Source organism: Battus philenor, unplaced genomic scaffold, assembly GCF_028537555.1.
Source record: "Battus philenor isolate CCGP_79_NKW_IND1 unplaced genomic scaffold, ilBatPhil1.0.hap1 SCAF_19, whole genome shotgun sequence".
NCBI classification, from domain to species: Eukaryota; Metazoa; Arthropoda; class Insecta; order Lepidoptera; family Papilionidae; genus Battus; species Battus philenor.
Window position 1 is genome coordinate 9,072,001 of NW_027181681.1, and position 137,499 is coordinate 9,209,499.

General features: G+C 31.9%; 1 protein-coding gene across 1 annotated transcript; it reads right to left on the reverse strand.

Moving 5' to 3' along the window:
* Nucleotides 1-9,855: 9,855 nt before the first annotated feature.
* Ptp36E (protein tyrosine phosphatase 36E) lies at nucleotides 9,856-106,551 on the reverse strand. Its single transcript, XM_068764037.1, has 17 exons — nucleotides 106,461-106,551; nucleotides 50,314-50,823; nucleotides 27,399-27,422; nucleotides 17,920-18,038; nucleotides 17,707-17,794; nucleotides 15,282-15,358; nucleotides 13,989-14,123; nucleotides 13,760-13,897; nucleotides 13,381-13,547; nucleotides 12,976-13,111; nucleotides 12,648-12,897; nucleotides 12,498-12,574; nucleotides 12,286-12,417; nucleotides 12,075-12,203; nucleotides 10,508-10,695; nucleotides 10,302-10,437; nucleotides 9,856-9,936 (listed from the first exon to the last, which is right to left on the reverse strand). The coding sequence occupies exons 2-17, from the start codon at nucleotides 50,507-50,509 to the stop codon at nucleotides 9,856-9,858; spliced, it is 2,073 nt and encodes a 690-aa protein (XP_068620138.1). The 5' UTR covers nucleotides 50,510-50,823; nucleotides 106,461-106,551.
* Between the last annotated feature and the right edge of the window lie 30,948 nt (nucleotides 106,552-137,499).

The following is a 137,499-nucleotide window of genomic DNA, read 5'->3' on the forward strand; positions in this document are numbered from 1 at the left end:
CCGTTGCTGGGGTTGGACATTTATAATGGATATCTCGACGTCTCGCGGAATGATGCCGTATTTGTAATGTCACTACTAACAGCCCCTTTTAGCTAAAATAAACACCCGGGGGAAGCGATACTTTTCTTACTGTCGGCGTCCTATTTCAGCTATCAATGTAATGGCTTCAGAAAGCTTCAGGTCTTTGAAATCTCTCTCTCTGTCTCTGTCTCTCTCTCTCTCTCTCTCTCTCTATATATATATATATATATATATATATATAAATAATCTATGTCAGATTTTTACTATGCTTAGTCTAATCATAAATAATGTAACAAGCGAAGAAACTAACTTGCTTATAGATTAATACAATAGAATACGTGCTTATACATTAATGCCGCAAAAAATTGTAGATGCTTATTAAAAATGATCTCCACAAGATTTGATACTACAGTCTTTTAAAAGTACAGGCCAGTTAACAATAGTGTCAGGCACTCTCTTCATGAGAAATTTATTCGTTGCCTATATTGTGGATTATTTCAGACTACATATTATTACAGGATAAAAAACAGCGGATTAAGATCGGGACTAAAATGACATCCTATCTTTAGTTCTAATTAGGTGTGAAACGTTCATATCCAAGTACACATGGAGCGACTTTATGATCCTGTGCCGAGCAACTGCTGTCGCCAACATGGTTTTGTGAGAAAGTTAAACATTTTCTCAAGAATCATATCTTGATATGTTTATGCCAATATGGCGGCAACATTTTCACAAAAATTTATACATCTCAGTCACTACTTAATAGCTAACACTCTGCAAAGCCTTCACTAAAGTTAGATAATATCCACATTGTACTTAACCGAATAATTTGGACGCCTCTTTAGAACTTTGTGCATAAATCCCTTTTGGTTTTTTGATTGTCTCAAGGTCACCCAGGGAGCGATGGAGAGGGCTTTACTCGGAGTATCGTTCCGAGATCAATTCAAAAATGAGGAGATCCGCAAAAGAACCAAGATCACCGATGTAACTCGAAGAAATGCTCGTCTGAAGTGGCAATCCCTCGTGCAACCGGTGACCGTTGGGGCCGAAAGGTTCTCGAGTGGCGACTTCAAGCTGATAGATGCGAGGTGGATTGTTAAGGTCGTGGAAGGTCGCTGGATGCTGGTAGCGCAAGACCGGTCATCGTGGCGATCAATGAGGGAGGCCTATACCTGCAGTGGCTGTCAATTGACGGAAAGAAGAAATCATGATCATGAAGAAAATGCATATCGCTTAAGAAATTGTTTTGATTAAAGTATTTTTTTTTAATTTTTGTAAATTTATTATAGTATAATAATCAGTTAAATAGAAACAAGTGCATCTCTCATTGGCCATAGATCCCGTCTTCATTTAAAGGAGGAGACATAATTATTGGTGCTTTTATTTTTCAAGATAAAATATTTTTCTTTAGGACCGATTTTTTTGGATTTCTTTCACTACTTTGATTGCTTTTTTTTTAACGTATTCTACGTGAAAGGCCCGATCTTTATGTGTTATATGCGACAAATGACAAATCTCAAATGACAAAGAGTTTCAAAACTGCATTGGCTCTATATCTGCTGTAATCCATTTTAATATCCAAATTTTTATAGCTCGAAAATGAGAAAATGCAATGAATAATGAAATAAAATTGAGAAATTCGAGATTTAAATGTAATAACATGTTTTTTAATAGTAAGAATATTTATGGCCCGACTAAGTAAATATCTTCTGCGAGAATTGTAGAGTTGGTTACTATGAAAATAGACTTCAGTAACGCATCGAGCAAATTCACGTTTGTTTCATCATTGCCACTAAGAATAGATTAAAGAATTTACGAATTGAAGGTTAACAGCAACTACTGTGTTTGCAAATGTTTTTACGTAGATTTGGGTTTTAAATGACATTTGAACCTACGATTCAATTAGGAAAGAACTCAAAATGGAGTCTTCGCGTGCGTATTTGTAAAGAACAGCTCCCCATGTTTCCTGCTTGGGTTTTCTTTTGTTATTCACTTGACCCGGATGTTGTTCGTTCTTCAGCAAGCTTTTTAAAATAATTTTAAGCTACATGAATGTAGCTTAAAAAATGAATGGCTGGAACTTTTCTCCTTAATTACCTTCTGCCTTAGTGGTAAATTCACATTTGTTCTTTTTTTAAATGAAAAAAAAAATGTGAAATAAAAATTTTTATTTAACTCTTCTATTCAGCACTTTATAAGTATTTATTATCTGTCATAAACGAAATTTTTTATTTTTAAATCATTTAGCAACATGACTTCATGACGATAAATACAATTTAACAAAACACAATATACACACTACACACTATGGTACAATCCTCACATATACAAACTATGGTGAAATTGGAACGCGGCGCTATAACTATATAGAATGCTCAGGAACATAATCATTGATCGTATAAATTGCACGCGGGACAATACCCATTTGGAGGGACGCCAGTTTAAAGCCACTCGAGACTGAAAAGTATATATTTTCTATAGTCTAATCTGATTTTGGCATTCTAAATCTAAACGCGTAATAGATGATGTTTTAAAACATTTTGTAAGTGAATATTTTCAATATTCTGGTGTAGGTTTAGATAGCTAATAGATATGTGAAAAGTATGATAATAAAAATAATGATTATATAGAATTACGGCCCACAATAATTATGGTAATAAATTAACTAATGAAAATGTACACAGTAAAACAAAAAACTTTCCAAATAATAAATAGGCACATGTAAAATTTTTTTCATTATTCCGAACGGAATAGTATCCTTGTAATTATATATGTGTGTGTGTATGTTTTTGTGTGCACGTGTGTTAATTGTCAATATATATGTTAAAAATAATTATGTAGCATTGTTTCTAGTACCTCGATTTGTGCTTGAATTTTTTTATTTATTTCATACGTTATACAATGTGTGAATGCAGACTTCAAGACAAGACTTCTTGCAAGACAAATTCGTGTAGCATTGATAGAGTTTTTTATCATTGTCATCGTTTCATCGTAAAAGATCAAATTATTCCTGTTTAGATATCGCAGAAATATAAATCCTGAATACAGCCAATGAGTGTTTTTGCCAATGAGGCAAAGAGTGACAGACTACGATTCCACCAAGTTTCACCAAGTCGTAAGTCATCACTGGTAGCACATGTTGATCATAGAAGTTCGTTTTTAGGCACTGTGTGTATTTATTGGATGTGATGTTTTTGTACATAAACCTTAATATTATTCTACTATACTTATCATCTCATGACTAGTTAGATGTTAAATAGTAGTAGATACCATATATATATATATATATATATATATATATATATATATATATATATATATATATATATATATATATATACCTTTTTTCTGGTGATTTCTCATAAATAAATTATAAGCGAAATTCTAATCACAATCCTTTTAGTTTAGTGCGTAATAGACGAGCGTTTGGCACAAATCCCAAATGCAACCTTCCTTGGTAAATAGCATTAGATTCGAATGTCTAAATTCATTCTTCCCTTGAGAGCACCCGCGTCCAGTTTAAGCCAAAATGTTTAAATATGCCTGTATTTAAACATTTTGGCTTAAAATGGTTTCATTCCTTAGTTGTACGCGTTCACAATAACAAAGCGAACCAATTCGCTTGCATGCGAAAAATGTCGACTACATGGTTATATATGCCAGCCGTTCATTTCAACGTCCATCTATAAGAAGGCAACAACTTCTTCATCTCTATTCAAGGCTAACTTCAACTCTCTTCAGAATGCATACATGTCAACGGTACTTAATGTACAATTAGATTTATGATTTGTATAATTTAAAAATAGTCATTGTATAAAGTACCATCTTCCTAAAGTCAAATTAGTCAGTGGATCAAAAAACTACATTTCAAAAAGTGGAAACCAGATATATGGAACTGACTGTAAGCTGACACGCTTGCTTTTGGCGGAATTGAATCACATAAATTATATGTGCAAAACTTTCGTTGGAGTCCGTCTGAAACAATAAGTAAGTTACAATCTTTGAACTATTCTCAATTCGTGAGATTCGATGATTCATTTCAAGAGCAGTCGACATAATTTTTGTCCAGACAATACAAAAGGGGTAATTTTGATGTTGATTACAGCTCAAAAATAAATGTTTCTTTTTATTGGTTATCGAGATTGATTCGCAGAACTTTCTAAGCTAGTTGTCTATAGGCAGCAACAACCATTCCTAACGCAAGGAAAAATTAAGCAAATAAAACTCGTGATTATACAACAAATAAATATATTTTCCATTAAGTTCCATGTATAAATTTTAAAATTACCTTTTAAATAACATCCATGACAACAATATCTCAATAAGTTATTTTACAATGTTCTGGAAGTTGAAAACTTGAAATCACAATGTTTCTATATAATTTATATAATAGTAAGATACAATTTTTCCTTTTATAATCTTCAAATTCATTAATATGTGTATACGGTATACAATATTATCATTATTTGGTATAATTAATGTAGGTACTTTGACTACGTTTACCGATAAATCGTCTAGTTACAATTATTTACATAAAAAGATGGTCGTGCGGCGAATTCACTATCCTTTGTTAGTTTCAATGAGATAAATCATTTTGCATGCGGGCTAAACCTTACTAAAACATCGAATAATGGTCCACATGACTTTAAAACTTATAGAATAAAGCATTTTACAACTTTACTATATACTTCTATTAAAACAATGATCTAATGAAATATTAACATAGATAGAGTCAAACAAAAAAAAATGTTACTACGTAAATAATATTAAGAAATTAAAAAGATTTATTTGAAAGAAGAATTCAAAGTATTGTAGAGTCGGAATTCATCGGGAACAATGTAATATTTTTCACTATCCATTTCGGTTTTCTATGAAAAACAAATCTATTCGCTTGAAAATTAATGTTTTTGTGGAAGGTAGAGATTATTACTGAAAATAAAAAAAAACCAATTTAAATTTTATCATCTCAGGCCCATTTCCTTTGAAAAGTAACAGATTTTCGGGTGGTTTATCTGGATAACTGTTAAAAAAGATTACACACTTATCCGTAAAGGTTTTATGTAGGTGATAACCGGAACAATGAATTTCCCAAAGTTCAAATGTTTCCACGCCCTTTTTGGAATAATATGACATTAACCTGTGTTAAACAAAACCGTTATGGTAACAAAGTGAAAGTAGAATTTATGGCTCAATATACGTTTTTTAATTTATCTTTAAATTTATCGGCGTACTTGGATTATCGGAAATATTTTTTACGTAATATTATTGTAATAAATTTATATTATTAAATAAAATATACAATGATCGGTTTGCTGCTGGAATTTAATATTAATTGAAGACCTTTGACAATTTTTTAATAAAATAATGAAAATTAAATTCTATAGTAAAGATCATAACTTATTTCTTGTCACAGTAACTTTTTACTTTAACGTTAAAAACAGGATAAACCTAGATAAATGTCTTTTGATTAAGTATAAACCACTTAACATCTAAAATCAGTTATTCGGCTGTTTCAATTGCGAAGACAATTTTTACTTCATTTTACATATAATTTTAATAAATTATAATTATAGTGAACGCGTTTTGAGTTTAAAAATAAATACAATGAGAGTATTAAGCATTCAGTCAGTTCTAGTATGGTTATGCATGAAAATGTGTTAGAGCTAGCTCATCCTTTGCCGCGCAGTCTTATAACCATTAAGTAGATGTTACCTTGATATTTAATACCATTTATTCTTGTACAATATAATCTTTACAATTGATTGTAAATTTCAGGACTGGATATAGGTTGTGCGTTACGATATTTACAAAAATAGCGTATAATAAATAGTGCCATCAACGAAGACGTCGCACCTTCCACACCACCTCGACATCAAGTATGCAATCGTCTGTTAATATATGAGTTTTGACGACACACATTTATTACCTATGAATGCACTACGCTTACTTAAATCATGAAATCAATGATGAAAGAGGTGGTGGCATAGTACGATACAGAGAGAAAGAAAGAGAGCGAGAATCCAGTTAGTACAAACATCTCTCCATCCTTTCTACATACGTACAGGAGGGCGTGTCTTCGTAGATAGCGATGGCTAATAATTTATATTAACGTCTAAATAAATATTAGCTAACGCAGGAACTTATTTATGGGTGCGTGAGGTTTAAAATATGCTATGACAAACCTGCTTCACTTGAGATTCTAGAATCGATGTCGCTGAATATACTTTCAATACAAAATTAGTAATAAATATATCGAATTCCTTAGGCTTCGTTTTAATACTATTTTTTATCTAAAAATTATGCGGATCTCTTTGGGAATTTTTTTAAAAATTTTATGTGATTTAAGTGTTAGAAAAGAAAATATGTTTACGCTATGAAATAATTTTTTTATTATAAAATGCCTTCTCTACAAAAAAATATTATCAAATCATTTTAACATTATTTAATAATAGTTAGAAGGGCTTGTTTTCTATTTTGTGAGACGAAAAGGAAAACTGTTACATTGGCAATTATTGGCACATAAGAATCGAGAGAGTATGACATTTATAATGCTAAGTAGCGTACATACAAAGAAATACACATTACAAAATATATATACAAATACATATATATATATATATTTAAATTTATAAACACTATTCAATATACTGCGATTTACAATCACAAACAATTCATATTAGCACAAACAGAAATATATAATTTTTCTAATACTTAATTTATGTGAATGAACTTTATTAAACTATTGACTTTTTAAAATTTTTGGTGCATTTTATACCAGGTTTTTTTGAATTTGCTGGATACGGTTTCGGAAAACTGAAATAAATATGAATAAAAATCATAGAAGATACTAAAACCAATAAAAATATATAAATAAACCAATGCTTTTTAATAATATACACAGTAAGAATTGTTAATTTAACAGATTTAACGAAAGAACAACAGCACTGTTCAAAATAACTCCTACATTTGTTTTCTAGCTTGACGCAAAAACGTGGACGGGCGCCTCAGGATTACAGCATATAAATCCTGTCATCCACATAAATTAAGGTTTTTTTTATAATCTTGTACATCCTAATACACATCGGAATAAAACTATTGTACAAACACCTAACAACATCTAGATTTTACAAACACGAACATCAAAATATTGAACAAATATATCATTTATAATTTAATTATATAATTTATGTAAAGTACTTATTCAAGTTTCGAGACGATGATCACGCGCGAAATGAAATTACAGGGGTTATGTAGCTTGATCGCGTATCCGACAATTACTCGTCTCCTAACTGATGATTGTGATGTTACGAGGCTTATGCAAACAACTTTATTTACTTTTGTTTATTATTGAATCACAAAGAAATATTTTTTTGTTACGAACAGAATAGTACTTTTTATGTCATATTACTTACAAATCGTAATTGTAAGGGTAATTTATGAAAGTTACTTATATGGTTTGGCAGTAATTAAACATGTAAAATATTTGTATGATGAAAGAGATAAGTGATCGCATAATGTGTTTATCGACAAATGTATGATGACCCTGTGTCAGTCGTGGTCTGCGACAAAAGCAACCACGGCGAGCATTACAATCGTATTATTTTTCTATCTACTGTGTTTAGAATTTAGCTCTACGCGGGTCTTTATAGACGTTAATATCTAATAAAGAGTTCCACCAATAATATACTTTCTATCAATACATAATATTATAAATTTATACATTTAATAGAAATTTGGCAGTTACGGTTCAATGAACAGGCGAAGACTAATTCTATCGAAATTTTACAAATATTTTAATCACGTACTCTGAGGAATCGGGATGGGTCTGCTAAGCTACACCTACACTGGACCCTCTAGCTATAGATATATGTAATTCATCGAATAGAAGGTGTAGTATCGAAATGTGGGGGACGAGAAGGCACGGCGTGGGAGATGGGAGGCGCGGCGTGTGCGGCGCGGCAGGGGGAGCGGCGCCGCCGCGCGACATCAGAGCGGGAAGCACCGGCCAGAACGACGAGGCTCGCTGGCTCCTCGCCGTCGCCTGCCCACTGCAGTCGCCGACTTACTCCGTTTGTTTTCAGCCTCGCCTTCACTACCTCCACCAACGCCTCCTCCACAAAGCCGTTCAGGTTCTATAGGTTCGAGTTTATGCATAGAAGGTCTACTCGATAACCTCGCGCTATCCACCGTAGCAATTGATGCGGGTCGTTCTGTTACATCGTTTAAATCTATTTGTCCTAGTTTCAAAGCAAGCGCATATTCCGATCGTTCGATAACACTTGGAACTTCTTCAGCGATGGTCGTCTCTGCGAGCGTCGAGTCCGCGGCTGCAGAATCGGCTCGAGGTGATTCGATTTGCACCGTGAGATAGCGATGCGTACCGGTTGAAGACGGAGACGTATCAGGAGCTCGCCGTTCCGGTGTAGCGAACACGGAATCGGATGCCCAGCTTCTTGTTTCTGAAGTTTGACGCATTGTGTCATCAACGCTACGTTGCGATGTGCGATGGCTGGCCCGTGGACTCTCATCGTCAATAGCCCGAAAGTCTAGGCCGCTTAAATCGAATGGTCCCGCTCGACGTTTCGATCCATCTCTTCTAAATGAGGGCCGGTGTGATGTAAAGGCAGCGTCATATAGTTCACAAATGCTAGTTCGATCAGAGTGTGGTTCTTCGTACAAAGTAAGATTACGTGTTTCCGTGGCGTCAGATGGTGTTTCATCGCGGTTTGAAGTGACTTCACTCCTTTCGGATATATCGAACGTGAAGCGGGCTTCGTATCTGTCAGGACTGAGAAGAGGAGCCGATCGGGAAAGATCTTGCGATGTTTGCGCATTGCTTTCGAGAGGAGGGGGGCGCAAACCGGCGCGTCGCGGTGACATTTCCTCCGAGTCCGTGGAGCGGTCAGAACGTGGCGCGTGATAAATTTGACGACGAGTAAGTGCCGGTTGTGAACTACAGGGTGTTCTTTTACAACACGTGCGTTCATGCCGCACATCTGAACCACTACTTCCAGTTGATTTTGAGTGCGGTGGACGTCGGCGCCGATCATCCTCCCGTCCATATAATGAGGTAAAATCTTCTGAACAAAACTTTTCAAATAGTTCTTGTGAACTAAGCCGTGTTGAACCAGTCGCATTATAAAAGGCCTCAGTAGGAGACCTGTCTGTGCGGTCGTAGAGAGCACTAGAACTGGCCCGTTTAGACTTATCCATTAAACCTAGTTTATAAATTTTTGGTAAACGTCGTTCAAAAACACCTTGGGAGTGGGCTCGTGGGGGCCCACGTTGACAAAATGCACCGTCCCTCCGATCCAGTGCACGGTCCGCTGACACACCGCGTGCGTGTGGATGAGATTTTAGCATAGGTTCTAAAGGGAGAGAGGTGACAAACTCTGGTTCGTATTCGTCTTCATCTTCTTGCGTCTCAGCGGAGGGTCCTGAGCGCTCAAGTGATCTTCGGCCACATTCACATTCTTCGTCGTGCTCATCACTCGCATCACCTTCGTCAAAAGAAGGAGCGCGTGGACCGTGCCCAAATACCCGGCGACGTTCTTCAGCAGCACCTTCTTCATCTTCAAGGCGGATAGAGCGACGTAGAGGCGGTCGATCTCGACGAGGACGACGAGGAGCTTCTAGTGTAGCAGCATGTGGCAGAGGCGGACGAGAAGGAGTTGGAAGCAGTCGGTCGAGCGATAAACCGCGACGGGGCCGGAGCGGACGCTGTTGCCGTTTATCGCGAGGTCCTGCTGTTGGGCTAAGCTCCTCCGGAGTAGTGGGCAATGCTGCCCCTCGCCCAAACTCAATGAACCAGAGTTCGTCTTTCAATTCACACTCTCACTTTTTCTCATTCATATCTTTATTTAAGTAGTGCAGTACATAATGTAGCACTAAGTCGTAGCAATATTTGTATTCAGTCTGGAATAAAAGAAAAGGTGTAAATAAAATGGTTTTAAGTTTTAATTTTTTTTACTTTCTTTTCGCGCTGATCGAAGTAAGTTGTTTACCTACAAACGGTTATCTATATAACAAGTAACGGCAGCCCTATTTCTGTGTGGATTTACTAGTGGATTAAGAATAACGCTGGGCAGCACCATATCTGCGCGTTCATCTTCAGGAATACGAGTCATTATTCATGTAGGTAACCCAGTGATTTTTAATTTTTAACGCTTTTCAAACTTTAATCTAATTTTGTATGTGAACTGCGTTTTATAAGTGAGTAATAGATTCTGTTGAACCTGATTCCCTTTACAAACAGCCTTACATAGCGATGTTCAACTCACCATGTTCTCGACAAGCTGTGGTCGATGACGGCGTACTGTTTTTACAGCTTGGAATACGTCAACCTCGCCATGTTGAATCACTTGCTCAATACATGCATTTGCTGCGCAGTACACTCCCGCACGACTTCTACCGTCTCTGGAAAGAAAAATGCCATTAACAAAATTCATTCACGGGTAGATCATTGTACTAGAAAAAAATTACTTACGGCGACACAACGCAAACGGGACCGTAGTCGGTGCGTTGTCGCCACCGTTCTACCATGTTCATCAGTTCAACTAAGGAGTTGGTAGAAGATGGCACTTTATGACCCATAGGCCAACAAGTAAGCTGGAAAAGCTGCACAGTTTTTGGTGGTGCTTTTACTCCCGCCATAAGCTCCGTCAGTGACACTATCTACAAATAAAAATATTATACACAATTCATTGCATTTGAATTCTACTTTTATATTTAGTATTTTTTAGGCAACAATTCACAGGGAAATGGTGAAATCTTCCAAAGCTATATGAACTAATTAATAATATTAATAATATATAGAGTTATATTATTGAATATGGTTTACTTGTACACTAGCCTAAAATAAAAATAAACGAAGATTTGTTGAATAGAAAACTTTAAGCAAAGAATTCAATGACGTGGCTATTGCCTAAAGTAGATTAATTGTTACTATTTACAAGGAGGAAGTAGTTCAGTTTGTACAATAGGCGTATTTTATCTAGATACCAAAGAGTAATCCGGCGATTCAAAGAAATGACAGGCTATGAATGTCTACGTGACAAGGTTGATTCATCGTGAAATCGACATTTCACGTCAAAGCGAGACAAGCTTCAAGATTTCGCGGTCACGTGAGCTCTGATATTCTACGACGACTAACTGTAATAAGCTGCTAGAAACTTCTTAGATGTAATCGACTAGAACAGTTACAGATTGTCACAAGTTTATTAGACAGGTGAAACTAATCTTCATTTAGGTAAAGATTTTTCATTTAAGACATTTTTGAATTGTTGTTTTCCTATAATTTAAGATTTTATTTCTTTTAAATGGCGATGTTCGTTTACAGAGACAAAGTGTAAAAAAGGTACAGAATACTAAGGTAGGAATAGCCGTATATAAAGAGGATCAATCTTCAGAAATTCGTACGCTTCTAGTTGTGATAGAAAACAAATCTCTGGTGAATCTCAGATCAGCAAAGACAAAGAAACAAGCTGTAACTTCTACCATATGAGTATCTAATGAATATTGTACACGACAGTGTTTATTACGCTAATAATTAATATAAACGTAATAAAAATAAATTTGGCTAATAAGTACATTGATAAGGGTAGTATGAATTGGTTAACACCCTTGCAAGGTCCTGTTAAATAATATAGTTTGCCAGAGCCATATTGAAACATTGAAGTTATTAATAAAAGAAGAGCAAAAACAGTTTTTTTGCCAACACTGAACTGCTTTTTTTATGAAAATTACCAACTTGCAATGACATTTATGTTTTCTTGGTCATCTTTAGCATGTTACAATTCAAATAAAATAGATATTAATATAAATCAATCAATATTAGAAATTATGAAAACAGCCAATTTTTGTAGTTCGATTTAGTGTACAAACTTACACTTACAAATTAAAATAAAGCTAAGCACACATTTAACGTAAGGTACTTATAATTTTTACACCGTTTATTTGACAATATCATATTTTTGAAATCAGTTTTGTCCTACTTAACTGTGTTTATCAAAAATCATAAAATAGAAATATATTACAGGTAACGTTTATCTTACCTTTTTATTTATCCGAAAAATCCAAGTTTTAATGTTGGTGTAATGATTATGAGAAACGTGGTCAATTGTGAACACTGGACCGTACTTCTTAGAATGTCGGCCTTCAGGCCAAAATGGCGGATATTGTTGCTGAAACAAAAATGATAATAAAATTAAAATTTCACTACAAATTTTGTACTAGATTTAGTTTTAAAGGTTTTATGAGACTTACCGAATTTTTTGGAGGAACACACAGCACGACGACAGCAGCACATTCATAATCATAAACTAGAGACCAAAATTCGCCTTGTGTTCTAATTAAGGGCCATTCCGTAACAATGTACTCACGTGGTTTAGTGTAACCCTGAATAAAGTTGAAAATAATTAAATCTTATTCAGTAAAACTTGATTTATTGAAGTTATTATTCTTAATTAAAAACTTACATCAACAAATACGGCATTAATGTAGTCTGTAAAACTATTTCCTTGGAAAGAGGTCAAGTATGGACGAAAATTATCCGCTGTAAACAGAAAATTCTTTGCTCGGGTCAAAATGCTCTAAATTTGGTAGGTAACAGCAATTATATCACTTACGTGGAACTACCAAGACGTCACGATTTTTCTCTCTATTATCTCCACGATGACCACCAGCGCAATCGCCAATCGTAAACCTTGGGGTCTGTTTACAAATTTGTTGATACTCTTTTTGATATTCATTAAGCTTGGTGACTGGGTCTCTTTGTGATTTCTGTTTCAGTCTTTGCGATAGTTCAGATACAGGGAACCATGATATGCCACAAACTACATGTTCTTCCAGGGTATCGTATACAAATTTGTATTGTTCCTGAAAAATAATAAAATATTCAATATACTTAGACAGATATTATTTAATGGATTATTATGCGAAAGTAAATAATGTTACCTCATTCTCTATAAGTCCTTTTCGAGATTGTCGTAATTTCTTTAGAAATCCAAACACGTCAAAGCAATCTTCTTCCTCGGCTAGTTCCAAATTAGCGTCAATAGCTAAGTAAACACCAGACCTCCCTCCGCCATCACTGTACGCGTAATAGGGAGTTAATGCTCTTTTCTTTATAATAATTTATTTATTTTTGGACTAAAATCTCCTATACTCTCTAAAATGTTCTTTTTGCCAGATTGTTTTTTTTTTTACTACTACTATATTTTCTCGATACTTCTGATACTTCACTTATTAGTTTGTAAGAATGCTACATTTTTCTATGACATCTATCTATTCCCTGTCACTTATTTTTAGGGATCAACTATTTATGTTAAACATAGTTTTGAAATAAATACTTCGACATACTTGCAATGTACAACCATGGGACCGGCAGCCGGGTTTGTTGCTAACCGTCTTCCCACAACAGCCCTTACACGCCTTCTAAACTCAAGGAGCGCGTTGCTGAAGGGGCACGTGTGAGAGTGCCATTGAGTATAATGAAACTGCAAAATGAAGCGCTCCTCCACGACGACCTAAGTAATAATAAAACTGATGTAGGTTCTTATGGTTTGATTTGTAATATAAGATAATTGTTTATTTACTTTTTTCACACATTGACCTTCAAACATTATTTAATTAAGGACAAACAGTGCTATCACGGAAGTAATGTACTTTTATTTGAAGCGAAGATACAATAAACTGTTTGAAAATTAAGATTAATGTTTATTAAATGAAATATTATTACATCTTTTTCGCTTTTGTAAAGCCTGAATGTACGGATGTGGAAGTTCGCCAATTCCTCTTCTTGAACTATGCCAACACTTATATCTCCATAAGTTTCATCTTTCTCTTTGTTAGGTGGCCAATATTGAACACACATAACCTATAAAAATTGAAAATATTATTTAATTATTATATTATACTAAAGTGAAAATTATATAAATGATATCTGAATGTCTGTGTTTATATTTTACCTTAATAAAGTCAAAAGTTTTGGTTAGCATTACTATCGCTGCTGCACGTTCTTGCCAAATCATACGCCAGAAATCTACTACAGTCTCTTCAGTTGGCCCCTGCGTTACTATGTATGCGTTTGGCTTTAATATACTCTGTGGACAAGACAGTTGAAGAGAATTATGTTCGATTAGATGTGTTTTAACTGTAAAATTGCACCTGGTTTTAGTAGGACGACATTTTCGTCAGAATCAAAATCAAAATAGCTTTGTTACACCAGATCATTACAATCATTCATAGTTTGTAACGAGCCACCTGCTGAACTGATAAGAAATTCAAAGGGACTTGTAATTTTTTTTATGATCGTTTTAACTAAAAACATGTTTTTCTTAAAATATAAACTACTTAAAATTTATCGTGAACGCGTGAACGTCAAATTTAAAAAGTTTTCAAAGGTATAAAATAAAAATTATCATTATTTACTAAAATATATAAGTTATGCAATTCGAAAAGAGTACAATACGTGTACAAGGATATGAAGCAGAGTCAAAATTTGTAACTTGTATGTTTGCTAAAAAACAATGTTCATTAAATACTTCCTTAAATAAACAGCCGTTGCAAATTATTTCTTTATATAAAAATATAGACAAGATCTTTGCAGAATTGTTTTCTAAATATTATTTTGTGGAATCCTTTCGAACGTTTCTACGACATATTACTACATATTTCTTTCAGAGAGTTAAGAATATAAGTTTCATAAAAGTTTCGTAATGCACCAAAAAACCGAAGCCGCAACTCGTCAAGAAGTATTAAAGCCACTTCTGTTTTGAAACTCCAGAAATTATGAAAGTTATTATATTTTTAGTAGTACATAAATAAGTGACGTAACTATGATGACGTTATTCAAAAGGTGGTTTTAAAGATATTAGGTCATATATTATAATCACAAGGTTGCAAAAATAAGGCGGAACACGGAAGCTTAGCTAATAACCTTTTTATATCATAGTTAATGATTTCAGTAAACTTTTTTAAAATTTGGATACTACATATTTAAATTGATTATTATTTGCTCTTTATCATCACAACAAAAAAACTTAATGTGATTTATTTCACTGTGATCGATTGACCTGTATTATTTAGTATTACAATCAAAAGTTAGTATTTACAAGCGGACCACGCTCAGGAAATCGGATTGTAAATCGGTTTAAAGGTATTTTGGTAAAAAATGATCTACATATTCACCCCCCTTTAAGCTTTTACTAGTGTAACTCATCACCTTGTCTCATGATATAAAAAAATGTTCATATACTTACATCTATGTAGGAAGCATTAATATAATCGGAATCGGGCTCCCGATCCACTGTCTCCAGCACAACTCGGTTGTAATCGTCTGTTTAGACAAATATTTAAAATTATTACATCAAATATTACTATTAACGATAGTAAAATAAACTTTAAAAATCGCATAAACACAACTAACAGTGAACGAAAAAAAATATTTATACGTAAATTTGGATTTATTCTTTCATACACAGATTTACGAATAACGCCGGAGAATAACTGCTCAATTTCAAATGTCAAAAAGTGATATCTTCTTAGAAATAATTTGGCTAACAAAGACGATAGCATGTGCCGTCTTTTTTTGGTCTATAATTATATATTATAATATAAACAAATATTTTGTATCTAGAAATTGAGAGACTATATACTTGTAGCGAGGAATTGCGTTTCAATATATATATATATATAAGAATAACAATTAGGAAAGTTCAAGAAACAAATTATGACCGAATTTATTGAGTATTGAGATTGAGACTAGCTATTGTTATAAACTTTGTACAGTTAGGAGTTTTTGACCAGCCACATTCCAGGAGAACAAATTAATTTATTTATTTTAGAGGGATCATTTTATTTATTAATTAAATGTGAAATTAATAAAATTATTTTGTATTAATTATTTCTATCTTATTTCTTTCAAATTTCTTCGAATTTTTTTTCATTAGAAACCCCTAAGTATAAATGAAATCGATATACTTGTTCTAAAATTATGGTGTTAAAGCGTTTTGTGTCTTATTAAAAGATGTTTGTAACACTTTATCAATTTATTTAACACACGAACAAATTTTTATTAGCGCTTGAGTGCGAGCAAAAAGGACGTGCATTCGTCGTAGGACTCTGGGGCGCACTGTGCTCTGCGACCGAGTGAAAGCGGGCAATAGAACAAAGGCGCAAAAGAAACAAAAGTAACAAAAGGTCTGCGCCCGCGTCACCGGTGCGTGCATGTGCTCGCTGCACTAATTCGGCACACTATGTTCGCCCGTCGGCTACGCTCGCCTACAAAATCTTACACCTATTATTCATTCAGACATCACATCAGTGTATATACGACTCCCACAGTGTGACCAAATGGGAAAAGAGGTTTTTTGATGTACATGTACATATCTGTACTTAATATGGCGTATTGATTCATGAACGTTAAGCGGTTTATTATTCGAAATTTCCGACCTATGTCTGAAATTTGTTATTAAACATTTCTCTGTTAAAACCACATGATTATTTTTTTTTTCTTTTTAGCCGATATATGCACATTGCAATGCATTGGCGTCTTTCTGTCCCAATGGCTATCAGTTAAACGAGTGATATGCCCCATTCTATACCACATAATTATAATTACATTTCTCATTTTCCATTTAAAACGCCGAAAAGCTTCGTATAATTTTTTCGGAATATATAATTTTCACGTGGTGTGCAAATTTCAATATTGCAAGAGTATGAATTCATTTTACAAACTGCATTAACGGAATTGTTTTATAGAAGAGAGCTTTTCAGTAATTTTTCGATAATAATAGTGAACTACCTCGTAACGTTATTTTAAAGTTTAATGAACATTTATACGAAAGACTTTGGTTAATGTTTATGATGCATATATATTTGTTAACGAAGAATTTTCATGAAACGTTCGATTACTTTATTTTTCATATTCCAGTGAATTACTTTAAATTTAAACTGCTGTGAGTAGTGGGCGATTGATTTCTTTGCGCCTAATTATTTACAAACTCAATTTTTGAAAATAAAGCCAAATAAAATGAAATAAATAACATTTTATGTATAAATGTCATAAAGTATTAAGAGAAATATTCATTTTACCAGGTTACAATTTTATATAAATATTTTGAATAAAATAATAATTTTTTAAAATACATTTTCCCCTTTGATCTTCGTGCGAAAAGAGCGTAATATCTGAGTATGAAAATGTATCCCGTTGAAGCGGTTTTCAGACTTAGGGGTCCTCAGCATGAAGTAATTTTTATAAGCAGGTATCTATTCAGAACCTCATGAACATTTTCGTATTGGATCCAACAATCTTATAGAATCATATTTTCTACTTGTAACGATTTCCTCTGTAATAACAGTCAAAGGTCGATATTTTCTTAAACGAAACATTAGATATTTTTTTAGAAATAAGTCACAAAATATCATCGAACGTAAGAATTTAAGACGCAGATGTCTTTTTTATGACACACATTTACTAAATTATGGTAAATGTAGCAATCAATTACAATTTTACCTTTAATATAAATTAATAAATGTGACTTTAACATGTTTGGGTTTTTAACTACATAAAATCTTTTCCTTAAAAAATTTTTGTCCATTTTATTATTGATTATATTTTTAGATACACAAATTATTTACTTTACCTATAAGTTACTTATTTATTTAGATAAAATATATACTTACAAGGAGTAACCTTCTGGTTTTGATTTTTATGCGTATTCGTTTTCTTTGTTGCGTGCCGACAGGAATGTGTTTCCACCTTCACGGCCATCTGTACGGAAATTTTTTTATATAATTTAAAGCATTGATTACTCGGGGAATTCGTCGGCCTTTAAGAATTTGAATAAACACCTAAGTTATGTAAATAAGATATCTGGTAAAACCTGTTTTCAATACCTGAAATTCTAGTTTGTAAAGAACAGGAAATTTTCTTCTTTGTTCACAAAGTTTCTGGAAGTTTTTCAGTTCTACTGGCCGGTCTGGTATCGTCTCTGATATCGAACCGTTTTCATCAGCTGTGGAAAATAAATAACATTAAAAAAATTAATTGAACAAATGTAAAACGAATTTACCTTCTTATTCCTAAACTAACTATAGCTTTTTTTTTTCAATTAGTGATTAATGATGCAAAAAGCTAGATTTCGTGATTTTGTCGATATTAGTTCATTTATATATAGTCAATTAAGAAGATAGAATCTTTTAATGATTTTTGAGTCTTTAGGTAGATATGTTTGTAGCAAATAATAACATGTGTAATAATTAGCACACTGATACAGTGATGTACCAATTTTACCAAGAAAAATAATTAAAAAGGCTTTATTTATTCTGAAGTTTTTTAAAGAAAATTTTAGGTATTGATTTATAATTTTTGTAATGAACTCCAATTTTTTTAAGATTACTATCTAATCTGTTAAGATTTCGTCGGAATATTACAGGACAAGTATGTGATCAATTAATATATGTTCCGGTGAAATTTGTAAGCGCATTCAATGTGTATAATAATAAACGAGAACAAATTCAAAATTTAAGACGATTTAATAATATTTATATTATAAGCGCTAAAATGACGCCATTTGTAGTAAGCAATTAGGCAGAGCAAAGTTTATAACGTGTTATCATTTTTATTTGCAAACATTTCAATAGTAATTCCACTTTAGCTCTTGAAACGCGAAAAATTGTCTAAATTATTTTGTCTTGACGTATCAGTAATATAATATGTGATATTTCATTGATATTTCTACCTACGAAATACAAGAAGAGATATATGTTTACGGTTATGTAAATATGTTTAATGAATCAACTTGTTCTTACAGCGAATATGCTTTCTGAAGTAAACATTATTCGGTGAAAATAGATTTTACATAGTTGCGACTTATTATATTCCTATTGCTAGAAATCAAGTTTTCTTACTGATCTTTGGTGTGGCACAATGTTTTTGTTAAATGATGCCACTATTTATGTATTAGCCATCAAATTAATTTGATACCTCAGAAAAGAAAGTAATTCTTAAAAGCTTTAAAGGAGTGAACGTATAATTAATTTGCTATCAATTAATGTAATATTCACCCCATAAACAAATCAATAGTTTCCGAAAAAAAATTACGCAATACGTGAAAAGGGTTTTTATTATGTTCTGGTTAATACATATTAAAATTAATTATTGTTTACAATTTGTCCCTGCAGGTGTTTTACTGCCAAAAGTTATTCAGCATCATCACCTTATACAGAATGATTGGGAATAATTGTAAAAACTTTAAATTTTTTAGTGACAAATAAACTATATATTCTTCACCCTAATCACTTTTAAGCTATTGCACCTATAACCAACAGTAAATTCAGCTATCTGCTATAGTTATGACAGCATTACTGTTTAAGATTTATTCTGTTGTAACAAAACGAGCATGTTAAATTACCTAGTGCTTTATTGAAATTCTTGAAGAAGAATTCTGGCCGATAGTAGTCGTTTTTTGTCACGCTCAAAATGTACTTCTATTTCACGGAAATGATCATGATGATTTTTTTATTTAAACAATAATCTTATTTAATAAATTTCTTCACTAAATCTCTTCATCCTATTAAATAAATATTTTTGCTGTAACTTCTCCGCTGTTATCTTAACATTAGTAAAGCACCCGTGTGATACAATTAGCTTTTATTCGAATTGGAAGTTCGGCGGTCCTAACCTTTCAAGCTTAACATTAAATATTAAAATAGATCGTAGCCCACCCTGTTAAAGTGAACGTGTTGCTAAGTACAATTTATATGCTCAGTTGTTCAGTTACATGTTTACCTATAATTTTAAAATTTGTAGGAGAAATAAAGATAATTACAACTCAAGCGCTCGTTCTGATATGATAATCAGATTTTGATTCGATGTATTGGGCTCAGTTCCGGGTTAAGTTCATTTTGTAGAGCGTTGTTCTTATCGCACAGTGCTTAACCATTTTGATGGGTATATAGAGAAGGTTAACCAATTGTGTTAATAAAAAAATAATATTTCAAATGAAGAACATTTTCACGGTGCGAAATCAAATGCCCGCCACCACATAGTTATTTATTCGCCATATTCACAAAAATGAGAATTTTCGTAGACATACAAAAGTAACGGACATAGCACAGTGGGTTAGTAAAATCAGGTAACAATAGACAAGTCATATAATGCGCAGAACAGGTGGCTGCTAGGGCTATAAGGTTCTGCAGTGGAGACCAGCATAGCATAGGATGTCAAGATAAGTAGAAGAGGCGATCGGTCGTCGGAAGATGTTTAACGAAGGTCTTGTCATATTGGAAACCTATGAGGAGGATGTCCGGCGGTAGACATCATGATGATCATGCGTTTACATACGTACGTTTATATCTTTCTTCTAATCATCTTATTATCACATGTGCAAAAGTTACGAAAAAATAAATTGAATTAAATTGTATGAATGTTAAATCTTATCTTCATTTCGAATCAGACAGCGCTACAGAACAGGGCGTTTGGCGTCACTCTGCTTACGTCACCGCCTCCACCCGCCCGCGCCAAACATTTTTCCCATTTTCCTGTTGACACGCGTTTTCGTTGCTATCAGCAAACAAACCGAACTACATTTTCGTTCCTAATTTTGTTAAACATTACTTTTTATCAGGACGATATTTTTTACTTTGATTAAGTAACTAATGGATTGTGGTAGTCCAACGATAGAGGACTGATACTTGTGATCGTTGGTCGTGTGTGATCGTGGGTTTGATTTCCAGTATACAACATTATATTATTTAAACTTTGTACATTAAGTATTAAGGATTGCCACTGCTCACAAACAAATTCCCAGAGGACAGGCTGTAGCGTCTTCTGCGTAATATAATACAACATTTAGTTTCAAAAGAACAGTGCTGCTTAAATATAATTTATTAAAAAGTTAGGTTTTCTATAGCACAATTTTAAAAATTCACCACGTAATACGCTTTTTTATTTTTTTCCTTATGGTTATATTTTTTCTTTAGTTTGTTGAATGTTTATCATAAAAATGCTTTGTTTTATTTCATGTACCATTTGTAGTAGCGTCTGAATTAGAAAAGGCATTGCGAAAGCTCATCATCGGTTTCGGCGTTATAGTTGGACAAAGTCTTTAACAAGATCAACGGTCCACCCACAAGATGTCCTATGCTGCTCATGTCGGTCCGTGGTCTCTATTCCAGAGCCTAAAGACCCCTGCGGTCCTTTGTTCTACGCGCCAGGTGATCTGGCCCACTGCCACGACAACTTGCCGTTCATTATTTATTGGATTCATTACTGCCGTTTCGTAATGTCGAGAGCTGAATGTAAAATCTTATTATCTTGATAATAATTGAAGTAACTTTAAATTATCATCGTAATATGAAATTTTATGACATAATTTTAATTTATAAATTGTTGTCGGTGAAACATTTTCAACGCTAGCTTATTAACGCTCTATGAAAGCCAGTTGACTGAAAATTTATCGACGGATTTAAAACCTGCCTGCACTCGGTTTCAGTGTTACGCCTCTGTGTAACTCGTTAAAATACTTAACATTTATCAATCATATTAACATGAATAATACTGAGGATGGATCGCTAACGTATTTACAAATTAGAGTTGTTGTAAACGTAATTTGACTTACTTTTTACTTTTGACTTACTTTTTATTTTACTTTTATCGTAAAGAATTGTATGCTTTACGATAAAAGTAGTTATATTTTTATAATATTTTCACGCAAAAGATAAGTGTCAAAGGGGAAAGAGAAAATAAAATATACCTCACCAAATAAAACCTTGTCCTTACTTAACTTTATTACTTTACTTAACCGTGACATGGGTCATCTAACTGACAGTACAAAGGCATGACAATTCTGTGCGCCCTTATGGGAAAATTGATGAAAAACTGAGCTCCAGCGGAGGTCTTTTAATATCCCTTAATCTTTATTAACGCTGTTGTATCCACTATAGAGTTTCATGATACGTATTCATGTTTTCGATTTAATTATGACATAAATCTTCTAAAAAGTAGAAAATTCGCTAATACAGACAATTTTCAAGAAAAAAAAATTACTAGGATCATAACAAAACGTCCAAGGGAAACGACATCGTCTTTCTTCGCTCTTTAAATGAATCCTGTATCTAGGAGTACTTTAAATTTATTTTACGCAATGGATACGAAACGTAAACTCTCTGTTAGTTAGTTTATTTAGCAAATGGTCGTTTATCCGGACAAAATATCTGGCCTAGTAAGACACACCTCACCTAATGTTTTAAAGTAACGACGACGTAGAGCTTGAATTGGCTTAAATTTTTGTAGCACCGTAGACAATCTCCCTAATTGCTTTGTAACTTATTGGTATAAAGAAATAGCAATGACAAAAAAATAGATAACGTGACATAAAGGCCTTTGTCGTATAAATGTCTACTTTTTAGCAATTACTTATTTAACTGGTACTAAATATTTGTTTAGAAACTACAATTATAAACATAATAAAGATCCCTTTAAAGAACCTTTATAAACTACGGAACCCTCAACAAAACCAAACTTATTCTTAATGTTTGTTTAAATGTTTATTACTTATATGTAGTAACTGTTAAGTCTAAAAGGGGTAGCAAGTATTATACGTATGTATGTAATGCTGGTTAAAAGAGGTTGCACGGAAAAATAACATTTCGACGAACACTTGAACGTTGGCATTGTTACTCGCGAATGTACTGGGAATACTTACAATATTTCGTACCCGCATACCTGCTTACTGAATTTCAATTTGGACGGAGCATTTGAATATGAACTAGGTAAGGAGATTATGAATCACATACAACAAACCAGTTTCTGGTTTATAGGTCGACAGCAGAAAACTTTTAATTAACTTTTAGTTTAATCATACACCAGAATGAGGTATACTATTTGCTATCAAATAATCTACCGTAGGTTTAAGCCTCCCCTGAAGAAATCTATTTGGGAAACAACATGATCGCCACGATTGGCAGACGGGAGGATGCTGCTGCCCATCCTTTGGAAACTTATTTATGAGCAGTGACAATTAATTAAAGTACTTAATGCACCAAATTTTGAATTTTAGAAGATTGCTTCCACGGAAACCCGCAATCTATGATCAAGCAAGTCTCAGTCCCTTAATACTAGGCTACAACTGCTCGCTCTTCAATTAATATATGGTACAACCTATCCATAAAAATCAAAGGTTTGAAAAAACACATAATTTAATGATAGTATTTTAATATAGTAAGAAAAACATAATAATTTAAATTATTGTTTACTATTTGTCGCTTCATACTTTGTATTGCCAAAAGGTGGCCTGTCGCATTCCGAAAGAAAAAATTAATGTAACATAATTTACAGTGATCACTTTCTACAGGATGATTTGAGAGAGGTGTGAAAGCTTTCAAGATTTTTGCTGACAAATAGCTATAAATTCATCTCATTTACACATAAAGCATACAACTTTTACACGTAAACTAATCATCTGTACGTTTTAGATATGAAATCTATGATCGAAAGGTTATTTATTTCAATAATTAATTTTGGTATAAAAATTAATGTATATAGAATTACAAAACTGGGATTCAATAAGTGTTAGCAATAATTCGCGTTTATATTATATGTGTTAATTATTAATTTATAGTGTAGGACATTTTGTTTGATATGAGAATTGTATTAGAACAAAAAAATGTAGAGAAAGATTAAAAGAAATAGTACCGTAACCTAAGTCAATGTCGCAGTAGTTGGCGCCGAGCCAAAGGCTTGTTTAGATCACTTGTAGCTAACTTACAGTCTATTGAGACGCTTCTTGACATCTGCTCGCACTTTGTTTTGTCTATCTTTTTAATTTGTATTGTAGACTTCGTACACTGCAGATTAAAGACACTAGAGCTTTGTTAATTTATAGTAGTTGAATGTTTCATTGCATTCTTCATTCATAGATAAAAGCTATTTGCGACTTTCTTAGAAAGTAACGTAAGCATTATAAACTACAAGTAAAAACGAATTTTTTACACAAAAGACTCGATTTCAATGAGTATTAAGTAATGTAATTTCAAGTAAAATTATAGATTCCAGATAATGTTCAGTAATTTCCTTCCTAGGTTAAAAAAAAACGTTTATTCATTTTTGTGTGCTTAGAACACCAAAAATGTCTTCATAGAACTTAAATTCATAAAATAAATCAACTTAAGGAAAATGTATTCGCGTCCGCTACAGTATTAACTTAATATGTCATCATACATGTGATCATACATATATTTTTAACACTTATTGTATTTAAGAAATGTATAAATAATAGCATAATATCTAAGAAAAAACAAGTACTATTTGCGGTCTTATCATTAAAGGCAATTTCTTCTAGTTAACGTGTACATACTGTAGGAGCTTGCTTGAGGAGGAGTGATGTAGGAGCCACATTACGATATCGTCAGCGGCGCATCGAAAACGGAAATTCTATAGAAATATTATTACTTATATACATCGGTATAAATATGGGCGAAACTCGAATTAAATACTCACTTATACTTTGGACTTCGTGTTGTTATTATTTGAAGACCAACCGGCGGTAGGTAGATATGTACACTATACATACATATTAATTTAATATGTACCTATATTTTATATATAATAATAGATGAATATGAATACAATAATAAATAATAACGCAATTGCCTGAGAGAGGGTAAAGAAACATAGAAAAAAATACACTGAGTTATATGGATTAGTAATCAATGGTCGAATAAATATTACTTAACCATTTTCTTAAAAACAGGTAGCGACTTAGCACGTCTTCTATAGATATTCAGTGGTAACGCATCAAACGGCTTGTGAGGTAAAAGATTTGGCCATGAACGATGTCGCATGCGCCGACATTTTGAATCTCTTTCTCAGATGATCTCAACGAATTTTCGTCAGTTGTCGAGGAGAAATGATGAAATTTAGAATTGAGATAAAAAGGCGTATGAGAATCAAACAGAATATTATAGAGTAGATTAAAGATGTGAGCATTCCGGAGAAACCGTATGTTAAACTAATTGAGCTTAGCGCGATATTTAAAAACACGGTTTTCAAGGAAATAACTAGTACCGCTGCATTTCCTTTGCCTGTTCTGCCCAGGTCCGAGGTAGTTTATTTTTGACATCTTGGTAAAAATAGTGGTAATTCATGACATGTAAAAAGAATTTTTAAATTTGTTATTTTACTTTGACTATAAAATGATATCAAAGGTGTGTAAAATAAAAACATACTTTCGACAAATTATAAAGCGTATTTTTTTTTACGTCGCAATATTAGAAAACCCAGATCCATTTCCAGTACACACCACTTCCACCACACTTTACATAGTATCAACCCTTACTTACATTGCTTACGTTGTAGTGTAAAAGAAGTATTTCACATGTGTTACATGGATAGCTATTCAATAAAATATTTTATCAGTAGCTAAATAGTTTAGGCAGTTCCAATCATTAATTATTATTTAACTACCTATTACGTGTTAAAGCCACTATCACCTAAATTCCATAATTATTGCCGACTATGGAATTGCCTTCTTTCTTGTGTTTTACAAAAACGCAGACGATGATCACGGGCTCTTGCATTACCATCAATTATCGGTTATGAGTACGATTTTTAACAGCACTTATATAAATATTCAAACGTATGATGTTTATTTTAGGTAATAAATTATAATAAATATATAATAATAAAAGGAATGTAACTTAAAGAACATTTACCATCCTAAAATGCGTTCATCGTAAATAAAAGGGTTTACAACATATGCATTTATTTTAGCAAATTTTAACGTTTATTATTTTGAAGTCTGTAGTTCGTATTCCGTTTTTACCAATTTGATAAATGAAATAAAAAAAGCACTGACATGTATTCGCTTTTGAGCATTAATTTTGTATGCAAATGTAGTCTTGAATTTTAATTTGACGGCACGCTTCCGACGTTTTCGCTATTAAAGAAAAATCTGTAATACTAATCGCTTTGTTCATTATTTATGTTGCTTTGTCATGAGTTTTGATATGAGATAATATTCATCTTTGTTACCCTGGCAGACCTACTGTCAAAAATTATTGAACTGTCTGATAAATTAAAAATTAAATTGTATTACAGAGTAATAAATTTATGTACTATTTATTTATTGCCTAAAAATAAACAACGAAAAGTAAGTTTTCTGTACCGTTTACTACGAAACTTCAATAATAACGTGATTATATTTTCATTCATTCAAGGTTTATGTTGCGATATTTTTTCATTTCATCCTAACACACTTTCAATGGTTTCAATTGATTACAAATGTTTGTTTTAATTTACTCCCGGATTTAGTTGAGAAAACAAAATTATTGTTTGCTATTTTACCCTATTACTGTACCACTATTTGTATTTTTTTCTTTTTACATTTACGAAAATATGAAAAAATTATAATCCGAATTGAAAAAGAGAATGGTCGAATCGTTCCCGGGCTTCGCTAAGCAACACATTAGGCAATACATTTCTATGAATAAATCATCAAAAAATAAATAATATTTTAGGAAATATCCTTGCAGATACTTTAAATTTTAACACTCATCATTCACCTTTAAAATTTTGGGGTCCTAATTTGCTAGAGTGGTAATGTTCCTAGTTAAGCCTCGCACTAAATTCATTTGCATTAATTAATTAATCGTAATCATTGATTATGAAAATTGTTTTATTAAAATTATTTTACTGCGTTATTTGATAAGTACTATGCAAAAGTAAATAAACTAAACCCATAAAACAAGGTAACGCAAAGTGCATAAAATAAGATGAATAAGTTTTTAATTAAGAAGAACTAAACTAGTTCATAGACGATATGAAAGTAAGAGAATAGCTTAGAAACCGTTCTTACTTTGAGTTTCTAATAGTTCTTTTTGTTATAACGTAATAAATATTTTAATGGATTAACGTTCTATACTAGAATATATGGATTAACGTTCTATACTAGAAGCTTATGTTAATCGGCCGAGTTTAAAACTTAGTTACGTACTCTACAAGCAGTTGTTGTTAGATCTAAAACAATTCTAAAACAGACGTACACAATAAGCGGTAGCGTTAAATCATTTACTACATTTTATTTGTATCGTGTTCCATATTCTAATTCTGAACATATTTAAATTATTTTCTTACCGGTACTCACGAAATTCGATAAGTTTGCGGTTTAGTTTTTAAAAGAATTACTGTTTTCAATTCGTAGACGTTTTTTAGTCATACCGCCGTACGTTGACCCGAAACATCACCCACATAAAGTTCATTTTGAATATGCTCTACAAAGGCAGCAAATAGAAGCATTAGTTCTAATCTAGCGTTCATATTAAAGCTTTTCATCTCTCTAAACACAAATAAATTCGGCACAAACCCGGTAACTTACTCTCTGGTTTAAACGTGACTCGGTCTGAAATAATAAAACCAAACATTAATCTCCCTGCATTGACGAGTTTTTGCCAAAGCTCTTTTTCGATTTATTTTTATCGCGTCTGTGCGTACTTAGAGTAAAATCCTTTTTTTAATCTATCGTATTGTTAAAATGAGTTTTAACTACACGTGTCACAGGATAAAGTTAATCTTTTCAGTATATTTAAATAATTTTGTTAAATTTTACATATAAGGTTATATAACTTGAATGAGTATAGTTTCAATAAGGTTTTTTTTGTTATAATTTCTTGACCAATTTCATACCTTCTTCGCTACATTTGATTACTCTTTAATGCATCATGACAAAATAAACTTCTTACCTTTATTATCGAAGACGTGGTATTGTACATGAAACAAAAACAAAACAAAATTATTAATTCAAAATTAGAATATAAATATAAATACCAAATCAGTGATAGAACAGTAGAAGTATTAAAAGAAAAAAACGAGTAGATGAGCATTGTCATTTTTTGTTAATTGATATTACATATTTACCGACAATTTATGTAATAAATATTTACATGTAATAGTCAAAGGCCAGCCATATTGCGTGCAAAACAGTCGATCGCTGGGGATTTGGGGCTCTGGAACAAGAACAGCCTAGGTCATAGTAGACGACCTTTTTAAGGTTGTTGTAAGAGGCTGGATGCTCATGAAATCTGGGATAGGTCCATGTCCAGTTGTATGTATAGTATGTATGTATGTATATATATATATATATATATATATATATATATGTGTATATATATATATGTATGTATGTCCAGTGAATATATTACGGCTGAGATAACGATGATGATTATCAAACGTCATTAAAACAAAAGTTTCTATTGCAGATAGGTGGATATCATGCACGTTTTACATGATTTCCGTCCACGTGATAAAAGTGTACCAGAGATAATCAACATACGTCACATATGTTTTAGCGATCACAGTTCACTATATAATACTTAGAGAGACGTAATACGAAAATAATACTTTTTATACGAAAATTTGTGAACTCATAGTAGCCGGAAGACATTATCCGAAAGTTCACATATTCAGACACAGTTCAGATATTGGTTTCGTAACGATGATATGTCACTTTTCGTATATTGTTAATGTTTTCTAATCGTAAAAAGTTTCCACCCATTTCACAGTTCTAGCAATTACTTAGTATAGTTATAGTGAATATAGAAGAGGGTCATTAAATCATATATTAGTAAATTAACACACGCATAAATCAATACTCTTTTTTGTAAAATTAGGATTTCTTTTAATTTTAAATATTTATTTAAATTAAATACCTATGCAGTTCTGCGTAATGTTTATGGTTCTTTCATAACCTTTCATAGTGTACGTCCATACAAGTATGTTATAAACTCACAACTTTTTTCATACATTTCTAATACAAAAATATGCAACGATGGGCTTATAAAGATTTATTACTACACATAAATGAGAAATATCCGAGATTCGATAAAGTAGTCTATTGCAATCTTGACAAGCAAGGCTATCTCTACTCCGTTATAGCATAACGAAATATGTTTTACTTTCGTACGTGCATGTAAAATAAATCTTCATGTTCGCGAATGGTTATAAATATCACATCTTTCAATGTAGAAAAAATTCAGCTGTATAACATATAAAACATTGCTTTTTATTTATTTTTGAAATCGCCGGTGAATTTATGAATAAAACACAATTGTATCCGGCTCTTTAATGTACGTACGCTTTATTTTAAACAGTTGAACGTATACTGTTAATGTTGTTAACCGTTCGTTTTATAATCGCAGCATAAAAATATTATTGAATTTATAAATTAACTTATGATTCATTTTTATTAGTATTTTAAAATTGTACAGATCAGAAAATTAGTTCTAAGGAAACTTAAAAATTTATGATTCTAATACCTTATTAATATGTAAAATAAAAAAAATCTGTTTACGATAACTTATATATTTGTTCTATGATAATATGATATAATTCTCTAAGTTGTAAATTTTTTTTAACATAAATTACTGTCTAAATTACAGATGAGCGATGTAAAGACCTTGTCTCCTAAAACATTAATCTATTTAATCTTATTAAACAAAATCTTTATTAAAATGGTTGGAACGGCACAATAGTAAAGCAATCATTTATATCACTTATATAAATGCTTTTTTTGTTATTTTTTCTTTATATTAACTAATATAAGCAAAATATCAACAATAGGAGCCCTTAATTTCTTTTATTGCGGGACAGGATGACTTTGTACAGCCTAAATTGTATTTAAAGGACCTATTTTATTACAAATTAAAATGATTACAAATTATTAAAACTGAAGTATCGAAATACATTTTTCAGGTTCAGCAGGTTTTATTGTTTAAGTTGCGTAGTAAAAGCGATTTAGTTTATAACGGTTAAAATCAATGAACGCTGATTTATTGTCGGAGATAATTTTAGCTTAAAATACAACATTTATTTTTTTATTTATTCGATTTCAAAAATAAATCTCATAGAAAATTCTTCGTTTTAAAACACACTACGATGCATGTGTGATTCCGACTAAACTAAACATTAAAAAAATGTGGTTAATAAAAAGTGAATTTTTCATAACCACGTCATCATTTACACACAGATTCATACAGAATTGGCATTCTTCGGTTTCAAGAACATCTCTAATAAGACATTAGAATTAATTAATTGACAAAATTGAGAGTCATTAGATTCTTTTATTATATTACTTTTGTTCCATTGCCAAAATGCAGTGACAGTTCACAACGTAATAAGTTCAAGTGCTTCGGCAGCCAACAAATTTTTTCAAGACGATGCGACGCATCTGCCAAAGAATTTCAAACAACATTCAGATGAATGGCATCAAACGAGACATTTATTTTTATATATTTTGTAGTTTTACTTTTCTTTGCCTTAATCATAAATGGATCGTCAATCCTCATTTTAACCTATTGACTCCAAATGATATCATAGCATAGGCCTCCCCCATAAATATTTTTTTTGGGGGATATATTATAACCGCCATGCTTGGTAGGCGGGTTGGCAATCGCCGTAGTACTTGCAACTTGTTTGTGAGCAGTGGCAATCCTATATAAATATGCACAAAGTGTGAATTATGTAAGATCGTATCCCGGGAATTGAACCTGTGACATACGATCGCAAAAAGCAAAGTGCAAAGGGTATAAAAGGGTGCAAAAATATAGTCTAAACGACTATAGATTAGGTTATCGCTGTGCTAGGGTGCTGTACCAGCATTAAATAGATATTACGATCTATATAAAGCTCTAATATTTTTTTTATTAAAGCTTATTAAATAAATAATCACGCAGTAGAAAATTCCGAACAATTGGTAAGAAATTTGCAAAACTTCAGTATAAGAATTTTACTGCAGATAATATTTTGTAAACAAAAATATGCATACATAGTCTCGTTAAATATTATGTTGTCATATAGAAGGAAGCTACTTAGTAAGCAAGGTTCTTAGAATTTCTTACCACCAAAATAAAATCTCTTTTGACTCATTCTATGTTATATTCTATCTTAGCCTACCGTGCATAATATCCTCAAAAGATATTTTATAAAATCAACTTTGATTTAATAACGGGTAGAACTGAAATCCAAAGAAAATTCTGGAACGCTGATGTAAATCTCATCATAATTATTAAATTAAGCGCAAAACATTTTAGTAACCTTTCATAAAAAATGAACTCGTTAAAATATTTCTTTTTTTAACTTTGTTTACTTTTCACTTGAAATTCTTTTAACCCTCGCTCGCTTTTGATCCGACAGGTAAAAACTGAATTTTAAAATCATATTAGTTCTTTCATCTGATAAAGCAGTGGCAGCCCAGCGGTAGGGGACTGAGACTTGCGATTGTAAGTCACGAGTTCGATTCCGATTTTGATTCTGGTTCCGAAAACGATATAATTTTTTAACACTTTGTACATTAGTTGTATAGCATTACCACTGCTCACAAACAAGTTTGACAGAGGATGGACAGCTGGGTCCTGTGCGTACTATAACACAGCGATGGCCTACTCGTCTGTCAAATTTGGCGATTATGATACTCGTATATCCACCCATAGATATCTATGGGGGAGGTCTATGCTGTGATATCAGTGGGCGTCTATTGTCTAAAACGACGATCAGGTAAAAACCAGGTAAAGTTTTTTATTTAAAAGAGCGTTTTTTTTTAATAAAGCATCTTTTTTAATGTATTTTACTACATTTACTAAAATTATCTGTATTTATTGTTAAAAAGCAAAAATGTACAAACATGGGAAAAGCATGAGTTTCAAAAGTATAAGAGACCCCAGTATTACTTATCATTAATTATGTAGTGATCTTCTTGTATTGTAGTCGGTTTTTTCTTTACAAATCTATGAAAATTAAATTTATTTCTTGTAATCAACGTGACATTGGTATTTAAAGTATTAATGTCTATTTATACATAAAGATCATCCATCTTTGTATTATTTAAAGACAGCACAAAAACATAGTCAGCAGGAAGAAGCCTATTAGAAATTTAACATTATGATTTAAACGACAACACAAATCTGTTGTGCGTGAATTGTTAAACGCGCGTAGTTCGAAGCAAACTATTCAACGCGAATAATTCGACAGTCATCACGTTTTCAAACATTTTTAATGCAAGTATTCATAACAACCTATTATGAAATAATGGAAAAAGGTAAAAAATCAGTAAAGTCGTTTTGAAGTTATGGCGTGACCAAGAGAATTAATTGTTGGTCAACGCTAGGTCACAGAGAATTAATTGTTTATTTAAATATATACTTTTATATAGACAGAGCTTTACTCGTCTAAGGATTAACATTTCGAATCACATAGAAAAATGCGTGCGCACGACTTCTGTGTACACAAAACAAAATGTGAAACGTGCAATCATCAAACGTACATCAATAATTCTCTTGTCACTGAGCTAACATTTAAGTGGTAAAAGGAATACGAAACGATATCAAGGGAAAACCTTACGATTTATTCTTTCGAAAATTATATTCATAGCAATATTTTCCGACGTCTTCAACAATTTGGGAAGTACTGATTCTACGCACGAATAAATAAAGTAACGTTCAGCAAGCTGCGCCCTTGATTATGCCCGAAAATTGTTTTATTCCTCCGGGGAAACGTTCGTTGCTTCTACCGAGGCAAAATATTAATATTATATTTCAACAATATCAAATTTCAAAAAAATATAAATGAAAATATAAATGAAAATATAAAAATATAAATGGTCCTCTAAGACTTTTGCTACCACACGAGCTACTTATTTTTCCTGTTTTAAAATTACGAATTATTTAAATGTTTAATAAAATGTACAAATATGCAATATATAATATAACAAAAGAATAATTTGAATATTTTGGTCAATTTGTTAATTACAAAGTGAAACTAAATTTAAAAATAAAAATGTTAAAATCTTGTAATTTGTAAATTGGAAATAAAAATTGTAATAAATTTTGCTTAACATAAAGAAACAGTGAACCGTTTCATAGAAGAACATTATTTTCAGCTGTATATATATTTCTTTGAGGACCGGTTTAAAGTGGCCTGTACCCATTTAGCTTTTTTGTATGTCGCCTACCCACTAGAACTTTAATGTGTAACTCTGTTGGACTATGTCAGTTGCTTTTGTAATCGTTAACATAGTCCATATACCTTTAATCATTCGTACCCATGTGTGAAAACATTTTAAATAGTGACGCGTTTTTTAATGATACATGGAGAGAAGTAAAATTTTTACAACTCGCACTATGTACTCTCACATATAAAATAGGATTTACGTGAGAGACCGAGCAAACGTACGGTTAATTGGCTCAGGGTCTCGTTTATTGTTGATTTTGTTTACTATTCGTGTAGATGTAATGCTTTTTCTTTAGCAGTTTTATAAGCGAAGGCTTTTTGTTAAAAAAAATTAAAATTAAAAAGTAAAAAAAAATCCAACGCTTTTATTCGTCCGCATTTTGTGTGGTGAGAGAAAGTTTTTTTTTTGAACCCTGTTTTTACTCTGCAAATTCTGAGCGAGCTTAGTAATGTAAAAATACCCGCCGCATAACCGAGATCTTGTTATGTTTTCTCTTTTTTTTTCAAAATTCTTTATATTTTGTTTTGTTAACATGGCCTCAATGTAGTTTATTGATCTTCTTATTATTATAATAATTTTCAGCTATAAATGCCAACTGCAAGGCGTAGTAATTATTTGAAGGTCGCCTCAATGACCTGTCTTGTATTTGTCAATATTTATTGATTATAAATCCTGAAACTTCTATAAATATATAATTATGACACCTACATAGTATATATCTACAAACTACCGACCAGTTGACGAACAAAATAACATTATTATCGAACCATGATAAAAATGATTTGAGAGTGTATCAGTTATATACAAAAAGTAGCTTTAGTTATTATAAAGATTGTGTTATGTAAATCAACGTTAAGTCATAATCAGGAGAAAGGGCCGATGCCAGCTTATCTAAAAAAAAATCTTTAGCACTATCCTTTGATGTCACCTGCCAACATGAATACTTCTTTTTTTCAAAACGATCAATCAACGTTGGATGTTAAAACAAATTTTAACACATATTTGATCACAAAATTTGCAACTTTGTTTTGAAATCAGCCCATTGCAGTGTAATCAATATATTTAGGATTTACACAGGTTACTGAGTAACAAATGAATAAAAAAATGATAAATTAAAAAATTATAGTGAAAGTAAAAGAAAGAACTTCACGAAGTGTAGCTTTTTTGAAAGGCAATACTTTTAAAAAGCATTACTGGATTATTTAAAAATAAAAAACATTACCGGATATCGGATTAGCCATTACCTTTTCTGAAAGACTTCGGCTTGACGCTTGACGTTGATTTAAGCGACACTATGTATGTACTTGCTTAAAATGGATAGTAAACAATAAATAACTTTAATATGTAGGAGTCTGAATTAATTACGTCACTTAATATTTATAAAATCATTGATTTTTGGAAAGGGTATACATTAATTGAAATTAAATGAGCTAGACATTGAACTTTTTAAAGTTTTTACACGTATACCCAGTCGTACTGCATGTTATTCGCCTAAAATGTTAATAACTGTTCACAACACAATCATAATAATACAAAGTAAACTTTAATCTAAAGAAAATGCTCTCAAACTTCTCGAGTATCTCGCGGGAACGGAAAGCAAAGCGAGAGCTCCTGAATGAACCGCTTCTTAGAAACTATTTCCTGCATCTTCAATCTCACAATTCCTTTATTATCGACTTGACCCCGTTATACTGCTTCCTTTTGTAGATTTTAACTCATTTCATACTTTTACAGACAAATATTCTCGTTAACTACATTTGGTCGACGTGTGTCATAAGTAATCATTTGGTTACATGAACATCATTTTTAGAATCATGAGCTTGGCTGTAAAAGCCATCATCATTGTGTCACTATCAACAGACGACCATTTCAAGGCATAGGTCATATCCAAAGATCGCCACATTTACCCGTCTTCCGCTGCCCGAATCCAGTGACTTCCCGCGACCTTCACATCGTAAACACGCACTAAAACACACACGTCGGCACTAAAAGTTACATAAATATTTACAATTGATCTTCAAATTTGGTTTTTTAAGGGAAAACAATCCCAGAAAACGTTAATTGAATTTAATCATTTGTAATTTTTTTATTATATTCTGAATCATAAAAAAGCAAACGAAAATAGATCTTATAAATATAATTTTCATTTTAGTTTAGTTTATCTGGTTTTTTTTTTTTTTCTAAATATCTTGACCGTGATTACAACTGGCAAAAAGAATTCCATGGCTATGAACTTTATGTTAATAATTCGAATATAGGAATATTTTCGTTATTTTTCTTGCCTTAAAAAATATTTGTTGTGTACATTTAATTAATTACTTTTTGTTTATGGTAGCGAAGGTTCTTTCAGGCCTGGACGAGGTCTGCCATTAAAAGGCAATATGGGGTTTCTACCTAACTAAAGCTCCCTCGGTGGCCGTTTTCTGTGGTATGTATAATATAATATTAATCCAATGAAACATAATTGTTATGTAGCCCACAAAGATAATCGCATTAGCAATTTTTTTTAGGTTCATTATTGATTCCATGTATCTTATATGGCCGCGATAATTAAAAAAAACAGGTAAAATAGTTAAAGGAAAATTACATTATCATTGTTTGAAATGACGGCCTTTATTCTACAAATATATTTCACGTAAAACTGTTACGATAACAGTAAGCCAAGTTCCGAGGTATGAGTCTTTCGACCTTTGGGTGCGAGCCAACGCCCTAGAACCGAGGTTCATACAGGAATTTTGCTAACAGAAGGTTTATTTTTCTTTTGCCTATTTAAGAAATCATTTACTGTAAGGATTTGTCTTAGAGAATGACGTATATAATTAGGTGATATAGGTGATATAACGCACTAGCCTATTCTTCTTTTGTAGAACATTTTGACGCAAGAGAATTATGCTCATTATTTGGAATCACGACATATGTGTATATTCAAAAGGAAAAACGTAATCTTCTCTACACGATGGCATTCACAACGTTTTATATAATCCATCCGACGCGCGCCGGGTTACATTGGCAGCGCCTACTTTATTCTATTTGTATAAAATGTTAATATTTTATTAACGTGACCTGGCATAACAAAACAGAACATCGCCTCGTGTCGAGTTTAAAAACAGTGCTGAGTGAAATTTGATAAAACTGTCTTTCCATCAAGTAACATTTACAAATGCGGACTCACTATTTTTATGTTTATTTATTTTTTATTCTGTCGAAAGCAGTAACCATGGTGGCACTCGACGAAGCTATCTAGGCCAGGAAATTGTCAATTTTTAATGATTTTTTTGCTACTTTTTAAATACATGAAATATTGTCAAAGTTGCATTAGTATTGTGTCCTATATATATCATTACACAACCATGAGATATGGTTGTATAACACTATTATTATTGAATGGATGAGTAGTACATGAAAGTTAAAAGACTGTTATTAGATACAAACATTAATTTAAAAGCTAAACGAAAATAATTACACAAATTTTAATTAAATTTCGTATACCCAGGGAAAACAACTATTGACTAATTATAGTCAAATATATTTTAAATATAAAAATCGCAAAGACCTTGTTGCTCTTTCAGTAGACCGCGTTATAGAAATCTTGTGTATTTAGTTAAAGCTTCACATTTGTCTTGTATTTAGTGACTCAAGATAATTATGAAGGAAATGTTAAGACATTATAAACTGTGTTATCGTGGAGTTTCTTTCTGCATCATCTCCACATCTACAACACGTTGCGAAGTACAGCTGAGTGAAATATAAAATGTTTTTAAAAAAGTTGAGGATAAATAAGGGTTCTATTAAAAGTTCCAATGATGAATAAACGAATTTTATCTTTAGATATAGTATAAAGGTAAAATTGTATAAATAAAATGAAATGTCCGGTGTCTATAGAAAAATATTATAATATTATATCTGACTTGATAATCCGTAGCTAGGCCGGAGAACTGCTTAAAAGAACAAAAAACCAACCGGATGGAAAATTTTTAATTCTCGTTGATTTGATGGTGTATTACTGATTGATGCTGTCAGGCTCTATGTTGCCTTTTTGTTTGCTTAGATATCGAAACGAAACCATGTTTTTATCTTCCTGGAGCTAAGAGGGCTAGTAAAATATCGTACATCTAGAATAAACGTCCTCTCGTTCCCCTATCTTTGGGAAGGACAGGGTCGTTTTTTGTCTTATTAATTTTTTTTCATTGTCCTTTTCATTTTCATTCTCTACTATCAGTCTTCACAAACTAATTTCGTTCCATTGTATCTTTCTACAATTCATTGTCTTTCTTTTTCGCTCTAAATCTCATTCATACATCGCCTTTTATTTCTCTATTTTACAATTTGGTTTACATTACTTCACATATTTATTAACAGTTTTATGCTTACTCTATTACACCGCTTTACTTGTTTATATTTGTAAAATGTTTAACCATTACTTTCGGAAAACCACCTTGAATGGGGGTTGAATATTACCTTGAAAATCAATTACGAAAACTACTTTGTGTCTAAAGCTAAATTAGCTTGTAAACAGCTGGTTGTCTTAAATACGGTCAGGCGGTATTTCACTCCAGAATATTTGGTTACTCTGTACCAAGTAGAGCTCTGGTCATGTGTGGAATACTACTGCCACCTTATGCACTGACATGACTTATTCTTAAAACAATTCAATGAACATTTCTAAATTTAGCTAGTTTTTAAAAAAAATATATTTCATTTTATTTAGAGAATTTACATACGACTTAAATGATGGAGACACATTTTAATTACGAAAAGTTTATTTTAATCGTAATTACAAAATGTATTGAAGCGCTATTGATCTTTTGTCTAAATTTATAAGTATTTATGTCAACAACAAAGTGAGATTATTACACAAATATTATCTGTTATAATTATTTTTTAAATTATATTTTGAGGCCAAAACAACAGATTAAGATATGTAAATAAATGTATGTCCGTGTGTGTGTACGTGTATAATAACTTTGATATAATTTTTATGTCAAATAGCTAACAAGCTACATTTTGTTTTGCAATAAATACAAAAATCCTGGTAGATAGAGAACATTGTACCTACTTTTAACAGTAATTTTGTCGCTAAGCAACACTCTGTTTAGGATTGGCATCGTAGATAGAAAGGTTACAATGTTAACAAGATGTACCCTCTTACGTCCCAAAGGTAACGAGCAAATTGATATGGGTAGGGTGCGTGATTTACTATCAGGCAAATGGAGATCATAAGGAATAACAAGGCGATTGTACAAATATATAATAAGGAATAAACGATACAAACGACGCAGCTTGAATGACAATACTTCCTCCTTGCATTGTGTCCCTCAATACTGAGGATCGTGACCATCTTTTAAAAGTTTATCGGGCGCAATAGTACGCCATATATGCCGTTTTAGGCAGTATGTTGCTAGACCAGCACACGTGGCTCCGGTCACGTGGTTGCAGGCTATTTACTTTTCCGGAGATCAAAAATTTTTTACAAGCTTTACCGGTTTACCCGGTCATGTGATCAAAAAGTCATACACCTACTCTATGCGTATAATACAGGGGAAAATAGTCAAACTGAGTTCCGTCGGTAACGATCCGTTTGTTCTATGAGCTCGAAATTCTCAACATTTATCTTTAAGTTCTAGTCGCAATCTTATTTAAGAATATGGAGCAGGTGTCAGCGTAATTATTGAATATATACACAAATTTCTATGGAGAGCAATAAAACATTGCATTCGTACTACAGAATTGTGTTTAAAAATTAATTTTCTTTTATTTATAATTCAGACACAAACCCTTTCGTAAAGGACAGGGTACATATGCTCAAAACCTCAACCGCCATTTCGTTGACATTTGGAATTACGTGCGGTTTTGGCTGCCGCTTCAATTCGTTCATACTTATCATTAAAACGGTAATTGAATTTCTAAGAATGTTTTTACTAATTTGAATTATGAGGAATTTATTTTAACGTGCCATGTCATGTGTGTAAAAGAGATTGAAAAGACTTCTAAAACAATATAAGACCTTTATCTAGACCTTTAGAATTTAATAAATATAAACTATGAGTTTGGCTTTGTAATGAAGAAAGTAACATTATAAATGTAAATATTTAAAAAGGAAAAAAATGTAGATGTTCATCAAAGCTCGAAATTGTAAAACTGATATTCTCTTATTCGTTTTTTCAATTCAACATTGCGGTCGGATCGGGGCTTGTTGTTATCCACCTATTGTAGCAGATAGATCGGTTGATTAAAATATTTGTGTTTCCTCTTTTTTTTCAATTTCTATTTACCAGACCGAGCCACAACAAGGCATAGTTATGTATAAAGATGATCATTGGAAATCGGTGTAAACGGTTTAAATGGGTGAATTTACATATAGTTCATTAATTAGCAAAAAGCTTTTAAGCTTTCATAAGGTTTTCGAATCATCCTGTATAAAGTGACCAAAATGTCACATTATTTTTTTTTCTATTGAAACGGGTTAATAACATTTGACGGTACGAAGATTGCAGGTATAGATATTACATAATGATTAATTCTTATTGTACTAATCAGATTCATTTTGCAAATAATTTTCTTGTAAATATTATCATTACATTGTTATTATTTCTCATTTTTTGATACTTTGTACTATACATTGACATCAAATAAGATATATATGCGCCCCTTGAAAGCTTTTAAACCAATTTCCAATCAACCTCTATATTGTCTTGTCTTGGTATAGTACGACTTTGATTTGATAACATGTATGTACGGATGAGTTTGGTTGCAATATCCCAATTTAAATGTTTTATTTTAATTTGCACTGATACAATTAAAAAAACAGGTAAATATATTTGTTTTTCTACAGGTATTATTAAAAAAAAAACAATGCTATGTGACAAAAAGAAATTCCAAATAAGAGGAATTCATCGTAAATTTCTCGTTAGCATAATTTCAGAAAATTCAGAACAAACGTAGACAAAAATAGGCCAAGGGTCCAGGCAAAGTTAATTGAATCACTTACTGTTTTAAAACTTAAAATCATGTAATCAAAAATCAAAAAAATCAACGTCTGCTTTTGTGAATGTGTATAGAAATCTAATCAATTTTTTTTTTATAGTTCCAAAACGTCCATATTATTACTCCATAAAATATGGACAATTACACCAAAAAATTGATACATAACATTTTCTTCAGAAAGGAAAAGAACGTGCTTTAAAACACTTCTTCCGAAGTAGCCGTACTTCGGTTACTGTTACCTGGGAAACAAATATACCTAGAGACACAACAAAGGACGTAAAATAAATGTAATGTCTCTTAGTTACGGAAACCAGGCAACATTAAGATAGATAATTACTACAATCGATGAAATAACTATAAAACATTTAATATTGAATTTGTATCCGATGAAGGTTAGACCGGTGTAACCGCACGTTTGTGTGTGATTGAATGTAAATCAATTCTTGGATTACTAATCACAAAGTGAGTTTTTTGCATGTCTAGCCGCTTTTCAATTAGATAAAAGTGTATCGTATAATGCGACGTTGCCACACTGTATGGTTTATAAACCATCTCGCCGATCGACTTATTCAAAGCGAGATCATAAATTAGTTGGTGGCCTGCTGGGAGAAATGTTTCTCTCCGCATGCTCCCCAAGGCGTTGGTTCACGGTGACGTCGGATATTGATAGCTACCAACCAGACTTCATTCCATTCTTCCTATTAACGTAATTAAATCGTTATATCGTATTTTATTTTAAGCAAGGCTCGAGAATCGATTAATAAGTATTCGCCTTTTTATGTATATCACATAAGGATAAATAAAAAATAATAAGTATAATTAAAATATAATAAAGTAATAATAAGCTTTCGGGTGATAAAGAAGTTATTTCTTTATTGCAACTAGAAGTGAAAAATTGTTCTCACAAAGTAAAAATTCTCGACATGAAAATGTGCTGATGGCCAATCCCGAGGAAAAAAGTGGAACTTAAAAGGTTCAAAGTTAGGGTCAAAAAGGTACCAGGTTTATAAGATCTCGGTAACCTTACTTTGCAAATACGTAATTTATATGTAACCTTTGATTGTGATTCAATTCAAAAAAACACGCAAAATATATCAGTTTAAAAAATAATCAAAGCCGGTAGTACACTGTCGTACAAGACATAATTTTGTCCCAGTTTCTAATGAAATGAACAACCCATGTTCAATCCGACCTAATAAACAAGAGGAGCCGTCTAAGCGGCGACAGAGACGACTTACATAACTGTTGATAGCATAGTATACGGGTGAAATAGGTCAGTTAAGCATCATGCTTATACAGTGGAACGGCGTTAAAATAATAATATAAATACATGGCGGAAAAATATCCTCAGCAGTGTGTTATAATAGAGTTATAACGATTTTGTTTATATAATTATCATAATATTGGTGACTACACCGAAATTTCGGAGATTCTCATTTTTTCGATTCGTCTAACACCGTAGGAAGGTCTTAGAGATTCGTATGCTCAGGCAGTTCAGTCGACAAATATCTCTTTTCAATGCCATAGCTGCGTCGTTATTTACCTTTCAACAAGGGTTAAATCTTCCGAGAATTACTTTTTAACAATCAGGTTTAAAAAAAATAATATTTAAAAATAAAAATATTTTTTAAAAACTAATTAATTCTACAACGCGGTAATGTTGACATACACAACGTTGTTAGAAATTAATGCTAGCAAGTCTTTTGTTGACGCCTGGCAGATTACTACGTTGGCATCTATTCTGGAGGCAATTAGCAGTACCCACACATAGCTGTGTTCCGGTGTAAGGATGTCTAATAAACTTAATGGACTAATGAGATATAAAATTTACATTTATTCTTTTCCTTAATATTACATAAAAAAACCCCATTTTTAATATCACGTCGTCTGCAATAAGACTGTTGGTAGAGCTCATCTATTGCCGCAGCGGGATGCGATATTTATATTCACATCACGTTTCATACTAACGAATGGAAACAACCGTATAATCTATATCACTATTCGAAGTTTTATAAAAAAAATTATAGCAGAGACGTTCGCTTCGTAGCGGTCAACAAAAACTTGACGTAGACTAGATGGTTCCATTAAAGGATTTCAACGGCCTTTAACTGCTATTAGCGCTGTTAACTGCTATAAGCTATGCTACCTTTACATTTGCTAATTGTTTCTATGAGGTCCTTTTTCAATATCGATCAATAAGGCAATTATCACATAATTCATTTACAGGGTAATTGGTTACACGTGTAAAAGCTATGGAGGGGTAAATGTACGGCTTATTTATATAAAAGAATTAAATTTTTTAAAGTGATTACTATGTAATATATTATTACCAAAATTTATTTTCCTATAGGAATGAGAATAACTTTTGAAAATAGAAAGTGTGTACAGAAAGATATGGAACAATAATACGTAGTAATTCGAATTTTGAAAACGTTTTTCTTACTTTATCAATATTAGGTTATTTTATTTTTCCGAAACCATTTTTTTATATAGGGATGGATATATATTAATTGGCAGCAAAAAATGATATATACTTACCCTGTAGTAGCGTTTTTACGAATCAATCATCATAACTGTCGTGTTACAAAAAGCTTTCAAATAAAAAATAAAAATGTGGACTACTGAAAATCGTAGCAAAGTTTTTTTGTTTATTGCATGTATAATATGTGCTCGTGATGCTGAGAAGTGAGAAGATACATTAGTATAGTGTTGTTACTGATTAGGGTTATCTTCAAATGGATTATAGAAACTATAAAATTCTACTGTTTGACAACAGATAAAGGTTTCCTCGTGGTGGAATACGTTTTATTTAAACGGCAGGAATGTATTAATAATAATAATGGGGACAAAATTTGTCTCTCCGTAAAATTCTTAAGCTTTTTATAGAATTTTTTTATTCCAGAGAACAGGGAGAAACAATTTTTTTTTAATAGAGGCCTACTTCGCGTTCATATAATATGAAAAAGTAAAACATAGCTCATAATTAAAAGAAGTGTTAAGAATCTAAGTGTTCCTTATGAACACGTTTCTTGCCTTTTGTTATTTACTTGACCTCATTACTGTACGTTGTTTGGCAAGGCTTCGTAAAATAATTTTAAATTAAAGCAAAAATTTTAAAAAATATGAACAAAAATGTGACTTAACTAGTTTTTGGTGATATAATTGTGTAGTCACTATAATGCATATGACGTGTTAGTGATAAAATTTCATTCAGATTAGCATCGCGGAAAGATTCCTTGATCTTCGGAAGGAGACTTGAATAAAGTTAGTAAGAAGTCGAAGATCATCTAATAGTTAACTTAATAAAGAGGCATTTCTCAAAAGAAAATAATTAAATAAGCATGACTTTGGCTTTACCCATTCTAATAAAGTTTCAGGTCAACATTGTATCATTGTCAATCAAAATATCATTAACAATTTTCCAACATACTATTAAAAAGACCATGTCTAGATAGAAGAAACACTTCGCATTACAAAATCAAGATGTAACATAGTTTTGCTGGAGTTATTACTTAAATGTAATTACATAACAGTAGAGTGTAAGAACTAAATTACATAAAGGTTTCGAAATTTTTTTACATGACAGGTAGTTTTTGTGAAAAGAAACTTCCATATCAAGGCTGAAAAGGTTCATCATTCATTCGCGAGTGTAACGTATCACTTACATTCATAACGTTTGACGTGTGAGCGATAGGTTTTAACGCGACGTTTTTTGTTCGTCCTTTCACTGAAATAGAGATAGAAATTCAATATTCAATTACTTAGAAGCGTCATTATCTAAAATAAGGCCATAGATTGAAGCAGACGTGTTTGCTAGTGATTAGTTAAGCAAGGTCACCTGGAGTACAACTGAAGGTCTTATTTTAGTGTCGATATTCGCAGGTAAGCACTACGACCAAGAATAAATGCAGCGTAGCACTCAAATTAATGGATTAATTACGTGTTCTCATATTTCATATCAGTTTTTCTTTTAAAATTAAATTTGACATAAATATCACACAAATAAGTTAGATCATAAATCAAGTTTCACACGTGCCGATCAACTGAATACTTTTAAATTATGATATAAATAAATTAAAAGTGTGTTACTATTATTATTATTAATTTTATATCTAAAATCAAGAAGAGGTGTAAATATTTATTTATTTATTTACACTTTATTATATACAAAGTCTATATAAAAATAAAAAATAAATGTAACAAAATAGCACAGACAAAAACTAAAAAAGAAGAATTTATGCAGGTACAAGAGGCTTTATTAAACATATATACATACACAAATATACAAGCATATACATACACTTTGAGACACTTATCATACTCAAGACTGTTTATCTTTTATTAACTAAATGACCTAAAATGTAAGATTTCTTACTATACTAAAACCAGTAAATATTTAAGAATTTTTATAGGTAAAATTGATTGTAAAATAGAGGGTTATTTTGTAAAGGCACGGGCCCGACTTCATCCAATAACTGGGTCGGTACACGGATCGGCTTGACAGAGACAAGACGCCACGTCGACGCTACAACAAAAGCATCTTATCGCTGCCGGTTTCTACGTGTGGTGAGTAGTATATCCAATTACTGGTGCACAAGCAATTCATTTTTAAAAGCACGTAGAAGTCGACGAGGGAAGAAAATATATATATATATATTTTAAAGTTTTCTCATATTTTGTATACAATGGTTTCTTAAATTGGCTTGATTCACGCAGTACGTATGATCGAGACAGAACACAAAGTTAAAAAAGTTAAGTTATCACATAAAGTTTAGCTTAACATTGATAGACAATTATTCCTAGCTACTCGTAGTTTTTTCTTCGGAAGTAATAATTAGTTCAGCTATAATACAAGACATATTTTGTATTTATTAACATTATTTTCTAGTCACCTATGCATGTAAAGAAAAGAATACCAGAGCCTAAATTGATAATTGAAAAAATAGGAGTGCCAAATTTTAAATTAAGAATTCTAAACGGGCTAAAATAGTTGAATATTTGTAAGAGTTAGTTATTTAGTAGATACATTAATCATTTCAATAAAAGTCACAATAACGACGGATAAAATTCATTTAGATTTCTAAGGTGAATTTAATTAAAAGGAAAGTATTGGTTAGCTTTGGCACCACGGCTCCATTGTAAACACAAGATAAAAGTTATTGGTGATAATTTTATTTCAAAGATGTCCCCTGAGGGCGTCCTTTTATAAAGAAAGTGCTCGGTGTCAGTTACAAATTGCTGCTCGACGCCACAGTTAACAAGCTACAAAGAAATGTCAGGAAGTCATTGCAAGCCCTTACTAATTAGGCTTTACCGTATAATTGGATCACTAATTATAGACCGTGGCTTTGTCAGTTTTAAGGTTAAAATTTCCTTTTGTGAAGCTCTTGAATTTTTAACTTTTTACAAAATAAAAGACTATATCAATCATATTATTCTTTTATTTCGTTATTGCAATTAATAAATATAACGATTTAAAATGCGCTACCTCTTGTATTGTTCGACCAAGATAAAAAGAATATAAGAACTTAAGCAGTAAAAAAAAAAAACAGAAACATTGTAAACATTAATTATAATTTTCTTTAGTTTTTTCAACTCATGAATTACGTAACGTCACCACTGTTCATAAAAGACAGAAAAGAACATTCTAAGAAAACCTTCGATTTCAATGATCAATAATATGAATAAAATGCGGCATCTACTAATCATCAACAGGCTTCTGAGGTACCATGATGGTATGCTCTCTATAGCAATACGCTTGTGTCGTAGCAATGGAAATAATACGTGATAATAACAATTATAAATATAATAATGCTATTAAATTAAGGAAAGGAAACATGTTTCTTTTTTTGTAATAACTAAAAGCGTTGATTAAACCAAATTTTATAACTTTCTTTTCCAAAATTGTGTTTCGAAGTGTAAACAGAATGATAATAAATTATTGAATAATACATCACTTCGGGTGCTCTTGTGTGAAAGCATATGGTATTTGTTCCTGTCAACTGTCATGTTACCATAGTATTTGCCGTAACAAATCTCTTTTCGTAAAAAGCTTTAGTAAAAGTGATATTTTAGTCTGTTCAAAATATTTCGCTAAAAATACACATTCTATTTCTATATTTGGTAATAAAAATAGAAAAGTTTTGATTGAATGTTTGAATGTTATGATATTTTATTTTAGTTATCAGAAAATCTAGTAAAGCTGATTACTTTAAACATTGTGCATCATTTCACGAATGAAAGTGCTCCGCAAGTGTTGCTTAGTTTCGTTTCTTATATTCTTTTTGGTATATCGTATTTTAATTATTTCAAAGAGAAACTAAAAATCGATTTTGATACGTTTAAAATTTTTTTGCGTTTTTAAAGGAAACAATTATTTCATTTAACTTTAAAAGAATTTTATTTTTAAAAAAATATATTTAAACAATAACAAATGATTTACTTAGTTTTTTTTTCGTCAAAACACAGGGTGAAGCGATGTGGAGGAAGTACAAGAATTATGGACTTACAAGTTTGGAGAAATAACGTGTTCTCAAAAATAAAGTGAACAAAAACAGCCTTTAAAGTAAAGTTAAATAAGGGTTTTATTTAATTGTCCTGTTTGTCAAACGATTCAAAAATTTGACAAACCGTTATCGAACTGACAAAGCGTATGTCCAACGAGTGTGGTCGTGAAAGAAGAAGTTACCGGACCTGGTTTACCTAAGATGGAAATTACACAAATTATTTCAATAAAAGCGCGTACTCAAATAGATATCACGGACATTTCTAAGTACAGAAATAACTACTCCAACTTATTGTTTTCTCATAATTTCAATTAAAACTATTCCTATTATCTAAATTAAATTACGAATGATTTTGAATTAAATTTTTTGGTCTTTGCAATTGGGTTTTCATGTATGGTTTCCCGCAATTAGGAAACATGTTGCAAAGTGAATTTTAAAATTGTTGCTGTTTTACTCATTGTTCGTAATAATAATAATAAAAAAGCTTGATTAAAAAATAAATGTGACACGATGTACTTTTTTGAAAGCCGTTAATATGTTATAATTGTAATAAAAACAATTCTCCGAGACACTCCCAGAGACACTTTGTTGTAAGCACATTTTAGTCATAGGCTTAAGATCACAATGGTTTTATTTAATCACACTAAACACTGATAAATAGTTTCAAGAAGAAACATGATTCTTAGAGCAGTAAACTTGCTTTCATATTTGAATCCATTGACTCGTGGTTGTGCCTAGATTTATTTTCATAATATGTTCTAGTGCTATATTGCTAATTATAATATGATTAGTCAAATCGGTTCGTATTTAAAAAAAAAGTCGCATATAAATATTTTCAAGGAGCTTGAAGTTACTGGCCAGGATATGTTTCTAAATTTCGGAGCTAGTACTATGGAGATAATTTATATTGGTTATTATGAGTCTTAATGAAAATGGTAGTAGTCCAAAAGAAAATATATAACGAAAAATAATCATGTTTTATTTTCGCCATAAAACTTAATCGCTTAAAGTTTCACGAATTAGACGTAAAAATTGGCTGAAAATACGGGTTCGATTTTTAACTTTAACCCCTGGAGTTTGGCGAAACGTTTCAGCGACTTCACAAATGCTTCTTTAAAACTAATAAAATTACTTTTAATTATACCGTTAAATACACCGTTCCCTGAGAAATATTTTTTTTTAATATAAAGTGTGGTCTCATTTGTTGTAGCTGTGTTTTTAGCTAACATGACAGGTAGTAGGTAAACTGACGACAAGGAAGTCGCTTAAGGCTGGCTAGATATTGTGGCAATCTTACATGACTGTATGAATAAATGCAATAAATATGCCGGGTTGAATGTTGCTTAGTACTAATAGTATTCGTATGATTATGCTTAAGCCCTTAATAAAAGAATGTTTGGCTACATATCTTAAGAACAGTCTCGTTGTATGCGAAATGTCTCCTCATTCTCCATCTATATAGTGTTAAATAATCGTAAAAATATTTTTTAGAGATTAAAACTACTACCGTTTTTTATTTAAAACTTAAATGTTGGAACGGCGTATACTGCATTAAAATTGGACGGGTTTTTGTAAAGTGCATTTGTGAAACAGAAACTTTAATATTTAATATTTTTTATAAGAATATACGTAAAAGCGAGTTACACAACTATTGCTTGAATATTTGATCAAAATTTTTACTCATGTGTGAGATTAGCCCGTACCTGTAAAACAAAAGGTTGAATAAACCGCACGAGACAAAGATACAGGCCGTTATAAAATAAACAGGAAAATAATTACACGATTTCCATTCATTACACCGGTCATACATAAAATTCATATAATTATTATAATCATTAAATATTATTATTCAAATTTAAAAGTTATCTCAGTTAATAAAGACTGGCAGAGAAAACAGTAAATAAACTCACAACAACAAAATATTAAGAAAATACGTTACAAATCCAGTTCAATCAGAGCTTTTCAAAATCTTGCTGTTCATTAACGAAAGTATCCAGTGTATCCGTGATTACTATATTTGTTGTACAAAAAGCATTGAAGAGGAATGGGGGAGATTCGTCTTATGTCAGTTTTGCATTTAGGTAAAATAAAGGTTTTTAAAAAAGTTCATCTTCTTACGTGGAGATCGATCTAAATTATTATTTAAGTTGAATGAAAAATTGTTTAAAAGGTCAGATTTTGTTTGTGTTATTTTAGTCTGTTCAGTGAAAAAAATATTAATTGTTTAATAATCTTTTTTGTACTTTGATTAATCAAGTGTGTAGGATTTTGCAAATTCTATGTATGTTTTTTATTTTATCTCTAAGTGTGAGACATGTAGATGCTAAGCACTGACAAAGGCCTTTAAAAAAGTGCAAACACAGTCCGTAGAATCTAAATGAAGGAGCAGAAAACAGATCCGTTTTTTTGATAGCGTCGACGAGCCTTTACAGCAACACGCCGCGAACTTTACTTTTAATATGAACGTAAATTCTTTAACTTCATTTATTTACCTTTTACGCTTTAAGTTTGTTCTGCTAAGGTTTTTGGTACTTTATTTTACCGAATTTCAATTTTGTTTATTCTATTATATGAAAAGGGATTTTATATAATGCGTGTAAAAAATTAGTAATACTTTTAGTTTGTATATTTTGTATTACGTAAGTTGAAATGTATTATGTATTAAAATAAAATATATAAACTATTAACAGGAGGTTACAACTTTTTGTGCCTATTGGTGTCATCGAAATGGCTACAAAAAAGAAGAACGCTGTTTATTTTTCAAAGCAGGTGTTACTCACCGAATTTATATATCATAAATGTATGTACATCAATATAATTACAAAGACCAATTTTCCTTTGAATAGCAAGTGAAATAAAAATAAAGTAATGGTGCAAAACAAATACACACGCACTGATTGAACGCAATTAACCAATTTATGTACAGCGCTGATGCTCGCAGCGTGGAAATTTCTGGAATAATTTGGCACCTTTGTTATTTTTGTTTGTTTATTAAAACCAATAAAGTTATCGTTACATCCGGGCGCGGTGCAGCGTAATGGAAAGTTCTGTCTCTATCTAGGTCTGGAGTGAGCGAAATAGCTATTTTAAGTCTTTGCCGCGTTCAAGTGGATTACCGAATTATCGTTGCAAGTCTTTGACGCGAATACTGAATATTGCTTTTGCTACGAAAAATCCACAATAAAATTATTTGAGACGTGAAAGACAATTTACACAAATTTTCACTGTTATAATTTGTTTTTTACGTAGTAATGTGTTAAAATTGCAATCCATGAAGAATATTTTTGCTTGCATTTCTTATTATAATAATTTAATTTTTGTTTAATGAATTCCATTGTTAATTTATTAACTACTCAGATTCGCTTAGCCACTAGGTTGATTGTTGTATTTTGTAATCACTAATTGATGATTGATGATTTGATGAATTAGATGTTGTACTGCTAGCCGGTCTAGGCTTTGTGCAGCTTCATCGAAATTGAGCCCGTGGAAAATGAGGTCCACGGACTGAAAATTTTAAGCTAGGGATCGTACCTCAGTGACGACGAAGACGTCTACACGCGGAGAACTATAACCGTGTAGATGTTGTAATCATACTGGCCCGGTCCTAATGAAAATCAAAAAGCGAGACCTATCGTTCATCAGTGCTACGGCTAGAAAGATAATAATAGAGAATAAATATGTTTCTGAGTGACGAAATCGTACAGTGCTCATCTTTGTGTTGTACTTATCTTTCTTCTAAAGTAATTTTATCGCTCTCGAAATAAAGAAGAAATAAAAAAAAATATTTATAAGGTACGTACCAAAAGAGATCAGGCCACTGTTAAGCATAATTAGTTTCATGCTGTTAGGGATTGAGACGAGGCTGTTGGTGCCCGATGTCCGCAAGTCCTTCTTCTTGGCTTTCTTCTCCATGTCGTACCTGGGCGCAGAACGCGATCGGTACTTTCGCTGGCTAGTCGCCACTGACGTGCCGCGCTGTCCGGTGCGCGACGACATTATGACGTAACTCGAAAGTCTCCGAACAATTTATACGACTATGACAACGGAAATATCTGGTGCGATTAATGAACCACCGTCATTTTTATATTCACTTTACGACACTGTTTACAAAGCAAGCTTTTTTAAAAATTAATTTATATTTCACGTGTTTTGTGTTACGATCGATCTGCGGCTAATATAAAATCTAATTATCTACAGAGCAAGCAGAACTCGCGACGAATCCTTATACATGTTTTAGATTACGATACGTAATATCATAAAAACTTAATCATGTTTAGTTTTATGAAACGATTGTTAGACCCATTCACCACCTGGAACAAGAAAAAATGTTATTTAAGTATGCTGTTAAACAAGCAAAGTTCAAAACATAACGATCGATAAAACTTGATGTATAATATGCCGCAGACATGGTATAAAACAAAATCAAGAAAAACTAAGAAGTACTCATTTATTTAGTCTTTAATTAGTCATTACTTTTGTAAGCTTTTTTGCAAACTGGCACGCGTTTAAATAACATTTTTAGGTGATAGAAGATCAGGTTAGAAGACGGAATTTCTCTACAAGATAGATTCAAACATGATGAGATAAGTAGACGAAAAAAAATGTAATTTATTTGGTATATACTCATTAAAATTGCTCAGCGGATTGGCAAGTTGACGTCGCAGTTGCCAGGCCACATAGCGAGCAGAATAGACTGCCGCTGGTGCTTTAATGTCCTCATGTAGAGACCGAAGATTCAGAATATGGAATATATATATATGCGTAGAAAGTCCACTCACAGAGTTGACAGGCGACAATGTTAAGTTCCTCGGAAGACTTGGGATGCAGGTCGCCTCGAAATGCTCCTGTAGTAAAGCTATCGGCGTTCAACGAATGAATAATAGAGTCGAAGATTGCTCTATGGTAATAACAGCTATTATGATCTGATATTGCTTTTGCATCTGTTCCGGACAAAAGGGTCAAATAAGAATGTTTGATATCTTACAGAAAAAGATTCAATAATCGGTGATCATAAAGTTGTCGATTGTTTGTTGAGCATGCCTAAAATTAATGATCTCCTACTGGAGACTTCATCACCACTATAATAATCACAACAGTCGTAGAATTGTCTAAAATCGTAGAAATGCTCTCTTCTCTCCTTGCAATGCCTATTTACCGATAATTACATCAATAAAACTTGTTAACCATTGACAAGTTATTAGCAAAATCATATGTGTTTTTAAATAAATTTTACTTAGTTTTACGATTTGTTGAGTATACCATGAAATAGGTAAAAATATTGGATAAGTTCTTCTTGGTTGGTACCGCAATGTCACAAATAACGGATGCGATGCCCCAAAGGGTAAACGATCTGCAGGATTATTTCTTTACGGTTTTAAAAGGTGCGGTATGCGAATATCGAAATCATTTGAGTTATAAGAATACTTGAAATGATATTATATTTTAAGATAATCTATGTACTGTATCAAATTTGTTTTGTGTGAATGGGTACATAAGTACTTGTTTCCAATTCTTGTTATAATAATATGCATTTGATACTGGAGTTTTTTTTATAAATTAAAATATAACAAATAATTTAACCTTTAAAAAAAAATCTTTCCATTATTGTTTATTTAATAAATAATATGATTGCTTCGCTTTATTATGGACGGCGGAGGTCTATCTTTTAAAACAAATAAATGCTTATGTAATTTTGTCGCTAATAATCAATATATTTGTAATTTCATTACATCAATATTTAACAGGCAGAATAAATCACATGGTCCGTGCATGGTTTGAACAGGAAAAATTCATGAACCAACGCAATCATTTCTCTTATGTGAATTATGAAAATACTCATTAGTAATACGATTTTTTTTTAATTTATTTCCTTCGACGACAACCATTGTTATTCTATAGATCAGACGAGTTATTTATACGGTTTTCCTGTTTGGCAGCGCCGGTCTTGGCGTCACAAAGATCCGTCGCTCTCCTTGTGTTTCATCTCGACGTGAACGTTTGCCGAATACTGAAACGGATCTCAAACTTTGAACGGAACAATAAAGCGGGCGCTACGTACGCCTGTCTAGGGCGCTCTTTACGAATTCCTGAAATGTTACCCCATTACCGCATTGTCACAAACGCGCGGACACGCTTTGTGTGGGTACAAAGGATACATTGAATATTTTTTGCGTTTCATTTGATTTGAGTTTGACATAATCATGCGTATGAATGTCGCCATACGTACAATACCTTATTTTAACCATTTCAAGAATATAAAGAGAAAACAACGTCAAATAAATGTCCTATTGAAATGGTCTTAATATTATATATTGTATAATATAAATATTACATTTACAAAAAGGTTATTTTTAACGTTTCTTTGTATTCTCATATGATATACCTAACGCATACATCGAATAGATGGCGAGCCAAAATGTCCAACATCAATGTCCGTTGACCAGTGTCCATGTTACAATAGATGATCGGAATGTGTAAATAAAGTTGTCATTGTCATGACTTAGACGTATTAATATCTTGCCACCTTAATAACTTTAACTTCCCGGGATTTCGTTTCATAATTCTGGATTTCTATAGACATATAACATTTTGCGGAGACCTATAAAGTATTACATACATTTAATTTGGGAACTTATTGACACAAACTGGTTTTTATTTTACCTGCTTATGTTATTTAATGTGACGTCTTAAAAAGATAATGATAAAATCTGTTATTCAACATTGAAACTTTTAACAAAACTCTTATTGATCTTCAACTTACCATTTTTTTAATTTATTTTATTTTTGACTCTACGATGTCATAGTTATGGATAAGAAGCATGAAGAAATTCCAAAACAACTCGTTTTCTTCATCTTGTAAATCGTATAAATTTATATTATTACTTTGACGTATAATTCAAAATATATCCAAATTAACCTCATTGCTTTGAGACGAAGGCATTACAGGTAATTATATAACTTAGGACACAAAAACCAGGTGCGCAAACTTATCTCTCATTCATTCGCAGTCTCATTAAAAAGCTTATAGTCAATCAACACGCCACAGCGCTCTATGCATGATTTCTCTACGAGATCGAATCACAAATTAGGACATCCGTAGATAAAAGTATGTAACCGACATAGCTCGGTAGATTGGTAAGTTGTAATAGCAGTGAACATACCACATAGCGCGCATAACAGGCAAGGCATAGGCAAGTGTGTAGTGGACCAGACCATGGTGTTTGGAGGACTCCGCCTTGTTCTCGAGGTGGAAAAAAATAGGAAAATATAAGAGGAAAGAGTCGCCTCTTTCACTGACGACGACAAGTGTTCCACAGACTAAATAGTGATATTATAGTAAAAAATACGCTGTATAGAAAAATATTTTTTTATTTTACATCGAAATAACACTGCTTTCATATCCGGCACAATACAAAAATACATGAGTATAAGGCTTTAGATCGTTTTACGTAGTAATGCTATAAAAATATTTCATTACAAGCCATAAGGTACAAAAAAACTTTTGTACAATAGAGATTACACAGACAACTGTAGAGAATGGAAAATATTTTTAACCCCCTGACCACGTGGTAATTCTTACCAAGTTGTGTCATCATCACACGTTATGTGAATTTATATGTAATATACAAGACTTCCGACAAAATAAAGGTTGTGGAATTTTGCTCAATGCTGAATGCAGAATAGGACGAGGCCTATGGCCAGTGGACGCCTATCGGCTAACATGATACGTTATTATTTAGTACAGTAATTGTGTGAGTGTTTAATGTGTCTGCGAGTGCAATAGTAGTGAAATTACTTGGCTTATTAGTTGAGCGATCACACGATGCGAGCGAATACACAACTCTATTTTGGGCGTTAGCGAAAGCTTATTGCTCAGTGTTTGTAGTAAGATGCGACGGAGTGAAATCCAAATTGACGAGAACTGTAATTGACCCATTTCCTTAAACGAGGGATCGTCTATGAGATTAACTCTTTTCACATTTCGGTATCATTAATAATTCTCTGCGATAAACCGATTTTTCAGGACATATATAACTAGATATATAACAGGTATATAAATAATGAACAGATATGTTACACAATATGAATGGCGGCATTCTCTCCCAGTCACAATCTATCATTTCTCACATCAGATCCTCACAGTATTAATAACTTCCTCTTTTTTACATGTCTTTATACTTTTTGTACATAATTAAAAAAATACTACTCTCGGGAAAGCGCAGCGTGAATGTCCCACGGTGGACAGACAATTAAAGCTTGTTGAAAGATATCGGATGTTGACCGCTTCCAACCATCTCTTCTGAATGATGAAATTATTGATGTAATATACTGATGTAATATACACTGATGTGATATAAGATGAAAACGAATAAAGGGATTGTTTTTAAGAAATTTCAAACTGAAGTTAAAAATCTGTTTCTTTCAAACTTTTAATTAAAGAAAATCAATAGATTGTGTGTTAGGATGTAACAAATTAAAAATAATATTCAGCATAAATCATTGCAATGAAAACGTAATCATATATCGTATCATACTCATCATAGATTCGAAACAGAAAACTCGCTTTTGTATGTAATTATTTTTTATCATCATGTAATAAACTAAAATGATCCCTATGAAATATTTTTTTCCTATTAGACTGGCATAGGCCTTTTACTTTTGTCTTTATAAAATTTTCTCTAGGTAGAGTATTTTAGCACCTTTTTAACAGCTACCAGTAACACTTTGTCTCCAATAGAGAGAAGAAAATGACCACATTGTAAAGCATTGTTCTATTATCACGATAGATGTCATGATAGATGCTTTTCAGAACAAATAAGTAATTTACTACTTAAAAACTTAAAAGTACAGAAGTTATATTAGGAACAAAACTTTGCACATCGTGTGAAGGGTAACTATTACTACTAAAGAAAATTGTAAATAAATAATAATCTTTGTAGTGCGAAGTTTAAATGTGTTCCTTTCTAGTCAGTGACAAGAACAGATTCTCAAGCGAAATTCTGTTTAAATTTCAAGGATGCTGGCGTGGCACGATTCAATTCCCTTGTTTCCATTTTCAGGTGAGATGTCGGAAGCACACAGACGGTAGTGTGTATAACCTTTCAACGTAGTGCTTTAATATCCTTAACAGTTGCTAAACACGGTAACTTGTACGATTACTGTGAGAAATGCTCGACGGTAGAGACACAAAGAATAGCTTTATCAGACAAAATTACTACGATTCAACTTAACTGTAAAGAAAATATGAGATAATTGGTTATAGGTGAAAAAAGATTTATAGTGGTGAATGTATGGCTCATTTGCTGTTTATTAATGACAAGTACAACCTATCCCTTCCAAAAGTTAATGATTTCAGAAATAATGAGTGAAAAGGTTAGTGAGCAGGGCATATCGCTCGAGCACCTGGTGGCTGTTAGGGCCGAAAGATTCTCGAATGGCGATCGGAAGACCAGGCCTGGCTAGGCCCTCGCTTGAAGGAAGTCGCTCGATGCGGTCAGCGCTAGACCAATGCAGTGAGCATCTATCGACTGCAAATTAGAAGTACAATAAAGAAAAAAAAAGCACTTTTCTAATTCTGACTACTCCGTTTTAAATTTATTCACACCTGTCCCAGCAAATCACTTTGTACAGGGTGATTGGAAACCAATGTACAAGCTGTAACACCTTTCGCTGAAAAATGAGCTATACATTCACAGTTTTAAGGCTTATACACCAAAAACCAAAACTTGTGATAAATATTTGGCTAATAATCTATTAAAATATTTAGTCTCAATCTCTCTCTTGACAAAGTGTATGATAATGATAATTGTATTATGCTTTTATCTTAATTAAAAACGTACAAAGGAATGCAGCGCAGATTCCTTGCCTGATTCGCAGACGTGCTTTTGCCTTGTCGACACGATTACTGAAAAAAGGACTCATTAGTCTTTGAGCCTGCTTCTTGAAGAAGGAAAGGAAATTAAAAATTCTGTGCGCTAATTAAAATAGAAATTCTGGGAGCTAAAAGCTGGCACAGACTATTTATAGCTAAGGAGTGTCTCAGTAATAAATCTCAAGATCTTTAGTAATTTGAGAAAAAAGAAAACTTAACCCTTCTTTGCATGGTGATGGAAATTTCCATCATAACATTTAGTTAACAAAAAAAGATACTCAAAACCCTTGTAACGTAAATTTGTTGTTGCTCGCAACTTTTTAAGCGACTATTGCGTACAACAAAACGCGGTTGTCGAAAAATAGCAAAGGTCACTGTGAATTACCAGACCTAGAACTTGTTATGCTGCTGTTTGTTGAGACTGGAAGAAAGGAGCGAGATTTTAAATTGTTTTATGGAAATTAACGGAGATATAAAATACAATAAAAAATGAAAATGAGTGGAAAAAAGGTTTGTTTTCATGTTTTTGTTATTTTATGTACAATTTATATCAAAACACTATAAATTAATTTCTCAAAAGGTTGTGATAGAAATTTACATCACTATGCAGTAACTTCACTTGTAATGTATGGGAAATTTTTTTTGTAAATGTTTATTTTATGTTGTTTTTTGGGGAAACTTGAATGAAAGAGATATTGCATATTATCTTTGTAAGTTATAAGGCGGCTGGCTCTCAGAAGATGGTCTTAATGACCAAGATTCCGATGATGAAAACCACGATGCTGATGAAATTATAAGTGTTGTAGGAGGAGAATGATGATGACGATGTGGATGAAACTGTTGACGTTGAACCTCCTCTTGTAAAACCAGACGATCAAGAACCCTCTCACACATCAAATTCATCTAATTTGCAGTCTTCATCCAGTTTTCCATTTGACAAAAGAAACTTGATTTGGAAAAAAAGAAATCTGGTGTGTGACACAGATAAAATTACTTTCTTGGGGAGTTCTGCTGCTTCAGGTGGTCTATTACACCTAGAAACTCCATATCAATGTTTTAACCATTTTATCACTGAAGATTTTATCAAAACATTATTAAAGGAGACAAATTTATATAAAAACAGAGTAATCCCAGTTCATGTATATCATTTACAGAATATGATTTGTATAAGCTCTTTGGTATATTATTATACATGCCAGTAATCAAATTTCCTAGCACAAGATCATACTGGTATACATACTGATATTACTTGTCCGTTTATTGTCCAAGAATACAATAAACATATGGGAGGAGTAGATCTCATGGATAGCTTTTTTGGCAGAAATCATATAAAAAAGGGGTCTAAAAAGTGGTATTTGCGTATTTTTTTCATCTATTTGATCTTGCTATTATAAACTCTTGGATTGTTTATAAAAAAAATGCTCAAGAAAGTGATGAACCTAAACAGAGTCTGCTTACAATAGGCCAATTCGGAAATGAATTGTCCTTTGTGCTATGCAACAAAGGAACCACCAAAGCAACTAAAAGAGGGCGTCCTGGTACCAGTGTACTAAAAGAAGAATTACAATCAAAAAAAGAAAAGGTTCTCCAGCTCCACCACCTCCGAAAGACATAAGAAAAGATGGTGCTGAACATTGACCAAAAGTAGGTGGGTCACCCCGGTGCAAATTTCCCAAATGTAAAGGCTATTCTACTATTTCGTGTAATAAATGAGGCGTCAATTGGTGCTGAAATAAAATAATTATTGTTTTTTGAATTATCACTAAGAATAAAGAAGACTAAGTAAACAACTTTTTTTATTTATTTAGTACCGGGTTAAATATGTGAAACTGCATGATGATGTAAATTTCCATCATATTGTTTTTTACATAATACATATTTTTATTCACACTAGGATTTTTTTAAATATTTTTCCTTTAATCTAGAGCATTAATTACATCACCCTGATTTATTTTAAAAAAATAGTAAAAATCATGCAAAGAAGGGTTAAACTTTGATATCATTTAGTGCTACACATATGCCACGCCATATCTGATTTTTTAAAGTCACCTGTATTTCTCTGCCGCTAAATGTCAGAGATCTTTTATATTAATTAATATTTATCCAAATTGCTTATTGCTAAACCGTAATCCGTCTATATTACTTTTCTGTTTACTACTTTATTTATAATGTGCATTGCCTATTAACTTATATAAACAATTTTAAAAGATGGCCCATTTATATTTACATAATTCTACTCTACTGTCTGTTTGCAGCCGGCCCTGAGGTTACGCCGAGGCGTACTGTGTTGCTGTTCCAAGTGAGAACTTCTTTAAATATTTTCTCAAGAATGGCGAGAAGCGGCAGGTTGTTCATACCACCAGAAAAGATTTTAGGTAGCGCCTCCAGGTGTAATCTCGTACCAATTTCTAACTGCAAGCCGTAGCTGCACACTGGCCGCACTTAAGACAGTCCAACAACAGGTACAGCCAGGTACTGCCTCCTCCACCTCCACCTCCGGAATCGGTGCAGGGAATCAAGCATTTGGTTTTACTTATAAGATATCCGTCATATCTGCTAACACTGTATTTTAAAATTATGCTGCTGTCCATTTATTTAAGCTTTGTTTGCTTCGTAATAAGTCATTTAATTAATATCTAACTATATCATAAACAAAAACTTTTTACAAAACCGCTGGTAATGAAAATGGGGCAGCTAACAAAAAAAACCGATAGTCAACTTCGTTGGTAAGCACTGGATTTAATTAAAAAGCTCTCACTAGGTGAAGCTGTGTGTATCGGATTTAATTTCCGCATGTGTTTGTATTGTATTCGACGACTGACGAAATTTTACTACATTGTAAATACTCATAATGATATTACTGCGGCATACTGTTTTTATGAGAAAGTTTTTGTAGTATCCGGCACATCAGGCAGAAGATCCGCTGCAATCGGTTTTGTAGAGCGTTATCTTTGCGCAGAACATGCTGGATGCAGATCGCTTTCTAAATCTTTGGGAAAGACGTATGTTCAGCAGAGGATGATGTTTTGCAGTGCTCTGACAGTTTGATATACATACTACACGAGAAAAATAGTTAAAAATGGTTGTGTTAATAAAATGTTTATATTTTCAAAGTAAAAAATCATCCACCGGCTACTAAGCCTGTCCAGGTTTTAGGTGTCATGGCTGTATCATCAAGCATTAATGCGGAAATTTCACCGAGGTCCTGGAACAAAATTACTGTAGGGAATATAATGCAAATTAAAGTTTTATTACTCTATGCAGTCTTCAGACCTATACAATAATTTGTAAATTAACAAGGTTTAAATTCTTGTTTCTTTTCGTATGAAATGAAGTTTAAAATAAATAAACTACATTAATAAACATCATCATGAAAATTCACTGGCAGATATCACGCCTGTAAACCTATTACTTAAATATTTATCGTTTTGTACATCTATACTATTTGTAGTAAAACCTTTATATATTAATTTATGTATCACGTAGCAAGAAATAAAGAAGCAGAAAACCTAAAAAATAGATGGCAAAAAGAACGTGGACGCAGAGAAATGTTTACTTCTAGCAGTAGCTTACATTAACGATCGAAATAACTCTGTAGTCTAAAACATAAAGTATAATTACGTAAGAACAAGATGGCCGCCATCGATTTTACCCGTTAAAATGAATTTAATTTCTTCAGTGGTTAAATGCTTACAGAGCCTCCTTACGTTAGGGTAGTGTATATTGTGCGTGTAATCAAACGCGAAAACCTTGCGGGTATTCATATCTATCTGTCTCAGCGCGAAACCTTTCAATAACTTTATCAATTATATTCCCGCACATTTAATGTTTTTACATATAATAAAAAATAGGTACGTTGTTGGGGAAATCTGATAATTCTTCTATCTCTCTATCTTTCTATCGTTCTCCTACTTTATATTGTACTGATTTCTTAACTTTTAGGTACTTTTCTATAGACGTACATAGAGAATGAAGACAAAAATAAGCAAGTACGACGAAAAACGGACAACTATTTTCACTGCAACCTTACCAACCGCGCTGTTTTTTGAATAATGAAACTGAATATCCTTTGTAATATCTGAATAAATTATTTTCAAAGTAAAATCATATATTTTTTCAGTGACACTTTGTGGTAAGCGTCACAATATTGCAGTACTATACATATAGTTTAAACATAATATTCGCTAGTCATATCGGGACGTGACAAAATAACACAACAACACAACAACGTTTTTTTACCCCGTCTTTTGTTTATACAATGTCTATTAAAATCAGAATATTATTGTGATATTCTTTCAAAGTGAAACTAATACAGCTTCTTCTAACAAAGATTTCATCATCATCATCATCTTCTTAGTAGTAAGACATCCACAGTTGGACACAGGCCTCTCTTATAAATTTCAAACAGAACCGATTAGTTAACAGCTTGCATCCAGCGTCTTCCGTCGATCTTAAGACAAGTTAATTACCAGTAAAATAATCAAAATGGTCCATACACGTTGATATGTTAGTGTTTACAAAAAACAAATGAATGTGTTTAGTGAAAAATTTTCTTAAAATGTTTAACGTTAAATAAACTCTTCGTAAATAAACTAATACGAAAAATCCAATAATCCATTTTCATCAATATTAAAAAGAAAGAACTTTCAATCGACGTACCGGCCGCAACTTATTTCAAAGCAATTTCGATGGGCGGCGGAGCGGCAACCTCTTGTGATCCATCGAAACGCTCAGCCCGCCGGGACTGCGTACCAATTCGACGTCCGCAACGTTAACATTAGTTAAACAATATTTTACTTGAGCTGTATTTACTTTTAACTAATTTTTACTTACGCACTTTATGTAGCATATAATATACAGTGATATTTATTACATGGCTATTTAAATAATACGAGTACGTTAAGAAATAGAGTCCCTTCTCATTTTCATCAAAATTCAAAATGTATTTCTATATTTATTTACATTTAACTACAACACATATAGGTTTTCAAGTGCTGACCACGAGTCGGTAATTGCGGCGGTTAATTTTAAAATGTATATTACCATTACTAAGGTTGTACTAATGTTAATTAGCAGCAAATGAGCTGTACATTCACTTCTCTAAAGATTTTACACCTATATCCAGTCAGCTTGTATATACTTACTACTTTTTCTCCTTTTAGTCGTTTCCCTCAGTTATAACCTAATTGACTTCGTCGATCAGCTGTCTCCATCCGTTGCTTAATGTATCGCTGAACTAATTGGTAACTTCCACTTCTGTGATATCTGGTATGACTTCCGTTTGGGATCCCACATGATAAAATCCTTTCAGTTTTTTAGTCATGATTTATCTTCGTGATTTTTTATAAGATATTATAATACATTAGATATTTTTCCTTCAACACTCGATCAAAAAAAAATCTAATGTTAATTTTAATTTATTTCAATTGTAACATCTAATTTATAAAATAAACTTTACTTTGGAGGTAACTGTCTGTCAAATGGAAAATAATATTTTTAACATAAGATTGACATAGTTAAATACCTAAAAAAATTTTCAATATAAACGCTAACAAAACACTAAAAAGGACTTTTTAAATATAAAAAAATCATAGGAGCCAAATAACGATTTTGACGACATACAATAGTTATATTTTGGAAGACGTTACGAGAGTTATGGTTTTTATCAAGAACAATTTTCTAACAAATATTATCTATAATTAATACAATGTAGTAACACGACGGTTTCACATGTCGCATGGTCACTGAATCGATGAATTTATTCCAAACCAAAATTACCGACTGTATAATTTCACACAACGCAGCGGTTATTTCGATGCTTTAATCATGCGATTTAACAACAACCAGCTATTTTAGTGAGAGCTATGTCAAAGCTAAAATCTACATAAAGCTAAAACAATCAATTTATCGTTGTCATCATGTATGCCCATAGGCGCCCAAAGAAAAGCATATGCCTCCTCCAAAGATCTATGGGAGGCTATACCATAATCGCCATGCTTAGCAGGCGAGATGGCTATCAGTGTGATATTTAAGTATGCAAAGGACGCTACTGCCCATCATCTGAAAATTTATTTGTCGACAATGACAATCTTCTATTATTAATGCACAAAGTATCAATTAGGTAATATTGTACCCCGGGAATCAAACCCGCAACCCAGGATCGCAAATATCAATCCTCACTGCTGGGCTACGTCTGCCCAAACAACCGATTGCAATCTAAAAACTAAAATCATGACCTGAATTAATTACACTGGTATTTTGCCTCAAAGTTTTGGTTAATGGATCAACACCTGTTTTAGATCCTTGACAATTCCAATTTCCAAACTTCTTTTTTGTTATAAAATGACAAGCTAAAAAGTTAAAAGTTTTCTAATTCCATTACTATAAATACTTTTTATTAAACTCCAAATGGTATACGGTATAACTTATACGAATTTATATTTCTAAAGTAAGAAGCTCCTTATTGTTAAGAGTTTGATATGAACTTAATACAAACTACTCTTCAAATATGGTCAATTTAAAAATGGAACAAATAATATTGTTTCTATAGTAAATTCGATTTAATTAAGTCTATTGATGAAAATAATTGATGAGTTTTTATTTACTAGTATTTACTTGTCTATTTATTGTTAAGGAGATTTAATTACTATGTGCTAAATTATTTGCCTATCGTGTGGGTTATTATAGCGGAAATGTAAATAGAATTTTTTTATAATATTGATTGCTTGATTCATATTGTTAAGGCCTCATCTCTAGAATAATACTGGCTGTCATCTATGAAGCAGGTTCTGTATGACAGACAAATGTCATTTATTTTTGTGAAAATTTTTTGCAGCTAAATAACAATGACAGTCAACAGCAGCAGCTCCTGAATGGATACCAACTGGTCTTTTTGAAATTCTATGAGGCAGGCCTAAATCCGTAAAATAAAACTTGCCCTTTGTGTAAAAACATTAGAAAGCCCTAAAAATAACACATTTTTAATGAATAAAATTAGAAACAAATAATAATAATCGCATAAACCACAAAAGCATCACACAGATTGATATATATCCCGCATCGACGATAAATAAGCGACATCGACCTAATTTTAAATAATGACTTTGTATCTAGTTAAACTATCCAATTTGGAGGGGCTTAACTAAACCATGTAAAACTAATGTACATTTTGGAACGATAATATATACTTTTTATTTAGAAAACCAATGTACCTTTAGTTGCCAAAGTGTTCTAGAGTCTATAAAAAATTTGCCGTTTTCGATAGTGAAAAACTAAAATGTTAGTTTTACTTAACCTACAATAGTAGGAAGATAATGTTTTTAGAAGCGCAACGACTGTTCTTGAAAAACTTGAATATTCCATATTCAAAACTTTTTTTTTGTCTATAGTTGGAGCTGGATACCATAATCGCACTAATTTTCACGGGGCACAAGAGATTCGCTGAGTACCTATATCGATTTAAGCTCAGGACGAGTCCCTTGTGCACTTGTAATCGGGCGGTGGACCAGACCGTGGTGTATGCAATAATAGGCTATACCGTATACGAAGGAATAAGAGCTAACAGTGAAGTAGAGATGAGGGATAAGGTCACCAGCGGCAGTACAGCCTCCCTTAGGAGAAACGATGAAAGCCGTTACACTTTTCTGTGGTTTTGCAAAAAAGTAATTGAAGATTTAACAAAACGGAACAAAATAAAGGTTGGATACAAAATACAGGCGGAAACAATTGTGATAAGTATAATAAGGAAATATTTTAAGTGTATATAAGCCTGTACTGGATAAAAAAAGTTATTAAACAATGGAAAACTGAACTGTCAATCTCAAAAATTATAAATGTTAATGTAAAATGTAAAATTGCGGAAAGCGTGGCGAAGAATGAAAGATGAAGCATAAATGCAATGTGTAAATATGACGCGAGAGTGAATGATAATGTGAAAAATGAAAGAGGAAAAAATGGAAGAAATTGTGAAGGATGGGAGAGAAAAAAAAAGTGAATGAGAAAATGATTAAAAAATATATCCCTATCTCAAAAATAAGAAGAGGGAACAAAATAGGTCGTTTATCGTCGATTTTTGGGAATTTGAATGAAATGTAGCTGAAGAGGATCTACCGAAATGAACTAAATTTTGAATTGTTGTGAAAAATAAAATCTGGATACCTCTGATCTAAACTAACATAATATGCGTACACATATTGAAATAAAACAGACTAGTGATTATAACTTTGCAACTAGATCCAGTACCAACACATACTTGTACTAGGTATATGTGATTCTATTATGTCAAAAATATGTACGATTTCATATTGAAATAAACAAATAATGCAAAATGAGTATCAGCCCCGTCTCTATATTTGTATTCTAAAAATTTAAATTATTTTAAGCAGAAGATCCCGTGACAAGGCATGTAATTTTTCTACTTAAGAAAAATACTTGATTTTAAAACACAATACTTTTCTTAAATTTTTATCCTAACAACGAGTATAAAAGAATACATATAATCATTTGTAAGTTTTTAAGCCGCACAAGCCTGGAGTCGATAGCAACCGGACTGAAAGGAAAGGACAATGGAGACGCAATATTCGCAATTCAATTACAGTTTGATAGTAACAAGTCAGACGTGACAGCAAATCAGAATGGCTTTATTGTGAGGCAGAGTAATAAAGCCGCTATTCCCGTGGACTTCATTTGTTCGTTGCTGGAGAGAGTACAACTATCTATGGAGCTAAAACGAGTTTATTAACACCTCGTACTTAAAGCTGCGATGTTTTTAATTAACGTCTTCATATATAATAAAATTAAAAGATAATGTTTTCAAATGACATCACAGATTAAATATAACCAAACTTATAAATATTAAATTTATAAGTTTTGTATATTTAATCTGTGATGTCATAATCTAAATTTTCATAATACTACACAGAACGTCATCTGATCTGATTAAAGTCATAGATTCTTACTAAGATAATGTAATTGCTGTTTTAATAACTGATTATGAATTATTGTCCATATAAATACTACGGACTTATTAACTCTATCAAAAATTCCGTCACTCTAATACATGAATTGATAAATTCCCTAATTATTACGTAATTTCACCCAAAAATAATAATGCCAAAATTTTTCATAATTTTTTCTCACGTCTGTAACAGACCGGTTAAAATATCTGACGAATTTTAAAATTAATAAATGTTCCGTCACTTTTTTTTAACTAAAATTCTGTAATTTACTATAAACAAAAGTTTCTCTAGTTTCTAAATATTATCTGAAGTTTCTGAACTTCGTTAATAAAAAATTTAAAAAAAAATTCAAATTCATAAAGTTTAACTTATTCCAAATATGTACTTATGTTTAAGTAGCTAGATAAGCTTAACTTAAAATATCGTGAAAGAACTGACCTAGCCTGCAGGCGACGTGATATGGTTTCGCCAGTAACGGTATATTTATGTAAATACTTTGTAGAAAAGTAAGTGTACGAAAGTTCCAACATTATGTAGCGCATATCATGGAATTTTCTGCACCACTGCACTTTGACAAAAACTAGTGTATTCAGTGCATGGTCATTTGAATATTAAAATATCTTAAAAGATATTGCGAATAAGTCGCTTAAGTTTGATAAATAATTTGGGAAAGATACGAGTAGATCACATTATAAATAAACGTTGGTTGAAGAACAGGATATTTTTTTTTTACCATAAAGTGCAAAACACGTCGATGGCAAATAACACACAAAAGCCGACGACTTTAGATTTTTAAAATTTAAGATTATGTTCAAATCCAGGTTTTTACTCCAGTAAATTTTTGCCATCTTGAGGCAATAAGGTAATGTTTAATTAGCTTAGAATTCTTTCGGGCCGTTTATTGTACTGGAAATTTTCTTCGATCAAAATAGCTTGTCGGAAGTATATAATAGTTTTTTTTGTTTTATATAGGGAAAATACCTATACATACGCGCCCGTACGGAAACTTGCGGATGCGGAAGAGAGCTGCTCATCGCTTTACGGACACACCTCTCGCTTTACGACTTCGCTTACGGTACGAAAATACAGGTGCAACCAACTTTATTTCGCGACCTATCTGCCCATCTTCGAAGTAGTGACACTACTCAGAGTGACAACCTGGACACCCACAACGACTTTAGACATTAACCGTGGACGGTTTGGCCTTGACGCATTGCGTGCTCAGCGCTTGGAGCGTTCGGACATGTCTCCCGACTTTCCTGCCTCCCGTATTGCTGACTTGCAATTAGGTTCGCTGCCTTGCACTCCAGTGCAAGGATTTCCTGCGCACAGCGTTTGGAAGTGCGGAAGTGTCTTCGGACTTTCCCGCTGCCCTCTTTTCTGTTGCTGCTCGTTAAATCCTGTGCCCTTGCGCACGGATTTGCGTTTGGAGTGTCGAAAGTGTCTTCGGACTTTCCTGCGTCCTGTAGTTACCGACGTAGTGTCCGACTTCTTGCACTTCAGTACAAGAAAACACAGCTATCAGCGTTTGGAGTGTCGGAAGTGTCTCCTGACTTTTCCCGCCCCCCTCAGTAGCCGACGCAGACTATTGTTTCTAACTGTTAGAGAAAGTCTAAGGTCGTCCCTGAGAAACCGGCAGTAAACGCACGTTCAGTCTGTGAATGGTCGCAGACAATAACCGTCTAAATTTATTATGGGCTCTTCCTAGACCAGGGCGCTTTTTTTGGAGCCCTTGTAATTCAGTTAAAGGACACCATCATAGGTGAACTCAGTATTAATACAGTTTATAATAAATTAAGTTCATCTGGTTTTCTTCCTATGACGTTCACAAATTTTCTTTTTAAATAATCCTATGTAGATAATAATATCAGTAAATAAATAAATGAATAAACACGAGAACCAGTTCAAAGTACGAGTACAAACTGGACTTAGACAGACATAAAAAACAATTGCTCCATGTTATCTCTTCATTCCGAACGAATTCGGAGGTGACCGTTTTTAATTTTTTAGATAACTTTAATCTACTTAAAGTGATATTTTTAACACGTTTATTACACGTTACAGACGTACACTTTGTAATTATTATTACTGGTTAATTACTCTCTAGGCGAGGTGTTTAATTTATTTTCCCTTATTTTTGAAACATTATGACAGATTGGTTAAATTGTAATACTCTTTTACAATTTGATTTATGTTCCGATCGTACAAAAGGAAATCCATGCGGTCTGAGTAATCCCTTTTTCGAATGAATCGGCTGAAAAATTATTATGATAAACGAGATTAATAGACAATTTATGAGATTGTGATAAATTCAACCGACGGGAAAATTTTGGAAGGCTTTGTTCCGAGTCAGGAATGTGTCTTATTTTTATTGAAATTTATTTCAATTACATCACGATATTTGCTATCATAGCAGCTGTTCATTTACAATAATCATGTGAAATAATGCGGAACTTTGATTACTATGTAAAATTCACTAACTAATTTATTAACTTTTACATCGACGAATTTATTACCAACTGTAATTAAAAATAAAAATGTAGCCTAAGCCAACGGTAACCAACTTATTATATATTTACAAAATTTGCTACTTTTTGGATATTAAAATAAACAAAAGCTTTTTTTACGTATGGCTTATTGAATATGCTTTATTATTTGTACGAAAAAAGTAATTGTTAATAAACTGTAAATAATACGCAAGTAAAATAAAAGAATATGTTACAAGTGATGACTTACGACGTTGAAAAGTAGTCTCACATTCGGAACTCAATAAGTACGCTTACGGTCGAGATTTTTCAGAGAGCGATGTAAAGCGCCATGCATAAAATTTCTTAACGCAATCGAGTAATAAAATCCGTAGATGTATGAAAACCATAGTCCATCAAATTGGTAAAATGAATGAACAGTGAGCACGCACATTACATTAACATTATTTAACAGGCAGGCACAGGTACATTAAACAGATAGTCGCCGGAGTATTCAGGTTTTGCAGTTGCACGCCAAAGACCGCCTAGAGTAACGTATGATGTATATTTCCAAAGCAGAGAAACGACCATGTTGAGGTGGTTGGAAGACATTGGATGCAGGCCGCCGCTGACTAGTCGTATTGGAAACCTCTGTCGAAGGCTATGTCAAGCTATGGATGTCTTACAGTTGAAATGTTGATATTGATAAAAGTGAAAGAGAGGGTACTCGGCTTATCTATAAGTGGGACACAAAAATTGCTTTCATAATACTTAAATATCTTTACCATATTAGTCGCAAGTAACAATGTAAACTAATTTTTAATCGTTTAGGCATTTCAAGGAATTTTATGTATACGCTCTTTATATTACATAACATGGCTTTACAATACACTGCAACGTATCTTTATCTCTGAATTATCGGGTAACAAAAATTAATAAGCTTATTAAACTATATCGAAACAGATCCGCTAGTTATCAAGTTAGAGTGGTAATGACCGAGGCACTCCGTGCGCAGTACCGATGGACTCTGATACCTTAAGGTTCTGAAGTGGTGATCAGTTACTGGACATTGCTGCGTAGGTCTTCAGATGACGGTTTATGCAAGTTAATTATTCTTTGGGGGTGGTATGGCCTATCCCCGGCAGTGGATCGCTAATGTTAATGACGATTTAACAAAAACTAGAAAAAAAATTTGTGTGAGCTTAATTTAAAAATAGTTTCTGTCAAACTAAGCTCTTCTGGTTTGACGTACATACGTGACTACAATGAAATACCTACCTTACATGAATAACAGCTTAATAAAATATTAAGAAACTTTCCGAATATAATTATATTACGTTTATTACCAATTCACAAGTAATTAATAAAGTTAATTATGAATATAGTTTATCTTCTCTTTGTATCCACGCACGTTAGTGTCGTGTTGTGCTCTTTATAATTTAATTTAAACCTATTCATTAATTAAAAACTTATTAAAATCATTTAAATAGAAAATCACATCGAATAATTCCGAAATAACTAAATTTACACACTTTTTATGTTTTAATTACGTATGTACACACGTATTTTTTTCGCTCAGAGTGCATAATATAATTTACATGCAAGCGCCAATCCCAATGTTATTATTATTTCTGTTACAAAATTAAATTAAATTAAAATTACTAATAAAACAGTGCTTTGAATGAATTAAAAAATAAATGTTCACTCGTGAAATTCCTCGCTCGACATAAGAAGCTCACAGCGTCTCGTACTTTCAGAAGCAAATATTATTACTCTATTTGAACTCGAGTTTGCATTGCTGTGACCTGTAGAGAGGTTATTTTGTAATTTATCAAGCTTCGCTTATATCCGAGTTTTAATTGAAAGAAAAATTAAATTTTTCAACATCATTATTTCAACTTATTTTAATTTAATTAAGAATCTGTGAATGGTTTATTTTATAAAGCACGAGTCAAAACAAAATCATAAGAGAGCTTACCTATAGTATGTGTAAGCGAAATCGGAAGAAAGAATTTTACTAAGACTGCATAAAAGACAAGAACACTAGTATTTTACATATTTAATTACAAAACTTTAGCGGCTGTAAATCTCTTTTAAAAGAGATCGAAGTGATTAACATCATCAATAAGAGTCCGAGAAGTTAGGGAATAGTTTCGATCTATAGACAATACAGATACACGAAAACCAAATCTACATCGAAAGTAAAGTATGAATTATGTAAAATTCGTCGAATCGAATTTTATATAATTCACACTTTGTGCATTAATTATGTAGGACTTCTAAGAAAAAAAAGCCAGAGGATGGGCAGCAACGTCTAAGTCAAGCGTGTCGATTATGATATATCGCCTCGTAGATATCTTTGGGGAAGTCCTATGCTTTGCAGTGGAAGTCTATGGGTTAAAAACATGACTTATGTTGGCAATAGCAACATTGCTTCTGCTCAACAATAGCCATTGTTATTTTTGAAAATTTCCTTAAAGTTTTATTTTACTGCACACAGGACAAATAATTAAAAATGAACACAATATGTAAATATATATAAACAGATCAATGTAGCCAAAATGTAGTCTTTTCTACATAACTATTAGATTTATTACTACTACGAGTAGATGCATGAATACATGTATACACCCTGTTATAGCAGCTTATAAATGTATATAGAACTACACTGTCAACTGCAGCGACAAACAAAAGTTAGATTGGCAATACACGACTATAAATGGTCTGTGTGGTTGCCAAATTTCCTCTGTGTTGATGGTTGTCGTTACTCGCACGCGAACAAAGGAATTTGTTTAACCAATACAACGATTTACGAAGCTTTGTTCAAAACTGGAAGCCTATAAGCTTCGTAAATGGTATTATGAATTTGTTAGCGTTTAAATTGAAAATATTTTGCATATTGCGTATGATTTACAATTTATGATTCAGTAGCTAGAATTCTAAGTCCTGTAGTGTAACCAAATTAACCTGTTATAACAGAGTGTGTTACCTTTTCAAAGAATATAAACTTCTTGATGCTAACTGAAAATTACATATTTTATCCACAAATACTACACTCCTAGCTTAGTTCGACGTATTTGGGACAAGGTATTTGACAGCAAACAATCTAACTGCTCCGCGATGTTACAATTTTTATTGCAAAAAAGTCTAAACAGTTTTTAATTCTTTAAATGAACAACGTGTATTTTTTTAATACAAATTAATATAATGTTGTCTTAATAAAAAAAATGGTATACTTAATTATATCTACTTGTACTCGTATATAACAAGCGAATAAATTAAAAAAATAAATAACACGGACGGAAATGAGGTTAGCTTTTCGGTAAACAAATATTAAAAAAGTTTTTATTTATTCGAACAAAAATTTTCTCCACACAATTAAACTTTTTCATAATGTAAATAAGCGTAACGGAGCCGCGGATATATATTAAAAAAATAAAGTAAACGTTATATTTAATAAATGAAATTAAGTCCTGTTTTTGCAGGTTTATTTATTAGTTTCACAAAACACCAGCATAGAATGTTATTTACAGTAGTAGTTTATTTACGTCCTTTTTCTTCACTTTCTACACAACATACAAGTTGAGTAACGAGAATTTTACATTAATTACTTTTAGCGCTGAGATTGAGTAATAAATAACCTGCCAGTTAGGAAACCTTAGTAATTACCCCCGTTCTTTGATTAATATAGTCCGATTAGGACTAAGTGTTCAGTAAAATAGCTGCGCGATATCGCGTGATTAATACAAGTGAATTATTTTAATTTTATTCTTAATGTTTGTGCGGTATGGCTCTGATTTCTTCTGTAATTAAATTATACGAAGTTGAAGTATAAAAAGATCATTTGGAGACATATGAGCGTAATGTAAGTTAGAAAACATACACTGAACCATGCTGCATGCATAAGTATGTAAAAAATGGTTTCGTTCATAAACATGAGCACTACTAAATTATATGGTTTTAGTGTTGTTTACTAGTAACGTTATTTGCTAGATGAGCAGTTATGATTATATGTAAATCATCTAACAGATATTTATGAGCTTCCTCAAATAAATAATATTCTGTACTTGGAGCTGTACTCTTTTGGATCGTTATAACATACAAACTTTAGTATTCACTTTTAAGCCAATAGACGCCCACTGCAAGGCAAAGGTCTCCTTCAAAGATAGCCACGATGGCCGGTCTTGCTTTTCCCACATCCAGCGACTTCCCGCGACTTCAACTATATTGTTCGTCCACCTAGTGGGGGTCCCATCCACGTCGCATCTACCTGCTCCTCGTGGCTGCCACTAGGCAACCTTTCACCGTTGCACGAGCGCTGCGCCCACACCAACTTCAAACGAGCAATTCTTGGACATACGTCAATGTCGTGAATTTTCTGTGGATCTTCTTATTTCTAATTCGAAACTCCGAGTATAGCTCTCTCTTTTGATCTTTGGGTGACCTTGAGCATGCTTATGACGCCTACCGTAAGCTTTGTATATTAATTAGACTTATAACATCTGTAGCTAGTAAAAAATATCACATTTATTACTTTCCTCTTTGCGAAATTTTAAAATACTTGTTTTTGAAAGTTCGATCTTTATTCATCGTAAATGTTACTTATTGCTGTTGCGTTCTGTAGTTAGTGGCACTGTATGAACATATCAACAACTTCAGTATTCTGTAAGATATTTAATTTTTTGGAAAATGGATATAGTATAAGATTACCTGGTATAATTCACCGTTAAGAAATATGTGTGAGTTGTGAACAGCAAATGTTTCGTAGCTAAAACGATACATGCAACGCAAAGAATTATTTAACAAGATAAAGTGTAATAAACAGGCTTCAAAACTTTTCAACTATGTGAAACTCGAGTAAGCGAGGAAACATTTTTGTCGCGACTTGGAACCTGAAAGTTTAATACTATTTCAGCGGCATGTGAAAATTGTTAACACCCTACCTAAAATACCATCTTTGTACTGAATACTTTATATTTATGAATTTATTAACAGGTATTCGAGTTTTATGTTTTGTGTCCCAATTGTACTCTACGGTTAGAACCAACAGTGCTGAACAAACGCAGTCCTTCAAGATCCTTCATGTCGTCATGTATATATATACAATTATTTATTACATGAGCAACTTTCTTCAATGTAGGATTTTTATCATTTTGTACACCTACATAAAATCCAAATCGAGCTAAAGGACTTGTGGTAACTATTGTGTAACTAGTTTTAGAGTTTCTTCATAATATATGCGTATGTATATTTAACCTGGATATTAAATACAATATTCTTCAAAACGCTTAACTAAACAACTTAACAGTAAACTAAAGGCACATAGCATTGGCTTAGTTTTCTTTATCGTTGTGCCTTTTCAAACAAATTATCGTAATACCAAGTAAATATTGTTTGGCGGTAAGAAGCAAAAACTAATAATGAATTTTTATGGCTTTCAATGGAAGAGATCAATAAAGTATATAAAATGATAACTTAAAGCAAATAATTTTAGGACGTGTAATTTCTATAAAATTCTAAAATTTATTTTGAATATTCTAATGTTTCTTTTCAGGTATTTTTATCATCATTATCATCGTTTCTGTTTTAGTACGTCCACTGTTGGACAGCATTAGATTACGAATAAGATTTCCCCATAGATTTTTTAATTTTATAATGTTCTTCCATTCCATATCCTATGATGCACGTGTCAGTCCATGGTCTCCATTCCAGAATGTTAACACCTCTGCCACCATTCATTTTTTAGTGGCAGTGCCACTACAATTCGGCTCGTTGAGAGTTCGTGTCGAGTCGCCAATGAGAATCGAAATGAGAAGCTACGCCCCAGTGCTGTAATATCATCATTGATAATAGACATTGGTCGTAGACCTTCTTTTTAATTTACCGAGAGATGTTGGAAAAGGCTTTGCGGAGTTTTTATGTCTGCTATTATACAAACACACATTTATACGTTTTGTTTTATCTATTGTTTCTAGAAGGTGTATATTTTACTTTGTAATAATAAGCTAGCTATACATGGAGTGTCCGAGAAGATAGGTAGTTACCAACATACAAGGACGGCTCTAGCAGTCACAGTCAACGACTTAAAACTGCCAAGATGGATGGATGAATTAAATAGATAAATCAGTACAAACAGAAGAAGAAATAGATAAAATATATGTTACAATTATATGTAATGATGCGACATCGGCGGCAAATAATTGGTAAATTCACAGTTCTATCCAAAATTGCAATAACGAAATCATTGTGATGAATTAAAACAAAGTTTTTTTTTAAATTATATATATAAATTCAATCGCATTTTTTGATGTATTGTGAAATAAACACGAGGGAAAAATAACACGTAATGGTAATGTGGAGTCAAGAACGCTGTCAGAAAAACCTGCGCGTGAACGGTTGACAGCTTGAGCTGTTAACGTATGCTAGCGACGGCTTGACCGCACGATGAAATTTCACCGCAGTGTTACATTCATAACTGTTTGAACCATTTTATTTACGTTTGTATATAGAAAACTATAGTTTACTGGCAGCTTAAAGCATTCAACATCAACTGTTCAAGCTGCCCGATGGTCAGGTTTAAGTTTAGTATTTTTTAATCTGGTTCTATATTTCTTTACGACATTTTAATAAAAATGAATCTTAACAACACAGTAATTGATGATTTTAATAGCGACTACACTTTGAACTGGAACACAATGATGAGTAATTATTTCCGTTCGGTGATTAATATTAAAGTAGCAGCCAACAATGTTTAATGGCCAAATTAAGTTCTCCCTATTACTCAGTTTTACAATCACAGAAATACGTAAAAGGTATCTATCGTTTGTGCAATAACTTCATTAATTACTCTTCCAGAGAGATACTTAAAAATATATACCCAATGAATAAAGCGAATTAAAGAAGTACGAAAAACACAGAGTTGACGTTTAATTAACAATTCTCGCAAGATATTCTTTATTACATAGCAAACGCCAAAACGGTGTCACAATTAAAAGCCCATGCTAGGATCTTCTCTGCTAACAATCTCACAGCCTTTTCAGTGATTTAAAATGATCTCGGATTGGTCAAAGTGCCGAATATGATCATTGAAGGGATTCCAGTAAGAAAGATCCCAACAGAAAACGGAAAAAAATGCAACCGCTAAACTTACAGACATACGTACATTGGGACGTAATGGAAAAGGATTTAAATTTCTTCTAAATGACTTTGTAACTTTTGTCATGAGAATACGACACGAATTGCAATATTTAAAACAAACTCCGTTGCGTCGAAAGACATTTTCCGAGAAGGCATCGGTGACAGCGCTAAAGGAGTTACGCGACACATGCCCAAACGACCAAAATACATACATGTATTTTGGTCGTTTGGGCAGCGACGTGAAGTAATCTCGTGTTACTGCGGTACACATACGGCGCGAGGATGCCGGGGCAGGCACAGCTTCCTATCGGGATATGTATTGGCGCAGTCAACCCTGTCCTTCACCTAGAGGGCAAGGTATCTTGTGTCCATCCTAAAGATTCCCCCCCCCCCATATGAAAAAGGTATTTTAGTTGGTAATTTTAGTCGCAACATACAAGTAGAATTAATAAATTTTGTGGATGCTTAACATTTTTTTATGTCATTAATATTATGGTCGAAATGCTACACGTATGTAGTATGTAAATCTGTGAGTTGACCGTCGACAACATCCTCTGCCATTCTATCCAGGTGTGCGCAGTCATTAAATTTACTCTTAAACAACATCGCGTAACCATTATTTTATTTCAGTTTTAGGAGCCCGAAACTAGGCTAATGCCATATCCTACGACATGTTTTAATGACACGAGCGCTGATATATAGCGCACATTACAGACGCTACGTATTCTAGGTACTGTCATTGAGGAGCAATTTGAAGGCCCTGTTTCTCTAGTCAATTTGTACGACTAGAAAATAAAAATAAGCTAATATCTTTATGTTGTTATTATCTCCAATCAATTATATCAAAAGGAATGAACCTTTACACCGACCTATTATAATCTATTACATACAGAGTGATTTCTTATACATGTAAAAGCTTTAAAAGATGAATATATAGCTTATTTGCTGTTTATTAATGTATGTTACACCCGATCCAAAAATCATTGGTTCTAGATGTAAAGAATAAGGTCATGATAATATTGTAAAAAAAGAATTTTGAAAAATCATATTACTACATATTAAATTCAAAAATTATCTGTCTGTACAAACTGTACTGTAAGTAGTTACTGACAAACGAACTATACATTCATCACTTTAAAGCTCTCGCACCTTTTACCAATCACCCTATATACTAGGAGCTTGTTGTTGTGCAGAAAGTAATGAGCGTGTCACTGATCTATGTCAATGGGTTTGGAAATAATTAAAGACAATAATGCCGTGAAACGTTTTCAAAACTGCGGTTACGACACGTAAATAAGAATTATTGTTTACTGTCTGTCCTTGCAGACTTTATACTCTCAGAAGTTATTGGCCTGTCGTGTTTAAATAGAAAAAATGAATTAATCTAAAACATTTTAGAATGATCCCTACCTACAGGGTGAATGAGGAAATGTGTAGTAAAGTTTTAAAGGTTTTTTTTCTGACAAATGAGCTTGCTTACGAAGGTGTGGCCTTTAAAAGTTTCAAACATATTATCAGTCACGCTGTTTTTACAGCAGGATTTAATTTATCCAAAGAAGAAATAAAATTTATTACTTGTATGAAGTATATGAATGTGTAATATTTATTGTAAATATGATTTTTATCGGATCAGTAAATGTGGCGATGGTTTTACTTTTCATCTTTTTTCACTTTAACACTGGCATGTTCCTTACTAATCGACCTAGCTGGTCGGTATATGGTCGGTGTATGGTCGATATAGGCTTCGAATTAATGGATGTAATTGTTTTATCAATATCATAAATTATTAAGTCAGTAATTGTCAAGTTTCATCCGAAGTTTCCAAACTTTTCACTGCTCCAATCATCGAAATTGTAATTGACGATTGTACAAGACGTGACGTGCTATAACTCCACTGTAACGTATATCGGTTTCCGTACAAAATACGGTATTAACAAATGTTTTAATATCAACCATGTGCCTTTGTAATAAAGTCCATTTTAGTTTCGCTCGAAATAAGAATAGCTGAAGGTTGAAACGGATTCAATTTAAAAGGATACGGTTTACATTTTGGTATGAAAATTATCTGAAATTTATTTATTGAGTATAACTAGTTTCATGTGAGGTATTACTTTATGTGTTGATTTGTTTATATTAGTTGAAGAGTTCAGTGAATGAACATTAAAATTACGTTATATGCTCTTTGAATCTTCTATCTTATATATATATATATATATATATATATATATATATATATATATATATATATATATATATAATTTAGTTAGAAACTTTTGTGAATTGTATCGATGGAAGCATAGAACATATACAAATATTACAAATAATCATAAAACATAACAAATATTTGTGAAAACTTATTAGTTAGTAGAGTGATTCATTCCCAACATTTAGTAGAACTTAAAATCATTCACACAATAAATGGATCTTTTTCTTCGAGTTCTCGTTTACTATGCTTCCTATATTTATTACATGATAATTTAGAATCATTTCATAGTAGTGTGTCGTAATATTATACAAAGCTGCCTGCGAAATAGGTACTAATTTTATAAACCCTAGGGAGAAGTATAACAACCTTATTTTTATTTCTTCTAGTGTTAACGATAAGTATATCGGTGTATTGCTTATACCGATTAATATTCTTGTGCATATAGATCAAATTATCACATATTTACAGGTGATTGGTTATAAATATGCAAGGTTTAAGAGACGAATTTGTAAACAAAAAGCTATAAAGCTTTTACTCCTATTTACACATAGTATAAAGTGATCAAGATCAAATTATCACATATATACAGGATGATTGGTTATAAATGTAGAAGGTTTGAAAGAAGAATTTGTCAGCAAAAAGCTTAAAACATTTTACACCTATTTACATCTTGTATGAAATGATCACTCATAAATATAAACGTTAATTTTTTTTTTAATAGGATACGAGCAGCCAATAATTTCTAGGAATACAAATTATGCGGAATAATTGGTGCACCTAATTACTGCCTGTCCCGTATACCGCATTACGAATTGAATGCGAGTTAGGTTGCAAGAGAGAATAGAGGAGGGCAACGTCGCCTCCATAATGAAGAGGAACAGGAGGAAAACCACTAGACCTTCCTGGAATATTGCAGATAGATGATAAGTGACAACAAAATGTAAGAATAGTCGGAATTTTCCGACTTTTGTTGCGTTTCGTATCACATCTTTACCTTTGTAAAGAAAAAATCTGTGATAAAGAAATAAGTTAAATTTTATCATAGATATGGGTTATAATAACAAAAGAAGATAAAAATTATGAAGCAGAAATGTTAAAAAAGTACAAGTAAACAAAATATTAAAATAAAAGTTATTCAAAAGCAGTCCAGAAGGAAATGGTGGAAAAGAGGCGATGTATGAATGGTAATGGAATGAAAGATTATGTGAGGGAAAACAGAGAAAAATGTGTGGGAAATTGGGAAGGATTAAAGAAGAGCGAGGAAATAAAATTAGGAAATGAATAAATTATTTGGAATATAGTCCCTGCGTATCCATGAAAGGGTAATGCACGAGAGACCTCCAATAACGGCGGCTATATTTTAAAAAAATCGATTTTAAAATGTAGTTATCCGAATCACAATTTTTTTTCTCCTACGTCATTGGGGTTTTTATTATTTCTGAAACCAAGGAGTTTTGGATAGAACATACGATGAATTAATAGACATCAAATGAGGTTTACATTTATTAACATATTAGGAGTGAAATAAAAATATGATAATAGTTACAAATCACTCGTTTTATATCGACCATATATCGTATTAAAGTTTCCTTGAAAAAACTTTTCTTTGAGATTAGTCTTAAGATCTCGTAATGTAGTTTGCACGAAGGGCTCTCTTCACACTTGTTACCGCACTTCGTTATGTCCTCGTAATATTATTGCAGTTAACTAGAGAAGGAACATCATCGTCACCCGTGAGCCGCGGCCCGTGTGATAAATATAAATTAATGTAGCCGATCACCCTGTGCCCGGTTCATTAACCCGATTACTCTGCTTACGGCCCTTTGAGCTCACTTTGATTATCTCTGCATTATTATACGTGAACATTTTCTGTGCACATAGATGATTCATTGTTTATACATATATTACAAGAGTGAAGTAGATTAAAATTGAAAGTTTTAAATATAAACTAAAATGCTGCGGTCAATATGCTTTTACAACTCACTGCAAGTAAAATTCATAAGACTATAGACAAAAATACTGGAAATTAGCAGTGAGTAAGTTTTATTGTTATTAGTTTTGTTGTTATTAGAGTTTTGATAGTTGAAATTAACTGTCGCAACAAACTAGAAAAGTCAGGCTAGAAAAAGACCTCAGAAAAAAAAATAATTCAGAATAATAACTAAATTAATGGATAAAATGTAATAACAATATTTTATTTGTTTGATCTACAGATACTTACCGATGCATGTGTTAAACGACAATATTATTATTTAATGATTGAATTTTATTGAAGTAAACTGCCAAACGCACAGTTGAAATAGATAACAAATTTTCGGATATTATTATTATCAGGTTTCGTCACTATTTTAAATATATTTCATTAGAACCTTTATCGAAAGTTATAGGAATCAATTTTTAAAAAAAAAAAACGTTAATTATTTTTCGCAAGACGTTACATGTCAAAGGGTCTTTACAGGGCCTTTGTGAGCAAAAAGGTTTAAAGCTTTTACATGTATATCTAATCACCCTGTGATAAGTTTTTCCATGGAAGTACAACAGACCAACAACTTCTGGCAGTACAAAGTCTGCGTGGACAGATGGTAAACGATAATTAATTATTAACATGTAGTATTCCAAATTTTTAAAAAGTTTTTATTGACTAATGAGCTGTACATTCAGCCATTTAAAGATTTTACACCTATGACTAATGAATCTGTACAAATAATTAATTTTTTTATAGCGAATAGCCACATACTCAAGTAATTTTGTTTATTATTTATAGCGGCAACATTTAGTTAAGTCAGGAACGGGTGTGACAACTGAAAGGAAGTAGAAAGGACAGATGGTCATGCAATAATGTCGAACATATAAAACATAAACAAGTAATAAATATAAATTGTAGTTTATGTTATTTCTCTAAGAGTGTCGTTTACATATTCATGTATAAAATTGAATATGCTATTACTTAAAATGTTTAATTATTATAGTAAACATTTAGTGAAGTATCTAAAGTTTATGCATCTGGATTCATTATTCGTCCTTAATGCATAAAAAAAATGATTAACAAACCCCTTTTGGATTTATTTGGCAAATTTGCAAAATTTGCAACACTTTATAAATATAAATTTTGCTAAAGAAAATATGACAATAATTACGGTTTGTATCAAATAAATACTACATATAAAACAGTTGCAATATTTCACTTTGATTTTGATTATTATTTTTCACAAAATTGTACCAAAATTCTATTTACTTCTTTAATCAGTATGATATTTCAACGGGACTGGCCCAAAGCAATCCTTGTTAGTAATGTTTCTTAAATATGTCTACTACTAATTTGTATCCATACAATTATAATTAGCGATAAGTCGCATTATTGTTCAGTTTTGATTACCGATGATTCACTTTATTATTTTAACAAGAGAATCCAGACTACTTGTACCTGAATGATTATTTACGAGTTTAGCACGCACTATCACGTGAAAACATATTTGTTTCTTCTTGAAAGCGAGGTTATCAATATACGCGTTTATTGACTGGAGATGAGTTACCACCGGAACACTTCTTGATAAGAAGGAAAATGATAGCCAGAAGTGCAATCAAGGTGGTGTATATACAGAGACTATTTACAATTTTTACTCTAACGCATTGGCAGTGACAACATCAGCAATGTTGTCCGAATTCTAAACAAGCAATAATAATTTAAAACCAAAAGATTTTGGGCATATTAGTTAGTAATACGAAGAGTTGTTGTGTGAACGCTATAGTTGTGCCTGTATAGACTGTTAAACTTAATGGAACTGTAATAAACTTAACCTTATAAAAGATAATGGAATTATCGGAGGCAAATGGCACATGGCGATCGTAAACTGAAACAGCAGTGAGTAATATCCATCTATGGCTATTAACGTTCGGTGCTTCATAAAGTAATGGGGCTCGATGTGTACAAATGTGATGCGATTTGTTTAAAAAATTACATCTTATGTTGTATATTGACAACAATATACGATTAATTTTTTTATTTAAAAATTCTGGATTCCTCGTACCCGATGATATGAAACAATAGGATATGAGTAAATAATAAGCGATTGTAAAATAAACTACAATACATGGCGGCTATATATGGGTGTATATATATATAGCGTATAAACACTCACACTTTATATATATACATTTGTAAATATAAAGTATTAGTGTTCAGAGGTGTAAGAGCTTAGAAAAGATGACTAGATGCCAATTCTATAAACTATAAACAAGAAAACGATAATATGGTAAGACAAGACGTTTTCAAAATTAGGGTTAAGTTATGTAATACTTAATGTTAGTACACTATGTACTAAAATTAAGTATCATTTACTATTTTGTACTGCTAGAAGTTACTGTCGTGTCACATTACAATAGAAAATATAAATTAATGTTACGTATTTAGGAGTGTATGTTTTCTTCATACTTTATATGTCCTGATAAATAAGCTATATATTCACCAACCACTCTGTTTACTTTACTGAGTACATACCTTAGGTTTAATTAATTAATATATTATTTTAACTTGTTCAGTTTATAATTTTCAATACAGTTTACAGTTTACAATTAAAATTAACAGAATTTATTAAAGAACAATAAATTCTAATGGCAATTCAAATCATAATTTGTTGTAAATATTGTAAAGTTTTCCTTACGGGTTTATTTAAATATAAACGGGAGGGATGTACCTCCCAAAAATAGTAAATCTTACAAAAAGATCTTCAGTTGAATGAAACTGTCAAAGTGATAACTTGGCAGAAAAATTGGTTTGAATTCTGTTTTTACTCGAACATTCCATGTCGGAGTTGACAGTGAATCGAGGAATAGCTGTTACGTTGATCCGGATAAATCGATTGAGATAGTTCGGTTCGAATTCTTAGATTAATGTCTCCATTCATCCGTTGTAGGAACATTTATCATGTCAGCCAAGCATTTGAGTATAAATAGTAGAATGACCCACTTGTCTACTCTTTTGTTCACCTGAAGTGTTGCTGGAAGGATCTATACCTTGATATTTTCTTAGTAATTATATTGAACAAAACTATGAAGACAGTTTGTTACATCCTGCACAAATTTTCGATCCATTTTTAAATGTTTTCGATGACATATTGCGTGTATTATATTATCGATCTTTGCAATAAATTCATTTTAATTTTTTCTTAAATTTTAAAAATATCTTTTATTCAAATAGCAGCTTAAACTACGTGGAATTAATATCTAATATAAACTTGTCGAGGCATGCTTTACTAAACAATAAATATCTATTCAGCTATCCAATTTTTAACGCAATTGAACTTTACTCAAAAATGAAAGTTATCCATTTTTGCGAATAAGGCATAGTTTGTCACAATTTGATAGTAGATTTCGTGATACTGAAGTTATGTCTTGGTTTTTGAAATTAATGTTATTTGTTTTAAATTAAATCTATACGATTAAAACGGCGATTCAAAGTTTAAAGAAAAACATACGAGTAGATTAACGTTTTTCTTACATTATGCGTTTATTAGGAGTATCTATTTAATGTTACTGTGTTAGTACTAATATAATGACATGCACCATGTTAATACTTAAATAGATGGAGTGATAAATATCATACTCGTAAAACAGAGAACATTGCCTGTCGTTTGATAAATATTTTAAATTAGGAATTTTACTTCCATATATGGTTAATACTCAATACATCTGAAAACAGATTTCTTTCATTGCTTCCGAGTTGTAAACGCAAGCTTTCAGACGTAATAGATCTAAACAACTTTCCGCCAAACTTATTACCCGCTCGAATATTCCTTTTAAGACATTTCGCTAACTCTCAAAACGATGTTTTGCTCTCTTTTCATGTGGAAAAGGGAATTTAATCCGCCATCTTTCCCTATTTGAGGCACCAACATATATAAAGTTGATCCTGTGAGGGCTTTAACTTGATTAGTCCATCACAAAGCTCGCTGACCTTAAAATCTGAAGTAACAAACTAATCGCTGGGACCTTAAGGTTCTAAATTAGAGACCAAAAACCGGCAAGCACAGCATACCCAAAAGATAAATAGACTACCTGGTTAACGTCATCAGGAGACACTTTTTCGAGCCCTTTCCAGCCGGTCTTTTTAGTCTAAAAACTAAACGTAGGTTTTTAAACCAAAAATTTCTCAAAATTATTTTAAAAATCTCTCAAAACTTTATTGTATATTATAATTGTACACAGCTTCTGGAAACCACAACTCCTTAGCAAGGTGATTTTATTTCCATTCGTACACTACTGTCAATTTTAATAGGAATATATTTGTTCAATAACAGTTTTACTAAACCTATAAGGTTTCTACAAAAATAATATTATATTTGTTTAAAATACTAAATAATTTGTTTTGGACTGTTATAAAAATAGTAAGATGATGGTAATGCTTTTATAAATATGAATTGTATCCTAGTAGAATTTAATCTATAAAGCTTAACGTCGATATTTTATCAATTTCGCTTTCGGCGTTTGTCATGTTTTAATGTTTCTGATTCGTATTAAACCTTCTGTCGAGGGCTTAACAAAATTCAATAATTTACTAGATTACAATAGGTGGGAAAAGGTAGCTGTCCTTCGCGGTCTATATTTGCAAAGGGTTAAAGGGTCAAAGTTATAATACGTGGCGATTTGGCACATCGGATACCTTAGTCTTTTCTGCTCTATCTATTATAGGCTGTAGGAGAAAAAATGTAATAAAGTAAAAATGCGATTAAAGAAATAATCTACAAAACCAAACCAGCTCATCTTTATCCTAAGTCTTACTCTTCTTTTAGATATGCCAAATCAAATGCTGGGTTTTGTTTACGATTAATGAATATATTGTAATATTTCTGGTACTCATACATATAGCAATTCGTTATTTATTACATTTCACGTTCTTTTAATATAAATTGATTCGGTTTTATTTCACGGTAAGTAATAAAACTATTTACAAATAAATAATAAAATAATATTTTTTTTTACTTAAAAGAGCACTCATAGGTTTTTTTTGAGCCTGTATAAACTGGGACATTTGATGAAGGATTTTCGGTACAATTAAATAACAAATATGTATTTATTTCATTTATTCCTATTATTATTCTGTATTTTTTATTTATACTGATCACACGTGTACGCTATGAGGAGAATGCCAGAAGCGGCCTTTATGACAAAAGCTAAAATCAAATTTAATTTCACTTTAAGAGACTTCAACCTTAAATATGTTGTAAAGGACCAACCCAGTCGGGCATTCCTTTTTTTTGTGATCACTTTTACATGTACTCTTAGTACAGTAGGAAAGTTGGGAAAATTCTTTATCAAGCTTTATTAACGCTTATAAAATCTCTTACACTATTATAATTTTTTTTTAAATAAACATGATATTTATATTTTTTTAAACGTACAAAGTTAAATGCAAATGAATTACTTTATGAAGCCTAGAGAAAGGTTTAATTAAAAAGTTCTAAATATCCAATGTTAATCTTATCTATATCGTAATTCTTATCATCATCATTCGGCAGTTAGACGTCCACTGATGGACACTGATGGACTTGACATTTTCCGTATAGTTTTTATTATTGTTATGTATATAGAAAAGGCTTTATCAAGATCGTCATCAATGTATCTATAAAGATGGATGAGAAATGTAGAAAAATAATTTTGAAATGAAAAATATAACGATCTATTCGTTGCCCCTTAACCCGTGAGCGATGCGTCTCGTTAGCGGAAAGTGTCGAGTAATATTTCAGATCATTACTTCGAGTAACGGTTTTGAATTCTGTTAGATTAAAACAAATTTCACTCGCGCCTTTCACTGCGAAGTTGTAATGAAATATTCGCATACAAACTTATTACTTTATAGGTGGAAAATTATTACTTAATAAAACATGTTTTCCATCAAATTCAATGTAGTTCTATAATTTTTTCAAGTTTTTTTTTTCTTTGAATTTTTGTGTATTTTCATCATTAAGTTCCGCTAAAGAAACTGAAAATGTCAAGGTGCGTAATTGCTTTATTAATTAATCTTTAATTAATTATTTTAAATATGCGAAAATTAATTTAAATAAGCGAAATTTGTTTTAGTGAGTAATACAGTAAAGTTTAACACGTTTAATTAGTAAACCAAATATATTAATGTTACTTCTACTGAACCGAAAATCGAACACACAGATATTGTCTTTATATACTTTGCGAAAAAGGACCGTATATTTGTAAGAAAATAGATCTAAATAGCTAGAAAATACATTTAAATATAGTAATCTGAAATTAAAATAATTGCTACGTCGTCTTGTTACGTCCCTTTATTTTTAGACGCAAAAACCGTACCGGTATCGTATGAGAATTAGCTCATTCTTGTATTCACCCTAGTTCTTGATGGTGATGAATATAACTAAATACTGAAATTCAAAGTAAACTTTTCTCAGAACCAGACTGATATTTCTCCGGTAAGAATTTATGAAGGGCAACTTAAATTAGCTTAGCTAAACAAATCCCGGTACACGATCACGGTAACCTTTCCACAGTTAAGACATAGTTTTCAGCATTAATAACGGCACGGCGGAAAAAGAGCTAAATATCTAGCTCGGTTTGATTTTGTTGCCATCAAAACCATCTTTGTAATCCCTCAGTCACCAAGCAGTCAACGCTGTGCGGTAAAAAGACTACAAAACCGAACGTAGCGGATTTTTCTTTAAGTAATATTTCTATTCGATTATATACATAGCTCTTCTATTCGATGTTCCAAATAAAATAACTTGTAGTATACAAGATTCTTCTTACAAAGAGAATACGGGCCGTAAACACCACGTGTTCAAAGCACGCATCGGTGGATGACAAAAATCTTTTGCATTTTTAGTCCGTTCAAGCTTTGTGCGGTAATATTACATAACTGCATTACATAATATAAGAACTAAAGACTCTTTTAGAAAAAAATAGCAAAATTTGATGACATATTCATTATTATCTGGTCTGTCTACATAGTAATATATTTAAGATAAATAGGGTACCACTATAAAATTGATACACCTTTTTCTACCTTTCACAAAATTACTAACACTTTAGAAGTCAACTGTTTACGGCATTACAAGACAATTAAGTGTAAAAATAATGTCTCTAAATTACTATGTAAAAAAATTAGCAAATTCAAATCTATTATTCTGTAGTATTTTTACATGTTAATGTATTTTGCTTGGAGATGAATTTTTCTGTTACTATATTAAAGATATTGTACAAGTGACTAAAAACTCTTTTTAACCAAATGCACAAAGTGTTAATTGTATAAGATTACAACCCTGGTTGTGGGATTTCAGTTCTTTATATATATACATTCATGCATATGTATATATATACATATATAAATATGAGTCTATATATATATAAACATATCTATGTATGTGTGTACATATGTATAGTTATCATGGTGTGTACCCCACAGATATATTCTTTGTATTGGGCGTTTATCGGTTCAAAAGAGAAGATTAAAATTTTAACGAATACAGTTTTTACCCAAATCATCTAAACAATTAATTTTAGCAATATGTATTTAAAAAACCTTTAAAAGTAAATAATCAAAACATTTAGCTGTTTTCTGATACCATTATAAAATTTTCTAGTGTTGTTTATTTGTTCTAATAAGTAGTATTAACACAATACAGCCTATTATGAAATCAAATTATTCTCTTAACTGAAATTAGTTATAATAATGTTCACAACATAAAAACATAACGTTGTTATTATTATTGATATTGATGGGTGAATCCAGTAACAGTATTTCGTTCTGTTTTAAATGTTTAAAAATTTAGTTAATCTATTTATGTTTTGTCAGTGTGCGTCACAGGTTTACGCGCATAAAGTTAGTTGTTATACATTGATAGGTTATATAATCTCCCGTGCCAACAGATAAATGGTTGAGAGGAGCGATAACACGATTATTGCCGCTATCCGCCTGTGACCAGGTATAGAAGCGCAAACGGTTAATTGGGAGGTGTAGTTGCAGTCTCAAATGAATGAGCATCTATTTTATACGAGGAAGTTTCTACATAATTTTTTGACAAAATTAATAACCTACATGCACATGTAATAAATTAACTGAAGGTACTTTTAATAACACTGTTATAATAGATAACATATTACAATATATAACAATTGTTGAATAAAAAAGTGGAGTTTTGTATTCCTTACCTATATGTATGTTAGTGTATTTAGTTTTGAAAGTTTAAATTTTTGAGGGTTCTGTTTAATGATCCTGTGTTTTCATTTTTTTTTTTGGCACAGGTTGTATATACTGTTCATACTATAATTTAGATGACTACAGTTTTTTTTTTTTTTATTACAAATTCCTTGTAAATTTTCTTTGGAAGTAATCGGTATTTTTTCACAAAGGCTTGTTATTTATCAAAATACATTGTAGGGTGCGGTAGATATACCATATGTATATTCATAGACAGATTTATTTATTTATTATCATAAGCGGCTTAACGCAGATTTTTCTGATCAATCTTGCATACTCTTGCATCTGAAGAAAACTACGGTAAGTCGTGGCACGTTAGCCCTAACTTTTCTATAGCATAAGCCTTCATTATTGACGACACAGAAACAAGTGGCCTTTGCTCTTTTATATGCTATTGCTATGTGTTTATACACTGCTATTAACGTGGTATTTATCGAGTGTGCAGATGGAACGTTGAACTTCTTTTATAGAGCGCGAGGCTTGAAGGTTCCTTCGGGAGCTTCTTGGCTCGCCGTTGCGTGCTCTTATTATTATTGATTTAGTATTTACTAAACAGCCTCTGCTTGCTTTGAATTTCAAAATCATTAGTTATTTTGGCTAAACCTTTTTTTAATAAATATATATTTTGTTATACTTTTAATATTGACCACAAAAAAAATTATGTCGAGAATATTCGTGTTTAAACTTTGAAACGAATATTGAAAGCTTACCGCATACCTTCAGAACTGATTTTATATTATTATTGCCCTTCCATTTTAAATAAGATAGGAGGATGCGAGAGCTTTATTTTGGTGCCAAACCGCGTAAGCTTATTCTCATAGATTAATTTCTCAACTCAATCACTCTTATCTCGCAAAGTTGAACGCCTAAATTACAATTGTAAATCACGTTTCGTGAACTGTGGAACACGAAATAAATTACTGTAACAGGAAATTTGAATTTGTTGGTACTAATTGTAAGTTGTCTATTATTTTTGTGAAGACGCTTTTCATGTATTATTGTTTTCATACGCTGTTCTTGTTCGTATACCGTTTCAGAAATAAATTATTTCTTTTGTATTATAATTTTTTCTAACAAAAAATATCTGTCCTCTATTACTCCATTTTAGATATAGCAAAATCGTGTAAAACCGAGCGAATTATTTTAAATAATCAAAAATAAATTCGATCGAATCGATCGCCAACCTTCTTGCCTAGCATGGCGATCATAGTATATTCCCTCAGAGATATCTTTAGGCAATGCATATGCCTTACAGTGGTCGCCTTTGGCTTGAATCGATGAATACTAAATTGAAACTATAAAAATATCTTCAGTTTCAAGTAAATTAGTCCGAAGCAATAATAACAGATGATCGCTGGAGCCTTGAGATTCTGGAATAGACACTACCAAACGGTTGTTTCAACAAGCGCAGTTTAAAATGTCCACCCACAAGGTTGTTGGAAGGCAAGGTGGTCGAAAGATGGTGCAATCAGGCTGCTTCGATCCGCTCACCTCTTCTTCGGTTGAAATGATAGTGGCGATAAATTATGAACATTTAGACAACCATTTTTATATTATACTTGTTTACAAATTTCATATTTGTTTAAAACAATAATTAAAAAAGTATAATTTGTTTTGGTAATAAACAATTAAAGGTTTATTTTTAGTCATGTATATCTTTATCTATCCTATTCTATCTTAGGATATTTTTTAAAAGTTATTTTATATACACTATCAACGGATAGTATGAACAGGACGATTATTTGACGTATGCAACCAACCCATAATGGCGTGGTGCTGTCCCCGTTCGTTAAATGATACGTGTTAATACATCTCAAACTGCCGGAACACACACGCATTAACATTTACGTAATACCATTTAGCCGAAAACATAGCAAATTTTTAAATAAAAAGCGTTAAAGTATTAACATTTTGATACTTTATAACATTTCTAGAAACATTTCATTTAATAATAAATACTTCAATTCCTTTGTGGCCGTGTTAAGTTTACCATTTCTAGAATCATAAAGGAGCCGTAAAACTTTGCTAGAACTGTACTCGTTCTGTTTAAAAAGTTCTTCTAACAAAGAATACTTCAAAGAAAAATATTAAAATGAAAATTAAACACACTTTCCTTAAATGCTCACATCAATACTTTCACAACATGTAAGCGTGGGATGTCCAGATACTTTTTCCATCTTTTCATAAATTTTCTCCATTATCATAGTCATCATATCAGCTTATAGACATCCACTGCAATGTATAGGCCTCCCCCAAACGTCGCCATGATAACTGGTCTTGTGCAGCCCACATCTAAGACTGCTCGTGACCTTGCTATATTCAAATGTTGATGCGCACTGTTAGCCGTTTTAGCTTTTACAGCTTCATCAGACTCAGAGCTCGCTGATCCGAAAATCGCGAGATAATAAACTAAAAAAAATCTACGTCAGATGCTTCACCTGACATATTGTATTAGCTAACTGTGTCGTCGGTTAAGCTAGTAGGGGGCTCCCCATACTTGGTCTATCGGTTCGTGGTCGCTACTACGAGAACCTTTCGCTACTTTTACTTATACTCTACTAACAATAACTTATACTTCAAAGGCAACTTATAATGCACAGTAACGGTAAAATAAACATACAAAAATATACACAAGAACAGTATTTTAGTTCAGGTAGCATGATAATTAATTGTGGATTATTATTAAAGACGTGATTTCTCAAATAAGTTTTGTAACACCGACGGAATTCTTCATTAATTGCCCATTACATTGAAAGTACATATTTTACATTATTTATTTTACCATTAAAAATAGCTTGTTCAATAAGAGCTCTAAAAACATTTCAATGAAAAACAAGAGCAGAGAAGAACGTCTCCCCATAAAGTAGTCAGACGTTTTTATTAAGTTCTTCAGATGCAGGCCGCTTCGGTCCTATAGAAAATCTATGAGGGAGGTCTAACCTGCAATTGACGTTCTACAACTGAAATAATTCCGATGATTAATGAAGTAATGTTTCTGAAAACCTTTTGGAAAAAATCTTTTTCAACTTTATGAATCAAAATATTTAAACACTAAGTGTGTTGTGTAATGAAGTTTATAAAAGAATTATTTTTAAGTGTTCATTTAATTCACAGATAGATTAAAAAATAAACGTTAATTAAAAACCTCATTTTTAAATTCAACACATGAACATTATCCGCACTCTTTGTATTGAATAAGGTTAAAGGTTGAGAAAAATACAGAAAGAAACAGAAAGAATCCCGAATAAAAGCTCTTTCATCTTATTACATACAAAAAGTTTAAGAAATAAATATTTAATATTTAAATTGAAGAAGCATTCCAAGAAGGTAAATATACGAATATATTCATACAAAATAACGTGTGTTATATTCTATTGTAGATAATAATATGGTTTCCATTAAAAGATAATACAAAATACGACATAAGGTCTGCATAATTCACTTAATTATTTTCGGTTGTAAAAATCATTTATAAAATTTGAAATAAATTACTTAGCATTCACACGTAAAATTGAAACTCCAATTTATGTAATGCCTGACAAAGCCACTGGTGGCGTAATGCCGTAACATTAATAATAATTAAAGTTCGATAATTACCCAAAATAATTAAATTAACAATATTAGCAATAAAGCTGGATTAAAGAGAGATTAACGTTATACCACATGTTACAAAGAGATCACGTTATGTTATTATAATATACCAAAGTAATATAAAAATTAACTCCAGAGAGTTCGGTTTGGTGACTCAAAATAAATCAAAATTTACAATATAATGAAATAAATATAAACTGTCTATAAAAAGGTTCCAATACAAATGATTTTTTAGTTTATTATTATTAGAAATAAACATTTTTTATTTTCTATCATTCATCGTCATTTGATTGTGACAGTGATGTTCTCTGTTGATTTCCAATAAAATCTTTTGGAAGCAAAAATAAGTACGCGTGCGTGCATAAAAAATATATGAATTAATTATAAATACTTTTTTTATTTTTTACAAAGGCTGTTTAGTTGATTTGAAGTGTTAACTGAGCTCGCAAAATATTTCAGGAGACTGTAAAGACCGTTAGATTTTTTATTTCAGCAGATTGGGATCCCGCCAAGCATTTACGTTTCTGAGACGGAGGCTACATGGAGCTTAACGCGATCTGGAATTTTACACGCATTCAGCGTTACGATTAACACGCACCCGTTTATTAACAAAAACTAAGTCGCTTAAAACCTTTTTCTTTTTTTTTAATATTTCACGACTACGTGATGCGTTCTTTTTATAACCTAAGATTTTTTGCTAAGGTCTACGAATGATGCGTGTTAGCAGTGGTTAGTTACTGCTTTAAAACGTCGTCTCAGACTTCGAGCATTATTGGCAAGCGCACAGTTCCTCAAGGAGCAATGGCTGTGCTCGGGATTTATTTACGAGATTAAGTAATAAAAGTAGTGATTCGTAGACATAAACCGTCATATTGTCAAATTGAAGAATCAGTGTGCAAGCCAATATTATTGCTGATAAGTTAGGACTGAAGAACCGGCAAGTGCAGTGAAGAACGTCCATTCACAAGGTAAACTGAAGTCCTAATTTAGGTCATCTATCATTGAAAATCCATAGGGGAAGTTTATTTTCACCAGTGGACGTCTTTCAGATTAAAATATGTTTAGGATTTTGATAATAGTTTTGCGTTTCTTTGATGCCACTTAAGTTTTATTGGAGCATCCTAGGCATGGAGTAGAGACGTTATTACATTCTCGTATTAATTTAGCATCGTATATTTTATTTTTAATTTCATTAGAAAAATTAAAAGTGTCATACGACAAATTATAATGCCTAATTTTTTATTTGCGTTATATTAATAAAGCTAAAATTTACGTACATTACTTGCGACCATTAAAATAGATTAACATTTAAAGATGTATCCTTAACAGATAGACAGTTTGGACAGTTTTATCTCCTAGTCACAACTTTAGTACTTATTACCTGCCAAAGCTACCACAACACAAACTTCAAAGTCACATAAAAAACATTCAAATTTTATAAATAAACGGTGTCTGGTGCTCGCGGGATTCCACAAATCCCACGCGAGATAAGTTCACCATGAAATTATGACTCTTTCTGCAAACGAGTAATAGTTTGGTGCTTGATGCTGACCTTTTATATTTCCTCTCATCACACTACATTAATCACACCAATTTTTGGATAAAGCTATACTGCTCCTGGTGAAGGCTTTTGCAGTCTTTAACATTTAGGGTTAAAAAAAAATTGGCTAGTACGGGATCATATCGCCTTTACATATAATACACTTATATCAGTATTCAATTGCAATCTTCCATTATGAGGACCGCCAGATAAGCTACAAAGAGAAATAACATAGAGATTGTAAAACTATCAATATATCATTAAAATATTAGACAAAAAATAATAATTATGTACAAGATAAAACGTAATGGAGCCGCTATGCTATTTCTTCATTTAAAAGTTTAATTTGTTGCGTAGATTTCTCTTAGAATAAATTAACGATGTCCCAGTTGTCAGCCACAACAAGAACTTAATACAGATAAAGCAAACAAAATCATAAAGTAGAGCAACAAATATTTATTAACTTTCCGATACTCTAGAGAAGTTATAAGCTTCTTGTGTCTTTGCAGTAATTTTTATAAAATATTCGCAATATAAAGAAAAGTATCTGATAAGATTACAAATTTCGACGTGTAAGATTCACAAAATAGAAATTCGACCTGTCACCTTCAAATATAAATGTTAAATGCCTTTCGAGCGTCAAACCTAACCAAGATCTCTTTTCAAAGGTAACTTCAATGGATACTTCTAGGCAACCCACGAGATTGATCGTCTTTTTATCATATAAAATATCGAATATAATGTTTTGAGCCGATTATATTGAGAAAGTTTAAATAAAATTAATAAATAATTAATAAGTGAAAAATAAATAGGCCTTGAGTTATTATTTTAAACAAGTCCAAACGTCATCATTTTTGGGGTAAATAATTTTGTTCAATAACAAGAAAAATATCATTATACATTTTATGACACTGTACATGAAGGCATTTCTGATACTAATAATCCGCTGTACCGCGCCGTAGGAAAGCGCGACATACGTCATCAGAAAGTATACAATCATAAGGTGGGGTTCCGCGGATTCGACAACACTATAACTCAGAAACCGTAAGAAAAAAACATTTATCACAATAATTTAAGTAAACACAGTTTTCACATGTTGATGTAATAGCTAGAACAAAAGTTATATTTATACTCTCTGTTGTACATAAACGCAGTAAATAAAATAGAAAATAAAAGTGTAAACGGCGGACGTATCCATCAGCCATTAGTCTTCTTTTTCTTTTCAGACGATAGATGCCCACTGCAAGGCGTAGGCGTCGCCAATGATCGCCACGATGATCAGTTTTGCGCTGCCCGTATCAAGCTACTTTCCGCGACCTTAACTATTGTATGTTGTCGGTACAACTTTGAGCGTCGCGTCATCTAGATTATGGTTGCTACATTTCGAAGTCAGGCGCCATCGGTTGCAAGCGCGATATGCCCTACCCACGGCTATTTCAGACGATCAATTCATCGAACTACGTAGGTAATCTTGGTTCTACTGCGGATCTACTCATTGCTGATTCGGTCTTGTACGACACTCCGGACATAGCCCATTGCTCTCTATGTCATATCAAGCCTTAGTAGTAAACATTATTATTATTGAAACATAAAGTTATAATTATTGAGACTGAATATATTTAAATTCAGGCAACGACTAGAGATTTATAATTTGTTTAAAAGAAAAATACGTAAATATTTTTATAGAAATGTATATAGATCTGAGTAAAGACAGTGATTTTGAAATTTTCATTTATGACGCGTTCGTAAATTCGAATAAAAAATACTGACGTACGAGAAAACCTCGGGGGCTTTGTGTGGCATCTACTTTCCTAAAATAGGTTCGTGATCGAAATGTAGAAAATATCTAAGAGAAGTTATTTTAATATTTTGCTATTTATTGTTACAGAGTTATATTAAGATATCAAGTTCTTAAGAAATATTTTAAAAAAAGATTGACAGTCTTTTTAGTGAACGCGCACTGGTTGCTCAGCGGTAGAGGATTCAGACTTGCAATAGTGAGTCGTAGGGATAATTCTCAGGAAATAAATATATATAATTGCCATTTTGTACATTAATTATACAGTATTGTCACTTCTCACAAACAAGTTTTCAGATGATGGGTGGTAGCGTCTCCTACCTACCATAATCATCATAATCACCAATACGCTTATTAAGCTTGTCGATTATGGTATATTCCTCCATAGATATCTTCGGGGAAGGCCTATGCAAGGGCCTCTAGAGACGAAAATGACTCTTTAGCACAGCTATATGGTTATTATTAATAACTGTCAACTACTTTCTGTATTATATAGTTAAAGAATGCTGAAGACTAAAACAAAATCTTGGATACCTTAAATTTTTGTTAAAAAAATAAAAAAAAACTTAGAACATTTATGTGTTCTTCGTTGATGCAATATAAACTTTGATTGTTGTAAAATAAATGATTTATGAAATGTTTGAACATTTTAAAATCCATTTAGACTTTTTACACCTATAACTAATCACCCTGTAACGATTGCAAATATAATTAAGATAAGCTATCTTAATTAGCAACATTATCTTAACAAGCAATAGAAATGACTTACTACTTTTAAACAGTAAAAAAAAAACAGTAGTCAATTGCTATTTGCAAAAGAAAAACATGTTTTAGTTAATTAGTTAAAGTAACAGATCTATATATAATAACTTAATACCTTCTGGAAATGTTAATGTCTTCTTCTTGGTAGTTCATTGATAAAGATCGCGTCCTTCCTGCAAAGCCTTGGTCGATGATTCGACGAGTTGCCTTCACAGGACTCTATGGCCTACTTTTCCGAATGGATATTATAAGGCCTGTCACCCTTTTGGTATATTATTTGTTTATATAGCTGATATATTACTTGACTGACTGATATTTTACTTGCTTATATATTACTTGTTTATATAGCTGAATTAAAATTTTAGTCTTATAAATATTCATAGAGAAACAACTCCTTGATACTCAAATCATAAATACTATTGTCATTATTTTCAGTTGAACATTTAATACTTAAAAAAGGAAGTTCGTAAAATAATATCTGTTTCTAACGTAAATTATATTTCGACCAAATACTAAAACAACTGCAATGTAATATGTACGATGCTTTTGATGACAGAATACATAAAATAAGTTTATTCATTCCCTATTCTAAGATGTCGTGTCTTATTTTCGATGAAAATAGTTAAAAACTGTTTCAAACTTTTTCTCTTAAAACCGCCGTTTAATACCTTATAAGAAAATCTGTGTTTTTAAAACAACTTGTAGGTAATAAAATGCGTTATCATCTGTTAATAAAATACCACAATTAAAATTAACATAACGAAACATCAATCGTTGAATTAATGTAAAAGTCTAGTCTTTCAATAATATAAATTGATACTGACACATTTCAACAACATTTGAAAATTTGCATAAAAATGTCTACTCTTTTTAATATCTTATGTCAGAAAATATTGAAATGAAAAATCAACTAATTTTTAAACAATACGAATGGCTAAACTCTTCCAATCAAAAATACGTTCAAACGAGAATCGCCTAACTGCCGGTCAATAAAACACACATATAAAATGAATAAGCTATTTGGATCACATCCGACCTCGTTCGCGTGGGCCGGCCATTTCTATATTTACCACCAATCTGACAGCACTTGTGTTTGATGTATTGTTGTAGTTACTTCTATTCTTATATATAGGTAAACTTGTAGATAGGCACTGCGAATTTAATTCTTTGAAATATAAACTTTAATTTTTTCTATCGAAACAAATAGCGTTCCGAAAATAAAAAACCAAATTCTTTAATGTCTTTAAGGGCAAGTGATATAATAATAAAAAAATCTCTAAATCTATCGTGGAGATCTAAGTCCAATAGTGGACATCCTATAGCTGAAATGATGATGATAATGACATAATGTTTTATTTACCGCATTGATTTTATGCAGGAAATTATTCTAAAAAATAATAATTTACGTCAACGTGCAGTAAAAATAGTAATTACTGTATTTATTACGTTCATTATTATTTTTGTCCGTCCATACACATGCTTTTGTATTGACGCATTTAACACAAGTTTTTTCAATCTATTTTCGTCATGATGAAAATCACGTCCGTTTCGCTGAATACACAGAGGTTGTTAATTACGTAAACACAACTATTTACGGAAATTTATCTACCATCTTAGATTCATAGGTTCGGTTCAGAGTTTTTCACTATTAAAGATGATCGGAAACAGGTACACTTATGTAACCTTCAAAAGCATTTAATGAGTGTGTGTATAGTTCATTAGTCAGCAAAAAGTTAAAAACCTTTTACACCTATTTTCAATCACCGTGAAATATGTTACTAATTTTATATTATTAGAATGCCATAGCCCAATTACTTCCAGCAATACAAAATGTGCAGAGATAGATAGTAAACAATAACTAATTTTATTGCTAAGGTATGTGAATTTTAAGAAAAAATTTTCTTTAAGATTCTATTTTTTTTTAAACAATTGCTTTTAATATCATAGTGTGTCATCGTCGTCTGATCTGTAAGTATAAATTATACAATACTCATAATTAAAATGTGCATCAAATTAAATAAAACTTTTAACAACATTACGTCTTAAAAATATACAGTTACGCTTTTAACTCTTGTTGTATTGTCCTAAGATATAAATATTTCGTAACTTTAACAAACATTGTGTGTTTTGTTAAATTTGTTGAGGTATGTCGAAAAACTTGACTTGATATGACTGTAACTCAGAACTTTACAGCTGGGCTACCAATGCTCTGATTAGTCAAGTAATTGCGAATATGACTAAAATAAATTTAATATTTTTTTTTATGAACAATAGGCAATAACGATTTTTGGCTGGATGGTGATAATGCATTATTTTTATAGTACTGACTTTCACCTGTTTCAGTCTCTTTAGAATTCGTTAGGCAGTTTTAACATTTAAAATGGATTGCTAAACCTACTTGACGCATTTTATATCCTCCTTGTCCTAAAATCAGAATCATGTCAAGACGTACGGATTCACGACATCCGAACACAATTCCACCCGCACAAAGCATTTTGCTAATACTTTTATAATGCGAAAAGCCAAGGAGTGGAACAACCTAACGACGTGATTGTTTCCAGATTGTAACACAGGAGTCTTTGAGACGAGAGTGAATAGGTTTCTTCTCGCAAGCATGTACCATCGGAGAACTCGTCATCGTTTAAAATTTAGACGAGACAGAGGTTAAATGCTTTAATATAAAGGATAAAAAGCATCATGTCAATACCAAAAGATTGCCGAAAAGTCATTAAATAAAATGGTACTTCTTTATAATATTATCGTCGTCATCGTTTCGGCTCATAGATGATCACTCTAAGGCATAGATTTCCCTCAAAGATATCTATGGGGGATGTGCCATAAATCAACACGCTTTTCAGGCTGGTTTCAGATCGCTGGCGACGGATGGCGGAGATATAATATTATAGATAAATGTAAATAAACTTTTAAAAACTGTGTCTCAATATTCCATATAAAAGTATTTTATTTACTCACGTAACGTGATAGCAATAAAGAAAGGAAAGGCGTTTTCATTTCGGATTACTACATTTAAAAAAATAATTACTGTTTTTTAAATAAATTAAAGTAACATATTTCAGAATGATTGCTTTATACGGCGTGATGAGAAATAAATATAAAGGCTTCAAAGATTTTTACTGGTTAATAAGTTAAATATTTACACTTTTAAAACTATTGCACCTGTAACCAATCACTCTGTAAATACGAAACTAATTTCGAACGCAATTCTAATATATCGTCCGTACACAGTCAATTTATTTATTTAGAAAAAAGGCTTACAGTGAAACACGTATTACCATAATTACAGCAATAACTTATAAGCAATTAAATAAATATGGTGAAAAAAATAATTCCGTGTTGAACGTGTTTAATATTAGAGGAAATTAAATATTTTTTTTTTATAAACTGACACAGCAATCAGAAAGAAGTAAAGTATTTGAAGTATCCATAATTGTATACAAAATAAGAATTATACGCTCGATCAAGCCGACTAGACAGTTTGATTGAGCAATTGTGTCAACGCTTACTTTTCGAAACGTGAATAACGATGTACGAAGATATCAAGACCAGGTGACAGCGTTCTGAGCTTTATATGTGCAAGTACAAGTTTAAATTGTTTAAATTGAGACTTTTACACGCAATTTTGAATCGTCAATAATTTTAGCATTACAAATAAAAATCTCAGGATGCTGATCTTCTGAGATGATCCGGTTAGAATCTGATCTTTTCGAATGAAATTTAACAATATTTGATGTATACATTATAATATCAACCATGTAATTGAAACAACTAACCAAGTTTTACACATTTCGATCAAATATACATTTTTGAATGCTATAGTGAAATTTATTTAAAAATATAATTTAAATTTTAGATTTATAACTAAGAAAAGGAAGGTTTAAGATATGTTAAACGTACACTCAGAACCACAACGAATTTGTTAACTTTTTAAAAGCAAAATTCTGGCGTTATGAGATAATTTAAATTTTTTATGTATCATGTCTGTAGTTATTTTTTTAATAATATATTAAATTTATTAGCATATACGTAATAAATTATTAAATATGCATTGATAAGCGTTAGAGTACCAAATTCTTTTAAACTATCTCGCTTGGAATCTTTAGGTTTTAAGTTAAAACAGCGCGCACTGCTCCTAGTTTGTAAAATTAATGTAGATTTAATTTCGGCGGCAGCGCCTCATCATAAAATATCGCAAGTATAAGCAAATTTTAATGTCGTAGTCTTAAAATCTCTGTTGGTATGAACAGATGGCAAGATTGTTTTCAACTTATTTCATAGACAGATCTTATTAAAAATATTACTGTAATATATGTATCAATTTTTTAAAAAAGTCAAATCATTAATTTTGTGCTTATCATATCGTATTAAAAGAAATCGTTTTTTTTTCTTTAAAATTTTACGGCTTAAGTACTAGTTAATTGGGTGGTGGTATGTGATCTCGTGGGGGATCCACACACCACGAGAGTCCAACAAGATGGTCAGACATCATCAAAACTGTTGGTAATAAGTCAGTTAGTACATGGCGACGCAGCGGGAGCGCCATAACCGATTGGGCCATGAGACCACTCTAACAAGAGTGCACTAATGAGAAAAAGAATCATATTGCAAAGGTTTTATTTTAAATTATAAAGCCTTAAAATTTTATAAAAGATCTTATGACAAAATTTTTATGCGATAATAAAGTTTGAGAATGACTTTTGTTTATACTACTGTATTTATGATGTAATGAATGTAATAAAAAAACACCCTTCCGAGTTAGTTGTCTTAATTAATCTAAAGCGAGTTATGAATACTCGTAGGTTTTACCTAAAGTATTTTGTTACAGGAGAACTTAATTTGATTTTAAATTTTATCAAATGGGTTATTCTGGAATACCAATGATAAATATTACTTATGAAGTATACAGGTCAATATAATGATCCGAAGTGATAATAATAAATAAACAATGAACAAATAAATCTTCTTGTCTTTAATAACTGCATTTCAACGTATATACATATAAAAGCTTTCCTGTTTTTTCACAAATATAACTAAAAAGCACAACTTTTCCGAAAGCGTAATCGTTAGTTAATGTCTATTTAATTTAAGCTGTTTTTATATCTTAGCAACTTAAGAGATGTTGCTCGTGTAAGCTCTTGTTAGGAAACTAACGCGAGTCTACACGAGCAAAGCCTCTAAATATTGTAAACATGATTTATTCTTTGTTATTAACAGATTCTGTGTTTTAGCAACAACTTCTTCAGGTTTTTAACGACAGGAATCTGTAGGATGCTTACTTGAAATCGATTTACCAGATCTTAGATTAAGCTATCACTCGAAAACTCTTACTTATGTAGTTAAATTTAGTATCGCGCTGGATTGGCAGGCCGCATAGCTTATGATTGCTTAGGCAGACGCTCTAAAGAGTGTTTGGGGGCATGACAGCGTCCGTCATATAATAGTAGCAATATCGTTATGTGAACTCGTCTTTGAATTACACGAGACTCAAAATGCAATCGCAAAAATAATCGATGTGGCGAAATCGGCAACCACCGCCCAGATATGGCCATATGAATTATATGAACTAGGAATGAGGAAGTGCAATAACAAACTGTAAAGTTAAAATAAAAACAAAGTCAATGTTATGTAAAAAATTAAAAGTACAAAAAAATTATTAACAATGATTTAAGTTTCATTTAGTTTAAAATACTTTAAGATTTAAGTTATGAAATAGTTAGAGACTTATGTCACTTAGTATAAGTAAAAACGCAACAACAATAGCAAAAAAAAGGGGGATATTTTAATTGTGATAGTAATAACAAAGGCGCGGACGCTAATGCCTCTGGGATACAGATGCAATAAAAACAAGTGTCTGAAGGCTGAGAATATTAGCATAAGTATAGTAGATGATTGTGAATGTGCTAGCATGAGAAATGATGATAAAAAAGGCATTACATATTTAGTACCGATTAAAATCTGTCAATTTTTGATGGATAGCCGTCTCTTTATTAACGTGACGACGTGAGCCCTTAAACAAACTAGAAACTATTATTAGCCAAAAATAAACATTTTTAGTAATATCACACAGTAAATAAAAAATGAAAAAATGGCACTTGCTTCGGGTCTCATTGGAAAGCTCAAAGTTGCTTAACAAGCCATGTAGAGGCCTTTTCTTGGAATTTTTTTATGAGATCGAAAAAGGAATGGGAAGATTCGTATTTGAAAATAGCCGATATATTCAAGCGAAGCAAGTTGAAGTAGCATTGGGCACGCCACTTAGCACGCAGAATCGAAAAAGAAATGGGCACTGGGTTCTGGAGGGGAGACCGCGGATCAGCTAGCGTAATGTAAGACGTCCATCCACAAGACGTTGAAGGTAGTCAGAAGACGTAGCGTCAAACCTTTAACCAGCCATACGAACAAAAATTTTTCAAGGAGATAAAAATTTGATAGAGTCAGTAAAAATGGAGCGGGTCACTTGGATGGAAGAAAAGAGAGTTGAAAATAGTCGAACAGAGGACGTGTTAGGTTACTCAAAGCAGAGAGCGAGGGGGGGAGGCCTGCGTGAACCAGAGCAACTCGGTAGCTTCTTCTATTGTCTATTGTCACATGTGAAGTTTTTGTTGTTGTTTGTTGGTTTTTACAGCTTAATCGGAAACGAGTTCACAGAACGGAGGGGTCCGTGAACTATATAAAATTACAGGATTCGAGTTTCCGAACCCGTATCAGTACTCGGCGGGAAGACGAGGAAGTCACATAGGTGGTGGCTGCGAGATAGTAGCAGCTAGCTTCTCCTTGTGTGCTCTCAGTAAATATAGTCTGTCAACATAAAACCAAAACTTTTCCCAATCCTGAAGCTTTATCTCCTAAAATTATATTAATCGTCTTATATTGTATATGAACTGTTTTTCTGTAAACCACAAGTAAATAATGTATCCAAATATGAGAAAAGGTACTTTCATTATATACTTTATAGATTAAACACTTGTATATTTTATATTACATATGGGCAAAAAAAAAACAAAACATCATTTTACTGCGAAGCGTATAGCGAAAAGTCCTAAAAAAGATATGAGCACTCACATTTTATGGTACTCTAAAACCAAAATAGCAAACGGTGACTGGCGGGCGTCGTGGCATATGTTCTTTTGCTTTTTTAATCACATGGTTATTTTACTGCAAAGTGATAGAATTTTAAATTATATCCATGCCATACTAATGTGTCACGGCATGACAGACACAACGAAAAAATAAATCTCGAAACATCAAAGCATATCAGTATAAAATTATTTTGTTTCAATATGTATTATAAATTATAAAGAGTGATTGATTATAGTTGTAAAAAGTTTAAACGGGGGAATGTATAGCTATAGTATGGTACACCCTATCCAAAAGTAAAGGGTATTAGAAATATTTAATGACGTAATCATAACATAATAAGAAGTATTTCAAATTTTTACATATATAAATTACATTACTATATTATATGTCCCTGCAGGCTTTGTACTGCCAGAAGTTACCGCTCAGTCGCAATGTAATAGAAATAAATTACGTAATAATAATAAAGTGATGAAAAAGTTTTCAAAATTAATTATGGTACATTGAAATTAATAATAGTTTACTATCTGACTTTGCAGATTTTCTACTAAGATAAGTTATTGGCTTGTCGCATTACAAGAAAAAAAATCTATTCATGTAACATATTTCAGGGTGGTCACTTTTTACAGAGTAGTAAGCAATTTAAAAGCTTTAAATTTTAAACAGTCAAAGTACCGTCTTCTTTAATCTTCTACCTATAAACAATTACTGTTTACAGTTATTTGCATACACGATAGTTTAAAGTAAGAATGTTATGGTAAAACAATAGAGTAAATATAAATTTAAAAAGTTATTAAGCAAAATAACTTTATGAGCAAGTACTAATAATTTATCAATGACTAGACGATATCTATAATCATAATAACATTAGACATTAGCCTACGATTAACACAGTAATTTATATTTCTATAACATTACGATGCCCAATATATTGGAAGATTGAATAAATGATAGTTTATTTTCAAATACTCTGTAGAGATTAAAATAAAACGCAACATTTGAAGAATCTACCATGAAAGTGAATTCTTGACCGGTTTTCTTAATAATTTCTGTCAACAATTAAAATTATTTATTAATCTTGCAACAAGTTTAACAGGTTTTTTTTTATGAAAGTTATTAAGTTTCGAAAATCGTTTTATACACAAAAACACATGTTTGATAATCGTTTATAAATTCTGATAAAAAACTACCTATTCTAGGTAAAATATCAAATATGTAATATTACGAGTATGTATAAATTGTAATAGTGTTAAGGATTTTCGCAGAAAAAAAACTAAGCAACTGGCTAGTAGTTTATTGTAAGTGTATTTATTTATATACTCTTCAATACGTGTCTATAATATTCTTTAATAAAGAAAATGTCTGGTTTATGCACATCTGTGTGTAAATTTCACAATAATTAATTAATTTTATAACCGAGTAAAAGTTTTCTTTTAATATTAATTATTGACGAAGCAGACATTTGTACTCTTGGGTTTTAGAATATTGATATTAAGAGGGTTTGCATATGTATATAATAAATAAATAGTTATTAGTTAATTTTAATAGCCAGAAAATTTAGTTTCTTTGGATAATTACCAGTGTCCATAGAACTTTTGGTGGTATACGGTTTATCTCTTCTATGGCAAACGGCAATAGGATTATAGTTAGGTCACATAAAAAATAAAGAAACAAGGTCATAATTTCAAACGGGCTACTAGAAAGAAGCTACCCGTAATAACCTATTCAGTCAGTTTCTCTTGCTGACGTATTGTTTTGATTGAAATTCTACACAAAATCGAAAGGGTCGAAGTATACAAACTGTCGAGTAATTGGATGCAAAGTTAACAGGTATTGACACTAGTTTTGAATATAATCTAACCTTTGCTAAGTTTCACGCTTAAACTTGTTGAACCTTACCTTGAAAGGTAAAACTTGAAATTAATCTAAGCCCCATTTAATACAAGTAAACTTAAAAATTTACTCTAGAGACTTCAAATATGTTCAAAATGTAAATAAGTATGTACACACACATACATATTAATTTATTGTACAGTAGTAAATTCTTTAATTTTATTCTCTGTATCATTAAAATTGTTTATTCTTATTGAAAATTTGTAATCTTTACAGTTTTATGGCTCGTAGGACGTTTTTCTTCGAAGGAAGGAAACAAACTTCAAATTCATTGCGAAACGTTGCAAAATTTAACTTCATTGCTTTGCGTCATTATGAATTTAAAATGCTTCCAAAACAAAAAAAAAAATTCTTTTTGTAAATCCAAACAATTGTGTTTTAATTCACTGCCAGATTGCGAAGTACTTTCTCGTTTAACCTACCGACTTTATTTGAGCGGATTTTTCGAGCTTTTTTATATTCAGTTTTCAATTTTCAAAAATATCTTCGTAGTATTCACAAATATTACAATTATTTTTGTTTATAATATTAAACAGTTATGTATTTTGGAAATTTTAAGATTTGGCATAACCATATTGTAAAATTGCATTTGCTGTAATGTGAAAGCAAAGAAAAGTTTTTACAGCCCTATTATTATGTTCAAACTATATTTTACATTTGTACGAGATAAACAAATTCAGACGAATTTGAAATTTATTAATGGATAAAAAAAGACAATTATTTTCAAAAAGTAGGTCTCGTCGTTTTTGATAGCAGTGTCGTTCGAATTCTGCAGTTTATGGACAATTATCGATCTCCGATAAGATTTAGATACGAAGGTTCATGGCTGTGGCATTTACTTATAATGAATGGTAAAAGCGACAGCGGTGAAAATGAACAATTTTCCGTTCGAGTTTATATACAAATATAGCAAAAATCTCCACGCTCTCTGAGTCCTCTTGAAAAAAAAATATATAAAAACATTACACGTAATTTAATATTTTTGAAAAAAAAAATATTTCATCATACAGATAATTCTTAACGACATCATTTTAATATTGAACACCTCTTCTTGTTAATTTTTCTTTTACGTCTACCTGAGTTATTGTATAGCTATATTAAATAACTGAATAACCAACCATACAAAATTAGGTATAGTCAAGAATCAGTTTGACTTTCTCGAAAACTATTAAAACCTATCAACTAAAAAATATTGCGCACGAAAGAATCGACTTAGATGTGAAGATTAAGTCTAATAAGTGTTTTTTTTAAGATTCGCATTTTCGGATATTTAAACATTCTTCCGTTTAACTAAAATATTGGATTAAATGCGATGTGCACTTCCATGGCCTTGAAAACTATTTTCTACATTAACTAAACGATTTATGCATTCCAAAAACCGAATTATAAATTTACGATCACCAACTAGGCCAATCAGCATTTGTATTAAACCATTTGTACTGCACGCGTGTGGAAATTGTTCAACTTCCGTCATAAGCCGTATCATAGAGTAACAGCTACAATATTCCCGACTGCATATACAATCGTAGCGCTAACGAGGATTTCCATTGGCGGATTGGCGCTCCAGCTTCCCATAAACGAGATGGCATTGGAATCCCGCGACCGCTGCTGAGGGACGGCAATATCCGTTCGCGGCATCAATAACCCGACGGATTTATGCAACCCAGTTTATCTGGAGCCCTGATCCTTTTTGCCCTTCACTGCCATTTCTCTTGATCGGCGACGATAAAGATTGCTTGCTTTAACAATTGTTTCGTTTATTGTTCTTATGTTTTCGATTTACGTATTTCTGGTTCTATTTGAATGGCTATTTTTAATTTAAATAAAAAGTTGTACATTAAATTTAAAATCGTAACATAAATTATATAATAATAAAAATTATCTGTTATAACTTTTGGAAGGAAACTGAAATATCAAAACACAAACTAAAATATCAAAATTAGAATCGAGAGTTCGTATTGTATATTACAATATATTTAAAATTATATCTCCGAAAAGAATTTGGTTACGCACCGTACATACCAAACTGTGACTCATTTTTCTCAGTACTCGAAACGGTTCATGAACACGAATTTGACACAAACAACAGTATAGAACTTGAATACAAATTTATAACCCAAATTAGAGGAATTTCGACGTATCACACATTCGTATATATTTTTTTTTATTACTTATAAATATTTTATTCAGGTTTCAGTTATTGTGTTTGTCATCTTTCTATTATAATTTGAAATAAAGATCTCAAGACAATTGTTTCATCTCGCGCACGGAGCGCGTTGAAAAAAATATCACTCATCAGTCGACGATGCAATGACCAAAATACTGACTGACGAACGACTCAAGGTTGGACGACTATAAAATGGCCGTAACGGTTAAGATACACACAAACATCTTATCTTACAGTACTTACTGCTGTCGAGGTTTTGTGTACGAAGATACTTTCCACTAGCTGTACTGAACACAATCCACTGTCAGTAGGTTAGCGCTTGCAAGTGCTAGTAGGTGGGCAAGTCACTGACGTGTATAATTAGAGGAGCTCCGCGTAGCAGCGGCGCGTCGTGGCAGCGCGAGCGGCGGGCGGCGACTAGGGCGTCCCGCCGGCGCCTGTACCGCCGCCCGCCCCACGCCTTATCACGGGAATAAAATTTATTTAATGGATAATCGTCTCTGCGATGGGCTCTCTCTTCAAATTTTGCATTTCGCGCTATTGATGCTTTAACTGTAACCTTCAGTTTGTCATGATATAAATTTCACTTAACATAAGATAAAGCGGATTTGGCTACTTTTCAATGAAAGCCGGATGAACAGTGATAAGAGCATTTCAGTTGAGTACGCTACGTTATTGAGATCAAGCGCTTCTTTATGCACGGGTTATATATAAAAGTTTTACAAAAATATAACTAAATATCAACACATAAATGATTTACTGATTTTTAAAATAGTCCCTTAACAATCTTTACATCCTTGTACTCTGGCAGAGTTATTGTGAGAAACAAAGCACACTCCTCTCGGTGGTTTTTTCCACGGCATTTTTGATCTCAGCCGTTGTTTCTTGATTACACATTTGGTTACGCATAGTACGTACGTATTCATACGTATTTTTTCACTTACATTCCAAAATTTCACGAAGTTTTTCTTTAATATTTTTGTGCATAAAAGAAAGTAACATTGTGCAAGGTTAGGATTGCAGTTCACTCCTAGGTTGACTCCTTCAATTTAATACCATCATAGCCATAGATAAATCCTCAGCTCTTCGTTGGGCCGAGTTAGGCAGAGGAATCTAGTATCGAGTCTTTTCCAAAACAACAAATAACAACATACAATTACATTTGTGTCACTCTGCCGTCACTGATTCCTAATTTTTTTTTAAAAAATATTTCATGACAACCTATCCAACCAAAGAACGATATCTTATTTCTGAGATTTCTTCCTCTCTCAAATTGTACAAATATAATCGCCATTCAATTCAACTTTTAAGGCACTATCGTCGATTTTAAATATCATTTAACGGCACCAACCAGTGCGGCCAAAGTGTAAGGTATTCATGTAACACAAAGCTTTATTATATTTTGAATTTGAATCATATCAATGCCTAAAGTTGCCCAAATTCGCTTGTAGGTAACTTTCTTGTCTCATATCACGATACACGTATGGCACTACTTTGATGTTAGTTCCAGTAGTCAAAGTTTAAGGAAGTCTCTTACACAAATTCTCGATGAGATTCAACATCAAATGCTAGTCGAATTGTACCGTTACTTTGTCGCCGCTTGAGACCGTAATAAAAGTCGTAGAAAATGATATAACGTTGAAAACAAATTACAAAATGTATAAACGTACACGAAACGATTAGTAAAGAGTTTTATTTTCAAATTTTTAAATATATTTCTTCACATTTTCTTTTAATTTTTGCTTTCTGGCCAGCTCCAAAAACTTTTCAATTCGTTTCTAATTCTTAAATTAACAACGTTAAATAAGAGATAAGTGTTACTTCGGCAAAGATTTTAATTTTTTCGTCAACTTCAAAAAAATTCCCGGACAGTTAATTTTATTAATAATAACTCACAAATTTAAGAAAATTATGCAAAGCTCTGAGAATTTACAAATCTTAAAGTCAATAGTGCAGAAGTTAAGACGCTTTCGAAGACTTTGAAATAAATTTCTAAGCAAAATTTTGCTACGTATTAAAATTTTAATAATTCGTTTCTTTACAATTGCTAAAAATTTAATTATTGTTCTTTATGAGATTTCATCTGTTGTTGCCGGAGTTTTAAATGATTATTTTGGCTACAACGAGTAATATTTAACATAATTTCGGATAGGGTTGTCTAAATAAAATCACAAATATTATTAAGACGGCTGTAGGCTCATTTTTATTATATTTATATCTACTATTTCCCTTTTTTATTATTTTTTTAGTGAGAATAAATTTCATTCAATTTCATTCTATGAAATTCAATTTAAACTGGTTGTATTTGTTACACATTTGTTTTCTTTTGTCGTCAATTAATATACGGTACAGCCTATCCAATAATCAATGTTTGTTTTTTTTTTCAGGAAACAGTTATGATAATAGATCTTAGCAAGAACTTTTCAAAATTCATATAATTACATATTAAAAGTATGAATTGTTTACTATAAGTCCTTGCAGACTGTACTGCACGAAGTTATGACCTGTGCCATTCCAATAGACTTTCAGAGGAATCGCATTATATAGAGTGATTCAAAACAGGTTTAAAATTTGTGCACTATTCACTATTAACCTTTTATATCTGTAACCAATTAACATTGTTATGTATTATAAAAAAAATCTTTTATTGTAATAATTAATGTCATAGTGTTTTTTTTTTTTAATTTTCTGAATATTTTGACTAAGCATATTTTTCAATTTTATTTGCTAGAGAATTATGATTTATCTGTACAAACAAAGCGATGTTAATTGCGTCATAAGATTGAATTTCGTATAGATCCTGCTTCCCGTATCAATATCTGAATATTTAAAATTTACGACTACCCGAATGTCAACTGCATGACTGCATTCATCGAAAACAACCTTTTTTTAGTATCTCAACTAAAACTTTGGACAATAATAAAGGGGAAAATTCTGCGAAGTCGGAAAAGCCATATATCAAAACTGTCTATAAATTCTTCAGTCCGTCGCCGTGATCAGCATTCAGCTAACCGAGGCAACTGAATTCACGTACACTACTTTAGGTGGCTTAATATTTACTAAAGATATAAATAACTCAAAGATTATTTACTGCCATTGATATTTGCAGAATACAGGGGTTTTCTATCTAAGCGTTTTTTAAGTTAATTTCTTTATTTATATACCATTATTACCACACATAGATTATTTACTAATGTCATCAATATACATATATACAGGGTTATTGTAAATAGGTGTAAAAAGTTTGTAGGTTCATTTGCTATCATGTCAATTCACTCATCAATAGTTTTAGAAATAATAATTATTTACGTTATCCTTATACAGAAAAAAAAAGAATTTTATTAATTCTTATAACTCTGTATTAAAATGCCATTGGTTGCTATCTATCCATGCAGTCTTTGTACTGTTAAAAGTTATTAAAGATATTGCGACGGGAATAAAAATTGAAAAAATGTACTAACGTAACTAACTTATTTCATAGTAATCACCTTATACAGAGTGGTCGGAAATAGGTGTGAAAACTTTGAAGCATTCGCATTTAAGCATACATTTCATACTCTTTAAGCACACCTTTTAAAACTTTTACACCTTTAACCATTCATCCTGTATATGGTGTATAAGTTTTAATTGTATACTCATATATGTATTTCACTAGCACGAAAATTCGCCGAACCGTAACCTATCAAAATATTCACTTATATGTATATTCATTCCATGAAATTTTATTAGGTCAAGTCTAATACCTAACTGTATTAGACGTACAGACTGCATTAAACAGTCCCATAAATCAACATTAAGCCAACATCGGACGATGAAGCAAGGAAGTAGAGCTAACAACGAATAATTAAAGAAGAATTCATATTTTTTTGAACCCCAAATTAAGTTTATACATCCCTATGAAGTTCTTTCCATTTCAATGACTTCAAATTTTAATTTCCCTGATTTTTTTCAAGTCCATGTTACCTTGACTAACCATTCTATAAAAGAAAAACGAAAAGTCTAACTGCAATGTTCTTTTTGTACTCAAAATGGTTAACTGTAATCGGCTGTGTTAAAACAATGTTGATTTCTTTAATTAAATTTTTCTCCAAGTTGATTTATAGAACAACCTGTATGACGTAAATTTATTTTTATTTTTCTTAATGAATAAGTAATAAAGCATAATTATGGCCAGGCCTGTATACGTCTACAATAGACAAACGAACACACTTACATTTGTATAATGTTTGACGAAACGTATGTAAAGATATATAATGTTTTGCTATTGGCGTACATAATAAAAATGAATTATACATAAAAAATGAAAAAAGTATAATGTAAGTAAAAAATAAATTCTTTTAAATATTTTCAACTTCCTTTTCTTCTTTTTCCAAAACAGTTTTTAAGAGAACCTTATTAGATTTTTGTAATAAGTAAAGCGGGAGTTTTATAGTTTTGTAACGTATTTTTTATTAAAAATAAAGTTAATTTTTTAATTATTTAAAAAGGCTTGATTGTTTACCAGCATGAGGAAAAGACATAGTGTAATATAATTTTAAGATGATAGTAATTTATCACTTTAGCGCGATATCCCGAAAGTCGTTTATAACGCAAAGCGTTTTCATGTTTTCATACAGACCTCGTCTCGTCGCGAAAAGGTCAAAGTGTAAGTAAAAGGTGATACCTACGGACGACCCAATTTGAAAATTCTAGCCGCATACAAACCTAAAGCTATTTGTCAACGTCATTCCCGATTAACGTAGATTAATGTCATGAACGAATGAACGGTGCCGTGGAACTAGTCATTCGTAATGGAAGCGCATTCTTGACACCAGTGACTATGTAATTTTATTAAATTACTGGACAATGAACCTTCATATTTGCGAAATATCATACAAATAGTATTGTCACGTAATAAGAAGTTAAATTCATTTCGAATCATCAACATCATCATGTTATGTACCGATACATGTCCACTAAAAGGCTTAGATATCTCCAAAAGTCAGTCGCCATGGCAGGTCTTGCGCTTCCAACATCCAGAGACTTCCCTTGGTCTTGACTGTGTCATCGGTCATCCTAGTCGAAGGCCTAATCACGCCAAATACTAGGTCCTAAAAATAATATTTCGTCTGTATGTGTTACACTACATCACAACCTACTCTCTCTGGCATCGTTGTACTCATTCTTCTTCTTTTTCTTTTTAGCCGACGAATGCCCGCTGCAAGGCATAGGCTTCTCCAAAATATCGCCACAATGAATATAATTAGTTGCTTAGTTGTATTTGTCTGAAAACGTTAATAATCTTTATCTTCACTAAGCTGCATCATTAGTCCCTCGTCTTGGCATAGAGAAGCGCATCGTGAAGGTTGGTGTCAAGAAAAGAGCGGATCTGCTCCGATTAGCTGATGGGGCTAGGACCTCTTGAACGTTTGCGATCTATTTTCAGTCACTGTCAGTTGTTCGAGCTATTGGCCACCCTTTCATTACTTTTGACAAGGTGTATTATATGTTAGCTTGAGCAGAATTGTTAGGTAAGATATTTTTTTAAAGGCCAACAAATAAAATAAAACAATAATAGCGTTTTTTCCCATAGTTACTAACACTTAGTAAGTAAAGATAAAATCTTTGTTATAAAATAAGTTTAAATACATAATAACATTGTAACGGTACCCTATCTTTCCTTGGGCTTGAATTCAAAATGTTCAAATATTTTTTCTAAACTATTTGACACCACATAGATTAAATAAAAAGTGACGTATTAAAAAAATTATAGTATGAAATTAATTAATTTAGTAACAGCTACGTTTATATCCTTAGATTGATAGAACCTTTTTTCAAAACATAATACTACATACAAAATGATAAAAAAATGAAAATAATATAATAATAAAATTAATATAATAAAAACTCTTAGACAATATGTGAAAAACGAAAGGTTATAATTATTATATAATATTTAAATTTGCTTGTATTATTTATACTTTTAATAATATATTAAAAACATTGTAACCAATTTCTATAAATGTATTTAAATTTTACCATATTGTAACAATATTATGGATGAAAATTTCATTATAAAATTAAAAAGGGTTTGAGAAATTTAGGCTCATTTTCTTTAAAAAAGCTGTAATGTAAAGAGTTATTTTTAAAAATCTTTGTTTCATTCCAGTTCAAAGTACGACAAAGACAACTGCAACGACGAACACTGTTTAATTAATGAGTAACAAGAGGTCCGTCTGAGCTTTGAACTTTCGCCGGGACGAAGTCTTTCAGCGCAACATCTAGTTACGCGGACGATTACGAAACCAATGAACTCGTATATAAATTACTCGAAAATGTTCCTTGTTTTCAAATCGCATGTGAGGACATTTAAAAGCATTATAAATTTCCTTGAACAGTGAACTTCTAATAATATTTTCGGTGCTGCAATAGAAATGTACATACCAATTAAAATGATATATGTCTACGATCATACTATATAGAAGCGTTGTTGGAGTTTCTTTCGTCACTTCTTCACCAGCGTTCACGCATTCAATAACAACCAGCCACGTCAAGATTCGGCCCTCCGTATCGACATTCCGATTAGCGGGCGCTAAGCGAGTATTATCGACGAGAGACAGCACATGCCGATGTCTCCTCGTGGGGGCCCTTGACCTTAGTCACTCAATCGAACGTTCACCGAAGTGATCTAAGAGTTCAGCGCCCTCCTAATCCAGTAAAATAGTAATAAGTAGCCACTCGAGCTGAGGTTTTCCCGCGAGCCCTCGAGCTTCCCTACTTTAAAAGAGGTATTAGGCTAGGCGCACTCTGTTTCCTGCCACCTCATACCCGCGGAATCTGCAAATGCCTTTCGGCAGCAGTGAGAGTTCAAAAAATATACATCTATGCTAGTATTTTACGGCGCCAGGTGCCTTTTATTCGAATGTTATAGTTATTTAGTTCGATTATAATCTTGTTGACCGTTGATTGTTATTATTTAATAAATTTTGATCCATCCAAGCGTGTCCTTGCACAACATCAAATGATAGCGCGAGGCAATCGTTCTTAGCTAGCCTAACTAGCCCTATCTACCGTTGCCGTCCGAAGAAACATTATTCCTACATATTTATAAAGCATTTCAAATATTTGTATATATTATTTTTAAAGATATTTGTATTTTTCAAAAAAAGCGTTTATATTTCCAACAAACTGCACATAATTCTTAGGTTTAAGTCGTACTAAGTATAAGTGCCCTGTACATCATTTTTATTACGTCATTATTACCTAAAGTACACACAACATAACAAAACTTATAATAATTATATAATAAATTAGTGCTGTGAATATATTAAAAACGCATACGTTGGTGAAATAGAAGGGTTACCGAATTGACCAGTTAAAAAATATTTTAAAATCGAAAATATATCTCTACTATAATCCGTACAAGTACATTTAATTATTGTGTTATTAATTTTTACATATTGTTATATTGTTAAAATTTCATTTAAAAGTTTTACGGCTTTCGTTGCGTTATAAGTGGTCAACAAAATCATGATAGAATTCGGTTAGCTTTTGGTAATGAAACATGATCTCCTTCCACTTTACAACTCGTTTAAGGAGATCCACCGTGGTCGTACCAATTGCAACAATAATACGCGTGAGGGACGAACTTCAACAGTGACTACAGAAACTCAAATCTAAGTTGTGCGGCACATAGCAGTCTGTCAGAGAGTTACCTACTAATTTTTTCACTTTTACTTCGCACAATTATTTACATGATACAATTGTGTGCAGACTAATACGATAATTCTTAAAAACTTTAAAATTAACCTCTCTCATAAAAATCATCCGCAAAATTTAAACTAAGGATTTTCTTGATACTTTATTAATAAAAAAAGACATTTGAGACGTAATACCCTAAACAATAGTTTATTATACATGTGAGTCGTTTTGTAAAATCAAATAAAAAGGCACTAAAAAGAAACAGGTTCTGTTTATCGTCGTGATTAACATTGCCCTATTATTATTAGGCTCACGCACAAACGTAATGTCTCGTAATTTTAAACCCTTTATATATTAACAAAGGCCTTTTATCTTTCAAATTTAATGGTGTACACACATTACTTTTAGCAATGTAATTTACATATGAAAGGGACTTTTCTTTCAACCTATTATAATGTTTAATTAATATAATAAGTATGTAGCTACACGGGTTAATGCACAATTCTCTTGTATATTTTATATCGGTACTACGTTATTTTTATATAAGTTATGATACTTGGGATTTTAAAAATGATTACTATTTCGCGATTAATCGCTGCAGGAATGTAATAGGTAAAACATGATTTTGTAAGCTTGTATGTTTTATAAAATTTCTAGAAAAATCTGGAATTAACAGTGATTTGAATTTTATCTCCTCACATAAAACTATCATGGCACAGTTTTCCAGTTCCGAAATTGGTTTTGGTTTAATGCATGCCTCATTCATGTTAAGCTATTTAACATCAACTCAATGATGATGAAACTAATGAATAAATTTTCCTAGTCTTGTTACTGGTAACACTGGAACACTACTGTATCCATCAAGTAAACATCTTGTCAAATAAAAAAAACGTAATCCCTGTGTACGAGACCAAGTGTTAATTGGCTTTTCTTTGTAAGGTAGTAATCTTAACTTTCTATTGCTTATTCAGATTATTATTATATCACATATTGAATAGACTAACAGTACGTTCCTTTGTCGGCTTATACGATGGCTTCCGTAATACAGTGCTATCGGCCTTTGATGTATAATATCCTTTACAAACCTGTCTTTATTGTTGACCTTTTAGGGACACAAGGTTTGTTATAACAGCCAAGTTACATGTTCATGTGTATATATATATATAGGTATATATATATATATATATATATAGATAGATATATATATATATATATATATATATATATATATATATATATATATATATATAGATAGATATATATAGATATCTTTAAATGTTTTAAAAATGAAGCTTTGAATTTTCTCAAAGTGAGACGGATGTAGCAAATTTAGGTAATATTGCATTAAAAAAAAATTTGGCAACAGATCTTTATTACGAATTTAGTTCATGCCAAAAGTCGCCTATAAATTGGCAATACTTTCAATAAGATTATTAAAGATTAAAGTACAAGGTGATAATTTTTAATGTTGAAAATTATTAAAAATATTGATTAAAGTGTTATAGAATTATATTATTTAAAATAAATTGAACCATCCGTTGGTTTATATCGAATCTCTACGAAATAGTGGAACCCACCAAACCCATGAAACACAAAATTTTATTCGAAATTTTACTAAATAACAACGCGTTTGCTTACGTTAACTTGTCTTCAGAATGACTGTAAAGAATGTAATATTTCGTATAGGAATTAGATAATATTATAATTTTTACAATTCAAACTTTTAGCATTATTTTTAGTTTGAAACATTTATTTACAGCAATTAACTCTTAAAAACTTACGCTTCAGTATCACTTTGCCAAAATTCATGTGCTAATCATTAAAATAAATGATTAGCACATATCTCAAAAATTATGTTTAGTATCATTCATTATGAAACCTTAATTTATATCTAAAATAAAGTGAATTTGCTTAAAATCTATGATATGCAATAATTGCATTATCAGTTTTTGACAAAATTCGTAAAGAATTACAGATATTACTTACCTCTAATACACAATGATACAAAATAATTCAGTTAAACAATGTAATCATTTCCAACACTTATTATGATAGTCAAAATAAAATATTAATAGACATTACAAAAGAAATACCGCTTAAATTCATAATATTCAACGTGAAGCCCTTTTTAAAAAAAAAATTGCTTCGATTTTATATTACGAATATCTTTACTGGTTTCTGATGGAAAGAAAACACGCGAGCTTTGTACGAATACTTCCGAATGAAACGAATCGGTTTTTCATTCATTTATTCGCATTCATAAAAATGTATAAACTATATTTTTCCGACGGGGTTAACAAACTGAGATCATTTAGACGAAGTAGTACGTAATTTATAAGATGAGAAAAAGTGAAGCTTTATTTTATCGTTTTATCAATTCAAGAATATAAATGTTTAGTTTGTATTGTATATTGTTTTATGTAGCATATTTTGATAACAATAAAGTACATTTTAAAAGTATCTAACCAGAAGGTATAAATGATTTATCATTTTATTTTAATAAATGAATCGAATAATAACAAAGACATTTGATGCAATTCAAAAATGTAACAGGAATTTAAGAGAGAGCTCGGCGTTCCACGGATTTACTATGTAGGTGTCGGGTGCATTCAGGATTTCGCTGTTATTCCTCCAGCGCAGTTCACAATTCGATTTCTTCTCGGTTTGATGGAGAAGAATTTCTCAGCAGTTACTCAGAAACAGATAATGTGTACGACATTTGAAAAAAAATGGATTAAGACTGATTAATTAATAAAACTACACAACTGAAGATCTAGAGTCGACCAAAAACATATCGGCATTAGATTATAAAATATCGGTTTAACAAAAAATCTACATTACAGAGTACCACGATTGCTTGAGTCTAATGAATTTTGTTCTGATTTACGATTTCCTGTTAGAAAGTATTTCTATTCTATCAAAACATTGAAATTGGAAGTTGAAAATTTCATTACCTATAAAAGTGACGAGTCACATATGAAAGCTTCACGAAGTTTAACGAAATTTGGACAAATATCGCAATAAAATTGTTGGTGCAATGCGCATAACAGTATCAAAAAGGCAAGGTCCGATATGAATCTTTACCGCCAGGAAAAACAATCACTACTAATCTCCACTGTACTATTGCCATTGCCGAAGATTGGCGACTAAATGAATAAATATGCAAGAAAATTTCGCAATTTAACAACGTTATTAGTGTGTTTATCATGAAGGCGGTGCCACACAACATCTTATGTTACTCAGTAAATGTTGAAAAAGCCCGGTAGAGATATTGTTCTACTTTTCATCCGATTGACGCCCACGGCTAGGAATAGGCCTCCGTCGAAGATTGCCACAATGAGCGGTCTTGCTACCAGCATCCAGCGACTTCTCGTTACCTTAACTATGGTGTCGGTCCACCTAGTGCACACCCACACCGGGTCTACTGACTTGTGGTCGCCACTTGAGAACTTTCCGGCCCCAAAAGCTTTCAATGTGTCACGAGCGATGTGCCCTACTCATTGCCACTTCAGACGAACAATTTTTCCGAGTTACGTCAGTTATCTTGGTTCTTTTGCGGATTGCTTCATTTCTTATTGTATCTCGCAACGAAACTCCCAGCGTAGCCCTCCCCATTTCTTTCTAGGTGACCTTAAATCTTTTTATGATCCATATGTCGTCACCAGCAACACATCTTGATCAAAGATCTTCGTCTTCTAACATAGGACGAGAAGAAGTTTCAAAAAAAACTGCTCCTGGTTTTCTTTAGAAGTTTTCAAGTAGTGTCCCATTAAAAGACTGTCAACTATATGTTGTAATATATTTGTCAAGAAAGATTGAGCAATTTCTAGCGTAGTGGAAATTGATATCGTACAAAATTAAACGTCCATATTATAATTATGTAAGTATAATATGGTGAAAACATTTTGCATGTATACCTCAAGTATAAGTCTTTTTTTTTTCTTTACCTATGTTCTATGTTTCTTTTTTTTATCAAGAAATTTACAACAATCTTATGTCTCAAGATGTCAGAGCGGTATGTGTGACATGTTATATTAGTAGCACCTTATAAAAAACGGTGTACACAGACCGCATCAATTATTACCCGGTGAATGCCTTATCGGCATTTAATTATTACTATGTTCCTGACAGACGAAATTACCATTTTTAACAACATCCCGTGCTTATAAATTATTAGAATTCTTTTAAAACATCTATGACTCATGCAAACTTGCGTCAAACGATTATAGCAGTCTTAACGAGATCATATCCGCTTTATCGCAAACTATTATGTGAGATTCACAAACTTTATGTTTTCATGGCATATGCTCATCTATCTATTTGAGATTATAATAGTTCATTTAAAAAGGATATTGGCAGTAAGTCAAATAACATTTCATTATACACAAATACAGAATTTAAGTGAAACGGGATGTATTAACAATCATTTTTAATCTTACTAAAAGAGTACACAGTGCTTAATAAACCATCACGTTTACTTTTAATTAATCTAGTGAAACGTACATCTTGTTAATGGAGTAAGTTTTTATTTTTAATTAAGTTCAACGTTGATAGAGATGAGGAATGACCGAGGCACTTGTAAAATAATCCGGCCCTGTCACCACTTGAAGCATTACCAAAGAACGTGACTCAATTAGCGGGTAACGAGGGCACTTCGTAGCGGCCCAAGCGCCGCGCACAACAACAACTTCAATACAAGAAATAATCGGGTTTGACCCCTTTTTCATTTAAATTGCATTCATTAATAATATTTCACAAATATAATTATTCGCCGTTTACGTGTGGTTAAATAATCGAGGTTTCTCTTCAAGATCGAATCAGGAATGAGAAGATCCGTTGACAAGTTGAAGTGGCAATGGGCAGCCCGCATAACGCACAAAATTAATGGCCGCTGGCGCCTGAAGGTTCTGGAGTGAAAACCTCGAATCGGCTATCGCAGCGTTGCTAAGGTCGTTAGAAGATATTGCATGAAGGCCGATATACATATGTTATTGTTACAATATTCATTCCTTCAGAATCGAGGATCATTGTTTCTATCTGTAAAGTCTTTATTAATAATGTCACAACAGTCTGTTCTGTTTTTTACCTGGTGGAGATCATGTTGGAGATATGTTCCGACTTCTATTTTATTTTCGGTCATTCGTTTAGGATCTCAACCACGGGAGCCCTTCCTCTTCTCCGATTCCGTCTTACACACATACTCACATCTAGTTATACATATGCATATACCATAGTTGACTGTCGGCATTAAAATATTGTCTCTCACACCAAGCGTCTTTTGAAAGCTCCATAGACAAACAAAAGTAATTGGCATAGCCCAGCGGATTACCAAGCTGATGTGGCAGTTGAAATACCGCGTATGGTGCCGAAAAAACAGCCACTGGTCTCTAAGGTCATATTGTCCACCAGTGGCTGTCTTACAACTGTAATTATGATAATGATGATAATGTAAGAGTATATGACGTAAATATTATTTATGATGTTTATGATAATTACATTATTGATGAACATACGTCATCAAGAAGCAAAACGTCGGAAAAAAGTGCGCCTTGTCTTTGCTGGTGGGGTACAAGCTGTGTCCAATAAGGATGTTACGAGTTGTAAATCACTACGCTATCCTGGTGCGAATATGATTCAGGATTTAATTACTATTATGAAAAATTATTTTTTTTCATTTCTATTTATCTGTACTACATGTTATATTCTACTGCATACTATTTAACATTATGCTAATATTTTAATTCTTAAGTTTTCTCTGTGTTCAGCTTCGCATCTGAAACGTGAACCTTGACAAAGACGGATAAAGATTGTGTACATACTTTGGAGATGTGGTGCTGAAAGAAAACGCTTCTAATTCCGCGCCAATTCCTCGCAATTTCAATTTCAAGCATTCTAGGGTTTGCCCTTGTCGAATATAAGAAAGAATGTAAGTAAAATAAAGAAAAAAAATCTTAAGAAAAGGTCGTAACTTCATTGGATGTTCAGACCAAATTAGGTCATTCTTATATTAACATCAATCTTCGTATTCTGTTCCACAATTTCAAAGATAGAAACATGTGGCGCAGTGTAATTACAACAAAGATTATTCTTTGTCAAGGGATCACGACCCTCAATTCCTAGGTAAACGATACAAAGAGTAGATTGTGCATTATATTGTAATAATGTTGTATAAATCACAAAACGCGATTACCTTCACTTAGATGAACACGCTACCTACAATTTCAATCACAGTCCTTCAACCCTTTGTAGCCACCATTGCTCAAGCGGTCCAATTAGCTAACTTGTATTCTAAATACACACAAGCCCGGCCCTCGAGTTTCTGCTTATAGGTAGCTTTGCATTTAAATAGCTATTTACATAAAGGTGAATTCGGTATTTGCTGGGTTGTAAATTTCTGGGAACCCCAATTGCAAAGACATAGTTTGTCCCGATAAATCTACATATACACTTCTGTATATGTCACGTTTCGTTCGAAATAAATTATATTTCACCTGAATGACTATTTTAAAACATAGATTCTAGGATTTACTGATTCATTTTAATTCTTTTATCATCATGGTCAGTAACTGCGAGATAACTACCATGAATGTATAAATAAGGTAAATTTTAACTATTACTTTTCTGTTTAAAAACATTTAGCACTGAGAAAAATTTTAGAGAACCACGAATATAACATAATTGGAAACTTAGTCGTATAACAACAGTTTTTTTTTTATTTCGATTCCACTTAGAAAATGTAAAAGGTGTTTTAAAGTCAGTGATTAAAATATATTTAGAGCTTTAATTCTCCTTTACATAAAGTCTGTAATTAAATTTTGAATGTGAATTTTATCTGTCCTTCTCTAAGTAAATTTAGGATAAAAATGAATCGAATGCTATTTAGGTCAATTGCCTATTTACTTTATCTGACAAATCGATCTTTCTGGTTGGCCCACTTAACTTGTTCTGAAACTTATAACTTTCCTCATTAATGCAATGTTTCTAGGACAAGCTTATGTTGACATGAATTTTCATTTCAATGTGCATTCTATATATCTGTATGTATATACATATTTGTTAACTGTGTTACTATATGTATTTATATCTAAATGATAATTCTTTGTTAATGACATAAGCTTTCGTTTTCATAATTATTTTTATTTATTTAATATTCTTTATTGTGCACGCTAGGATACATTTAAATAATTTTATAACGATAAACAAAAAAGTACAATGGGCGGTCATAACTAATTAGGCAATCTCTTACAGACAACCAAACCATGGAAAAGGTAGAAGTATAACGTAATATTTATTTTAAATAATCCAAAATTATGCATTTAATTATTATTATTATAATAATAATAGAGCATGTTCATAAATAGTTTAATTTTTAAATAAAGAACTATCACATAAAATATACAAGTTTTCAACTTGACCACAATGTAAATTATCACATTCTCCGTGCGGGCATATCGACATCCCGCTTTATAAATCCTTCCACCAAAATTTTCCATAGTTGTCTGCTGCCCAGCCCACCCGTCTCCTGGTTACATTTTATTGACATTTATTCTTACCTTCTACGCAATAACGTATTCACGATCAAAGACGCAATACGATAATTGCTATTTAATCATAGATTCACAATTATAGCAGTATTCAAATTCTTCCACCTTTAGTAAAAACAATATTATTAACAAATACAAAGACTGGTGGTGACCAGTTATAATATGATATATGACTTTTACAATTTGTTAGTACATATACATACAGTACAATTAAATAAGTAATACGTTTTTGTACTCCTCATATATCCTGATACACATACAGTGGTGGACGTCTTACGGCCGGTATAAATGATATTAGCATTATTATTTTGGGGGTTCTTTTAATGAAATTTCAATTTTTGAAGGTTTTGGTAGATGAGTGCTGTATGGACAGCTGGTAACTGGACTACAAAACGCATTTTGCACGATTAAATACTACATATAAGTAACGCTATGTAACGTTAATGACAAAATACGAGAGCGACTGTTTTATTTTACTACTTCATATATACTTATTTTGAATGTTTTGAAATCATATCGTATTATTTATTACCTGTTTTTACACAATGTGTAAAAATGGTTTAAATGCACGACCTGGTAGACGCTGCATTGCTAGGCCCTCTTCTAGAAGAACCGATGACCTCTTCTAGAAGAATCAAGGCCATTGAGGCTATCTTTAGAGGAGGCTTTTACAATGCACTCTATTGCATTTTCCTTGATATTTAAAAGGTCGTCTATACAATTTCTGGACGTATGGGTCAGCGTCGTACATTGTGTTTGCAAATCCGTGGTCTACACTTCAGAACCTAAATAGCTCCAATTGACATATGGATGGATAATTGGGCACCTCCAGGAGAGTTTTCCGATTCAGGGATCCCGACACTCGACCAAAACACTTTTTATTAGTTTTTGCTACTCTTATCAGCAATAGTATTTGATTTAATATTACTTTTCTTAAATAATATAGCTAAAATGTATAAATATATTTAGATATACGACGATAAAATGTGCATAGCTATATTGATACTAGCCATGCCTTAACAGCACAAACAAAACCACACATGATCTTCTGAGACGACAGAAGCATCCGCAGTCGACACAAATGTGGGTCCAATTTCAATGACAATCACTTTGACCTTCAAATTGTATAGAAAAAAAAATATAGATGTATAAAAAGCTTCATCTAATGTTTATTACCATCTATGCATTTGACAACTGCTGTGTATATATCCCGTAATCGTTATGACGGGACATTCTCATTAAAATATTGATCGCCAAATTAAATATCTTTATGCCGTGAGATGTTATTGCCTAATCATTATTACTATAATTCCTTTTTTTTAATTGAATCAGGCGTTATTTTGTGGAATCTATCCTAAGTAAGATGTGCACTCTGTGTTTGGCACTAATCAGCGCATTTATCAGCGGGCTGTGCACTTTATTGCACGACTACGACTGCATGTGTTTAAGTAGCTATATATTGGTCCTTTTCTTACTTACTATAATTCCCTTAACACCGTTTAAATTTAAATTTCTTCTCTCTAAAAATTGTGAATAAATTTTACAATGTATACAATAAAGAAATAAAAAGTTATCGGATGTTCTTGCTTGGACTCATTATATACCACACATAATAATATATACCACATAATACCACAATGCGATCGCCAACCCGCCTATCAAGCCAGGATTATTGTGTATCCCCCCATACACATCTTTGGGGGAGACTTATGCTTTGCAGTGGGCGCCTATGCCCTGAAACAATAACGACGACGATACACCATTTTTAACGATACGATTCTGCTATTTCGTTACTTATAAGAGATGGTTGACATTTTTTTAAACGGTAATCAGTAGTAGTATGATCTGATGAACATGATGCAAACGGTGACTTTTTAAAAACGTCCTATCTGATGTAGCAATCATCTGTCGTATAGTGGACCGCCAAGGATAGGCCAACGGTTGACGAATTGCGTTTTTCCAACGTTCTCTTCGTAGATAATACATTTGTGTAGTAATTATCTAACAAAATCTTTCAAGGCTCTTATGTAAAATATTGACTAAACCAAACACCAATATTTCTTTGCGACCCAATTTTCTCCCTCCCGAGAGAATTGTATGAACGTTACCAATTATCAATATCAACGTGTAGCAGCTGACATGCTTCAGCCAATTCATCCGGTAGCCAGTTTAAATATTTCTGTTTAGGTCTTGTAACGAATAAATTTGTAAGCGGCACGAAAATCAACGAAGACTTTGGTTATTTAGGTTTAACTTAGTGCTGCCGGCATCATAAGTTATACTAAAACAAGCTGAATACTTCGTTAACCATTCATGATGTTTGACCGCGTTATTGTATATGTTATGACACTCTACGAACGCGTGTAGTTAGTCGTCACTCACGCGGATTTTCCAGCTAATTAAATTACTTTTAAAGGGATTATGAAAACTATTCTTAACTAGATCACTGTACATAGTATAGTTTTTTTACGTTAGTTAATTTAAAATAATTTTTTTAAATAATCCGAATTACACTTCCACTCTTTCTATTACTTTATATCTATAAACGTTCGTCATGATCATTTCAGCCGCAGTGCATCCACTGACCCATAAGCCATATAAGTCTATCTATCTAGTTCACGGTCTCTTCCGCTTCGTGAACTCAGTACCAATGAAGCTGTAAAAGCCTTAGAGCAGCATTAACATCTTCAGAAAAAATATAAGTCTACCTTAGATTTCCAAAAGGACCGATGGAAGGCAGCGCTTTCTGTTTCTATTCTATGATCTCAGTTTGCTACTTTTGTGGGGATATTCTTTACTGCATTCACTGATCCGTGGTATCCACTTTAAAACTTTAATGCCCCGGCGGCAATCTGCTCTGCGTGCTTTTTGGCCTGCCTACTACCAGTTAAACTTGCCAATCTGCTAGGCAATGTCGGATACTTCCTTTCGTCTCCCCATTTCAGCTTCTTTTTAGCGACTCTAGCCTGGCTAATGGCAAAAAGCTATGATTATATAAAAATTAAATTAGAAATTAAAATTACAACAAATAGTAAAATGTAAATAAAATCTAAAAATAAAGTTAAAATTGTGATAATATAGCTGTTGTCTTGGCACGAAGATGAGGTAAGAAAGGTGATGCACAGGAGACTATTCGAATGTGTAGAAAGAAAGAGATAGTGAAGGACAGAAGAAAATTGTAATATAAAAGATTGTAAAGAACGAAAGTGAAATAAATCGTAAAAATTATTAACTCGAGTTGTAACATCCCTGCTCTACACAAGGCGCGAGTAAAGGAGATGTCTCCAGAAATGGAGGCCATAAACACAACAAAAAAACCTTTTCGATGAAGCAAGAATTATTATTGGATTTTCGTCTAGTATAATCACAGAATAATAAGACGTCACCGACATTGCTGTTATGTATTTTTTTATCATATAAAACTGCATTAACAGCAAAAGTATACTTCAACGGACCGACTACTCTGCGAAGCTTTTAAATAAAGAACTATGAATTTTTCTCATGAGGATCAAAGAATTTTCCGAAAGAAGTTTAAAGGAATATTATTATACAATAACATACCACGTTAAAATCACCAACTTACACGATAAATTTCATAAAGTCAATAGTTATATAATAAACCTGTAGCAGTCCAATAGAAGACTGTACTACCAAATCGTATTTAAAATTGGTCACTCTTTTTATTGATTTGACAAAAATAACGATTATTTGCAAAGAATTATAAATTTTCTTTGCACATTAATATACTTTTGTAATAATATATTTATATTTTCATTGTAATACTTGATTTTTGCGGCCCAGTCAATATATTCATTGGATCAATTTTGAACTTAGTCGCGTCTAATGAAATATTTCCTGCAATAGGATCAAAGATGAGATTTTGATTAGCAGAACGTAAACAATAATATGATTTTAAACACTTTTATTCCATTATATCTAGTCAAAATAAAATATTTGTTTTAAGGAACACTGATTTTTTTCGGCTCACCTAAAGCTTTGTTTATTTGGCTTATGTTAGCTTTTCAGTTTGACACCTCTGCTTTACAGTACATGAAATTATTCTCGTTTACATCGTGATGGGTATTTTTTGTTTTTAATCGATGTCTCGTGCTTGACACTTAGTAACAAATGTTTATACCTAATTGGTTGATTTGTTATTGAGTTTTGCAATAAGGAGCGTTTTGGTGATTTATTATCTATGTATACGCATCTGACCCTCAATCATTTTCAGCTATTGAAATAGTATAACATATTAGTGTACATTAGTATAAAATATTACATAGAATGACGTCGCAGACATTTAAAACAAGCATTTTTCTCTATTTTACATGTAATTCTGACTTAGTATTTAAAAAGCGAGACCTTTAATAATCTGTTCGTTATATCACAGGCTTGTTCAGTATAGATATATGTGCAAATTAAAATGATTGTTGATATTTTTTTACATTAATAACATTGTAGGTTAAACTTATTTATTCTTAGGCGATATTTTTAGAAAAAAAATGTTTTAAAATATACTTCATCAGTTAATGAAATGATCTTTCCAGTAGAATACTTCAAAAAGCGTTTAAATTGTAGCCCGTTATCACATCCTTTGTATAAATCCTTAAGGGTTGTGCACGTGACAGCTAGAGAGCGTTTTGATAATACAATTTTCCCTTAATTCGAGTGTTTAATCTTAATAGAATTACATAATTATCTAGCAAAAATCAAATATTAAATCAAATGGAAAGTTTTGGTCATCGCATGTAGAAAAAAACTGATCGTTTTAAGATCAACCTCGTCTTATTAATAATTATAAATAATTATAATAACAAACCCATGAACTATACTCAAAATGAGTAAAAATAAATAAATAATATTTAACAAAGGTAAAAATAATGATAATAGTTTTATCATTTTGGTGATTCTATTAATGAAATTTTAATTTTTACATCTTTTGGTGGATGAATGCAATATGCACAGCTGGTGTTTGGATTACAAAGCGCATTTCGCTAGCTTAAATACTCAATAATTACGCAATTGTCGAACTTGCTTAACGAACGCGTTAACCGTTCCCTAAGTCACATGTTTCTAAATTCAATAAAATCTATTATTAAAAATGAAAAATAATGATTAAAGGCAGAAATAAATATTGAAGTAAACAAAAAAGTTAAGATATCATATAATATTACTTTATTTGTGCCTTGTTATTAATAACCAAAGCATAAAAAAAATTTCACTGGTTTGATTCCCAAAAGGCAGCATCATTTTGTGTAAATAACATCTATAAATCAGCACTGTTGCCGAGCGGTAAAAGAAGTCATATTAAATCCGGCATCCAATTTGGCAACATTAGGTATTTAAATATTTCGTCACTAAACCCGCGCGATAACAAGTTTTTACGCTAGCAAACTCAAAGGGGAAAGCAGTTTATAAAAAGTAGAAAAAAGCGGATTATCCACTACTCAATCGCAAAAGAGATCCAATCACTTTGACATCGTTCTAAGGGCGAATCAGCGGCCTGGCGTTTAATGCATAAATTATAATCAAGGGTATTTTATCTGAAAATTGCTTTGATGAGAGCTGTAGTAGTACATGAAAGCTATTATTTTTAGCTACATTTTGTAATCAGAAAAACGAAAAAACTAGCAATGTTAATACCAGATAGTAAACAAATATATCAACGTAGCATTGCACAAGAATTACAATTTTTTTTAACTATAATAATGGTTCTGGGAAGTCGTTGTATGCAAGCAGTGCAAGACTAGTGTCCGTGGCGATCTTTGGAGGATCGGCTTGCAGTGGACGCCTATCGGCTGAAAAGACACATTAATATAAAGAAAATTATCTTCATCGCGTTAATCATTCTTTCGTAACATTTTTATAAATTTTACTTTATAAATTTTTACTTTAGTTATGTTTATATAATTGCATATTATATTTTTTAATTATTATTCTTTACTTAACGTATTATAATTTCCTAGCTAGACCCTATTTACTGTACTAATTTACCATGTATCTGTTATGTATTTCAGTTATAAATTTCAGTTTTACTTTTTATAACTTTTCACGTTGTTGTTACTTTAAAACCTTTCACTATTTTTACAATCTTGTAGATCAGCTGGGATAGAATGCTTAACAGCGTTAACTATGGTCTTCGTTCTTATCCTTAAGACTGTGATCACGTTTATTTTATGTGTATAAATTTATCATTTTTAATATCTTTAATAGTAAAAAAGAGTACAGGTATATAACAATTAATTAAAACAATGAAACGATGAATCATATTATTTCAATGACTGGGACGCCTTGAAATTATAATACCCGTTACACAGCAATGTTTGGGATATAGGTGATTTCTTACACCTACTGTTGGAACAAAAGCCTATCCCTTTAGAAGCGGTTTGTCGAAAATCTAGTTTCTGAAAATCTACGATTAGGCATAAAATAGTAGGTTGCATATAGTAGAGCAATAAATTAATTAGCACATGCACATGTTAAAAACATGTTATAGTAATAAAAAATATAGGAGGTCTCTGTTATTACTAAGTCTTCAAAACATCCATTTATTTTTAATTTCTAGTTTTCCCTTCAGTTAGTTTAGTTAGTTCGAAATTTTGTAATTACATCAAAAGTTTAATTCTGGGCAACTCGACCCATCTATTGCCATTTATTTTCGCAATATTCTTAAGTGATATATTTTTTCAAGTTTTACTATTAGAGCTACACTTTCTCTTAAAAAGTTTATAGTTAAACTTGTAGGTCCAGAAAGTATATACACCAATATATAATCACATATCTTTCTATTCTTAATCTTAAAACATGAAAAGGTGAAGGTTTATAAAGAGTTTATATTTTTCTTTAAACTAAAATATAAACAAACATTTTTTTTTCTTATAAATATTTTAATAAGTATTTTTGTGTATTGAATTTATGATTTACTTATGAGTGTACTTTATTAATATTCATATGCTCTTTTAGCTGTAATTTTCTGTTGTAAATGAAATAGAAATAAGACTTAGAATTTGATTTTTTGTTGTAGTCATAAATGACCATAGACCTCTTAATTCTCACGTGCACTCTTCCTATGTAACTCCCACTATTTTCCTTTGTAATGTCCGCCCACTCGAATCGTATTAACAATTCCATTAATGTAGCACCCGCAACACAATTACTTACACTTCTTAGGCATTAGTCAGGACAAACCAGACTCCAAAAAGTACGTGGCAATTATAAATAAAATTAAACAGTATAAACATTTATATTTATTTATAAATGAATTATACATGGTGATTGGTTATATGTGTTAAAACTTTAAAGGGGTCAATATATATCTCATTTGTCAGCAAGAAGCTTTTTCACATTTTCAATCACCACGTATAAAGTAATCGCTCTGTGAATCTATTGGAATGCGATAAGAAAAATGGTTCTAGCAGTTTTAAGTCCACAAGATATTAAGCAATAATTTATTTTAATTTTTGTCTATCTTATATTTTAAATTGTTTCTTCTTACTATGTTTTCGTTGTTTATTATTTCTAAAGCTGTTGATATTTGGTTAGCGTACCAACACATTAATTAATAGGAAAAAAGCTGTATTAGCTCCTTTAGAACTTCAATATTAAAACGGTCTTATAGCAAAACTATAGAATTCAAAATAAACAAAAGCCTATGTACAACATTCGCTATACTACAGATAACAACATCAACTCACACCGCAAATCAAAAACCGTACAATTATTATTGAAATGCATTCAGCCATTTATTTTACGTTACCACATGAAGCAAACATTTTTTGCGTACATATTTGTATAATAGTTATGAGCGCAGATTTGATTTAAGCGTACACCGCGTTACGGGGGAGATGTTAATTATTCATCTTGTCGCCGCCGCGTCGGCCCACGAACTTAATGAACCTTTTAACGTGAATCTTCAATGAACACCGACTCGCTTTATCTTTAAAACAATTTACATCAATTCGACAGAACGGGGTTGACCTTTGTTTGAACGATTGTAAAAGTGGAAAAAAAATCTTTTTAACGTTAACATCATCAATATTTTAATAGTGTAAGAAGTCGGTTTCAAATATATTCAATGGCTCGGACGACTTCGATTCGTCTCCGAATGCCGGTTAAGTAAAAATGTAAGCGAGAACAACATCGCTTTACTAATGGGTGATAACAACGACAGGCCAGCCATATAGTAGAGAAGTAAATAAAAATAAATAAAACAGATACAGATCGGTAAAAAAAATTAAGTTGGTAATAAATATTATATATATATATATAGTAAGTAAAATAGTAATTAAATAAAGTAAAGTATTAAATAAATATAAACTAAGTGAAGAAATGTGATAATTCTGTGGTATTTGAGGAACGAGGCGAAGAAAGTGTGGCGATGAATGAACGGAAATTCATATGGAAAATAATGGTAGAAAACTGTAAAATGTAAAAAGAGAAATGATAGATCTTGAGAGAAATGACAGAAGAGTGTAAAAATAAAAAACTATGTACAAAATAATAAAAGAGAAATTATCACTCTGTTCTTAAAACAAGATAGGAACCGTTGAGACCCCGAAAGCAGAGGCCAATAATACAAAAATATATAGTCAATGACACGAAAAAATATATTGACAATATTTTTATAATTCTTTAAGAAAAAAGTGAATTTGTAAGTTAGTTAAGGGCCAACTGTATACGTGTAGTATATAACAATATTTGATTATGAAATACTCAAAGTTTTAGTCCGTGAGCAACACAAATGCAGCGAGGCCATCGATTTTCGATCCTCTTTGTACTCCAGTTACTGTTACTGTTTCTTCTCAAATGAACCAAAACGTGTCACGGATAAAACTGGTTCGATGTAAATGTTCGGTGCGATTGATATAACAAATTAATAATTTTATTTTAAATGTTTCATAAGGTAAAGTAAATCTTTTTATGGTGGTCGCTGACTCGACCACTATATATATATATATATATATATATATATATATATATATATATATATATATATATATATATATATATTACTATCCGTGACACAAGGCTAAAGCTGGGGAGGCCCTCCATAAAGTTGACCGACGGCATAGCACAGCACCAGGGTACAGGAGTACAGGAGTGCGATAGGCAATCGGTAAACCTAGCGTGGGTAAGCCCTCAATAGAAGGAAGTCGCTGGGTGCAGGCAGTGCAAGTCTGGTCATGGTGGCGACCTTAGAGAGAGGCCCTTGACTTGCAGTGGGCATCTATCACCTAATATAACGATGAAACCGAGATTCGAACCTGCAATATATAATCTCGTAGCATTATTAGGCACTTACTCACCCTCGTAACGTTTACCCTTATAAGGGATTATTAAAAGACAAAAAAAAAACGTTTTACGTTATAAAAATGTACAACTCATTATTTCCCCATAAATCTTTTTATTATATACTCGTAATGTAGAATAACATTTTTCTACCAAATATTTTATAATAGACCGACATTGAGAAAAAATATCTCGCTTGAATCTTTATTTACCGTACCAAAACAAATACGGACAGTACATACAAGTGTGATATCTTGATTGTTTCTCTATAATTTTTCATAAAGTCAATAGTCGAAAAATAGCTATACGAAATACATAAATTTAAATCACTTTTATCCAAGCCAAATAACACAGCGGCAGATTCGGCTTGTGAAAATTCTTCGCGGACTTAAGTATAAAAGGTGGGAATCTCTAGCTCAATCGAAACAAAAGGCCAGCTATGTTGGAACCACGGTTATGTAGAAATATGTTCTCGCAGTTTTAAAAACCGGTGCTAAAAAATCTTTTACTTTGTATCGGTTAAAGTCAGAATTAAGAGTGACAACTATCTAAAATAAAAACATGTTCAGACATTCTGGAATTGTTATCAAAAAATTAACAAAAACCTGCAAATAATTCAAATGGTCTCTTTAATGTATAAAACTATTAAAATTTAGTTTCAATTCACATGATTTTTGTCACAGCACTGTTCTGCACCATTTGTAAAAGATCATTTACTGTGTTTCATTAATCTATGTAAATTGTTTATTACTCTTCATTCTCTTTCGTTGTTACCACAAATAAAACCAAAACACATTTTTTTCGCAATTTTCATACTTCACTAAATTTATGAAGTATATATAATTCGTGAATATTATAGTATACAATACTTATATATCCTATGTGAATTATACTTTTTTTGTGTTTTTTTGTGTTTTTCGATTGACTTCTCTCCTTAATAATCCAAATCGATTTTTATCCAACGGAAGAAATAATCAATCGCCGATTACACTGCTGTGTTCTATTTTATAAGTTAACGATGATGTTTTAATATACAATATAACTTTAGCAATAAATAAATAGCAATTTTTATTTTTTACGAGTTTGTAAAGTAATCGCAAAATGTTATTATACCAGATCCAGTATCTACAAGGGCCTTTTATGGCGTCAGTATTTATGAAAAAAATAGATTTATTCTTGGTGAGATTTCAGATGTAATTGCAAAACTCGATAAGGCACACCAAAACCTTTCTTTACGATGAGTGTTATAACAACTCACTATAAGGCGTAACAATTTATCTACCTATCTTATCGTCACAGCACTACACACCTCAAGACGACTAAAAGAAATACATAGATGCTTTGCTTTCAAAACATCTTAGCAGCAATTAATAAATAAATTAAATGATTTTCTAAAATTTTGCACGTAAATGGTATTACAGATAAAACAAAAGTTTTTAAAATAAATAACAAAAGCTAATCAGTTTTGGTACGCAATAGAGTTTGTGGTTATAATACCTGGCTTAAAAAGTACGTAGAATATTGTGAGTTCAATTTACCACCAAACAAATCTTCTAAATATTTAATGGAATCAGGTGTTACCTCGCGGAAGTCCATCCTAAGTCTAATCTTCTAAAATAAATTTGGATTATTTTTATTTTGAGTGGGTCAAAAGAAAGATTTAGTTAGACATCTATTTAGTTTATTTTGTGAATGCCAAAAATTTGTGAGGAATGGGGTAAGGTCAGTCAGGCTGGTATTTCGGAATTTAGTCATTATAGAACTTTACCATGACATGTATGGACCTGCGCGATATATGTCTGCGAGTATTTAAAAAGGTTAATTGCCTGTTACTCCTGCACTGTATCAGTTTTTACTTATATAGGAATTTTTGATTGTATTTTGATTTGATATTTTCTAATACCGCATTGTTTGCTTATTTAAGTGTTTATTGAAGTTAAGCTTCCATAAAAACGAGGCTATCGTACATGCTAAATCCCTCAAGTTGTCTATCTGACGAAAACTATGGTCAGGTCGGTATTAAATCGTGCACCAGTCTCATTTTACAGTGATTTTGTCATCATTGTCATTTTAGCCGTAGAACGACGACTATAAGACAAGAGCCTTTATTATAGATTTATAAAAAGACCGTTTGAATGCGGTCTGCCTCCAAAGTCTTCTGGGTGCAGCATATCTTGTGGCTTGACTTCATATACTTCTACCGGTCCAAGGCCTCCACTTCAGAAACTTATGGAAGTAGCGGTGCGCTGTTCTATGTACGTTGTGCTTACTTTCACCTCAACCTGCTTATTTGCTGGACTATATCAGTAAAGTTTTAAGTTTTGATTTTATTTTTTATAAGTCACCGGATAAAAGTTAACAATAATACCTTACAAATACTCGTAATAATGTCGATATTTCGTTGACCTTATAAGCTATTTTTGAACACAAGTCTACTAACAGACAAAGGATAAGATGATCGTTAAATATATAATGGACTATATGGACGTAAATCTGTAAAAGAATTTGGTGTCTTCGGTATCTTTCAATATTTTACAGATGAAGTAAACTAATTGAGTCAGTTATCCCATAGATTTTATTCCTTTTATAGTAAGTATCTATATGTTATTCTCATATGGGTAAAGTATCAATAAACGCGAACGTGATGTTTAGTGCCTTCTGGAAAATGGGGCGCCGGCATCATTATGTGCATCGGAATCGCGTTGACCCCTTTCGCGCACCGGTGAACCAGCCGGCGCGGAAATGTATCACAATAAAATTTCGTTACCTTTGAAGTGCATGTGCGATGAAAATATGATGTTTACATTGTGAACGGAAAAGAATTCGAGAAAAAGTAAAACAGAAAATTATGCCATTAAAAATAATATTTCTGATTTAAGTATAATCGATAATAATCAAACGATTTTGCGGTGATGATGAATGGTAATTTTTGCCGAGACCATAATAGCATAGGTCGCCTTTTGCCATCAGGCAACCACTTGCCCTATCGGCCGTTATTTTGAGGTTCCACCACCCAGCAAAATCTTGCCATAAAGATTATTCTCTTCCTAAAGTCTCTCATGCGTAACAGACAATTACAAATAAAAAAAGGTGGCTGAGGATGAAGAAGGTTTGAGTACAGAATTAACACGTTCACTTCGGGCCCAATTTTGAAGAACTTTCAGCTGGTGCGGCTGAGGTCGAATCAGTCTCAAGCTGAACTTCCTAGTAGTGCGGTTGAGGCCTTTTCTGCCTCATGTTCATCAATATTTTTTTACAATATTGAGTCAATGCTTCGCAGACATAAAGAAAGCTATATTTGTCTTTGTCATACCTCATACGGTTGAGTGTAAACAGCCGCCGCACTAGAAAGAAAACACGAGTTTTACGCGCCGCACCAGTGCAAAGTTTACCATGAGGCTGAATCGACCTCAAGCCGCAGTGAACGTGTTAAGAAAAGAATCATAAGAAGAACTATTTCTTTTCCTATTTTGAATACCATACTACATACAATCTACTAAGAAGAGAGGCATCTTTAGATAATCACGTTTTATTATATTATATTTAAAATACTTCATTCAAATTTTCGTTTGCACACATTACATATCTGTTATAAAAGCTATGTGTTAAGCAAAAATTTAAGTTCTGGCTTAATGCCTAACCCAACGGAGTAATCATCAGACATTTACACGGTAAGTGCGGGTCTTTACGAAATTTTAATTAAAGAAGCGCATAGCATTTATATTGGAAAATCTCTTACTATCGTTAATTTGAGATTTTTACCAGAGTTGATACTCCTTGATTATCTACGTTTGTTGGTTCAGAAATACATTACTAATTTCAATACAACTTGAATAAGTACGTGTGACTAGAGTAATCTTTTTGCAAATACGATGTCAAATTGTAAGCAAAGTATATCATTGAGAACAGTGGTGGTCAACCTTTTTCAAAGCAATGCGTTACGTAATGTAATTTTTACAGCGCAGTTGGTAAGAGTGAGAATAAAAATAAACATAATATAGCGTTACAATCATGTAATAAATATAATAAAACAAACATTGTATTTATTAATTTAAAAATAGTATTTTTTAGTATCGAGAAATCTTGCAGTGTGCCGCATTACAGATCAAGCGTGGACGCACTTGCGGGGTTGGCCACCAATGACTTAGAACATGAGTTTGTACGTCTGATTGGCGTAGCAATTTCATTAGTTACGGTGCTTAGTTATCGAAGTGTCGCATAGTTTGGCTTCTGATATAGCCCTCCTTATCCCCCTACATTATTTGAATAAACAAAATAAGTTTGGATAGTAGTAATTACGGTCTTTGAATGAAATTATCAAACCAGTATGTAAACAAACAACGCATTAAAAATTTTGATTTTATTTTTAGAATTTCGCACCTATCTTATTTGATTATACTCGAATTATTTATTTTTATCGTTTAACGTTTTCTAGTGGCATGATACATAAGCAATATAACTAACCAAAGACACAAGATTTTTGTTAAAAAATATAATACGCTTGTTACATTTATAATAGTTGGTGAATTTAAGAGTAAGCATTATTCGAATGAATAACTCTTTACTGGCAGTCATCATATCATTTATTATGGCGAAATATAAGATTAAATTATATTATGATGAATTAAATTTAAAAACAATTTAATGCTATAACATAATACGTTAGTAAAAGATATTTTTGCAGCGTTGTGATTTCAATTTAAGCTTCACTCTATGGCTGTGTTTGCGTGAATTAGCACTTTTCTCCGATCGTAAGACGTAAACGTTTCAGTCTGACGACACCGCCATCCATTAGGACAAAAGGCTATTCTAGCTATTAGAGTTAAAACAACCTGTCAAAATTATGTACTTAATGAAACATTCTTTTTTCTTTTACTTGTAAAAATAAACGTCAAAAACTGGACAATACTTAGTAGAAAGATTTCGTTTTATACAAATAAAGATTTTTTAAACAAATTATTTTCAATTTTCGTTTCAAGGTTTTTCAAATTAATACGATAATAGAATTTGGTATACCATAACCATACAGTTTTGTAAAGCACGTTACTAATTTCAATTTACATACACATAGATAATGATTTTTTTTACTACATTACGATAATAAGTGTAAAGTACAAGTACACATTTTATTTATAGTTATGCAAGTAACAGCTAATAGATGGCGATATTATCAACTCTCGAAGAATTAAATCAAAAGCCTCTCGTAATTATTTAGGATAATAATAATCTAAATTATAAATGATAATAAAAAGTTATGTAACTTAAGTTATAACTTTTATTATTTTACAATTTACTAACTTTAGTGGAAAAATCTTTATATATAAAACATTTCTACCTACGTACTACTGACTCATTGCGATATCTCTAGAACCATATGGCTTGAAATTTGGTAAATTGTTTTTTTTTTTGCAGCGTGAAGGTCTCCTAAAAAGTATTGTTTCGAAATTACACTCGTTTTTTTAAAGAATACACTCATTACTCCCCGTAAAAGAGTGTATTCGTTAAAATAACTGATGTTTTCAAACTATAGCTATTCATTAAAGGGTAAATAGGCAAGCAAACAACAAAATTTTATAATTTTTTTTCTATATTTTACAGCGTCCGGAGCGGATGGCGGACAACTAGTATATAAAACTTTATAACATACTAGGTGTATCCGTACACGCGTGCCGAGTTATGTATCTAATTAAAAATCTAAACAAAAAGACAACTTAGACCACAAACATAAATTGAAAAAAAAGACAATTTATCAAAGACATTCCCGAGGATATACCTAACAATTTTCACGACAAGTGGATGGATGGGATAGATTCAACTATCGTGTAGAGATACACATTCATTATACATACATGTGTATATATTTATATACACACATAAGTATATTTATATATATATATATATATAGATATATATGTATGCATATATGTAAAGATAGTTTTTTAAGTGTTTTAATGAACGTACCAGTTGGCTTCTTAACTCATCATAGTAAATTTTTAATCTTTAATATGACGCAAGGTCTAAAGGTCAAGGTCAAAAATACTGTTAAAATTAAATTTAGACTTCTCAATACCATGTTTTTTTTTTAATTTGTACAAAATTTTTCCCGCAGTATCCTTCCCAGAGTAATTCGCGCCAATATGTCATAGTAAAACGCATGAATATACTAATGCAAATATAATACTGCGAGTTTGATTACATGTGTTAGATGATTTTACATTGATAAATTCGATTTAAAAAGAGCAACTGTTGAGTTTATGCTTGGCACATCTCGACAGATGAGTATTTCCGAGCCGTTGGAAGCGTAGTACTTAACATATAAAAATATTTGACGACTCAATAGTGCGTGTAAATATATGAACTTCTTGAATAAAATTATTACAAATTGAGTTTACGAATGACGTTAACACAAAGTTCATATATAAACTAGATGTTTATATTATATTAAGTTACTGTTTAGATTTTAATATTTTATGAATTAAGAACTGAATGTGACGAAGTCCAGTTTTATTTCGAAAAAGTATGTCATCGAATAAATGTTGTGGTTATAAAAAATGGATAATTGCGCAAATGATTACAGAATTTTATTTCATGGTTTAATAAACAAAATTTTGAAAATGAAATGAACGTTACAAGGGATAAAGGTTACCACTCAAGTGGGGAACCTTTATCTTAATGGATTCTTGTCCGGACTAAAACGTTTGGAGTAGCTTTTACGGTAAATTGAGAAACGCAATAAGGACAACGTTTATACAGAAACAGTACAGAGCAAT

Coding starts and splice junctions, on each gene's coding strand:
- Ptp36E (XM_068764037.1), bottom strand. CDS start 50,509: ATGTCGTCGCGCACCGGACAGCGCGGCACGTCAGTGGCGACTAGCCAG. Junction 18,039..27,398: donor AGTCACGTTTAAACCAGAGA/GTAAGTTACCGG, acceptor TATTTTCCACAG/CTGATGAAAACGGTTCGATA. Junction 14,124..15,281: donor TTAATGCTTCCTACATAGAT/GTAAGTATATGA, acceptor TCTTGTCCACAG/AGTATATTAAAGCCAAACGC.